The following is a 144,179-nucleotide window of genomic DNA, read 5'->3' on the forward strand; positions in this document are numbered from 1 at the left end:
TGTGAATGATTTTTTTAAATTACTTTAACATCGAACAAACCCTAAACATAAAACCTAATAAAACACATTTTTTGGCTTCCCATTATCTCTTTAAATTAAATATTTTACGCTTTCATTACATTTTACATTGAACAAGCCCTAAGCATAAGACCTAATAAAACATATATATATATATATATATATATATATATATGTAGGGTTTTTTTGCTTCCCATTATCTCTTTAAATTTTTTCAGTGATGGAAGCTTCCCCCCACCATTTAATTAGAGTTCTAAGATTGCCACTCACTCTTAGATAATAAGCATTCCTGAAGATATTTGAAGGCCCAAAACACTGTCTGGATTCAGAAATTAGAGTGTTGGTTCCTGTATAACAATTGAAACTCTGCATTTAACTTAAGAGTTACATCTTTTCCCCTCTCTCAGCTATTGCTGGATTTAGTTGCCAGCTTGCTAACCTTGGCTTTAGACCTTTCCAGGTTTGGTTGGACCATGAAAGGGAGAAAGAAAAAGATAATAAGAAAATCCTTACTTGAACTTTGTTTGGTGGGCTAGATATGAGGTCCTGGGATCGAGAAATATTTAGGGCTGACTCTCTCATAGGTGCTTTTGTGGGTACTTGGAAGAGTCCCATCACTGGAGCCTCTCACCTCTGGTTTCCTAATGGATAGATCTCTATTTGAGTGGTAGATTTAGACTCTCCTTGCCCTTGCTACCTCTAGAAATCAGGGTCCACATAGATCTTATCCTTGTGGATCAGGCCCCTTGATCCCTTTCTGTAGCCCTGTTGGACTGAATCCAAGGTGAGCTCTTCCTCATATACTACCCACCTCCAGGCCATGGGAAACCCTCATGTAGACTTTACCTGGGCAAATTTGAGAGTGCAGGCCAATCCCCAAAGAAAAGAAACTCTCCGCCATTACCATCAAAGCAGTTGGTGAGCCAATCTCTAGGCTGCTTAACTTCTCTGTAGTCTTGAGTCAAGACTACAGTCATTTTGCCTCACCACTGCAGAGGTAAGGCAGTAAGTTCTCTCGGTAGGCTTCTCGGAGGCACATCCAAATGAGTATGAGGAAAGGGAACAGGCACACTCAAATCCCTGCCCATCAGGGATGGAGGACATGAGAGGTCCAGGAATTTTGTGAACGTTTCCTTTAAAAATCTGAATTTGGGTCTGGCACCTTACTTTGGTAAGAAGTATCTCCATTCCCTTGATGTGTCAGCTGTAACTTGTCATTCAATATCCTAAGATATTCCCTCTTTGAAAAATAAGAAATTGGGGGCTGGAATTGAGTTTGACTAAAACATTAACACATTATTTTCTATTCTTTCTTGCCTCTCTGAGTGATCCAAAAGTTGTCATTTCTCTTCTTAGTTAATTAATAATTTAGTTATGGGGAGCTGGAGAAGGAATTAATATGAATTTTTCTCTTTACAACTTTTGTATTATAATAACTGATATATATTTGGGGGATGATATTTCCCACCTCTTTTATTATTTTTCCCCTTCTGATATGTAAAAGAAATAATAATAATCCTTCAAGTAAACCTCTGAGGGCTGATCTTGGACTGTGAAAACTGCTCTCTTGTGTGCCATTCATTTCAAATTTGGACTTCTCTTTAGCTACTGTGTAAATTGTCTTTCCAACAGATAGGAATGATTGCATAACTTCATTAAGGAAATCATCTCACATGAAATGTCATCTTAGAAAATAATGTTAATATTATCAATCTTGCCATATAATATTTTTGACAGAAAATTCTCTCACAGATGAAAGGTAGTTTTTCTTAATCAAAGGAAAATGGTGTCTTATTAGCTGATAAATACTCTTTTTGTTAAAAGAAGATGAGATCTATGATGTATAGAAATTACAGTTCACAGAGTAGAAAAACCAATAACTACATCAATTTCGTATTACTTCCTCCTAAGATATTAAAGTGTTGGGACAAGAAAGCAAACAAAGATTACTTATAAAACATTACTGTGAGGCTAGATGTAATAGGCTGTAGCAGAATTAGGTAGGATATAAAATTGAGTAATCTTGACCCATTTTATTTATATAGGCACATAGGAATTACCACTGTGGTCCATCCAGCCCCGCATTTTACTAACAACTGTAGCCCAAGTTTATAAAAACTGCTATGTTAGTGCTAGTCATAATGTCTGAGAACTTCAGATGGAACTGTTGGGTTGTTGGAACCAGAAAGTTGAGTTCATTGAGTTATTTTGTCCCTTCACACTCCATATACTTAAATACATCCAACCTCATTTCATGTCTTTTTTTTTCTGCGGTACTCGGGCCTGTCACTGTTGTGGCCTTTCCTGTTGCGGAGCACAGGCTCTGGACGCGCAGGCTCAGCGGCCATGGCTCACGGGCCCAGCTGCTCCGCGGCATGTGGGATCTTCCCAGACCGGGGCACGAACCCATGTCCCCTGCATCGGCAGGCGGACTCTCAACCACTGCACCACCAGGGAAGCCCACTTCATGTCTTTTTAAGTAGGGCCATAATTGGGGTCAAAGTGAATCACTGCCTTCTTTCTCATGGTATGTTTGGTGAAGAACATGACTGTGGTAATTTAGTACTGTGTCAATTCATGAGGAACTATGGCTCCCAGAATTCCCTTCCCTTTAGTAGTTTCAGTTTAGAGTTGGCCATTAGAGAAATTTGCACGAGATTTGGAAGGGAGAAGCAGCAGTCGTTATGCAGGAGGTTACTGCAGGGTCCCAGGCATTGCTCAACACATGCTTGCATATGTGCACACACCTGAGTGTGTGTGTGTATGTGTGGTTCCTGATGTTCTGGCTCACCTTGTTCACATGGAGCAGCACCCAGGCCCATAGCTTCTCTTATTCCTATAAGATCTCCTCCTTCAGCTTTTCCAGTTCCTGGGCAAGTAGCATGTGTAGCAAGGCCGTCAAAAGCACCAACTTTTTCTGCAGGTGGTCTGCATCCTTGGAGTTTGACATAATGAGTGACCAGTGTAGTTTCCAGTTTGTCCTTGTGGAAGAAAAATGTGCCCATGCTCTACCCAACTGTCTGTCCAACTTTTCTTCCTGACTCTCTGACTTACTAACTTATGGTGACTTCAGGCCCACTGCCAGATGCAGGGGCAACAGCCTTCCACAGCTCTCTTTATGGTCCCTTATTGGCTTTTCTCTAATCCTCCAGGTGTTCGCATTCACACCTGTATTTCCTCAGCTTCTCACACAATCGTGTAAGTTCTAATACCCATATTAGTCCCTTACTCCATTCTATTCATAGTGTTGTTTCCTTGGCTGAACCTCATCTGATAAAATGCCTATTTATAGAAAGGAGTGCAAGAGTTACCCTTAGCTGTACCTCAGTGGGAGAGCTCAAAACACCCAAGGTATAAGATGTCCCTTGGACATGGCAAAGAAGGAGAAGATATGTGTTTGGCCTAGTAGGAGAGCCCAGGAATGCTACAGACTAGCCTACACCTAGGACTGCTAACGGATCTTAAATGTAGCAAGGAAATTAAAATGGAATCCAGAAATCTTTTCAAGTCTACCCTGTATATGTACTTATATTCTCAATGAAGTAAAATTAAAAAGAGAGCTAACTTTCAAAATGTGTCCTTTTCTTTACATATATTTTTCTTTACTAACAATTCAGTCTCTACTCTCTTTTCTGCTTTTACATAATTGTAAGCAGAAAAGAAAGGAAGAAGAAAAAGAAAATCCAGAGGGTAATATGTTAGGAATGCCTAACTTTGCTTTCTGGAGATAACTTTTCAAATTCTCTTAAGAATTTGATGAAACTTGTGTATGCTCCCAACCTGAAGTCCCTGTGAATATATACCAAAAATTTTCATTCCACTTAAGGGCATTCAAGGCTCCTGCAAAACTCATCCATGTAAGCATAGGTAGTTTATGGACCCCAACTCCCACCACTTCCATAACATCATCTTTCCCCAGTTATCCCCATCTTAGTTATTAGAATCATCATAACTAACTGATGAAGCCCAAACCCTCAGAATCAACCTCAGTTCCACTCTTCCTGATTTCTCATATCCAATCCTGATTTCTCATATCCAATCCATCAAGAATCTAGTTGGCCAAACCTCCTAAATATTGCCCAGTTCCAATACCCTCTTACCATCTTCACTCTTACCTTTATATATCCTCTGCCTGGACTGTAGTAAAAACCTCCCAATTGATTCCTGCTTACACCCTTGACCTCTTTGGTTCATACTCCACAGAGTAGCCTGTGGGATCCTTTGAAAACATAAATCAGATTATTTTCTTTTGTAGCTTAAAATTCACCAATATCTACTCATTGCTATTAGAGTAAAATCCAGAGCTATAAAGCCTCACATGACTTGGTCCCTGAAAATTTTTTCATGATGTTCTCTTGACACACTAAACATGTACCAAATTTAAGGCCTTTCTGCTAGCTGTTCCCTCTGCCTGACATCTTCTTATCTTCTTGGCCAACTCTTTCATATCGTTTTAATCCCTGCTGAAATGTCATCTCTTCAGAGGTGTCTTCCGGACCACCATGTCTAAGATAGTAGCCACCTCTTGGTCATCTTCTATTTTATTATTTTCATAACACTTGACACTATCTGAAACAATCCCTTTTCTTTATATATCTGTTTACTTATTTACTGTCTGTCTCCCACCTCTAGGGCCTTGTCTACTTGTTTTCCACTGCAACTCCAAACCTAGCTCAGCACCTGGCAAGCAGTGAGTGCTCATCAGATACTTGTTGAATGAAGCATGTGATGGCTTTATTTTGTAAAAAAAATTATGAAATTAGTTGATGCCACAATTATACTCCTAGTTTTTATAACATATGCTTATAGAAACATTTACTGTGAAGACATATATTGCATGCCTGAACTGTACATAATTCTGGATTGCTTGGATCACAGTGATTAGAAATAACAATAATCCATAATGCCCTTTTCCAACTGCTCTCTCAATGCCTGCCGTACCAGCATACCATTCTTTCTGTAACTGTTCCCTTCAGGAAGCTGGTCCCTCATTATGGTAAATATCTAACCCCCTGAGCCCTAAACCTTTCCTTTGGCTTTTCTACCCTTAAATTCTCCATGGTGTTGCCTGGCCCACAGTAATCCCCAATTAGTCATATGTTATTTTTATTGGCTGTGTTTTTGATGATATCCAGTTTACCTCAGGTCTTCTAAATGGTGTAAATAACACCCCCCAAGCTAGATGTAGGGGACCAAATGTGCTGTGATTCTAGCTAAAAATTAACAATAAGATGCAGATTTAAAAACATATTTCCTCTAATCTCAAAAGGACTAAGCATCAAATTGTCCTATATCTCTGTAGAATTTAGAGGAATAATAGTCTACAAAGCAGTTCCAGAAAGCTTCTCTATATCTATTATTTCAGAATTCACAGGTGGATCTACACCCCAGTTACCCCTAAGAAAATCCTCCACATCTAATAGGGAAACTCTAATATAAAGCACACTATTCTTATTAGTGTAACAGAGATAAAATTATTAACCAATTGTGTAAGGAAGTCATAATTACTAATTTACGGACATTCATAGGCTCCCTCTTTTCTTGACAGTCCACCTACACTTAAGAGAAAGGATTCTCTCTTTTTGGCCGCTTGGGGCTATTGTTTGCTATCCAAAATTCAATTGTAAGTCTAAACAAACAAAACAAATGAAACCAGAAAGGCTACATGGAGCTACATAATAATAAGCTACAGAAGAAGGAAAGAAAGAAGATAGAGAGGAAAGGCATATGGGGAAGCTGTCACAGAAGTTTTGGAGGGCAGGGAACTCTGAAAAGTTAGAGTTTCTGGGAATAGCTGTGGTGCTAGAGAATATTAAGAGGAATGATGATGGTCTGAGAAGATTTTAAAGATGTGCTGTTTATTAAGAATGCACCAAGACCCCGAATAGCCAAAGCAATCTTGAGAAAGAAAAATGGAGCTGGAGGAATCAGGCTCCCTGACTTCAAACTATACTACAAAGCTACAGTAATCAACACAGTATGGTACTGGCACAAAAACAGAAATCTAGCTAAATGGTACAGGATAGAAAGTGCAGAGATAAACCCACCCACATATGGTCACATAATTTATGACAAAGGAGGCAAGAACATACAATGGAGAAAAGGCAGCCTCTTCAATAAGTGGTGCTGGGAAAACTGGACAGCTACATGTAAAAGAATGAAATTTGAACACTACCTAACACCATATACAAAAATAAACTCAAAATGGATTAAAGACCTAAATATAAGACCAGACACTATAAAACTCTTAGAGGAAAACATAGGAAAAACACTCTTTGACATAAACCACAGCAAGATCTTTTTTGACCCACCTCCTAGAGTAATGGAAACAAAAACAAAAATAAACAAATGGGACCTAATGAAACTTCAATGCTTTTGCACAGCAAAGGAAACCATAAACAAGACAAAAAGACAACCCTCAGAATGGGAGAAAATGTTTGCAAATGGAACAACGGACAAAGGATTAATCTCCAAAATATACAAACAGCTCATGGAGCTCAATATCAAAAAAACAAACAATTCAATTAAAAAATGGGTGGAAGACCTAAATAGACATTTCAACAAAGAAGACATCCAGATGGCCAAGAAGCACATGAAAAGATGCTCAACATGACTAATTATTAGAGAAATGCAAATCAAAACTACAATGCGGTATCACCTCACGCTGGTTAGAATGGCCATTATCAAAAAAATCTAGAAACAATAAATGCTGGAAAGGGTGTGGTGAAAAAGGAACCCTCCTGCACTGTTGGTGGGAATGTAAATTGATACAACAACTATGGAGAACAGTATGGAGGTTCATTAAAAACTAAAAATAGAACTACCATATTACCCAGCAATCCCACTACTGGGCATATACCCTGAGAAAACCATAATTCAAAAAGAGACATGTACCACAGTGTTCATTGCAGCACTATTTACAATAGCCAGGACATGGAAGCAACCTAAGTGTCCATCGACAGATGAATGGATAAAGAAGATGTGGAAAATACATGCAATGGAATATTACTCAGCCATAAAAAGAAGTGAAATCGAGTTATTTGTACTGAGGTGGATGGACCTAGAGTCTGTCATACAGAGTGAAGGAAGTCAGAAAGAGGAAAACAAATACCATATGCGAACACATACATGTGGAATCTAAAAAGAAAAAATGGTACTGATGAACCTAGGGGCAGGGCAGGAATAAAGACGTAGACATAGAGAAAAGACTTGAGGACATAGCGGGGCAGGGAAGCTGGGGTGAAATGAGAGTAGCATCAACATATATACACTACCAAATGTAAAATAGTTGGCTGGTGGGAAGCAGCAGCATAGCACAGGGAGATAGGCTTGGTGCTTTGCCATGACCTAGAGGGGTGGGATAGGGAGGGTGAGTGGGAGAGAGGCTCAAGAGGGAGGGGATATGGAGATACATGTATGCATATGGCTGATTCACTTAGTTGTACAACACAAACTAACACAGTATTGTGAAGCAATTATACTCCAATAAAGATTTATTAAAAACAAAAAGAATGCACCCTCCCCTCTCCCTTTGACATTCCTGTCAGAAGACCTATAATACTTCTAATTATTTTTTGGTTACTAAATGTGTATCTGTTCTGAGTCATGTGGAGTACCAGATGACCCAATCCAACCAAAATAAAGGTGGTCTTCATGTTGTTAGTTTGCCTTTTGATTTTGCAGAATACGTCTTTGTGCCTGGCATATTCTTCTGTTGCTGGACCTTGTTCTTTAGTATTTTGCACTGTTTTTCATTCTCTCTATGGTTCCTGCTATACAGCATTCTCTTGCTCCTGCACCATGGGCTTACGCAGAGGGTGTATGAAGGGAGCAGCATCCCTCAGGGTATAGAGGCTTCCCTTTCCAGAGTACTGGTTGGTACATTCTATTTTCAATCCTTATAGTTCTACACAGATTTAGCAGCAAAGAAAGGTTCTAGGAGATTATTTTATTCTTATACAACGTTTGCAGTTTTTTAGACATTTCCCCAGAAAATACCATCTACTTCTCATTGGTTCTCTCCTGTTTAATTAAAATAATTATGTTTTAACTACCTTTTATAAATGGGTCATTTACTGCCCTGAATTCTCTACCTCATCATGCTGGTAAATAATCCAGATCTCCAATGTTTATTAAATATGGGCATAAAGATTTACTTGTTTCAATAAAATGAGAAAAGAGGCAAAAATAAAGACCCCTGGAACCAATATTCATCTTTGTATCTCTCCGGTTCAGTGTGTGGCTGAACTCAGAGCAGGTGCTGGATACCAGTTTGAAGAAAGGAGAGAGAATTGGAAGGAAAGCTAGATGGAAGGAAATGTAGAAAGAAAGACAAAAGGGAAGGAGAAAATCCAGGAGGCTGTGAGGGGCACCTGGTGGGTGTACTTTTAAAAATGTGAAGAGTGTCTGAAAATGGAGTGAAAAGGCTGTCACACCTGGGAAATGTGGCCTGACTGACATTCACCTGAGTACTGGCTTCTGCAGGCCCACAATTGAGTGTTATTTGTAAATTTCACCTGGCCCACCTTGCCACAACATGGGATTCTCTTGGTCACACCCATTTATAGGACATAGTTATTAATTATTGTGCAGGACAAAGTGAGGTGTAATGTTATGTCTTTATATTTGTATTTAATAATGATTAAAATGAAATCAATAAAATATGTATATATTTGTATAAAAAAAAGATTTGTTTCCTACTGAACATTGCATTGAGTTGGATTTTCCAGTAGAAAGGAAAGTTCGATTGTGGTAAATATGGAGATGTAACACCAAGATCCCCCTTCAAGGAAAGACTTAGCTCACCTGCTGGAATTGATGTTAACAAGCAGCTTTTAGCAGTAGGCTCCTTCAAGAATTGTCTCAGCTGCAAGAAGCCGCACCCTTCTGGGGGTGGCCCTCCATTGACTAACAGAGGGAATACAGGGCCGACCAGCTTGACACAATGTGAACAAATCTGACAGACCTTTCCAGCTTCAGCACTCCCTGTGGGGTTCTCTGAGGACTTCACGGGAAATTCATCACAGCTCAGCTTCTCTCTCTGCTTAATCCTGCTTCCTTCCCCTCCCTTCTGCAGATATGGATACCAGATTCTTATTTCTCTAAGAAATATCGTGCCCCCTAAATGCTATCATAGAACCTGCTTCCTGGAGAAGCCAGCCTATGATAATGATCCTTAAAACTTAAAAAATATTCTACTAGTTGGAAAGAAATGTAAAGCCTGAAGTTTTCTTCAAAATCTAGAAGTTATTGTTAACTTTTGAGTACAACTAGAAGGTTAAAAGGTTACTAATAGAGATCTTTGCTTTCAGAACATCTGCTTATTTACTTTTACATTATTCTCCATATTTTTCTTATATATAACATTTTTCCTATAAAAATTAAGCATCTTAATCCTTTCACTGTTTAAAGATTTTATGGTATAAGGACATAACTAACTGCAAATAGCTCAGATGTTTGGTTTTATTTTAGTAGTATTTTCAAAACCCATAGTAATTTAGAATTTCTAGTGATTTGGATGGAGCATTAAATGTACAACCTATGAGAAAAGCAGGATAAAATTTTTAAATGCTTTAACGGGAATAAAATTTTTCATGATTTATTTTATTTTTAAATCACTCTTTTCCTTATTGCAGAGCAATACAGGCTCAAAGTTGCAAACAAAAGAAGAAAAACAACCTAAATTCTATCATCCAAAGAAGTAATTATTGTTTGTTTTTGTGTGTATTATTTTAGCGTTTTTTTTAACATCTTTATCGGAGTATAATTGCTTTACAATGGTGTGTTAGTTTATGCTTTATAAAAAAGTTAATCAGCTATACATATACATATATCACCATATCTCCTCCCTCTTGCGTCCCCCTCCCACCCTCCCTATCCCACCCCTCTAGGTGGTCACAAAGCACCAAGCTGATCTCCCTGTGCTATGCAGCTGCTTCCCATTAGCTATCTATTTTACATTTGGTAGTGTATATATGTCCATGCCACTCTCTCACTCCATCCCAGCTTACCCTTCCCCCTCCCCATGTCCTCAAGTCCATTATCCATGTCTGTGTCTTTATTCCTGTCCTGCCCTTAGGTTCTTCAGAACCATTTTTTTAGATTCCATATATATGTGTTGGCATACGGTATTTGTTTTTCTCTTTCTGACTTACTTCACTCTGTATGACAGACTCTAGGTCCATCCACCTCACTACAAATAACTCAATTTCATTTCTTTTTATGGCTGAGTAATATTCCCTTGCATATATGTGCCACATCTTCTTTATCCATTCATATGTCGATGGAAACTTAGGTTGCTTCCATGTCCTGGCTATTGTAAATAGAGCTGCAATGAACATTGTGGTACATGACTCTTTTTGAATTATGGCTTTCTCAGCGTATATGCCCAGTTGTGGGATTGCTGGGTCATATACTAGTGCTCTTTTTAGTTTTTTAAGGGACTTCCATACTGTTCTCCATAGTGGCTGTATCAATTTACATTCCCACCAACAGTGCAAGAGGGTTCCCTCTTCTCAACACCCTCTCCAGCATTTACTGTTTGTAGATTTTTTGATGATGTCCATTCTGACTGGTGTGAGGTGATACCTCATTGTAGTTTTGATTTGCACTTCTCTAATGATTAGTGATGTGGAGCGTTCTTTCATGTGTTTGCTGGCAATCTGTATATCTTCTTTGGAGAAATGTCTATTTAGGTCTTCTGCCAATTTTTGGATTGGGTTGGGGTTTTTTTGATATTTAGTTGCATGAGCTGCTTATAAATTTTGAAGCTTAATCCTTTGTCAGTTGCTTCACTTGCAAATGTTTTCTCCCATACTGAGGGTTGTCTTTTCGTCTTGTTTATGGTTTCCTTTGCTGTGCAAAAGCTTTGAAGTTTCATTAGGTCCCATTTGTTTATTTTTGTTTTTATTTCCATTTCTATAGGAGGTGGGTCAAAAAGGATCTTGCTGTGATTTGTGTCATAGAGTGTTGGGCATATGTTTTCCTCTAAGAGTTTTAGAGCGTCTGGCCTTACATTTAGGTCTTTAATCCATTTTGAGTTTGTTTTTTTTTCTTTTGCATGCCATTGGTAGTTTGATAGGGATTGCATTGAATCTGTATATTGCTTTGGGTAGTAGAGTCATTTTCACAAAGTTGATTCTTCCAATCTAAGAACATGGTATATCTCTCCATCTGTTTGTATCCTATTTAATTTCTTTCATCAGTGTCTTATAGTTTTCCGCATACAGGTCTTTTGTCTCCTTAGGTAGGTTTATTCCTAGGTGTTTTATTCTTTTTGTTGCAATGGTAAATGGGAGGGTTTCCTGAATTACTCTTTTAGATTTCTCATCATTAGTGTATAGGAATGCAAGAGATTTCTGTGCATTAATTTTGTACCCTGCTACTTTACCAAATTCGTTGATTAGCTCTAGTAGTTTTCTGGTAACATCTTTAGGATTCTCTGTGTATAGTACCTTGTCATCTGCAAACAGTGACGGTTTTACTTGTTCTTTTCCAATTTGGATTTCTTTTATTTCTTTTTCTTCTCTGATTGCTGTGGCTAAAACTTCCAAAACTATCTTGAATAATAGTGGTGAGAGTGGACAACCTTGTCGTGTTCCTGATCTTAGTGGAAACAGTTTCAGTTTTTCAGCATTGAGAACGATGTTGGCTGTGGTTTTGTCATATATGACCTTTATTATGTTGAGGTAAGTTCCCTCTATGCCTACTTTCTGGAGGGTTTTTATCATAAATGGGTGTTGAATTTTGTCAAAAGCTTTTTCTGCATCTATTGAGATGATCGTATGGTTTTTCTCCTTCAATTTTTTAATATGGTATATCACATTGATTGATTTGAGTATATTGAAGAATCCTTGCATTCCTGGGATAAACCCCACTTGATCATGGTGTATGATCCTTTTAATGTGCTGTTGGATTCTGTTTGCTAGTATTCTGTTGAGGATATTTGCATCTATATTCATCAGTGATATTGGCCTGTAGTTTTCTTTCTTTGTGACATCTGTGTCTGGTTTTGGTATCAGGGTGATGGTGGCCTCATAGAATGAGTTTGGGAGTGTTCCTCCCTCTGCTGTATTTTGGAAGAGTCTGAGAAGGATAGGTGTTAGCTCTTCTCTAAATTTTTGATACAATTTGCCTGTGAAGACATCTGGTCCTGGGCTTTTGTTGGAAGATTTTTAATCACAGTCTCAAATTCAGTGCTTGTGATTGGTCTGTTTATATTTTTTATTTCTTCTTGGTTCAGTCTTAGAAGGTTGTGCTTTTCTAAGAATTTGTCCATTTCTTCCAGGTTGTCCTTTTTATTGGCATAGAGTTGCTTGTAGTAATCTCTCATGATCCTTTGTATTTCTGCAGAGTCAGTTGTTACTCCTTTTTCTGTTCTAATTCTATTGATTTGAGTCTTCTCTCTTTTTTTCTTGATATGTGTGGCTAATGGTTTATCAATTTTGTTTACCTTCTCAAAGAACCAGCTTTTAGTTTTATTGATCTGTGCTATTGTTTCCTTCATTTCTTTTTCATTTATTTCTGATCTGATCTTTATGATTTCTTTCCTTCTGCTAACTTTGTGGGGTTTTTTGTTCTTCTTTCTCTAATTGCTTTAGGTGTGAGGTTACGTTGTTTATTTGAGATGTTTCTTGTTTCTTGAGGTGGGAATATATTGCTATAAACTCCCCTCTTAGAACTCTGCTTTTGCTACATCCCGTAGGTGTGGGGTTGTCGTGTTTTCATTTTCATTTTTTTCTAGGTATTTTATTATTTCCTCTTTGATTTCTTCAGTGATCTCTTGTTTATTAAGTAGCATATTGTTTAGCCTCCATGTGTTTGTATTTTTTACAGATTTTTTTCCTGTAATTGATATGTAGTGTCATAGTGTTGTGGTTGGAAAGATACTTGATACGATTTCAATTTTCTTAAATTTACCAGCGCTTGATTCGTGACCCAAGATATTTACCAGCGCTTGATTCGTGACCCAAGATTCTCTGTCCTGGAGAATGTTCCATGAACACTTGAGAAGAAAGTGTATTCTGTTGTTTTTGGATTGAATGTTCTATAAATATCAATTAAGTCTATCTTATTTAATGTATCATTTAAAGCTTGTGTTTCCTTCTTTACTTTCATTTTGGATGATCTGTCCATTGGTGAAAGTGGGGTGTTAAAGTGCCCTACTGTGATTTTGTTACTGTCAATTTCCCCTTTTATGGCTGTTAGCATTTGTCTTATGTATTGAGGTGCTCCTATGTTGGGTGCATATATATTTACAATTGTTATATCTTCTTGGATTGATCCCTTGATCATTATGTAGTGTCCTTCTTTGTCTCTTGTAGTAGTCTTTATTTTAAAGTCATTTTGTCTGATATGCGAATTGCTACTCCAGCTTTCTTTTGATTTCCATTTGTATGGAATATCTTTTTCTATCCCCTCACTTTCAGTCTGTATGTGTCCCTAGGTCTGAAGTGGGTCTCTTGTAGACAGCATATATATGGGTCTTGTTTTTGTATCCATTCAGCCAGTCTGTGTCTTTTGGTGGGACATTTAATCCATTTACATTTAAGGTAATTATCAATATGTATGTTCCTATTACCATTTTCTTAATCGTTTTGTTTTTGTTATTGTAGGTCTTTTCTTTCTCTTGTGTTTCCTGCCTAGAGAAGTTCCTTTAGCATTTGTTGTAAAGCTGGTTTGATGGTGCTGAATTCTCTTAGCTTTTGCTTGTCTGTAAAGGATTTAATTTCTCCATCAAATCTGAATGAGATCCTTGCTGGGTAGAGTAATCTTGGTTGTAGGTTTTTCCCTTTCAGCACCTTAAGTATGTCCTGCCAGTCCCTTCTGGCTTGCAGAGTTTCTGCTGAAAGATCAGCTGTTAACCTTATGGGGATTCCCTTGTGTGTTATTTGTTGTTTTTCCCTTGCTGGTTTTAATATTTTTTCTTTGTATTTGATTTTTAATAGTTTGATTAATATGTGTCTTGGCGTGTTTCTCCTTGGATTTATCTTGTATGGGACTCTCTGCTCTTCCTTGACTTGATTGACTATTTCCTTTCACATATTTTCTCAGTCCCTTTCTTTTTCTCCTCTTCTTCTGGGACCCCTATAATTCGAATGTTGGTGTGTTTAATGTTGTCCCAGAGGTCTCTGAGACTGTCCTCGATTCTTTTCGTTCTTTATTCTGCTCTGCGGTAGTTATTTCCACTATTTTATCTTCCTGGTCACTTATCCATTCTACTGCCTCAGTTATTCTGCTATTGATTCCTTTAGAGAAGTTTTAATATCATTTATTGTGTTGTACATCATTGTTTGCTCTTTAGTTCTTCTAGGTCCTTGCTAAACATTTCTTGTATTTTCTCCATTCTATTTCCCAGATTTTGGATCATCTTTACTATCATTACTCTGAATTCTTTTTCAGGTAGACTGCCTATTTCCTCTTCATTTGTTTGGTCTGGTGGGTTTTCACCTTGCTCCATCATCTGCTGGGTGTTTCTCTGTCTTCTCATTTTGCTTCACTTACTGTGTTTGGTGTCTCCTTTTCACAGGCTGCAGGTTCATAGTTCCCATTGTTTTTGGTGTCTTCCCCCAGTGGCTAAGGTTTGTTCAGTGGGTTGTGTAGGCTTCCTGGTGGAGGCCACTAGTGCCTGTGTTCTGGTGGATGAGGCTGGATCTTGTCTTTCTGGTGGGCAGGACCACATCCGGTGGTGTGTTTTGTGGTGTCTGTGACCTTATTATGATTTTAGGTAGCCTCTCTGCTAATGGGTAGCATTGTGTTCCTGCCTTGCTAGTTGTTTGGCATATGGTGTCCAGCACTGTAGCTTGCTGGTCATTGAGTGGAACTGGGTCTTTGTGTTGAGATGGAGATCTCTGGGAGGGTTTTTGCTGTTTCATATTACATGGAGCCAGGAGATCTCTGGTAGACCAATGTCCTGGACTCAGCTCTCCCACCTCAGAGGCACAGGCCTGACACCTGGCTGGAGCACCAAGACCCTGTCAGCCACACGGCTTAGAAAAAAAGGGAGAAAAAAAGAAAGAAAGAAAGAAGAGAGCATCCAAACCAAAAAATAAATCAATCAGTGATAACAAGCGCTAAAAACTATACTGAAAAAAACAAGAAAAAAAAAAAAGAAAAAAAAACGGACAGAACCCTAGGACAAATGGTAAAAGCAAAGCTATACAGACAAAATCACACAAAGAAGCATACACATACACACTAACAAAAAGAGAAAAAGGAAAAAATATATATATATATATTTTTAAAAAAAAGGAGGAAGAGAGCAACCAAATCAATAAACAAATGTACCAATGATAATAAACTCTAAATACTAAACTAAGATAAACATAAAGCCAGGAATAAATTAGATGCAGAAAGCAAACCCCAAGTCTACAGTTGCTCCTGAAGTCCACCACCTTAGTTTTGGGATGATTTGTTATCTATTCAGGTATTCCACAGATGCAGGGTACATCAAGTTGATTGTGGAGGTTTAATCCGCTCCTCCTGAGGCTGCTGGGATAGATTTCCCTTTCTCTTTGTTCGCACAGCTCCTGGGATTCAGCTTTGGATTTGGCCCCGCCTCTGCGTGTAGGTCACCTGAGGGCATCTGTTCTTCGCTCAGACAGGACGGGGTTAAAATGACAGCTGATTCGGGGGCTCTGGCTCACTCAGGCCGGGGGTGGGGGTGGTGGTGGAGGGGAAGGGCAGGGTACGGAATGCGGGCCGAGCCTGTGATGTTGCAGCAGCCTGAGGCACACCATGTGTTCTCCCGGGGGAGTTGTCCCTGGATCACGGGACCCTGGCAGTGGCGGGCTGCACAGACTCCCGGGAGAGGAGGTGTGGATCGTGACCTGTGCTTGCACACAGGTTTCTTGGTGGCAGCAGCAGCAGCGTTAGCGTTTCATGCCTGACTCTGGGGTCCACACTGATAGCCACGGCTCGCGCCCGTCTCTGGACCTCGTTTAGGCGTTGCTCTGAATCCCCTCTCCTCGCGCACCGCACAATGGTCTCTCGCCTCTTCGCCAGCTCCAGACCTTTTCCTGGACTCCCTCTCTGCTAGCCGTGGCGCACTAGCCCCCTTCCGGGTGTGTTCACGCAGCCAACCCCAGTCCTCTCCCTGGGATCTGACCTCCGAAGCCTGAGCCGCAGCTCTCAGCCCCCACCCGTCCCGGCGGGTGAGCAGACAAGCCTCTCGGGCTGGTGATTGCTGGTCAACACCGATCCTCTGTGCGGGAATCTCTCCGCTTTGCCCTCCGCACCCCTGTTGCTGCGCTCTCCTCCGCAGGTCCGAAGTTCCCCCCCTCCGCCAGCCACAGTCTCCGCCTGCGAAGGGGCTTCTAGTGTGTGGAAACCTTTCCTCCTTCACGGCTCCCTCCCACTGGTGCAGGTCCCGTCCCTATTCTTTTGTCTCTGTTTATTCTTTTTTCTTTTGCCCTACCCAGGTACGTGGGGAGTTTCTTGCCTTTGGGGAGGTCTGAGGTCTTCTGCCAGCGTTCAGTAGGTGTTCTGTAGGAGTTGTTCCACACGTAGATGTATTTCTGATGTATCTGTGGGGAGGAAGGTGATCTCCGCGTCTTACTCCTCCTCCACCTTGAAGGTCTCCTTTTATTTTAGCTTTTGAAATAAACATTTATGTTAGATTTTTTGTTTGCATAGGTGTATATACTAGTTTCAAACAGTTTTTAGATCCTCAATAAAACATATCTTTTAGGAACTTTTACTTTTAGCACTTTGCTAGCCAAGTCCTTTAAAAATAATAAAAAGTTATAACATTTCTTTTACAGTATTTTAAAATATAGAATTTTGATTAACATTGACTGGGTGTAATGCCAATGAATTCAAACTAGTGATGTTTATTAAATTTAAGGAAATTGCCTGATAACATCTATCTTACTACAACAACTCAGCTCTCATGGTGGCAAGCCCCAATTCCAATAAATTCCTTATGAACAGGGAAACACCTCCTTAGGACTTAGTTTTCTTAACCTACAAAATGAGGGTGATGGAGGAATTCTGACATGAGTTGCTCTTGTCAGATGATCCTTCTACATATAACAATGATAAACTGTAAGTTTATCCTTAGAATGACCAGAAGTAAGCAGATTCTGGAGGGCAGTTGACCGTTTGTAAGAAGGGAGATACTCAGATCCCTGTTTTCACAGTTTCTAGCCTAAGAACTGGCCTCAGTCAGTTCTTTTAGGTTGGCTAAAATTCTGCTGCAAAACGCCGGGTATTTTGGCTTGAAGAATGAGAGGTAAGAGTTTGGGATAAGTATAGTTGCTGGAAAGTAATGGAAGATCCAAGGTAGGAGGAATCCAGAGAAGGGAATCCTAAAATCTTTTTAATAAATCTTCTGCTGATGCCTGAACCATGCCTGCACAGGACAAACTTTAAGCAACCAAGCCCAAAAGATATAGCCCAATTAAGTCAATTGCATGCTAAACCAAACCAAACAAACATACAAAAAAAACTAACATTCTTTGGGAAAGTATTACAGACTCCAAGATGTTTGGAAAATAACATTTACAATGTTAAGGATACAACCTAAAATTACTTAATAAATCAAGAAATATGGGAATGTGACTCATTTTTGAGACAAAAGACAATCAACAAAGATCAACCTGGGGATGCCCCAGATGTTGAAGCTAGCAGACAAAGATTTAAAGCAGTTACTATGAAACAGCAGTCTCCAACCTTTTTGGCACCAGGGACCGGTTTCATGGAAGACAGTTTTTCCTCAGGGGGGTGGGGGTGGATGGTTCCGGGATGATTCAAGCACATTACATTTATTGTGCACTTTATTTCTGTTATTATTACACTGTAATATATAATGAAATAATTATACAACTCACCATAATGCAGAATCAATGGGAGCCCTCAGCTTGTTTTTCTGCAACTAGATGGTCCTATCTGGGGGTGATGGGAGACAGTGACACCCGAAGTATGTTGCTTATATCCAGTCTACTCTGTAATCTTGTTTTGGTGGCTGTTACTGCAGAAAACCCTGCTTCACAAAGATAGGATATTGGAAATGGAAGCAGGCTTTTCAGTGCTTTTGTGGCAGTCTCAGGATATTCCGTCTTGACTTTAATCCAGAACATATGGAGATTTGAAGTTGTCTCAAACATACTTTTAAGGCCACCATCATTTGCAGTCTCAAGCAGTTGATCCTTTTCTAGCACGGACAAAGTCGATTCACCTTGCTTATTTACAAATGAGTTGCGGATCCATTCCTTCCCAGTTCGGGGGTCTTTGTAGTTGGGAGGTAATGCTCAAACTCTTTTGAAAGCTGAGATAGGTGATCATGCACCAGCTGGGAGAAAGAAGGCCCCGGTTGAGTCCCTTTCAAAATCTCTGCTTATGTTTGAAACATGTCAAAAATCCCAGTGTTCACTTGTCACCCACATAATTTCAGTTTGGCTTTGAATGGAGCCACTTTATCTGCAGACTTGAACACAGTTATTGTTCTCCCTTGAAGTGACAGATTGAGCTCGTTCAGCAGGTTGAATATGTCACACAAGTAAGCACGTTTTGCAACCCATTCAGTATCACTGAAATGTGTTACCAGTGGTGACTGTTTTTCTAAAAGAAATCTCTGGAGTGGCTCTTATAACTCAGATACTCTGGCCAGTGATCTACCTTTAGAAAGCCACCTCACTTCTGTGTATAAGAGAAGACGTGTGTGCTCTGCATCCATCTCCTCACAGAGCTGTTCCTCCTGAACAGATGTGAGTTAAGGGCATGTAGTTTAATGTGGTTGATAATTTTAATCACCTCCTGCAAAACGTTGTTAAGTTCAGGTGACATTTTTCAGCTGGCCAGCATTTCTCTATGGATGACACAGTGCATAGACTCACGTTCAGAAGCAACCTCTTTGGTCCAAGTAGTGAAACCAGAAAACCATCCAGTCATGGCAGCCGCTCCATCCGTGCATATACCAACACAAAATGACCAATTCAGTTTTCCTGATATGTAATCATTCAAAGACTTGAATAGTTCTGCAGCTGTGGTGTTGCTTGGCAACAAAAGTGCACATAAAATATCCTCCTGCACATCCTCCTGAAAAATATATCACACAAATACAAGCATTGTTGCCTTGTTGTCAACATTGGTAGACTCGTCAACCTGGACTGCATACCACGGTGACTCATTAATCCTCTCTAACAATTGTGCCTCAATATCCTCTGCTATTTCATCAATTCGTCTAGTTATGGTGCTAGCTGAAAGAGGAACATGTGCCACCTTTTGAACTGCACCCTCTCCTAAAAGTTGGCCTTAGCAGCAGGCAGGATCAACTCTTCACCAGTAGTGAAGGGCTTCTTAGCTTTAGCAATGCAGTTAGCCACTAAGAACGATGCTCTCAGGGCAGACACATTTGATGAAGTGGTGGCCTTCAACAATTGCTTCAGCTCTTTGTGTGCATGTTTTTTTCTTTTGAAAAACTCCAAAGGCTTGTCTTTTAATGCAGGGTGCTTGGTCTCCATGTGGCAAAGCAGTTTTGAAGGTTTCATGTCTTCGTTAGATAGCTGGTTGCCACATATTATACAAAGCAGGCTTGGAGAATGTGAATCACCTGTTGCAATGAACCCATAATTTAAGTAGGACTCTTGGTATTTTCTTTTAAATGCAGCTTTCTTTTTGTTGGCAGTCTTAGAGTCTTCTGTCTCATCACTGGGTCTTTCCCCCTTTTCAAAGAAGCTCTCCAGAGACGTTTGTTTTTTACTCATTTTGGCTAGGGTTAACTTATGGGGGGCTTACCAAAACTGACTGAGACAAGTGCGCAGTGAAGGAAAGAGGCACGGACGGAAGTGATAAATAAAATAATGGGCGGGCCCTGCATGGACTAAAATAAGTGTCAGATTCTGACTTAAAGACTGCCGCCAGATATAGCTTAATTGTCATTTGCCACTCATTGATAGGGTTTTGATATGAGTCTGCAAGCAATTGATTTATTATGGTCTCCCTGCAGTCAAACCTCTCTGCTAATGATAATGTGTATTTGCAGCCGCTCCCCAGCACTAGCTAGCCTCACCACCTCAGTTCCACCTCAGATCATCAGGCATTAGATTCTCATATGGATTGCGCAACCTAGATCTCTCACATGCACAGTTCACAGTAGGATCGCACTCCTATGAGAATCTAATGCAGCTGCTGATCTGACAGGAGGTGGAGCTCAAGTGGTAATGCGAGTGATGGGGAGCGGCTATAAATACAGATGAAGCTTCGCTCACTCACCCACCGCTCACCTCCTGCTGTGCAACCCGGTTCCTAACAGGCCATGGACCAGTAGCGGTCTATGGCCCGGGGGTTGGGGACCCCTGCTATAAAACATATTCAAGGATGTAAAAGAAAATATGTGCATTATGAATGAAATATAGGATATTTAACAGAGAAAGAGAAACTATAAAAAAGAAATAAATGGAAATTCCAGAACTAAAAAATGTACTATCTGAAATAAAAACTTACCAGATGTCTTTAACACCAGAATGCAAACGAAGAAAGAGTCAGCAAAGCTGAAGATATATTAATAGAAATTATTGGGACTTCCCTGGCAGTCCAGTGGTTAGGACTCCACGCTTCCACTGCAGGGGGCAAGAGTTCGATCCCTGGTCGGGGAACTAAGATCCCGTATGCTGCATGGTGAGGCCAAAAAAAGAAAAAATTAATTAATTAATAGAAATTATCTAACCTGAGGAACACAGAGAAAAAATATTGAAGTAAAAATGAACAAGCCTCAGGGACCATATTGAAAGCTCTAAGAATGTGTAATTAGAGTCCCAGAAGGAGATGAGAAAAAGGAATAATGGGCAGAAATAATATCTAAGGAAAACATGGCTGAATATTTTCCAAATTTGGTGAAAGATGTAACTGTACATTTTCAAGAAGCTTAACAAACCTGAAATGAGATAAAAACAAAGAAAACCACACTGTTGTATAATAAAGAATTTGGCTGGTCTTTGTCCCTAGTTCCTGGGAAATAACCTCTAAATCTCTGGAATTTCTTGGAGTGATAGAAATGTCTTTGTTACTCGTGGTGAGCCTCTAGACCCACACCTGAGTTTATGCTGATGAGATGACTCAAAATGGGGGCTAGCCACACCAGAAAGACCAACCAGGTAATTACAGGGTTGGGGCTTTTTAGTCATGTGATATGAGCCCAGCCTCTGAAGAGGGCAGAATTGGCTGGAGATTGAGTTCAAGCACATGGCCAATGATTCAATCAACAAAGTCTATGTAATGAAACTCCAGTAAAAACTCTGGGCACTGAGGTGAGAGAGCCTGATTGGTATTTATACCTTCATGTGCCTGGAAGTTGAGGCATTCTGAGGACACAAAAGCTTTGTGTGTGGGACCCCCAGACCTAACTCTATGGGTCTTTTCACTTGGCTGCTCCTGATTTACATTCTTTATAATAAAACTATAATTATAAATGTAGTACTTTCCTGAGTTCTGTGAGTCATGCTAGTGAATTATAATACTTCAGGGAGTACTTGGAACCCCTGAATTTGTAGCCAGTTGATCAGAAGAATGGTGACCTGAGAACTCTGGGATTTACATCTGGCTTCTGAAGTGAGGGTAGAATTATGCTCCTAACTTCTGAAATTTGACCTAATTCTAGCTGGTTAACATCAGAATTGCATTGCACACACCTAGGCACATAATCATCAAATTTGAGAAAACTAAAGATGTTTTGAAAGCTGTCAGAGAAAAATGACACATTGCATACGAGGGAACTATGATTTGAATTATTGACGACCAGAACACAGTGGAACAACATCTTTAAAGTGCTGGAGGGGAAGGGAGAACAAGCCCACATCAAATCAGAATTCTACATCCAGTGAAAATGATCTTCCAAGAATGAAATGCATTTTCAGAAAAAGAAAGCTAAAAGGAGATATTGACAGTGGGCATGTACTATAAGAAATACTAAGGGGCTTCCCTGGTGGCGCAGTGGTTGAGAGTCCGCCTGCTGATGCAGGGAACATGGGTTCGTGCCCCAGTCCGGGAAGATCCCACATGCCGCGGAGTGGATGGGCCCGTGAGCCATGGCTACTGAGCCTGCGCATCCGGAGCCTGTGCTCTGCAATGGGAGAGGCCACAACAGTGAGAGGCCTGCGTACCGCAAAAAAAAAAAAAAAAAAAAAAAAAAAAAGAAACACTAAGGAAGTTCTACACACTAAAGAGAAATAAAAACAGATGAAAATTCAGATCTTGACTGTTGGGGGGATGAGAGCACTGGAAATTATAACATTGTATCATAGAGTTTTAATGTATGTAGATGTTATACATTTGACAACTTTAGCAAAAACAGGCAAGGGTGAGTAAATGAACTCCTACCTTGCAAGATTTCTGTATTTGACATGAATTGATTCAATATTAACCCTAAGTAGGCTGTTAAAAGTATATATATTGTGGGCTTTCCTGGTGGCGCAGCGGTTGGGGGTCCGCCTGCCGATGCAGGGGACGCGGGTTCGTGCCCCGGTCCGGGGGGATCCCGCGTGCCGCGGAGCGGCTGGGCCCGTGAGCCCTGGCCGCTGGGCCTGCGCGTCCGGAGCCTGTGCTCCGCGACGGGAGAGGCCACAACAGTGAGAGGCCCATGTACCGCAAAAAAAAAAAAAAAAAAAAAAGTATATATATTGTGATCCGTAAAGCAACCACTAAAAAATGATGCAAAGAGGTAAAGTAAGGATCCTGGAATACATAATGTTTATACATATGCTATGTTTCAGCTAAACTAAAGGTAAACAAACCTAAGCTAAACTTTTTATTTCTTGTTCTTCTTAAATCATGACAACAAACTATTTCTATGAATGGTCTTTTTTGTCAGGGGTAAGGATTATATGATATTTTTTTGACTTCTCTCTTGAACACTTTTTCTCCTGTCTCAGAGTCAGTATTTTGTTCTTCTTTGTCTCCTGTGTTCCTGAAATATATAATGTCTACTTTCCCTTCAATTACTCAGCAGTCAACTAGTGCTTGTTTTCTCTGCAGGGTACTTATTTGTTTCAACTTCATTTCCTGCCCTCTTTCTCCCCAAGGTCATTGAATCACACTTTGATAAATACGTTGTTATTAAGGATTACTAGAGGCAATTGCAATCATAGATTTTTTAAATTAATGTCTTTCATTATAATGAGTCAGAAAGTCAGTGAATTGAAAAATTATTCTTTTTGTGGGTATTCAGCATTAGTCAACATGTCCTTGCTGTCTGTGGAGTGCTCTTCTGAATTCTCTGGGGGTGTGATTATGGCAGTATTTCCTGGAGAAACAAGCTGTATAAAGAAGAAATGGGATAAATAGATAGCTAGTGGGAAGCAGCCGCATAGCACAGGGAAATCAGCTCTGTGCTTTGTGACCACCTAGAGCGGTGGGTTAGGGAGGGTGGGAGGGAGATGCAAGAGGGAGGAGATAAGGGGATATATGTATAGGTATAGCTGATTCACTTTGTTATACAGCAGAAACTAACACACCATTGTAAAGCAATTATACTCCAATAAAGATGTTAAAAAAGAAAAAAAAAAAGAAAAGAAACGGGATAAACAAAAGTGTGACAGAACTTCAGCTAAGTGATTGGAAGGTAGGAAGAATGGGGGCAAATGAATAGGCCACTGGCCTGACTAACCCAGGAAGTCTTCACAGGGAGCACTAGAGTTCTGAAAGACTTGGGTTTGCCTTGTGTAAAGCTGACAAAACTCCCTAAGTGGAGGGAATATCATGGATATGAAGTAGAAATCAGCTAAAGATATTTATTGAGTGCCGATTGTGTCATATGCCAGTCACTAGAAGAATAGGAAGTAAAGATAGTATTATTATAAACTAGTAGGGAAGATTACATGTTCTCATAGAAAGAAAAAAAAAGACAACCAATGTAGTAATAGATGCCAAATATTGTAGTGAAAACGAATACCTAATTGCAGAAGAAAGGCTGAATTAAATGGAAGGGACTTAGAAGTGGGATCAGTGCCTAAATTGACAGAGAGAAAAGGAGCGATATGATATAACTCAGAGATGAAATCTGGGGACAATGGGAATATGCTGGGAACAGAAGGATCATGATAGGGTGGTGATGAATATGTTGCTGCTGGTGAAGATGATTTTATTTATTTATTTTAAAAAATACTTATTGGTCATCCATTTTATTCACATCAGTGTATACATGTCAATCCCAATCTCCCAAATCATCACACCACCACCCACAGCCCCACCACTTTCCCCCCTTGGTGTCCAGACGTTTGTTCTCTACATCTGTGTCTCAATTTCTGCCCTGCAAACCAGTTCATCTGTACCATTTTTCTAGGTTCCACATATATACATTAAGATACGATACTTGTTTTTCTCTTTCTGACTTACTTCACTCTGTATGACAGTCTCTAGATCCATCCACATTTCTACAAATGACCCAATTTTGTTCCTTTTTATGGCTGTGTAATATTCCATTGTCTATATGTACCACATTTCTTTATGCATTCGTCTGTTGATGGGCATTTATGTTGCTTCCATAACCTGACTATTGGAAATAATGCTGCAATGAACATTAGGGTGCATGTGTCTTTTTGAATAATGATTTTCTCTGGGTATGTGCCCAGTAGTGGGATTGCTGGGTCATATGGTAATTCTATTTTTAATTTTTTAAGGAACCTCCATACTGTTCTCCATAGTAGTGAAAACGAATATAGTGGCTGTATCAATTTACATTCCCACCGACAGTGCAGGAGGGTTACCTTTTCACCACACCCTCTCCAGCATTCGTTGTTTATAGATTTTCTGATGATGTCCATTCTAACTGGTGTGAGGTGATACCTCATTGTAGTTTTGATTTGCATTTCTCTAATAATTAGTGATGTTGAGCAACTTTTCATGTGCCTCTTGGCCATCTGTATGTCTTCTTTGGAGAAATGTCTATTTAGGTTTTCTGCCCATTTTTGGATTGGGTTTTTTTTTTTAATATTGAGCTGCATGAGCTGTTTATATATTTTGGAGATTAATCCTTTCTTCATTGATTCATTTACAAATATTTTCTCCCATTCTGAGAAGTGTCTTTTCGTCTTGTTTATGGTTTCCTTTGCTGTGCAAAAGCTTTGAAGTTTCATTAGGTCGCATTCGTTTATTTTTGTTTTTATTTCCATTACTCTAGGAGGTGGATCAAAAAATATCTTGCTGTGACTTATGTCAAAGAGTGTTCTTCCTATGTTTTCCCCTAAGGGTTTCATCGTGTCCGGTCTTACATTTAGGTCTCGAATCCATTTTGAGTTTATTTTTGTGTATGGTGTTAGGGAGTGTTCTAATTTCATTCTTTTACATGTAGCTGTCCAGTTTTCCCAGCACCACTTATTGAAGAGACTGTCTTTTCTGCATTTTATATCCTTGCCTCCTTTGTCATAGATTAGTTGACCATAGGTGCATGGGTTTATCTCTGAGCTTTCTATCTTTTTCTATTGATCTATGTGTCTGTTTTTGTGCCAGTACCATATCGTCTTGATTACTGTAGCTTTGTAGTACAGTCTGAAGTCACGGACTCTGATTCCTCCAGCTCCGTTGTTTTCCCTCAAGACTGCTTTGGCTATTCGGGGTCTTTTGTGTCTCCATATAAATTTTAAGAGTTTTTATTCTGGTTCTGTAAAAAATGCCATTGGTAATTTGATAGGGATTGCATTGAATCTGTAGATTGCTTTGGGGAGTGTAGTCATTTTCACAATATTGATTCTTCCAATCCAAGAACATGGTATATCTCTCCATCTGTTTGTATCCTCTTTAATTTCTTTCATCAGTGTCTTATAGTTTTCTGTATACAGGTCTTTTGTCTCCCTAGGTAGGTTTATTTCTAGGTATTTTATTCTTTTTGTTGCAATGGTAAATGGGAGTGTTTCCTTAATTTCTCTTTCACATTTTTCATCATTAGTATATAGGAATGCAAGAAATTTCTGTGCATTCATTTTGTATCCTGCAACTTTACCAAATACATTGATTAGCTCTAGTAGTTTTCTGGTGGCATCTTTAGTATTCTCTATGTATAGTACCATGTCATCTGCAAACAGTGACAGTTTTACTTGTTCTTTTCCAATTTGCATTCCTTTTCTTTCTTTTTCTTCTCTGATTGCCATAGCTAGGACTTCCAAAACTATGTTGAATAATAGTGGTGAGAGTAGACATCCTTGTCTTGTTCCTGATCTTAGAGGAAAAGCTTTCAGTTTTTCACCACTGAGAATGATGTTTGCTATGGGTTTGTCGTATATGGCCTTTATTGTGTTGAGGTAGTTTCCCTCTATGCCCACTTTCTGGAGAGTTTTTATCATAAATGGTTGTTGAATATTGTCAAAAGCTTTTTCTGCATCTATTGAGATGATCATATGGTTTCTATTCTTCAATTTGTTAATATGGTGTATCACATTGATTGATTTGCGTATATTGAAGAATCCTTGCATCCCTGGGATAAATCCCACTTGATCATGGTGTATGATCCTTTTAATGCGTTGTTCGATTCTGTTTGCTAGTATTTTGTTGAGGAGTTTTGCATCTATATTCATCAGTGATATTGGTCTGTAATTTTCTTTTTTTGTAGTATCTTTGTCTGGTTTTGGTACCAGTGTGATGGTGGCCTCATAGAATGAGTTTGGGAGTGTTCCTTCCTCCGCAATTTTTTGTAAGAGTTTGAGAAGGATGGGTGTTAGCTATTCTCTAAATGTTTGATAGACTTCACCTGTGAAGCCATCTGGTCCTGGACTTCTAATCTAATCCTGGATTTCTAATCTCATAGCATTGTGGTCAGAGAAGATGCTTGATATGATTTCAATTTTCTTAAATTTACTGAGGCTTGATTGGTGACCCAAGATGTGGTTTATCCTCTAGAATGTTCCATGCACACTTGAGAAGAAAGTGTAATCTGCTATTTTAGGATGGGATGTCCTATAAATATCAATTAAATCTATCTGGTCTATTGTGTCATTTAAAGCTTCTGTTTCCTTATGAATTTTCTGTGTGGATGATCTGTCCATTGGTGTATGTTAGGTGTTAATGTCCCCTACTATTATTGTGTTACTGCCGATTTCCCCTTTTATAGCTGTTAGCAGTTGCCTTATGTATTGAGGTGCTCCTATGTTGGGTGAATATATATTTATAATTGTTTTATCTTCTTCTTGGATTGATCCCTTGATCATTATGTAGTATTCTTCCTTGTGTCTTGTAACATTCTTTATTTTAAAGTCTATTTTATCTTATATGAGTATCGCTACTCCAGCTTTCTTTTGATTTCCATTTACATGGAATATCTTTTTCCATCCTCTCACTTTCAGTCTGTATGTGTCCCTAGGTCTGAAGTGGGTCTCTTGTAGACAGCATATATATGGGTCTTGTTTTTGTATCCATTCAGCAAGCCTTTCCATTTTGGTTGAAACATTTAATCCATTCATGTTTTAGGTAACTATCGAGATGTATGTTCCTATTACCATTTTCTTAATTGTTTTGGGTTTGTTTTTGTAGATCCTTTTCTTCTCTTATGTTTCCCACTTAGAAAAGTTCCTTTAGCATTTGTTGTAGAGCTGGTTTGGTGGTGCTGAATTCTCTTATCTTTTGCTTGTCTGTAAGGCTTTTGACTTCTCCATCGAATCTAAATGAGATCCTTGCTCCATAGAGTAATCTTGATTGTAGGTTCTTTCCTTTCATCACTTTAAGTATATCATTGCCACTCCCTTGTGGCTTGTACAGTTTCTGCTGAGAAATCAGCTGTTAACCTTATGGGAGTTTCCTTGTCTGTTATTTGTCGTTTTTCCCTTGTTGCTTTCAATAATTTTTCTGTGTCTTTAATTTTTGCCAATTTGATTACTATGTGTCTCCGCATGTTTCTCCTTTGGTTTATCCTGTATGGGACTGTCTGTACTCCCTGGACTTGGGTGTCTGTTTCCTTTCCCATGTTAGGGAAGTTTTTGACTATAATCTCTTCAAATATTTTCTCAGGTCCTTTCTCTCTCTCTTCTCCTTCTGGGACCCCTATAATGCGAATGTTGTTGTGTTTAATGTTGTCCCAGAGGTCTCTTAGGCTGTCTTCATTTCTTTTCATTCTTTTCTCTTTATTCTGTTCTGCAGCAGTGAATTCCACCATTCTGTCTTCCAGGTCACTTATCTCTTCTTCTACCTCAGTTATTTTGCTATTGATTCCTTCTAGTATAGTTTTCATTTCAGTTATTTTATTGTTCATCTCTGTTTGTTTGTTCTTTAATTCTTCTAGGTCTTTGTTAAACATTTCTTGCATCTTTTCGATCTTTGCCGACATTCTTTTTCCAAGGTCCTGGATCATCTTCACTATCATTATTCTGAATTCTTTTTCTGGAAGGTTGCCTATCTCCACTTCATTTAGTTGTTTTTCTGGGGTTTTATCTTGTACCTTCATCTGGTACATAGCCCTCTGCCTTTTCATCTTGTCTATCTATCTGTGAATGTGGTTTTTGTTCCACAGGCTGCAGGATTGTAGTTCTTGCTTCTGCTGTCTTTCCTCTGGTGGATGAGGCTATCTAAGAGGCTTGTGCAAGTTTCCTGATGGGAGGGACTGCTGGTGGGTAGAGCTGGGTGTTGCTCTGGTGGGCAGGGCTCAGTAAAACTTTAATCTGCTTGACTGCTGATGGGTGGGCTGGGTTCCCTCCCTGTTGGTTGTTTGTCCTAAGGCGACACAACACTGGAGCCTATGCAGGCTCTTTGTGGGACTAATGGCAGACTCTGGGAGAGGTCACGCCAAGAAGTACTTCCCAGAACTTCTGCTGCCAGTGTCCTTGTCCTCACGGTGAGAAAGAGCCACCCCCCACCTTTGTAGGAGACCCTCCAACACTAGCAGGTCAGTCTGGTTCAGTCTCTGTGGGGTCACTGCTCCTTCCCCTGGGTCCCGATGCACACACTACTTTGTGTGTGCCCTCCAAAGAGTGGAGTCTCTGTTTCCCCCAGTCCTGTCGGAGTCCTGCAATCAAATCCCAGTAACCTTCAAAGTCTGTTTCTCTCAGAATTCCTCCTCCCGTTTCCGGACCCCCAGGTTTTAAAGCTTGACGTGGGGCTCAGAACCTTCACTCCAGTGGGTGGATTTCTGTGGTGTAAGTGTTCTCCAGTTTGTGAGTCACCCACACAGCAGTTATGGGATTTGATTTTATTGTGATTGCACCCCTCGTACTGTCTCATTGTGGCCTCTCCTTTGTCTTTGGATGTGGGGTGTCTTTTCTGGTGAATTCCAGTGTCTTCCTGTCAATGATTGTTCAACAGTTAGTTGTGATTCTGGTGTTCTTGCCAGAGGGAGTAAGAGCATGTCCTTCTACTCCACCATCTTCGAAGATGATTTTAATAAAAATGGTCCATAGTGTGGAAAACATAGTTGCTTATTACTTAGGGATTGTTTTACATATAATGATAATTAGATGGATTAGTTAACTTGACCTTAACCACCTGTTAAATCTAAGCTTCCACATGAATTTATCATGGCTATTTTTAAAGGTACTATGTACTTTTGAGTTTCACCACTACACCTTCTTTTTGCCAAATGAAAAATATTATTTCAAGACCAATTCTCCAAGTGTTTGACCTATAGCAGTCTTCTGATTCTTCAGCTGTATCTTCTGTCTTAGTCTATTCAGGATAACATAACAAAATACCAGAGACTTGGTAGCTTATAAACAAGAGAAATTTATTTTTCACTGTTCTAAAGTCTAGAAGTCCAAGATCAGCTTGCCTGCATGGCTGGGTTTTAGTGAAGGCCCTTTTCTGGATTGCAGACTACCTACTTCTTGCTGTGTCCTCACCTGGTAAAAGAGGCTGGGGATCCCTCTGGAACCTCTTTTATAAAGCACTGATCGCATTCAGGAGGGTTCCACCTGCATGACTTAAACACTTCCCACAGGCTCTACCTCCTAATACCATCACCTTTGGGGATTAGAATTTCAACATATAAATTTTTTGGAGGACACAAACATTCAGACCATAGCATCCTCCCTTTAGTTCTGTGACATCATACTACCCTGGAGCTTGTATAGGCTGATTGTTCTATCTCTTCTTCCTTCACTGATTCTATCTGCAGTTCATGGACCCCTAAATTTGGACATAGTCTTCCATCTTCATCTCAACTTTCTTTTATCAATGTATACTCTCATAGCAAAAGTAATTTTCTATTAAAACAGAGGCCTTTCAACTTAAATTTCTAGCTAAATTTTAGATACTTCAGAAGATCCAGAATCAAATCTAATGCAACACATCCTGAATCAAATGTATCCTCCCCACTAATCTTCCTTTCCATTTTTCATATTGTCACTGTCACCCCCATAACGATGCATGCCAAAAATGTTAGTTCTCTTTTCTTTCCATCTCATATCAATATGACCAGTCACCAAGCTTTGTCTTTATGTATTTGAAATATGTCTTGTCACTATCCTAGAAGTTTTGACATGCATTATTTGACAGTAGAAAAGAATATACCTAACACATATTTGTTGGCAACTGTAATCATAAAGACTAGTAAATTTACCATCCATAGAAGCTCTCTGTGCGTTCTTCTACATCTCATTCCCTCAAACGTAACCACTCTCCTGAATTTTGTGTTAATCATTTCCTTACCATTAAAATTACATTATCATATATGTGTATTTATAGAGAACATGTGGTTTCATTTTGCTTGTCTTTGAAATTTATAAAAATGGTATCTTCTGCAATTTGCTTTTTTCGCCTATAATGCATATAGCTGCAGTCTATTCATTTTCACTGCCGAATTACATCCCATTTTGTGAATGTACCATGGTTAATTTATCTATTCTCCTGTTAACCATTAGGTCATTATGATTGTTTCCATGTTTCTGGCTTTTATGAAGAGTGCTACTATGAACATTCCATTATAGTGTATGTCTCTTGGTGCCCATGTACAAGAGTTTCTTCAAGATCTTTCCTGGGAGTAAAAAGATTTATTGCAGATTGTGTGCTTGTTCAGACTCACAAGATAGTGCCAATTTGTGCTCTAGACTAATTGAACTAATTTACACTCCTCCTAGCACTGTGTAAGAAGAGTCCCTGTTGTTTCATGTGATGGTTAAGTATATATGTCACCTTGACTGGGCCATGGAGTGCCCAGATATTTGGTTAAATAGTATTTCTGGGTATGTTTGTGATGGTACTTTTGGATGAGATTAGCATTTGAATTAGCAGACTGAACGAAGATGGCCCTCCCTTGCTCTCTCTGCCTGACTGTTGATCTGGGACGTTGGTCTTCTCTTTAACTTGGACTATGATTTACATCATTGGCTCTCCTGGTTCTCAGGCCTTTGGACTTAGACTGGAACTACACCACCAGATTTCCTGGGTCACGAGCTTGCAGACAGCTGATCATGGGACTCCCCAGCCTCCATAATCATGTGAGCTAATTCCTTATACTAAATCAGTCTCTCTCTCTCTCTCTCTCTCTGTCATCTCTCTGTTTATTTAGCCCATGTTTCTCTAGATAACCCTGACTAATACCCTTCATATGCTCACCAACACTTGATTTTGCTAGACTTCTTAATTTTTGACGACCTGATGGGTGTGAGTTCATATCTTATTTTGGTCTTTCACTATTTGAACTTCCTTGCTTGCGATGAGGTTATGAATATACTTATTCAATCATTCATTAGTTATGTTTCCTTATCTATGAAATGGCCCTCTAAGCCTTTTGCCTAGTTTTCTGTTGTGGTGTTTGTCTTTTTCTTGTTGATTCCTTGGAAGATTCTTATATCTTGGATCCTAATTCTAATCCATTTGTGGTTATATGTGCTGTAGATGTCTTCTCCCAGATTGTACTTATCTTTTATCTTTATTTATGGTGTCTTGTGATTAACAGATTTAATTTTAATGTAGTCAAATGTATTAATTTTTCTTTTATGCTTAGCACTACTTGTATTTTGTGTAATGCTTGCCAACCTCAAGATCAGAAAGATATTCTGAATTTCCTCTTAAAGTTGTAATGCTTTGCTTTTCACATTGAAATTCTTAATCTACTTGGGATTGATTTTTGTGATTGTATGAGGTAGGAATCTACTTTTTTTTGGCCACACTGCAGGACTTGCAGGATCATCGTTCCCCAACCAGGGATCGAATCTGAGCCCTTGGCAGTGAAAGCAGAGTCCTAACCACTGGACCTCCAGGGGATTCCCAGGAATCCACTTTTTTTTTTTTTTTTTCTCTGTATGGATAACCAATCGTCTTAGCCTCAATTAGTGAAAAAGACACTGTTGCCTTACAGATCTGCAATGCTGGTTCTGTCACATATAAGTCTATAAATGTATACGTCTGTTTTTAGGCTCTCTAATCTACTCAGTTGGTTAATTTCTCTTTTCCTGAGCCAATGACATCCTGTTTAATCACCAGTGAGTCCCCTTTCCTTATTGTTGTTCTTTAGGAAAAGCTTAGCTATTTTGGATCTTTTCTCTACCATATACATTTTAGAATAACTTTTCATTAACCCTGGTATGATTTTGGTTGAAAATTTGTGTATTATTTTGGGAAGATAGATATCTTTAGACCACATATTAGCATTCTTTTTGTTGAAATTTTTTTAATGCCTTTCAAGAAAAAAATTCTCCATAAAGGATTTAATGTCCTCGTTGCATTTATTTCTAGATATCTTATATTTTTTTCTTATTATAAATAACATCTCTTTTCTAATTTATATTGTTTGTTTCTCAGGTATAGAGATGCAGTGGATATTTTAGATTGAACTTATATTCATACACCTTACAAAACCTTACAAAACTCTTGTAAAATAGTTTGTGGATATAATTTATTATTTAAAAAAACAAACACATACATAGCATTCTTACTATGTGTAGCCACTATTCCAAACACTTCACAAATGTTTATTTAATTATCTCAACATCCCTATGAAACAGGTTTATTTATTTATTTATTATTTATTTATTTATTTTGCGGTAAGCGGGCCTCTCACTGTTGTGGCCTCTCCCATTGCGGAGCACAGGCTCCGGACGCGCAGGCTCAGTGGCTATGGCTCACAGACCTAGCCGCTCCGTGGCATGTGGGATCTTCCCAGACTAGGGCACGAACCCGTGACCCCTGCATCAGCAGGCGGACTCTCAACCACTGTGCCATGAGGGAAGCCCCAGGTTTATTTTTTAATCCCCATTTTACAGATAAGGAAACTAAGTCACAAAGAGATTAAGTAACTGCCCAAAGTCACAAATTTTCATTTGAACCTAGAAGGTGGGATTTAAATCCAGGCAGTTGATCTCTAAGCTCCATGCTAAACCAATAGCTTTGCTGCCTCCCCACTAGACTGAAAAGTTCTGTTTCTTCCTTTCTAATCCTTATCTTCCCTCCTTTTTTTTTTTTTTAACCTTTCTTTGAGGGTATTGTTTTGAATGTTAACAAAGATAATCCTTGTCTTGTTATTAATTTAAAAGAGAATACTTTTATTTATTTATTTATTTTTAACATCTTTATTGGAGTATAATTGCTTTTACAATGGTGTGTAAGTTTCTGCTTTACAACAAAGTGAATCAGTTATACATATACATATGTCCCCATATCTCTTCCCTCTTGCGGCTGCCTCCCTCCCACCCTCCCTATCCCACCTTTCCAGGTGGTCACAAAGCACAGAGCTGATCTCCCTGTGTTATGTGGCTGCTTCCCACTAGCTCTCTATTTTACGTTTGGTAGTGTATATATGTCCATGCCACTCTCTCACTTTGTCACAGCTTACCCTTCCCCCTCCCCATATCCTCAAGTCCATTCTTTGGTAGGTCTGTGTCTTTATTCCCATCTTGCCCCTAGGTTCTTCAGCACCTTTTTTTTTTTTTTTTTTTAGATTCCATATATATGTGTTACCATACGGTATTTGTTTTTCTCTTTCTGACTTACTTCACTCTGTATGACAGACTCTAGGTCCATCCACCTCACTACAAATAACTCAGTTTCATTTCTTTTTATGGCTGAGTAATATTCCATTGTATATATGTGCCACATCTTCTTTATCCATTCATCTGTTGATGGACACTTAGGTTGCTTCCATGTCCTGGCTATTCTAAATAGAGCTGCAATGAACATTTTGGTACATGACTCTAAAAGAGAATACTTCTAATGATTTACCATAGAAAGATGCTTGCTGTAGGGTTTTGGTGGATAACATTTGAGAGGTTAAGGAAATTCACTTCTATTCTTAGTTTACTAAGAGGATTTTTATTGTTTTTTATCTTGAATGGGTGTTGCATTTAATCAAGTGGTTTCTCTCTTCAGTTTGTTTTTGTGGTGAATCCACTAATTGATTTTCATATGTTGATCTTTGCATCCCTGGGATAATCCCAGCTTGATACTGATGTGTATTTTCCTAAATCCTGCTGAATTTGGTTTGATAATATTTTGTTTAGGATCTTTCATCTATCATCATTAGTGAGATACTCTTGTGACTTTACTCTTTTTCACACTGTCCTTGTTCCTGGGTCTCGGGACTGGGGAGGTGGGCAAGGTGAGGGCGGGGCCTTGAGAGCGGCCACATACTCTGCCCCCTCACTCAGTCTCTAGAAAGGGAGCGTGGTTCGGGCTGCAGGGCTGACTTCGAGCCCCCAGCGGCTGCAGCAGATTCCTCAGCGGCGGCAGCGAGCCGCTTGGCTCCGGAGCGCGGTGCGGCCGAGACGGTTCCCTAGGTTGAGTTCAGGGCGCCCGGGGTGCGCTGGCGGCAGGTCGCAGAGCACCGCTTCCACCTGTCACCAGCCTGTAGGGGTGGGTTCGGCTGGGCAGGGGGTGGGAGTCTGCTCAGAGATCTCTTGTCCCTTCCAGTCAAGAGCCGCCCTCATCCCTCGAGGGAGCGCAGCGCACGCACGACATCGCACCCGGACGCTCGCCTCCGCCACCTAAGAGAGGTACCATTCCCCGCAGGCTCCTTGTCTGCGTCCAGGTGACCCGACCCGGCAGGAGAGCACTGATCCGGAGGGTAACCTGAAATTCTTGAGGAATAAAATTCTCTGGTCCCACTCAGTCCTTTGTATTATAAACTGGCCACTGTCAGCTCTGTTTGGGAAACCTGCACAATTTTCCACAACGTGAAACGACCCGACTAACCTAAGTTTAAATTTGTTTCGTTGAGTTTGTCTCTTTAACCTAACTTCCTTTTTTTGGGTGGGGTGGTGGTTAGGGGGCAGTGGAGGACGGAGGTTTACGGGGAAGAATGTGAGCACTGTCTTCCGGATCTGTCCTCGCCACTCCACTCCTCCGACCAGGCTGTCAAGGTTGTGTCAGGGACATTTCCAATGCCAGCCTGGAATGGTAGGGCCATTCAAAGCGAATTTAGACCTTGACTTCACCTATAGGCTTCAGGTCGATTTACTGAGCAATCAGTTTTCAGGGAAACTTGTGCAAAGAATCGTGAGAAAATACCTAGATTTTGCTGAATGTTATTGGTGCTGCACCATGTCGTATTGGCTTATATCACTTTTATTGTCTTCGTGCTCCTTTGTGTATGTATGTTAATCTTCTCTAACCAGCTCCTGAACAACCTGAGAAAAGTCAGGGATCCACCAGATATCAGTGCATAACAAATATTTTTTCAATGAATAAATTTCATCAGTAACTTTGAAACCTAAAATGGTGCTTGATTGAGCATCCAACACTTGATAGATTGGAAAGCGTCAATTTAAAGAAAACCACACACACCATTTTTTATGGTTACCTGTAGAAAGGGCTGCATTTTGATCTTCTTGGTTGAAATGTATTGTGGTAGGAGTCTTGGATAGAGAGACAGGAGACCTGAGAACTTGCTGAATCATATCACTGAGAATTTTTCTAATCTGTAAAAGTAGAAGGTTGGAACACATGCTTTTTAGAGTTTCTTTCAGCTCCAAAGGTCTTTGATGAAATGAATGTATCACAACTTCATAAACATGTGTTGGATTTCAGTGGCTCCTGAAGACTGTTTATCAGAATGTTGGTAAAGCTGTTGTTATATCCTTTCGAAGGAAAGTATGAGAGTCAGCAACTTAGAGGAAAACCAATAAATACATAGTAGGCAAATTTGACTTGATCAAAACCAAATACATAAGTATTTATAATTTTTTAGGTTTGATTAAAACCAAATACATAAGTAGTTATAACTTTTTAGGTTTAAACAGATCATCAAGTAATTGAATAATTTTAAGTTAAAAATATATCTTCATTTTTTTTTTCTGTATAGAATGTGAATTTTGCCACAAGAAGATGGTTCTACCTGCCTCTGGGCTGCATGATGCTGATAAATCTGATTAACGCGGATTTTGAATTTCAAAAGGGGGTGCTTGCCAGCAACAGCCCAGGGATCATGGAAGACATTGATCTCCAGTGCTGGAATGCTTGCTCTTTGACACTGATAGATCTCAAGGAAATCAAGATAGAGCACACTGTGGATTCTTTCTGGAGTTTCATGTTGTTCCTGCAAAAATCCCAGCAGCCTAGACATTATAATGTCTTCTTAAGCATAGCTCAGGATTTCTGGGACATGTATGTAGACTGCTTGCTTTCAAGATCCCATGGAATGGGCAGAAGACAGGTGATGCCTCCCAAGTATAATTTTCCACAGAAGATAACGGGAGGTAATTTAAATGTGTACTTAAGAGAATAGCAGTTTAGTTTTCTTAAAAATTCAATATTTAATCTTTCTGATTTTTAAAGTTTATCTAATAAGCTAGCAAATTTGCCATATTTTTTCCTAATATGATCAGCTTTGATTTTCATTTTTACTGATTTTATATTATTTAGAAACCAGAGGAGCTCTGACGTGCAAATACTAGATTCTAAATGATCTTGGAATGATATATTTTTGTAGATCATTAAATTATCATCTTATTTTTTTCCCCATGAGTAGTTCATAAGAAAGCCATTTAGCCATGTAATTATTCATATTACATTTTTTGAAAAAATTTTAAAACATCAACATGTATTTAGGCTTTTGAAATTAATTTTTTCAATAGGGTTGTTTAAAGGGAGGGTATATTAAGAGTTCATATTAGAACAAATGTTAACAATTTTTCCTCTCTAACCTTACAGGACTGGATTTTACAAAACATGAGTTTTACATTTAAGAGCACACAGAAAATACCTCAAGCAAGATGACACCAACCTGAAAATTTAACCCTGTGTCAGTATTTATGAGCTCGAATATTTCCTGTAGCATTTATCAAAATTATTTCTAATTCTTTAATATTGATGAAGATTGTATTTTTGTTGATATGTAATTGTTTTATGGCTATTGAATTATCATTTCCATATTTTGGGGTATTTTGTCAATAATTTTTTATTTAGAAGGCATCTTTGTAAAGCCTCTTTTTTTTTTAAAGAAAAAACCACTTAAAATGCAAATACAACATATTTTTTAATACTACAATCAGTGCAGTAAAATTGTAACCAGTTTTATCAGGTATCTTCTACATAATTTTGACTTTAAAACTGTGCCAAAACTAATGCCAGTATTATCCTAAAAAGTAATATTTAATCTTGATGTAGTGTACTGTGTGGCTTCTGATATATGTATCTCATCACCAAGCTATATATTATTTTTTTATGCATTAAGGCCTAAAAATTTGTTTTATGTTCTCATTTTTATAGTCCTCATTTTAAAAAAAAGGAATAACAAGCAGAAAGGCAGTTAATTTTATTTTTTATTTTATTTATTTATTCATTTTTGCCTGTGTTGGGTCTTCGTTGCCGCATGCGTGCTTTCTCTAGTTGCAGCGATCGGGGGCTACTCTTTGTTGCAGTGCGAGGGCTTCTCATTGCGGTGGCTTCTCTTGTTGCGGAGCACAGGCTCTAGGCGCGCGGGCTTCAGTAGTGGTGGCACAAGGGCTGTAGAGTGCAGGCTCAGTAGTTGGGGCGCACGGGCTCAGTTGCTCCGTGGCATGTGGGATCTTCGCAGACCAGGCTCGAACCCACATCCCCTGCATAGGCTGGTGGATTCTTAACCACTGCACCACCAGGGAAGTCTCCATCTTGAACCTTTTTGATGGTACTTAGATATAATGTTCTGTTAAATCCCCCCAGTTTTGGGCACAAATCATGTCATTTGTATATAGAAAATTTTATTCTTTTTTCATCATTTATTCATTGTCCTTTTTCTGTTCCAGGATCCTATCCAGGACACCACTTACAATGAGTTAGGCTCTAAGAAGATGTTTTTGATGACCTTGACACTTCCCGATGCTGGTCAGTTGTATTGCAGAATGTCCCTCAATTTGGGTTTGCCTAATGCTTTTCTCATGGTTAGACTGGGGTCATAGGTTTTTTGGGGAAAACTACAGGAGTAAAGCACTGTTCTCAGCACTTCCTATCAAGGGTACATGCTGTCAACATGACATAACACAGATGGCGTTTAACCCTGGCTGAGGTAGTATCTGCCAGGTTTCTTGGCTGTAAAGTTACTTTCCCTTCTCTTTCTATGTTGTTTTCTTTGGAAGCGAGGCGCTAAGCATTACCCACACTTTAGGGAATGGGGAGTTATGTTCCACCTCCTTGAAAAGGAAATATCTACATAAATTAAAATAAATACAAGCGATTATGAAACATGGTTGCCAATGAAACTAATGTAAGCCTAGGCTATGTTGGCAGAAGGTGTGTAAAAATGAGAGGGACTAGTTTCATTATACCCTCCATGTGTCCTGTTATACCTGTAAATTGTTGCTCGGTTCTGTTGGTCTCAGTATAGAGGAATAATCACAAACTGTAGCACTTCAGAAAGGGCTGGCCAGGTTCATAGTCTGGAATGACTAAATAAACTGGATATTTGACCCAGAAAGACTGAGGGTGAACATTATAGTTTTTTCCTGTGATATGAAAGGTACCCTGTGTTTCAGAAGGCAGACTGAGGACCAGATGAACAAAAGTTGTTCACCTAATTATTCACTGGTTTTCATCCAATATGAGCAAGCACTGGCTAACAGGGTCTAATCATGGAATGAACTCCTCCCTCATGTGTTAAAAATCTCATTACCGAAGAGTGTTGAAGCCACTTTCATCTGTGCTCACTCAACTCCGTTTTTATTTTCTTGACTTCCTTTTCATTTAGTTTATTAGCAGAAGTCTGGGAGCTGAAATTTTGTATCAGTTGACTCATGGAAGGAAATATACTGTCCACCTTTCAGCCAGGCTGGATGGGAGAGGCACAAATCCCCTAGGGCTTATAAGTGGTATGGTGGGAGCACAGGATGTGAGGAGAGATGGAGACGTGTTAGAATTAGTGACCCTGTCAGACAGAGGGACTGATCTCACTGGCTCGCTGCCGGGTGGCTGGAATTGTAATATGCGAACTTGGGTATTGTCTGTCTACCAAGTGCAAGTGTCTGGATTAAGCAACCTTACTACCCTCCATCTGTGTACATTTCTTCCTCTGTTAAATGGCTGCTAGGTAATAACCTGCCCTATTTTACCTTTCCTCTTCCTGATGGGTAAGATCTACAACAGCAGGGAGAAGTTCTACAGAACTCACAGATTATTTTGACTGCAGTCAGTCCTAATCAATCTGGAGATACCAAGTTGTACTACATCCAAAAAATAATGTTCAGCCAAGAAATATCAATTCTATTTCTACCCACTGGTTATATTAATGTAATAGTATTTATGCCTCATTTTAGAGAAAGTCTATCACTGTTACGAAGCACATACATTTGAACTACTTTAACGTCCATGTTTAGCATTCCTGATATAGTATTTTGTTGGCTGAACCTTCCCTTTGAGCTCAGGACTTTGCTGCCTTTGCAGAAGTTGAGGGTAAGGTTGCCAGGAGCTGAGGCCACCATCACACTTATTCAATAATTTATTTACTGAGGTGTTGGTTACAATAATGAATGAGATGTGGTTTCTATCTTGTCTTTAGGGAGCTTAGAATCTGAGGAAGGAACTTATAGTCTACAAATTGGAGTAAACATTCATTGCTTTTAGCCATGGACACTTCATCTCAATTCTATGTGTATCTCAGATGTACCTGAACGTGTATCTGGTGCTTTTTGTATGGGCATCTCATCTTTACATGTTCCTACCCACATCCATTCTTGTGTCTCAGTAACTCCCCTTTACATGGAACCTTTGTGCTTAGGGCTGCCTGTGAAGAAGAGGAACAAATTATGCCATCTCCTATCTTCTTGGGGGTGGTGGTAATAGAGAAAGGGATTCAAGAAAGCACAAAGCTCACTGATAAGCTGATGCATATTATGTACTCCTGTGAGCCACAAGGAGAATGGGCAGCTGGGCCAGGGTGAGAGGCCGCTGGTAACTCATTCTAATTAGAACAATAACAACAATTGCAATTTCTCCTCTCATGGCAGATGCCACTATCCTCACAGACAGAATAATGAAAAATTCCTGGAGGAATGTGAATTGGGGGAGGAGGGGTGAGGGGAAGAGGGAGGAGAAAGTAAGAGAAGGTGGGCCCAGTGGGGTGTTGGAGCCGTCTTTTATCTGATAATGAAAGTGGATTCTATGCATGTCTTCCCAACTCTGCATTCAGTAGCACCATGTTGGTAGCTTGAAATTGGTCATAGTGGGATTGGCAAACACTACAAATAAGGGTTTTTTCCCCTTGCAGAGCTGGTTGTTATACATTTAACCAGTACACTGCTGTGTGCACACTATGGGCCTAGAGTCTAGACTCAAATTCCAGTATATTTTCCTTTCTGAGAAAACAGATTCTTGTCTCTCCCAGCCCTGGACATGAACTCAATTTTGCAGCTTCCTGAGTGGAGAAGGGGGTTGATGGAAAAGGAGACAGGCTGTGGAAACAGCATAATGCCATACAGGGACACAGACACTTTGCTCTACATCTAGCATTAAGGCATCTACCTCCTATTTGGCAATATACCTCCACCACCAAAAGAGTTTCTCCCTACTCCCCCTTTTCCTTCCCCATTAAGGAAGAGAAGTAGCATTAGAATTTATTTATATATTAAGAGTTAAAACATGTTTATTTTAGTTTTATTGTTTAGCTTATGAATAACATTTGCTTTTTATAGGAGAGAGAACTTATTTTACGTTGACCAACATATTTGTTGCAAATGTTTTTGCTGCCCAGTATTTATATATACTTATAATAACATATATTAATAATATCCTGATTCCCTACTCCATCCATATGCTTTGGATGGGACTGGCTTCCTTCTGTCTCTGAGTGTAGGCAGTTCTCAGATCTGGCCAAAGTCATGATGAATGGTTCAGGAGTGGGCATATGGCCAATCAGGGGTCCCAAGATGCAGAGACTGTTGCAGACTGTTGAGAGATAGGCATGCACTCTTTTCTACTGGATATCAACCTGGGAGAATATAATTCAGGAGCTGCTAGGGAAGGAGAAGAGCCTACTCACAGAGTTTCAGTTCCTAGATCCAACAATGCCTGTAGTTTTAATTAGTCCTAGATTTGATAGCCCCAGAGCCTGTAAAAGTTGGGTTTTTTTGTTTTTGTTTTGGTTTGGTTTTTGGCTTAAACCAGTTGGAGTAGTTCACATCAATTGAAAGAGTCAACTGATACAACATGTTTTACAATTTTCAGTTAAGAGAATTGTAATCTTTAGAAAGAAATTGATGATAACTCTTCTCACAGTATGTGTTGATATTTTCAATAAAAATACATTATATGTGCTTTTATTTTAATAGTATTTTACTAAAATATTTATTCTAAAATATTTGCTTTACATTTATATATACAGATATTTAACTAAAAAATTATAGGCAGAATTTATTTCAAAAAGTCTCCAGAGTATTTTATGCGGGAATGCTCTTCTCTGGCTCATTCACAGTTTTTACTGCTTTTACTCTCTGTAAGGCTCCTCCTCGAATAGGAAGTTTTTTAAGAGCAATATCTGTATCAGCCAGAGGTCCTCCCACTAATCGGGCAGGAGTGCTTTCCACTGTTACTACACCACCAGAGGGCACCTAAAAAAAGCAAAAGTAAATATTTACGAGTCCATTTACAAAATTTTTCACTAAGAGGAAAACTCATTCATCCTTCAGCTAACTTTGGAAGAGACACAAAATGAACGTAGTATCTAGGAGACAGCATGGACTAATGGAAAAATAAGGGTTTTGGAGCCTTTGCAATCAGGGCCAAATTATGTCCAGAATAGGACACCAGGAACACTGGAATATGGCATGGATCTATTTGCCAGGCAAAGGAGGCACTGCACACTTTCTGTCAAAGAGATGTAGAGATATATTTTGACTAGTGTTTACAGCAGTTTCTTGGGAATCCTGGAGGGCTGGGTCTGGTCTAAACCAGAACTAGGCAAGGGTAGAGATAAATATGCCTTAACTATTTGATATTTGAACAGCAAAAAGAAAAAAATATGAGACAAAACCCCATAGAAATAACACTCTTTGGGGATTAAATTTAATATCTACTAAGAAAAGTTATGGAGAAAAAAGAATCTTACTGTTGTGTTAAGGCCTTTAATATCTGTCCGGTGAAATATTGCATTTGATGGATGCTCACTGTATCTAGAGGATTCTATACCTTTCTCTTGAAGTCTTTTTGCTTTCTGAAGATTTTTAAATTAGAAAGAAAATAAATTAATTGCTATTAAAGCATTAACTATGGTACTTACAATGAAGTATACAAAATATATTTAATTGTGTCTGTTTTATGCTTTATTAGTTAGCACTAGCATTTACTCATTTAGGCTAAGAAAATAGTTATTAACAAGTTATATCCTTTGTACGTTGCAGAAAACACCTGAAAATGTTACTGAGATTTCCATAGGTACTGGTAATATATGACCAAGGGATAAAGCAGGTCCTAAGGAAATCAGGTTCAATTTTTTGTACATAATTGAATAAGCTACTAAATTTACAATAGATAATACATGTTTTCAAATTATTTTGCATAAATTAAATACTAATTCAGTACACTTAAATGTTTCAAGCATTCAGAATAATGCAAACTATATAATTTGCTGCAGTTATAGTCAAGCTCAATAGTTGAGGCACTAGAACAGGCGAAATTCGAGGTAACAAATTATTTGCATGGAGGGGGCTGATTTTAAAGTTGGGAAGAACTTTTAGTGACAAAGGGGAGACATGGTACCTTGAATAAGCTTGTTCTTAATTTTGGTTTTGCTATTTTAATGATTCCACTATTTTCGTGGGCTAATATAACATTTAACAATTTCATATCTAGAGGAAGAATTGTAACATTATATAAAAGTGTATCCCAAGTATTAATGAAAAAGTTGGGAAAAAAGTAATGAGATTTTGGAAATCTATGCTGCTTCTTACATATTTCAAGTGAACAATTAGCATTATAAACTGTTTAGAATAGTTTCCAGTTTATTGCTGAAGCAGGTTATCACATTTTCCCAAAGGGGTGTTTATCCCAAATTCCCACTTAAGCTTTAATATAATGTTTCTTTTGGTGGTCACAGAGGGGAAGCATCCTTGAAGGAGAGAGTAATATGGACAGTTGTTTTTTGTGTCCTTCACTCTGCTTCTTACAGAAAGGATCAGTAAATAAGAAGGCTTAGAATGGAAAGTAGGAGCACATTTCTCCTGCTTATTCCTGGCTAACTCTCATCTCTTTTATGCAAACCAGGAACACCATCCTTGCTTCGCTCCCTCCCACTGCTAAGCCAAATGAAACTCAGAGTGGTATCTTCTGTAACTGTGAAAAATGCAGAGTTTCAGTTAACGCCCTAAACTGCAAATGAGGATCAGTAGTGTTGGCATTCCACAGAAAGAGCAACAGAAAAAGGTGAATGAATAGTTATCCCTGAAAAAGTCTGTCAGAGTTGACTGTTTGTTGTGGATATTGTAATATTTTAAAAATCCTACCTTTAAAGTTTTAATATTTGATGTTCTAGCCAAGAAATTTTCCCATGATTTATTAGCCAATTCTCTTTGCTTGTGTGTGGCTTGTACCTGAAATGAGAAAGATAATTAAGAGTTCCACTTTCTATGAAAGGATACCAAAGGGCTTGAATACTTGTGTTTTGAAGGAAGACCTAGTTTTTGCCAACGTAAATTTTAAGGTCAACTAGCAAAAGGGTTAGAGTTCAACAACTTAAAAAACCAAAGTCTTAAAATGGAAAAAAACTCCTTCCCTCACTATGTGGCCAAGGTTTGAACTGCTTCCCATGAAATGTAATGCAAAACTGTTGCTATAAAAATACAAAATATGAAAATAACAATAATCCTTCTTAGCAAGACTGATTGTTTCACATGATTATCACTTGTGAAGACAGATTATAACCCAGAACAAGCTACATAGATGACCCAAGAGCAAATTCACAGGAGAAAATAAAGAGTTTTCTGCTGCCACTGATAATAGTTTAGGCAAGATTATATTGGTAAAAGTGCTTCTAATTTACACCTTCAGCAAGACAGCAATTTTGTGAGAGTGCTGAGTTTGTTGTCGTGATGCAGTCTAGGGAGGTAACTACTGACAAAGGACAATGGTCTCCAACAGGCTCTCCACTAAATATATATATAATCCGAGGACACATGCCCTTGGTTGGTATATAATAGACTATTAAGTTTAAATTATTAACCTAAGAGTATTTAATTAAACAACTGCTAAAAAATAAACTGGGTCAGAGCCATGATAACAAATCAACGATAACCAACAAATCAGCAATAGCTAGCCCACACAGCAGAATCCTGCCAATTCAATAGAACTAATGAGGAGCAAGAACTTCTAATGGGGTACTCCACTTAAAAGCAAATGAATGGGTTAAACGGCAGCGTCCTTGCAATAAAAAATCTTCACAAACAAAACTTTTAACCAGGGAGTTATCCAAGAATTTATAGGTGGATGCTAAGTTCCACTAGACTGAAGATGTAGACATTTAATAGTAGATGTAAAAAGATCAGGCAATAGAAAACACTTTGGAAATCACCTTAAAGTGTTTTAAATACTTAATTTTAGTCATAAAAGATCACCAAGCAGAAGTGGAGAATCTACATCATCTTTGTATCTCTGAACAATTTACTTAAATAGTCACTTAACCTATTTGCTCAAAAACTTCTGATGTGTTGTTTCTTACCTGTGTAAAGCTTTGGGAAAATGGCTTATATTTTCCTGACAGGCTTTTTCTGATTAGCTAAAGTCAGAGACCAGATTTGTAGAGTGCTCACAGTATATGTTTTGGCACTGAGGTGAGGAGAGGCTTGTTGGTGTGCCTATGATTGGCATGCTAGTAAGGGCCTATCACAGAGTGAGGGACAAGGGCCAACTTTCTCAGTGAGGTTATACATACAGTCACAGAGAAACACCATTTGTCAGAATTTGCTAAGTGTATACATTTAAATAGACCACAATTTTTGGAACTCTGTTTGACCTTTCAAAAAATGGAAATGTCTCAGGTGTCTACCTTTTAAAATGTAAGCCTGTAGAAATCAAATTATAATGCCATAAAGCAGCACTGAGTATAGTAATTGAATTTCAAGCTATTAACTCCATGTTTTCTTTAAAAACTATACAAAGACACTGAAAGTAACTATAAAAGAAAATTACAAGGTAACTTTAAGTGCTGAAGCATTCACAAGTAAGGCAAATATAACTTATGGATAACTTCAACTAGTTTATACATTGAAATTATTTTCTTGTGCCTCAGTGGCATCTGTGGCTTACTTTTGTATATACTTTTTGTTCATTTTGCACATCTTGGCATGCTTGGCTTTCAATCATCTCGCTTTGCAGAGAAGCAACCATCTTTCCAATATTTTCTGATGCTGTTATAATAGATTCCAAAATTTTTTTGTCTGTAGTGACTGGTCTTAACTTTTCTAATTTTATTTCTTCATATATTTCATTCCATATTTCTCCAATCTGTTATAGCAAAGTTTTAAAGAGTTTTAAAAAGTTAAATTAACCACAAATAAATAATATAATTTTACGTAACCTAAAATTTATTTGGGTGATCATTCCAAAGTTAACACTTAACTGAACCAGCTTCTCCTAACTTACTCCTTGGGAATAAGTTAAGTACATTGAGAATGATTTGGGGCAACAGTTACATTTGAGTATTCAGAAGTAATTTACCTAGTGTTTTTCAATGATAGGTACTCATGGGTAAGGTTCCACTACCTAAGTGTAGTTTATTGCTATCATCACTGCCCTCTCCTTTATAGACACTGTTTTCACAGCTGCACAAGTTGTTGCTTTAGTCTCATCCTCCTGAAGTACAGATGCTTTCCTTCTTAAAGCCCTGTTTGAAGGCTAGGTCAAGCTGAATTTGTAGAACAATGAACATGGGGATTCCCGGGACTCTAGTACCCAGCCACCCTGAGAAATAGGGCCTTGTCCCTCACTTTCCAGCTAAGGTAATACTTGAATCTAAAACTCTTAACATGTTGGTTTCATCATGCTGTAGCTCCATCTCATATTCTGGGTTATCTGGAAAGTACTGTGCTTGAGTATGTTTAAATTTAGAGAAAAAACATACATCCAGAATATGGATAAAATTCAGCCTTGTTTTCCTTTTTTATAGAGGTTTATTCATTTACAGCATTCAAATACATAGTACTAATACTAGTAGAAGAGAATGTTTACTTGGAAAGACTTTCCTAAAATTTTAAAGGCATTTATTTACCAAAAAGTATATAACCAGCAAAGTAATCAACTCTTTAACCGATATTTGATTATCATACAATGTAATGATAAAATAATACTTTAATAAGTATAAATCATTTATTTTAATAATAATTCATTCAATTCTAGCTCTTAATACCCTAGCTCTTAATACCCTCTAAAGAGAAGAAATTATATTTTAAAGATTCTGTTAGGCTTCTATGTCAGTAACTTCCATCTTCTTTTATAAACTAATAGTTGGATGAAATCTTATCCCATGGAAAATACCCAATCAGTTAATTGTATGTTCTTTGAATAGTATCAGATGTAAAATAAGAAATAAAAACTACACAGTTCATGGATGATTGCTCACAAATAAAAATAGATCTTTCCCAACTGATGTCTTGCCATACTAGATTTTAATAACAAGGTTAAGAAAGTACTCACTTTAAAATCAAGGTATCTATGTATGATACAGAGGGTAACAAAATCTTCAGTAGATAAGCCAGGTAAATTTTCAAAATCTAAACGAAGTTTATAAAGGAGATTTACTTTAACAGAGCAAGTGATTCCAAAAGGCATATATTTATCATAAAAACAAATCAAATGATTGCTTTTGATTTCATCCTGATTTATGAAAAAGTTACTTCTGTGAGCTTCTGGCTTCCTCCTATAACAAACAGCTGCCAGGTCATCCTTATCTAGTCATTAGAAGAGGAATACTTTCTGTGCTGTGGTCAGACCATGATATTGTACTTTCACAATCTGAAGAGTGAGGACTTTTTCTTTAATAAGAAGCAAGGTCAAGTCCTCAGGTGATTCAGAATTCTAGTGTTTAAGCCTAACCATCTAAAACTAACTGCCTTTAATCCTGGCTGCACTCTGGAATTACCTGGGGAGCTTAAAAAATACTGATGCCTGGCCCCAAACCCAGAGCTTAAGGGTGTAGCCTGCATATTGGGATAACAATAGAATATGCATTTATCTGTATAAAGGGACTTTTGTTCATCATATATGAAAAATGGACTCCAAAGTGAAATCAATTTACAACACTCAGCAAAAAAGAGAGGCTCTTGTGCATTTGACGAGTAACTTCTTACCTAGTTTGCCCAACACAGCATAAATTTTTGCTCTGATATTCTCAGCAACATCCATAACTGCAATGGTTGGGCAGTTAGCAGGCAGTGGTGTGATTTTTTGCTCTTCTTGAAAACTAGTAAATAGAGGTTTCTTTGTATCTAATCATTGGATATCATGAAAATATAGAAAGGACAGATAAAAACTGTAGTAAATTAATAATTTTAAGATTTTAGTCTAGACATCATAAAATATATAAAAATATTGTAAGAGTACAATACTGCCTGATACATGGTTACTCCTTTAAAAGCATAAATAATCAATAATTTCTTCCCCATTCTGTTGCAAAACTTAAAGCTTTCATTTTAAACTATTTATGTAAAATATAAAAATTTCACAAAATTACTTTTTTAAAAGTGAAACTTTCATATAAATACTTTTCTAATTTTGAGATCCAGAAATTGAACACTGTCAGTTTAACAATGATGTAATCTCCTATTTGCTTTTGGTTTCTATATATTATGCTATAAATATAAAAACTATTTTATGATGTTGTAGATCAAAAGTTAGAAACAATAAAAATGGTTTGAAGATAGAAATCATCAGAAGTTAAAGGGGAAAGTATTTTCACTTAAAAATAAACAATACTAACAGATGAAACTATAATAAGAATTGTAAGAGGTTTAGAAAATATAATGTAGCATTATAAAATAGATAAATGAAATATAAATTCTGGTACTATTAACTTCATTAATTTAGAGTCTAGTAATTAAAATTTATGACCATTGGATTTACTTTTATTTAAAAGTTTCTTCTTTCATATAAAAAGTAAACTGTATAAATATGAATCAACAGAAATGTACAAAATACAATAAAAATTGTTCTCAAGCACTCAACTTATGTCCCAAATTTTATTGGTAAATGAAATATTACTGAATATACTTACAAAAGCAGGTAACTCAAAGAAAGTTCTTTAAGAAGTATTGTTAAGTTTTTTATTTTCAACTTAAAGAATATAATCAAATACCATTTCCTGAAAATATTCTATAAAAATATGAACCTGCTACTAATTTACTTAGTATGGTGTAAGGCCCCATACTTTCCTAAGATTGCTTTTTAAAAATACGGATCTAATTGCTTCTACAAACAATTATAAATACACTTACCAACAATCTTCCCATGTTTATCACGTTTTACTCCTAGTTCTTTTTCTTCCGTTCTCCACAATTTAATTAAAAGACTAGCAGCTGTCTGATCCCTCTTCCCTCGCCAAGCATTGACATGAGCCGCAGTTTTGGGATTATCACAAAATTCAACCATTATTCCAAGTATTAGATTACAGAATTTTTTTTGGTTCAACTTTTGCAAGGAAACAGAAAAAGAAAAATGTTGCAATTAATATTTAGAATTATTGTCTTAAAAAAGAAAGGAGAAACTTTTGTATTAATCAGTAGGTTTCTTCTAAATGACTGCCTTATAAAATTAAGACTCTAAGTATGATTTGTGACCATCTCCTATTAAAATAAATACCATTGTAATGAGTCCATTTTCAAACATTAGGGATTCTTAAAAAATAGAAAGAAAAAGATTCAATATAATTCTGATGTAGTCATAAACATATGTCATGAACAAAAATGTAATTGATTTAGCTGAGTAGGAAAAAGAGAGATTGTCAAAATAAGTGAAAATGTTCATTTTAAGTGGAGCAAGGTAAATGGTGCTATGCATAGGACTCTGTAATTACAGGATCTTTCCAGTTTACCTGCTTAATTAAAGTTTGTAAAGTTCTCTCATCCTAGCTATAACCTCATTGTTACTAAGAGACCAACTGATGGTAACTCCAAGTGGCAGTCACATGTGAAAATAAACCAAAATGAGGTATAATTTTGTATTTTGAAACTCAGCATCCATAAAAGAGTATTTAAGCACTTAAGAAAAATTATCGTATTAAGCATATTTCCTCTGTTTTCCTGCAAACAGTTTTCAGCAAACCAAAATTTAGGTATAGAGAAGTCCAACCAGAGCAATGGCCTCCACACAGTAATGGTTTCTGTGTGAAATATTTTTGGTTGATTAACTCCTACAGTATACTGCTAATAGAATATAGCAAAGGAAACATGTAACCTGTTGTCTGAATTGCAAACATTATCAGTTTCCTCTTTCATTAAATTAAGGGTAATAATATTACCTGCTTTAGAGAGTTATTATGATGAGTTATATGAGACTGCCTGTCACATAGTAAACGCTCAATGATATTTAACCTTTACTAGCAATTACCATTTCACACTGAATAAATATTTTAGCAGATTGTATTAAGCAGAATCCTCAATCAAATGAGTTTTTTACTCCAATACTTCACATTCAGGAGAAAGAGGCAAATGTCAAGGGTCGACGTTTATATAGGAACTTCAGTAAAGAAGATTTGTAATTTGTAGTTAATTTGGCTGGTTTAATCCATGTTAAGTGCAATCTAATAATTACATTCATAACTATAGAAAACACAACAAAAATATCTGTCAGGAACTCTTCTAATGCATGTATATGTGTACACACACACACATAATCACTCACATAATCCTTCCACCAATGCATAAGGTAGATAAATGTTATCTCTGTTTTATAGATGAAGAAATTGGTAGCAGAGATGTTAAATAATTTTTCAAAGTTACACAGCTAACAACTGTTAGAGGCTTCAGTCAGACTGATTCCAACCTGTGCTCACAACCACTGTGTTATATGGCCTCTCCTACCAGCCTTCATGCCTTTCCATCCAAGAAACCCTGATGGTGAAGGAGAGTGGACACAAGTAAGAAATGTCTTTTATGTCTTCTATATAATATTAAAATAAAATATAATTGTTTAATATGTACATGCATAATATCATTCCTTGCTTCCAAATCTTAAGTAGAAGCTAGATTCCAGGAAGATATGCCAAATTAATGTTGTAGCTTTGAGAATCCCTGACACTGACCATGTGCCTCTGGGCATACTTGTACACTAGTCAGAGAAACACGGTGAGCTGTATGTCATTTAGGACTACATACGTCCTTCTGTATTATGTTCAATTTTCTGAACTTTCAAAGGGTTTCTGGTTATGACTCATTCAAGGAGGGTTATTTTTATTATTATCATTATTATTTACTTGTTTTTTGTTTGTAGTGTTTTATATCTAATGAGTTCACTCTCATCTCTAGTGTAAACTAATTTTCTTTCAGAGTTAAAAGGACACAGATAACTTTAGTATCGTTGCTAAGTCAAAGTAGGTTTGTTATTCTGTTAATAAAATCAAGAATGGTGGCAATCATAGGCAGTGACATAGCTAGAACTCTGCATGAGAATATCTCCCAAAGTTTTACTGAAACAAAAGTATACTTTCTCTTTCATATCATCTTAACTATGGACCCACTTAGAATTGAGGCTAGTAGGGGATTACTGTAAGGATCTTTGCCATTCTTCTCAGCTGCCTTCCTGGAAGGCTTAATATGCTCACTTCTGCTCATTCTGTAAAACAGTGTATGACACACTAGATTCTTCACATTACCTACAAACTATACACAGTTTTTTAAACATGCTGGTCTTTACTCCTTTGTCTAAGGTGACCCTTTTAATACTAAGAGAAGAAGCTAGAAGTTATTAATAAATGATTATTGATTTTTAAATAATCTAGCTGTTTCTTTAAAGTTTCATGGGGAAAAACAAAACAAGACAGAACAAATTCTCGGCTGTCATGTGTTTGCGAACACTGACCTAAGTAAACTGGTTTCTTCACTGGAGGAATTTTCAGACTCTACTATGCCAATGCATACTATGAAACTCCAGGAGGGATTTTTGTTTAAAACAAATATTTGAACACTATTTGAGGGCACATTTAATCACAGAGTACTGTTCTGTGATACTCAGTTTGGAAAGTTAATAAAGACATTTATTTTTTGTTCACAATTGTTATAATCATACTTACTGCCATTAAATCCAAAAGGAGAAAAATGCCTTCCTTTTCAAGAAAGTAATCCTCTGAGGGGTAACATCCAAAAATGCAGCACCTTAAGTAAAAAGAAAGTTATTCATTTAACAAGGCTTTATTGTTCAATTCAATTTGTGAGTCTATTTCTATTAAAAAATCTTTTCAAAGAATATTTTTTCTTCATTTCCTTAAATCAAGTAGTTAATTTCTTTGCTTAAAAAATTGAACTTTGGGGCTTCCCTGGTGGCGCAGTGGTTGAGAGTCCGCCTGCCGATGCAGAGGACACGGGTTCGTGCCCCGGTCCGGGAAGATCCCACACGCCGCAGAGTGGCTGGGCCCGTGAGCCATGGTCGCTGAGCCTGCGCGTCCGGAGCCTGTGCTCCGCAACGGGAGGGGCCATGGCAGTGAGAGGCCCACGTACCACAAAAAAAAAAAAAAATTGAACTTCAAAGAGACTTCGTCAGTGTAGTTTAATTTCAACTATTTAAACACTAATATTGTTTAATTATTTTTCATAACTGCCTATTTCTTTTCTGTAGATGCAATGTTCTCCTCTGCTTTCCTGATATTAATTATTCTTAAAGGTCTCCTCTGTTGCTCTATTAACTTTTTCTTCAAGCTTTATTCACTTACTGTCTATCTTTTACAGTGCTGGCATGCCTGAAACATTTGTTGTTTTTAATTACATCCCTTCTTTGCATATGATATTATTTGCTGAAGTGCCTGCTGCTTAGGCCTGTGCAGCTCATATGGAGTGAGGGACTGAAGTTGCTGTCAGGGCTACTTTCACTGTTTTCCTGGGTGGGGGGTGGATATGGGCTGAATAGGCTGGTGCTGGTGGTGGTGTTGGTAAACAGAGCCTAATCTCCCTCTAGCCCTCCCAGGCCTTGCAAGCCTGCTGGGGTCAAACTGTATTGTATACCCTTCCTATTTAACGTGGTATCTATCTATCTATCATTCAATAATAATGTGATAATTATTTAACATGGATCCCTCTTAAAAAAAAAAAAGAGACCCGGGCTTCCCTGGTGGCGCAGTGGTTGAGAGTCCCCCTGCCAATGCAGGGGACACGAGTTCGTGCCCCGGTCCGGGAAGATCCCACATGCCACGGAGCGGCTGGTCCCGTGAGCCATGGCCGCTGAGCCTGCGTGTCCGGAGCCTGTGCTCTGCAACAGGAGAGGCCACAACAATGAGAGGCCCGCGTACTGCAAAAAAAAAAAAAAAAAAAAAAGACGCTGTTTCTGCTGGCTGTTTTGTGACGGTGGTTGTGTGAGGGTCAGTGCATAAAGGCCATCAGCTTGGCCCCTCTCACTCAGGTGCTTCCAGGTCTTACAACCTATGGGTATGAATCACACTTTTTTTTTCCCCACTTTTGAAGTAGTACTCTCTGATGCCTATCATGGGCTGCCTTTAGACTCTTTAATTCATAACAATTACAAAAAGAGAAAAAAATAGAACATGCTTCTCTGTTCAGAAATTAAATAATATACTTCTAAAATTCACATAGATTGAAAAGAAAATCACACTGAAAATAGTTTGAACATAATGATAATACAAATAGAACATATGGAAACTCGGCTTACAGGAGATTTTATAGCCTTAGATGGATATATTAGAACAGAAGAAAGGTTGAAAACCAATGATCCTGGCATCTATCTCAAGAAATAGAAAAGGTTGAGATTGGTTCAAGATGGTGGAGAGGAAGGACATGCTCTCACTCCCTCTTGTAAGAACACTGGAATAACAACTAACTGCTGAACAGTCATCGACAGGAAGACACTGGAACTCACCAAAAAAGATACCCCACATCCAAAGACAAAGGAGAAGCCACAATGAGATGGTAGGAGGGGCGCAATCACAATAAAATCAAATCTCACAACTGCTGGGTGGGTGACCCACAAAGTGGAGAACACATTCCACAGAAGTCCACCCACTGGAGTGAAGGTTTTGGGCCCCATGTCAGCCCTCTGAAACTGGGGGTTGGGCAACAGGAGGAAGAATTCCTAGAGAATCAGACTTTGAAGGCTAGCAGGATTTGACTGCAGGACTTTGACAGGACTGGGGGAAACAGAGACTCCACTCTTGAAGGCACACACAAAGCAGTGTGCACATGGGACCCAGAGGTAGGAGCAGTGAACCCAGGGGAGACTGAACCAGACCTACCTGCTAGTGTTGGAGGGTCTTCTGCAGAGATGGGGGCGGGTCTGTCTCACTGTGAGGACAAGGACACTGGCAGCAGAAATTCTGGGAAGTACTCCTTGGCGTGAGCCCTCCCAGAGTCCGCCATTAGCCCCACAAAAGAGCCTGGGTAGGCTCCAGTGTTTGGTTGCTTCAGGGCAAACAACCAACAGGGAGGGGACCCAGCCCCACTCATCAGCAGGCAAGCGGATTAAAGTTTTACTGAGCTCTGCCCACCAGAGCAAAAGCCAGCTCTACCCACCACCAGTCCCTCCCATCGGAAAACTTGCACAACCCTCTTAGATAGCCTCATCCACCAGAGGGCAGATAGCAGAAGAACTACAATCCTGCAGCCTGTGAAACAAAAACCACATTCATAGAAAGACAGACAAGATGAAAAGGCAGAAGGCTATGTACCAGATGAAGGAACAAGATAAAACCCCAGAAAAACAACTAAATGAAGTGGAGATAGGCAACCTTCCAGAAAAAGAATTCAGAATAATGATAGTGAAGATGATCCAGGACCTTGGAAAAAGAATGCCAGCAAAGATCGAAAAGATGCAAGAAATGTATAACAAAGACCAAGAAAAATTAAAGAACAAACAGAGATGAACAATACAATAAATGAAATGAAGACTACATGAGAAGGAATCAATAGCAGAATAACTGAGGCAGAAGAACGGATAAGTGACCTGGAAGACAGAATGGTGGAATTCACTGCTGCAGAACAGAATAAAGAGAAAAGAATGAAAAGAAATGAAGACAGCCTAAGAGACCACTGGGACAACAATAAATGCAACTACATTTGCATTATAGGGGTCCCAGAAGGAGAAGAGACAGAGAAATGACCTGAGAAAATATGTGAAGAGATTATAGTCCAGAACTTCCCTAACATGGGAAAGGAAATAGCCACCCAAGTCCAGGAAGCGCAGAGAGTCCCATACAGGATAAACCCAAAGAGAAACACGCTGAGACACATAGTAATCAAATTGGCAAAAATTAAGGACAAAGTAAAAATATTAAAAGCAGCAAGGGAAAAATGACAAATAACATACAAGGGAACTCCCATAAGGTTAACAGCTGATTTCTCAGCAGAAACTCTACAAGCCACAAGGGAGTGGCATGACATACTTAAAGTGATGAAAGGGAAAACCTACAACCAAGATTACTCTACCGAGCAAGGATCTCATTCAGATTGAATGGAGAAATCAAAAGCTTTACAGACAAGCAAAAGCCAAGAGAATTCAGCACCACCAAACCAGCTCTACAACAAATGCTAAAGGAACTTCTCTAAGTGGGAAACACAAGAGAAGAAAAGGACCTACAAAAAAAACCCCAAAATGATTAAGAAAATGGTAATAGGAACATACATATCGATAATAACCTTAAACGTGAATGGATTAAATGCTCCAACCAAAATACACAGGCTTGCTGAATGGATACAAAAACAAGACCCATATATATGCTGTCTACAAGAGACCCACTTCAGACCTAGGGACACGTACAGACTGAAAGTAAGAGGATGGAAAAAGATATTCCATGCAAACAGAAATCAAAAGACAGCTGGAGTGGCAATACTCATATCAGATAAAATACACTTTAAAATAAAGAATGTTACAAGAGACAAGTAAGGACACTACATTATGGGGAAGGGATCAATGCAAAAAGAAAATATAACAATTATAAATATATATGCACACAACATAGGAGCACCTCAATACATAAGGCAACTGCTAACAGCTATAAAAGGGGAAATCGACAGTAACACAATAACAGTGGGAGATTTTAACACCTCACTTACAACAATGGACAGATATCCAAAATGAAAATAAATAAGGAAACACAAGCTTTAAATGACACAATAGACCAGATAGATTTAATTGATATTTATAGGACATTCCATTACACTTTCTTCTCAAGTGCACAAGGAACATTCACCAGGATAGATCACAACCTGGGTCACAAATCAAGCCTCAGTAAATTTAAGGAAATAGAAATCATATCAAGCATCTTTTCTGACCACAACACTATGTGATTAGATATCAGTTACAGGGAAAAAAAACGTAAAAAACACAAACACATGCAGGCTAAACAATATGTTACTAAATAACCAAGAGACCACTGAAGAAATCAATGAGGACATCAAAAAATACCTAGAGACAAATGAAAATGAAAACACGATGATCCAAAACCTATGGGATGCAGCAAGAGCAGTTCAAAGAGGGAAGTTTTTAGCTATACAAGCCTACCTCAAGAAACAAGAAAAATCTCAGATAAACAATCTAAACTTACATGTAAAGGAACTAGAGAAAGAAGAACAAACAAAACCCAAAGTTAGCAGAAGGAAATAAATCATAAAGATGAGAGCAGAAATAAATGATATAGAAACAAAGAAAACAATAGCAAAGATCAATAAAACTAAAAGCTGGTTCTTTGAGAAGATAAACAAAATTGATAAACCATTAGCCAGACTCATCAAGAAAAACAGGTAGAGGACTCAAATCAATAAAATTAGAAATGAAAAAGGAGAAACTACAACAGACACCGCAGAAATACAAAGCATCCTAAGAGCCTACTACAAGCAACTCTATGCCAATAAAATGGAAAACCTGGAAAAAATGGACAAATTCTTAGAAAGGTATAACCTTCCAAGACTGAACCAGGAAGAAGTAGAAAATATGAACAGACTAATCACAAATAATGAAATTGAAACTGTGATTAAAAATCTTCCAACAAACAAAAGTCCAGGACCAGATGGCTTCACAGGTGAATTCTACCAAACATTTGGAGAAGAGCTAACACCCATCCTTCTCAAACTCTTCCAAAAAATTGCAGGGGAAGGAACACTCCCAAACTCATTTTATGAGGCCACAATCACCTGATACCAAAACCAGACAGATACTACAAAAAAAGAAAATTACAGACCAATAACACTGATGAATATAGATGCAAATATCCTCAACAAAATACTAGCAAACAGAATCCAACAACACATTAAAAGGATCATACACCATGATCAAGTGGGACTTATCCCAGGGATGCAAGAATTCTTCAATATATGAAAATCAATCAATATGATACACCATATTAACAAACTGAAGAATAAAAACCATATGATCATCTCAATAGATGCAGAAAAAGCTTTTGACAATATTCAACAACCATTTATGATAAAAACTCTCCAGAAAGTGGGCATAGAGGGAACCTACCTCAAAATAATAAAGGCCATATACAACAAACCCATAGCAAACATCATTCTCAATGGTGAAAAATTGAAAGCATTTCCTCTAAGATCAGGAACGACACAAGGATGTCCACTCTCACCACTATTATTCAACATAGTTTTGGAAGTCCTAGCCACAGCAATCAGAGAAGAAAAAGAAAGAAAAGGAATCCAAATTGGAAAAGAAGAAGTAAAACTGTCACTGTTTGCCGATGACATGATACTATACATAGAGAATACTAAAGATGCCACCAGAAAACTACTAGAGCTAATCAATGTATTTGGTAAAGTTGCAGGATACAAAATTAATTCACAGAAATCTCTTGCATTCCTATATACTAATGATGAAAAATGTGAAAGAGAAATTAAGGAAACACTCCCATTTACCATTGCAACAAAAAGAATAAAATACCTAGGAATAAACCTACCTAGGGAGACAAAAGACCTGTATGCAGAAAACGATAAGACACTGATGAAAGAAATTAAAGAGGGTACAAACAGATGGAGAGATATACCATGTTCTTGGATTGGAAGAATCAATACTGTGAAAATGACTATACTCCCCAAAGCAATCTACAGATTCAATGCAATCCCTATCAAATTACCAATGGCATTTTTTACAGAACTAGAATAAAAAATCTTAAAATTTATATGGAGACACAAAAGACCCCGAATAGCCAAAGCAGTCTTGAGGGAAAAAAATGGAGCTGGAAGAATCAGACTCCCTAACTTCAGACTACTACAAAGCTACAGTAATTAACACAGTATGGTACTGGCACAAAAACAGATACATAGATCAATGGAACAAGATAGAAAGCCCAGAGATAAACCCACGCACCTATGGTCAACTAATCTATGACAAAAGAGGCAAGGATATACAATGCAGAAAAGACAGTCTCTTCAATAAGTGGTGCTGGGAGAACTGGACAGCTACATGTAAAAGAATGAAATTACAACACTCCCTAACACCATACACAAAAATAAACTCAAAATGGATTAGAGACCTAAATGTAAGGCCAGACACTATAAAACTCTTAGAGGAAAACATAGGAAGAACACTCTTTGACATAAACCACAGCAAGATCTTTTTTGATCCACCTCCTAGAGTAATGGAAATAAAACGAAAAATAAACAAATGGGACCTAATGAAACTTCAAACCTTTTGCACAGCAAAGGAAACCATAAACAAGACGAAACAACAGCCCTCTGAATGGGAGAAAATATTTCCAAATGAATCAACGGACAAAGGATGAATCTCCAATGTATATAAACAGCTCACGCAGCTCAATATTAAAGAAACAAACAACCCAATCCAAAAATGGGAAGAAGACCTAAATAGACATTTCTCCAAAGAAGACATACAGATGGCCAAGAAGCACATGAAAAGCTGCTCAACATCAGTAATTATTAGAGAAATGCAAATCAAACCTACAATGAGGTATCACCTCACACCAGTTAGAATGGGCATCATCAGAAAATCTGCAATCAACAAATGCTGGAGAGGGTCTGGAGAAAAGTGGACCCTCTTGCACTGTTAGTGGGAATGTAAATTGATACAGCCACTATGGAGAACAGTATGGAGGTTCCTTAAAAACCTAAAAGTAGAATTAACATATGATCTAGCAATCCCACTACTGGGCATATACCCAGAGAAAACCATAATTCAAAAAGACACATTCACCCCAATATTCATTGCAGCACTATTTACAATAGCCAGGTCATGGAAGGAACCTAAATGCCCATCGACAGACGAATGGATAAAGAAGCTGTGGTAAACATAGACAATGGAATATTACTCAGCCATAAAAAGGAACGAAGTTGAGTCATTTGTAGAGACATGGATGGATCTAGAGACTGTCATACAGAGTGAAGTAAGTCAGAAAGAGAAAAACAAATATCATTTATTGACACATATATGTTGAACCTAGAAAAATGGTACAGATGAACCAGTTTGCAGGACAGAAATGGAGACACAGATGTAGAGAACAAACGTATGGATACTAAGGGGGGACAGCGGCAGGGGCATGGGGGTGGTGGTGTGATGAATTGGGAGATTGGGATTGACATGTATACACTGATGTGTATAAAACGGATGACTAATAAGAACTGCTGTATAAAAAAATAAATAAAATTAAATTCCAGAAAAACAAAAGAAATAGAAAAGGTGAAATTGAATGAAAGAAAAAAACCCACAGAAATAAATTAAATATAAAACAAAATAAAATAGAAATAATAACGCACACAAATTGATTCTTTAAAAAGACTAACAGGGCTTCCCTGGTGGCGCAGTGGTTAAGAGTCCACCTGCCGATGCAGGGCACATGGGTTCGTGCCCTGGTCCGGGAAGATCCCACATGCCGCGGAGCAGCTAGGCCCGTGAGCCATGGCCGCTGAGCCTGCGTGTCTGGAGCCTGTGCTCCGCAACGGGAGAGGCCACAGCAGTGAGAGGCCCGTGTACCAAAAAAAAAAAAAAAAAGACTAATAATATTGATCAACTCCTGGTGAAACCCATCAAGAAAAAAACCAGAAGGAGAAGGCAGAAATGATTAATACCAAGAAAGGAAAAGAAAGCATCACTTTGTATCCTACAGACATTAAAAATCCTAAGAGGATATTAAAAATAGCCTTATGAGAGTAAATATGAAAATTCAGACAAAATAAATGAGTGCCTAGGAAAAGACATCAGAGCCTATGCTAGAAAACCTTAATAGACACACACATATTAAAGAAATGAAATCTATACTTCAGAATCTTTCTACAAAGAGAACTCCAGGCACAGATGACTTAATTGGTGAATTCCACAAATTATTTAAGAAAGATATGAAAACAATCTTACACAAACTCTTTCTAGAAAAAATATTTCCTGTTTTCTGAGGTCAAAATAAACTAAATACCAAAACCATCCATAGAACATTAATAAAAAGGAAAATTAAACTCACATTACATGGTACCAAAAACAAAAATCTAAAAACATTAGCTAATTGAATCCAACAACATAGAAAAAGAAATAATACACCACAAACAGGTCAGACTTATTCAAGGCATACAATGTGATGGACCACATTAACAGAATAAAGGAGAAATACTATATGATATCTCAATAGAAGTAAAAGTGTTCGATAAAATGTAAAGTCCTTTCATGATGCAAATGAATAGACAAGAACTCCTCAGTTAAGTTCCTAAGAAAAGGAAAAAGATCTGATGCCCAGTGTTACTAATTAAACATTGGACTTATCACTTATCTCTTAGCCAAAGGGATTTGAGTTGTGCTGTAATAAAAGATACAGATAAATAAAACTATTTATCTTTATCTTAGTATAACTGTGAGGTATTAAATAAAAAAGGGATAAAACATCAAGTCATTTTCTGCAGTAACCACTGAATCCCAATATACTGGTAGATAGTAAGGATGGTACTCATTAATATTCATCTCTAAATTTTTTACTATGCTTAATACAGCACTTTGGTCAATAAGACTTTGCTGTTGAAACCTAAGATCAGGTTATCATTTTATCACTATATCCCTCTCTTCTCTGCAGTAAAAAAGAAACTAGATATTTGATTAGCCCCATTGTTTATGTGTATCTGGAAGAGAGCTGAGTATTCCAGCTCTCTATATAAACAGAGAATTTGCAGGGGATAAATCTAATTACTTCATCTTATGGAAAGTAATATTCATCAGAGTTTCCCCCCACCCCATGTTTACTGAAGTATAACTGGAATTTTTAAATCTGCATATAATTATTATATATAATTTGGTGAGTTTGCACATATGTATATACTTGTGTTACTATCACCACAATCCAGGTAATAAAAATATTCATCACCTCTAAAAGTTTCCTTGTATCCCTCTGTGGTATTTTTTTTTTTTTTTTTTTTAGTAGTAAGACCACTGAACATACTAGATCCATGCGCTTAACAAATGTTTAAGTACACACAATACCTTACCTTAACTATAGCCGCTATATTATAGAGCAGATCTATGGGCAGTGTTGTACTGCAGATCTCTGGAATTTACTAATCTTGTATGACTATAACATTATACCTGGTGAACGATAACACCTCATGCCTCCCTCACTCCATCATTCCACTGTCTACATACTGTTATCTACTTCTACACTTTTGACTATTTTAGATGCTTTTTTTTTTTTTTTTTTTTGCGGTACGCGGGCCTCTCACTGTTGTGGCCTCTCCTGTTGCTGAGCACAGGCTCCGGACGCGCAGGCTCAGCGGCCATGGCTCACGGGCCCAGCCGCTCCGTGGCATGTGGGATCTTCCCGGCCCGGGTCACAATCCCGTGTCCCCTGCATCGGCAGGCGGACTCTCAACCACTGCACCACCAAGGAAGCCCTTAGATGCCTTTTATAAGAGAAATTATGTATAAGAGATATCCTTCTGTGAATGACTTACTTCACTTAGCATAATGTCTTCTAGGTCCATCCATGTTCTTGCAAATGGTAGGATTTCCTTCTCTTTTAAAGCTGAGTAATATTCCATTGTATGCATATACCACATTTTCTTTATTCATTCATCTGTTGATGGACATTTGGGTGGTTTCTGTATCTTTGCTATTGTGAATAATGCTGCAATGAACATAAGATCTCTTCAAGATCCTGATTTCAATTCTTCTGGATATATACCCAGAAATGAGATTACTGGATCATATGGTAGTTCTATCTTTCGTTTTCTGAGGAACCTCCATACTGTTTTCCACAGTGGCTGTACCACTATGTCTTTCACCCCTTGGTTATGTTTATTTTTAAGTATTTTATTCTTAGAAGTTGCAAATGTGATTATTTTCCTAATTTCCTTTTTTTGGAGTAGTTCATTATTGGTGTATAGAAATGCAACTGATTTTTATATGTTAATTTTGTATCCTACAAATTTACTGAATTCATTTATTAGTTCTAACAGTTTTTTGGTGGAGTCTTTAGTGTTTTTTACATATAAGATCATGTCATCTGCAGAGATAATTTTACCTTTTTCTTTCTGATTTGGATGCCTTTTATTTATTTTTTCTTGCCTAACTGCTCTGGGTAGGACTTATAGTACTATATTGAGTAGAAGTGGTGAGAGTGGGGATCCTTGCCTTATACAGATCTTAGAGAAAAAGCTTTCAGCTTTTCACCATTCAGTGTGATATTAGCTGTGGCCTTTTCACATACAGCCTTTATTGTGTTGAGGTAAATTCCTTCTCCACCTAATTTATTGAGAGTTTTTATCATGAAAGGGTGTTGAATTCTGTCAAATGCTTTTTCTGTATACATTGAGATAATTATGTGATTTTTGTCCTTTTGTGATATACCGCATTAATGTGGTTTTACGCATATATATAATACGCATATATAGAACTATTCTTGCTTTCCAGGGATAAATTCCACTTGGTCATGGTGTATAATCCTTTTAATGTGCTGTTGAATTCAGTTTACTAATATTTTCTAGAGGATTTTTGCTTTCATGTTCATCAGGGATATTGGTCTGTAGTTCTCTCTCTTTTTTTTGGCCACACTGCATGGATTGCAGGATCTTAGTTCCCTGACCAGGGATCGAACCCAGGCCCATGGCAGTGAAAGTGCCGAGTCCTAACCCCTGGACTACCAAGGAACTCCCAATTCTTTTTTACGATGTCTTTGTCTGGCTTTGGTATTATGGTGATGCTGGCCTCATAAAATGAGTTCAGAAGTGTTCCCTATTCTCCTACCTTTCAGAATAATTCTTCTTAAAATTTTTGGTAAAAATCACATGTGAAGCTCTCTGGACGTGGGCTTTTTTGGCTGGGAGGTTCTTGATTACTGATTCAATCTCCTTATTGTTTTTGATCTGTTCAGGCTTTTTATTTCCTCTTGAAATAAATGTACAGTGTCAGTACATTGTATATTTCTAGGAATTTATCCATTTCTTCTATGTTCTCCAATTTGTTGGCAGATGGTTTATAACGGTCCCTTATGATCTTTTTTATTTCTGTGTTATCTGTTGTGATGTCTTCTCTTTCATTTATAATTTTATTTCAGTCTTCTCTCTTTTTCTCTTAGTTTAGCTAAAGTTTTGTCAATTTTCAAAAAAGTTTTATCTCTTCAGAGAAGCAACTCTTGGTTTTGTTGAGTTTTTCTGTTCTCTATTTCATTTATTTCTGCTGTAATTGTTATCATTTCCTTTGTTCTGATAACTTTGGGCTTGGTTTGTTCTGTTTTATAGTTCATTAAGGTGTAAAGTTAGGATGTTTGACTCTTTTTAAACACAGGGATTTTTCACTATAAACTTCCCTCTTAGTGCTGCTTTTGCTGTACCACGTAAGTTTAGGTATGCTGTGTTTTCATTTTAGTTTTTCTTGAGAAATTTTCTAATTTCACTTTTATTTTTGTCTTTGACCCAATGGTTGTTCAAGACTGTGTTGTTTGATTTCCATGCATTTGTGAGTTTTTCTGGTTTCCTTTTGTTATTGATTTCTAGTTGTATTCAGTTGTGGTCAGAAAGGAATGATTTCAGTCATCTTAAATTTCTCAAGACTTATTTTATGACCTTACATGTGATTTACCCTAGAGAATGCTCCATTTGTGTTTGTAAAAAAAAGAAAAAAAACTCTGTGTCTCCTCTCAAAACTACTCTAAATACTTCACTTAGGGCCACCAAATGTGTAGGTTTTTCCTACACAAACCAATTCTTCAATTCTCAGTGGACATTAACTGGGTGTCCTAACAATTCAGTTCAATTCAGAAGCTATCTACCTAGGTTAGCATCAGATCTCACATGTTAAGGGTTCAGTCCCACAAGACTGCTGCTTTCCTTCCCCAACCTTAAATTCCGGTCCAGGTTGTCACCTGTGCTTCTGATAAAACAGCTATAGAGTAGCTCACAGATCTCAGGAAAATAGTTTACTTACTAGATTACTAGTTTATTATAAAATGATCCAACTTGGGAACAGCCCGATGGAAGAGATGATCAGGGCAAGGTATATGGGGAAGGGGCGTGGAGCTTCCACGCCCTCTTTCAGCACCTCCAAGTGTTCACCAACCTGGAAGCTCTCTCAATCTCATAGTTTAGGATTTTTATGGAGGCTTCTTTATGTAGGTGTAATTGATGAAATCAGTGGCCATTGATGGTTAAACTCAATTTTCAGCCTCTCTCCCCTCCCTGGAGGTTGAGGGTGGAGCTGAAAGTTACAACCCTTTAATTAACCATATAGTTAGTTCCCCTGGCAACCAGGCTCCCATCCTGTGGTTATCTAGGGGCTTTCCAAAAATCACCTCATTAACATAAACTCAGATGTAGTTGAAAGGGGCTTGTTATGAATAACAAAAGATACTACTTTCATCTTTATTACTCTGAAACTATTATAGGAACTGAGGATAAAAGAGCAAATATTGTAACAAAAGATGTTCCCATTGCTCTTATTAATTAAGAAATTATAAGAATTTTAGGAGCTCTGTACTAGAAATGGACCAAATACATATTTTTAAATTATAAATCACAATATCACAGTGATTAAAAAAAATGTGTTTTCTGCTGTTATTGGTAGAATGTTCTACATACATCTGTTAGGCCCATTTGGTCTACAGTCATGAGGGTTTTTTTTGTTTGTTTTTAAACTAATGTGTTGTAGTGTGGCTCTCATGAATTCTACCCAAATAGAAGAAATGTGTTAAGTGTTAATGATATAGGAAACTCAACTAATTTTCCCAAAGACAAAATTTCATAAATTAATGTTAAGAAAAGTAGTGTATATATAAATATATATATATATATATATATATATATATATATATATATATATTTGCCCTTTGGAATGCTAAAATGTTTGGGAAACAATATTGATTAGGAAATACCTAATCAACTGGTTTTCAACTTTTTAAGATAAGATGAGTGAGGAATTCAGCAGTCTTCAAGAATAAGAATAGTGTATGAGTAATAGTAGATGCTTGTGTTTTCCCAGGCCAGGGAAAAATGGAACGCATTCAAATCACAAAAAACAAGGATTTAAGTTTAGATACAAGAATGGTTTTATATTTGAGTGATAGACAAGACTACTTTCCAAAGGATAGTGTCATTTCTGGACTACTGAAAAGAAAAAGGCTTATCTTTCTGTAGTTTTGAGGGAAGAAAATTGGCATACATAGCTACCAAAAGAGGTAATTTTCTTTTACTGTGATTCTATCTAACATGGGTACAGTAATACTCACCAAATGCTGTCCAGTGTACTAAAAAGAAGTACATTATAGCCTAATCCACTCTGTAACTTCTTGGGGTCTGTTTTCATTACATGAAGAATTATATCCACTCCTTCAGTTCCAAAAATTTCCTAAGAGATTTATTTAAAAATATTTCTTGAAATAAATAAATAATCCTTTCCTTTCCCATTTCATCCTGTCCCCTAAAAGTTTTTCTACCAGAAAAATACAACAACATTTTTAGGAAAATAGTACTGTAATACATTTTTTCTTTTTTAAATTTGTACTCACTTGTTCTCAGGAATTTAAGACAAATTACTGTAAAGCTAGTCATTTTAGAGAGGATATCAATCAACATGCCAGCTTAATGCCCCTTTATATTTTTTCCCTTTCTCTTTCTTTAACCCTTTAACCCTTTCTTTAACCCTTTAACCCTTTCCCATGGTTTTCTTCCACATTGTAATGAATGTAATCTAACATCATGTCAGATGAGTACTAGATAGCAACAACTAATTTAAGGGGTTAAAATTCTATCATTGAAGATTTTCCAATGTTCCCAAGAGAGAAATAAATTTATAAATAGCAGTTAAAACCTTTAATAATTTATGTGATGTTTTTACCAATTAATATTTGTCTGTTACCAAGTACCTTTCCCATTGTCTTGTCGTTCAGTTCTGGTTCCCAGTAAGCAAGACTATGAGTATTTTCCAGAAGAACACAGGCACAGGGTGATAGAATATAAGAAGTTCCACGAAAGCTTGGAGCTAAGTATGTGTTTACTGTTCTTTTTGCCTCTCCCTCAAATCACTCTATTGAAACCTTCATAATTTTTAATTTTTATCTGTCCAAATCTATGTCTTGCTATTTAAGTTATTAATCTCTGAGACTCAGAGTTTGCTATGGCATTAAAAAGATCAAAGGGAATTAAGCTCTTTTTCTAACTTTTAATTTTAGGTATGAACCGAATTCAAACCCAAAACATCATTTATAATGGTACAGCCTCTCTGGAAAACTATTTGCCAGTTTCTTCAAAACATACACCTACCTTATGATCCATTAGTTGCACTCCTAGGTATTTATCCAAGAGAAATGAAAGCATTATGTCCACAAAAAGACTAGTACAAGAATGTTAATTAAAGTTTTAAACATAGTAGTCCCAAATGGAATCAACCTAAGTGTTTATTAATAAGGGAATAGAGAAACAAATTTTGTTGTATTCATACAATACTATTCAGCAATAAAAAGGAATGAATTATTGATACATGCAACAACATGGATATATTTCAGAAATATGGTGCTGGCTGATAGAAACCAGAACTAATAGAGTAAATAATTATGTGATTCCATTCATATAAAGTTAAAAAATAGGCAAAACTAATTTATGGGAAGAGAAATCAGAAAAGTGGTTGCCTGTAGGCAAGTGGGGGCATGGCTGCTAAGCGGCATGAAAGAATTTTACAGGGAGATAAAAATATTCTATATTTGGGGCTTCCCTGGTGGCGCAGTGGTTGAGAGTCTGCCTGCCGATGCAGGGGACACAGGTTCGTGCCCGGGTCCAGGAAGATCCCACATGCCGCAGAGCAGCTAGGCCCATGAGCCATGGCCCCTGAGCCTGTGCGTCCGGAGCCTGTGCTCCACAACGGGAGAGGCCACAACAGTGAGAGGCCCGTGTACCGAAAAAAAAAAAAAAAAAAATTCTATATTTTAATTGTGATATTGGTTAAATGGATGTATATATTTGTCAAAACCTATCAAACTATATACTTAAGATCTATATACTTTACTGTATGTAATTATACTCTTAAAAAAGAATATTAAATCTTCGTAAGATTAAAAAAACACCAACATTTATGGACATTTACTAAGAAAAAGTTCATAGTGTTATGTGATTGAGAGATCTGAACAAAACTTTGATTCACAGGCATACATACCTTCCTAGGAATATGATGTTCACAAAGACCAGATAAAATAAGTAAAATATCAGATTGAATTTCCAAAAGAATGGCCTCTTCCTTATCATTATACTTGCTTATTGTATTTTTAAAGATTCCTGATTGAAAAAAGTTAAAGAATGTAAAGTTATTGAACATTGTATTTTTATTTTGATCAATTACTGTTCTGAAATTCTTTCTTATAAAATTTCAACTAGAAAAATTACTTTTAAAAGGGCTATTTTCATTGTATGGTTTCCTAGAAGCTGTAGACAGAAGATGATAAATGGATTCGTTGGGCTCTCAATACAATCAGTAGCCCCATATATATAGAATTTCTAGTACATAATTAATGGCGTGTCATTAAAAGAAGCCCTTAACAACCTGATACTTCACCAAGCAAACAAAACTGTTTGAAAATATGCAGTTTCATGAGGCAAAGATGTGTGCCTTTGCAAATATATGACCAAAATGCCTGATCATACCTTGCCTCATCTCTTCTTGTCCTTGTGGTTAACAGGGTCAATCTTAAGCAAAGGTGGAAGACATCCCTAAGTACGTTTTCTATTCCTGTTACTTCTTTCTGCATCGTCTCCTTATGTCCACTCGAAGGCATCTTCAACAACTTAGGTAGCAATATTCCCATGTTCTTTAAAAGCTCTTCTTCCAATCAAAATTTTTAAAGACTTGAAAATAGCCACTTACGCTGATGGAATGTCATTCACAATAAAATTTTGCCTCAAAAAAGGACTTTTCCTTTAAGCTTTGTATAAGGAACAAAAGTCATTTTTCCTCAGTTACTAAGGGATCACTGGCATTAGCAGGAAGGTGTGGAGCTATATTTCAAAGTAAAAGGGCCATGGAAATCACAGCCTATTTCCACTGTTGGCTCTGAATTCTTGGTCCTGTTAGGATGAATTACAGCAGGTGAAGGATCAGAGGCTAGGAAGGCTAGGTGAGCATGCTGGAGGCCAGGGCAGAGGCATGCCATGGACAGAGGGCCTATGCTCCCTTATTAGGACACCTTCTAGGAATCCAACCTGGCTGGCCTTGCATCTGCTTCTCCTTTCTAGATTATCTCCTCTTCTTCCTACCTGTGTACAGGGATGTCACTTTCCCTGTTGTCTGTAATAAATGTTATGTTAATACTGAATTATTTTCTTAATATTTCGGTATCCTTTAACTCCCTACATTTACCTTCTCCTTGCTCTATTCTAACCATTGGATATATTTTTCAGATTTCCTCTTTCTAAAATAGCATTGCACATATAACTTCCCTAATCCAAACCACTAATAGCTCCCCATGCTTAAAGAGAATGAAGTTCAAACTCTATTATGGTATGCCATTCAAAACTCTTTCTAGCTTGGCCTCTGACTAGACAATTAACTTTATCTCATATTATTTGTCTTCATAAAACTTTGACTCCACTTAAGCTAGCTCTGAACACATCATCATGTATATTTTGGCTTCATGTCTCTGTTTATGCTGTCCCCTTGCTTGAAAGACCATCTCTCTCTCTCTCTCTCTCTCTTTTTTTCCTCTTGAAATCAGCCTTACCCTCACACCCTAACTCATAAAGATTCTTGTTAAGATTGCCCAGCATTGAAAACTACCCTGTGGCATTTACTCTCTGTATTACTCACTAGGTGCCTTACTAACAGTGCAGGGTAATGCATGCTATCTTCCTATGACATACATCTTTCCTTTTGTTTTCATTAAGGCAAGGTCCTCAGAGTTCTGTTCTATACATGTTTATGACACCAGTGCCTACACAACAGGTGTATAAACATTTACATTTACAATGCAATTACTATTTGTTACTCTGTAAGAGAAGGTTCCTGCCCCTAGGAACTCACATAATAAAGATCAGCTTCTTTCAAGTTAAAGGGAAAGGTCCTGAGAAGAAAAGAACCCTTGCTATTTGCTTTCCCTTCCCCACTTGCTACCCAGGTAAGATTAAGACTTCTTCTTGGATATATGGGAAATTGTATTCATCCAGTTAGGCTGGGGCCTTCACACTGAGTTCTGTATCATGAAATGTACACAGAAGTGATAAAATCTACTTTCAGGTTTGCTCATCCCCCAGTAAACTCATCAAGAAAGTGAATGTTTTTGCCTAGCCCCCTTTTCAATCTCCTCATTTTGCTTACTAGTATTATTATTAGAGGGCACCACCCCAATCCACTAATGATGGAAGAGCAGGCACTGAACAGGTAGGAGAGTTTTTGAGTAAGCATTTGTAATTAATTGACATCCAGCAAATTATATCACCTTCTCATAAGGCAGTCACTGAACATGGATATGACAAATATAGCTCTTACTTCTCAAATTCAGGAAAGATTAGGGCCAGAGAACTATTTATTTTTTAAATAACAAAAGGTAGAAAGCTTCTGCTTAGGGGTTCTGAATTTTACACTGAGCTCGCATGTATGTATGTTGGAGATAAAGTGACTTAGCACAGTCAACTCTCTAGGCTGAAAATTAAGGATATCCTGATATTTCACATCAGAAAACCTATGTACATTTCTGTATACACCAGTGTACCAGTGTTCTGGTAATGTCAAATGCACTGCAAAATGTAATGTTATCCTCTTTTAAAATGACTCCAAAAGGCCTGGCCAAAAAGTGGTGATTTTACTCCTAGAAGAGTGAAATATAACACTAGCCCATTAAAAAAAAAAAAAGATAAAGATAATCCTAAATGAAACGGTATCTGAATTAAGTAAACAAATGTTTAAAGGATAAGTGATCATGATGTTTCAGTAAAGACAAACTAATTTATAGCAACAGTATGAAACAAAAATCAAGAAAATATTCAGGAGTTTGTCAGATATAGGACAAAATAAATGTGTAGAAAAACATTTCAAACAAAAGTTCTAATTTATAAACATTCTACTTTCATCAGGACACAAACATGTTATGTTTTTACCTATCAGTTGCTGAATTGCTCTCTTTTCACAAAGATCCTTGTTTATGGTCTCATGCTCAAGGTAGACCATGGCTCTCAAGAGTCTTAAACTGTAACGCATCTGGGCAAACTTGTTTCCACGGCCACCTGTACCATGAAAACTGTTCCCATGACTAAAGAAGGAATCTGTAGAGAAATATTAATAGTTACTTTACATCAAGAAATTTAGATTAGACATCTTTTATATCTATATAAGTTTAAAGAGATGTTAAAATTTTGTCATACTTTAGGGTTTTCTTTTTTTAGAGAAGTAAATATGATTCCATCCCCCTCCTCTTTCTATTTCCAGTACAGAAATATGTTTTTAAATTTTACTCAAATGTATCATTATTGTATGTATCTTCTGTAACTTGTTTCTGTTACTCAACGTTGTTTTTTTGTTTTTTTGTTTTTTTTTTTGCTGTACGCGGGCCTCTCACCGTTGTGGCCTCTCCCGCTACGGAGCACAGGCTCCGGACGCGCAGGCTCAACGGCCATGGCTCACGGGCCTAGCTGCTCTGCGGCATGTGGGATCTTCCTGGACCGGGGCACGAACCCGTGTCCCCTGTATCAGCAGGTGGACTCTCAACCACTGCACCACCAGGGAAGCCCTCAACGTTGTATTTTTAAAATTATTCACATTGTTACAAGTAGATCTAGGTCACTCAGTTTTAACTGCTTTCTACATCCAGTTTATAAATAACAGTTTATCCATTCACTAGTACAAATTGATACAATGAACATTCTAGTTCATGTCCTCTTGTTCCCACTGAGAAGTGTTTCGCCTGTGACACCAGAATCATATACCCACATGGAATTTTATTAAAGTTGCCAAATTGTTCCCCAAAGTGGTTATATGGATACAATGTATAAGAAATAGATTTTTTCCCAATCTATTAAATGTGAAATGGTAGTTCATTGTTATCTTAATTTGCAGAGCGATTACATTTCTCTGATTACCAGTGGGGTTGAGTGTCTTTTAATTTTTTTTGGAAATTTGAAATTTTCTCCAAAAATTTTGAAGAATTTTCTTGGCAATCTCTATTGTTTGCCTACTTCTCTACTGAGTTATTTTCTTTTTGATATGTAGGAGTTCTTTATGAACCTGAATTCTAATCGTTTATCAGTCAGAGTGGTGAGTAAATGTCTTCCCTCAATTTATAGATTATCTTATTCAGATTTTGTAATACAGATATTTCTGTTTTACAGTACTTAATACATTTAATAATCTTTAATAATCTTTTTTATAGTTAAGCTCTTCTGTATTTAAAAAGTCTGTTTCTACCCTGTTATCATAAAGATAATTTCCCATGTTTTTTCTTCTAAGATTTTTACAGTTTAACTTTTTGCATTTAGGCTTTAATTCATTTTGCAATTGACTTTTTTAAACAAGTTGAAAGGATCTAATTTTTATTTTTTCACACGGAGGGCCAACTGCCCGAGAACCAACCTTCTCTCATTGATTGGCAATATCATCCCTGATGATGCCAACCTCCCATATATTCCATTCCACTGGTCTATGCCTGGTCAAGTACCATACAATTTTAATTACTATAGCTTTATGGTCAGTCTTGATAAATAACAAGGCAAGTTCTCTTTCTTCGTTATAATATGCTTTCTTTGACAGGTTCTTTTAGAAGTAGCTTTTTGTTTAATGCTAAAAAAAAAAGTTCAAAATACTGTTCTCAGTAGTGTGTATAGGTTTAGAAATGTGGATTCTGGAGCTAGACTGCCTGCATTAAATCACTTACTATGTGGCAAGGAACAAGTTATTTAACTTCTCTGACTGAGTTCTACCCACTGACCAACAGGGCTAATAATAGAACCTATAACTCCTAGATTTGTTGTGAGGCCTAAATGGTTTAGTACTGCTGAGGGGGTTAAGGCCTATCACATAGTAGGTACTCAATAACTGTTAGCTATCAGGCTTCTTCTTGTTAGGCAGCATTTCCTTTTTTTTGCCTTATAGACTTCTGTAAACATAAATAATATAAAGGAGAGACAGGAGAATTGTTTTATTTAATGCACAGTAATTTAACATGACTAAATTTAGTAACTCAGCATATTAAAAACTAGAGAATAAAAATAAGCTATAATTTTTTCTTCCTCATGGATGAGTGCTATTCTTGATCTAATGAAAATGTACCATACAAAATTATTTCCAGAGCAAAGTTACTACCAGAGAAGAATACAGTATCTTACTTATAATTTTTTTTAAAAAGAATGTATTTCTTATTTCCCTTCTAAGAATTATGAGAATTGAAATGAAATATTCATACAAATTAGGGCTCTGCTAATTTGGCAGACTACATGTGGCTAGAGATCTAGATCTGAAGCTCCATGAAGGTATGGACTTCATTTATTTTGAACATAAATGTTTCGTTAGTAGCTAAAACAATATATGGTTACTAGTAGGCATTCAATAAATATTTGTTGAATGATTAATTAAAATATTACAGGACAGTATAATTATTGGATGGGCCTAATAATATAAAAATTTAAATCAGTTTATATGAATGATTTATTTTACTGAAAGGTATGCATCAACTATGCTAACATTTACTAATGTCTGACTATAAATGAAATCTCAGGCTTTTTTCCTTAAAACACCATTTAAACACAGTAAGATCACAGAAGGCCAGATCTACTAGTTCTCCTTTTAATTGTATTTCTTTTTCTACACCGCCATCCAGTTGAAATATGTAGATTAGAATTTTGACAGGAATCTGAAAGGCCACTTACCTTCACTGTCACACCATTCTAAAAATGCAAGGACATGAGCATTTCCCTGATACAACATGTACTCGTCTATTAAAAAAGGAGCCACTGATGACAAAGTGGCAATTGCGTGCAGTTGTAATTCTTCATACTGTGCTGCAGACCATTCAACTATTTTGTGTTTCTCAGGCTTTTTAACATAGGTAAACAAAGCCAAAATAACTTTGCCATCAATTAATAGCTATGAGAAAGGGCAAAAAGTACTATGTTAGAAACATAATTAAAACAATTTTATTTAATATAAGAAAATTTAATAAAAGATTTCCAATTTGATGTGTTATTGATGATCATTTCAAAATACTTTCTTCCTAAAGATTCCAAGCTATGTTAAGTACCAGAAATTAAAACAACCCAAAACCAAACTCACTAATAACAACAGTTCACTATGATCCCCCTTTCTGGGATATACACTCTATGGCTGACAATAATATAAAGTAAGTATTAGTTTTTTTAATCTATGCTGCTTATATATGCAGTTTACCTCCCGCTTACGATAAAACCACAGGAGTAGAAAATTTAGAGCAAATAAACTGCTGGTTATTTCTGTCTTCCTTACTTTTGTTTCTTAAAGGAAACATTTCAGAGACTCAGTTGTATATATACTTTAAGAAGTCAATTTTGTCTGAAGTTATGATAATAGACTATGGCTATTTTTAAGCATAGGCAACAGAACTTATACAAATACTCTATCCAGTGAATACCAGTCAGGTCACAAGCCATAGTTAATTACACGCCAAGAATTTTAAAACTGTACTGAATCCATGATGTCAATAAAAATAAAACAAAAATGCAAAGCTATTATAATATGACAATCAAGTTAATATTATAGCTGATTCTGATTGATATATATTTATGGTTCACAAGATAGTAACACACCATGTGCTATATTCTATTCAATTTTCTTTTCATCTGGCATTATTCTACAAAGATTTTTTCACAATAAATCTATGAATTTTTCTAAATTTTCTACTATTCCACATGGAAAGAGCACAAGATTTAGAACTGAGAAAACAAGAATAACAATTAGTTCTAGCACTGCTGTAAGTAGTAAGTGGATAATTTTTTTGAAATACTCTGTGAACTGCACATAACAGTACACATATTCATTATCACTACCATTACTGAGCCACAAACACAAACATATGACAGAAAAAAAATTAGTTGATTCCATTGCTCACATAGTGCTTTAAGAAGCTTATCAGTCTTTGTGCCATTTGACTTTGTTGTCAAATAAAATTGTTTTATAAACTATAGTGTAAATTTTATCTTTGTATCTGTCATTTTAATAGTTATATAATACTCCACTATAATAATAAACCATATTCTATTGAATGATTTTCTATATTGCATTTCAGAAAATACATTTAGCTTCTATGGAGTGTACGTTTTTGATATGAATAATAAAGTTATAACTGTAAAGACAGTTTTTTTCTGAGCATTTTTTAGTATATTCTTCAAAGTGGCATTACCAAAAAAAATTGTTTTTAGCTCTTTTAATCCTCATAATAATTCCATGAGATAGGTGTTTTCCCCACTTTGAAGTTGAGATAACTGGAATTTAGAGACGCTAAACTATGTATTCAATATCACATTGCTAGAAAGCGACAGCACTGCATTCCACCTGACTAAAGCCTTAACCACCATATTATACCACATTTATATTATCACTAATGAAATTGACAGAATGAATCCTCCCTTGGAACTTGAAAGAGTTTTAAGACTAAAATGAAATTTCAATTAATGCAGTAATAACTAAACTAATGGAATTGTTAGTAAGTAGTATATTTTTTTCTGTTGCTTTATAGTTTACAAAGCCTTTATCTCAGTCTCACAACAGAAGGAGGAACTGAGCCTCAGAAAGTTTAGGTGACTTTGCCAAGACCATACAGCTAGTAGGCGATAAGACAGAAGTGAAATTCATTTCCAGTGCTCTTCAAATTACACCATGCTTTATGTAGGATATAAAGTATTAAGATAATTCATGGGTAATAAAAATATGTACATAAGGAGGTTAGATCTGTGTGGAGAAAAAGCAGGTTCATACAGTTTGAGATGGGCAGCATAGAGATGAGCAATTTCCTCCAGCATTAAATCATCCCTCATTACTATGGTCAAAGATAGACTATTAGGCTGGGTGGTCCTATATGGATTTTCTTTCAGTTTATGTTCTCTTATTCAGGAGCTCTAAATATATAAATCTCCACGGTTCTCCTGCTTTTCCTTGGTTTATGTGGTTTAAATTTAGGTAAATTCACTGTTCATTAATAGATAAGAGAAATTTTGAAAAAGTGAAATTCCAGTGAATACGAGTTTGTTACCTTCTATGGTAAATATATGGGCTGATGAAAGATTTGCAGCTGTGGCTTTTAAAAAGTTATACTACAAAGTGAGACAATTTTAATTTTTATTTTGATTACTTTTTACCTGTATAGTAGATAAATCTTTACAAAAGGTCACAATTATATTGAATAGCAATTTCTTCAACTCAAAATCTTCATAGGAATTAGAAAACTTAAGACCTTTTACCAAAGGATTTTGGTTTTTAACTGTGAGAGGAAAAAAAGGCAGAGTGAAATAAAAGCTGAAATGATGTATGACTCATTAAGGTAATTACAAGTTGAAAGTTGTATGGTTTTTACCTTCATTAAAGGTTGCAAATAATATCAAATCCCTGGTAAAGCCACACTCCTAATACACAAAATAAACAGAAGGATGAATTAATTATATGGAAATTAAGTTACAGATGCCCAAATTTACTTAATATGTAGGTATTTTTTTATCAGACTCTCCTTGTCATTCATCTGAGTTCATAAAGCACTAATAATAAGGGATGAAAGAAAGAAAATAAAAGCATATAGCCAGATAAACTTTTAATTTATTTAATATTAAACGGACTTCTGTAGGTTCTAAAAAATATATTACATTATTCTATGAATATTTTACAAGATACTGTTTAAAATTTGGTAAGAACCCAAAACGTACGGCTAGAAGTAACTTATGTAATTCATTATCTATACCTTCAAGGTATGAAAGAAGGGAAGAAAACAGTTATTTTCAACAGCTCTTCTTCTTAAACACCCCCTGGCTCCCCACCCTGACCCCAACCACTCTCAAATATGTCAAAGGTTTGGTCAAGAGACAACAAACAATTCCTACTTAACATGAAAAGCCCTGAAGAATGACCAGAAAACATTTCAGCGTGAGGGAACTCATTTCTGACAGAGATATCCTAGTTGGACTTCGGACATTAGGGAGAATTTATAGGGACAAACCTTGGGCTTTTGAGTTTGCGACTATATATTCCTACTACTTTAAGATCCATATGGTTTCTTTAAAATGAGAAGATGTTATTCCTATTGACTCACATTCATGGAATTCACCTGAATGTTTGCAAGGATGCTAATGAGAATTTATTGACTGACCAGGGGCTTCCACAGAAACATAGGCCCACCTACACATTGCAACCTTGACTAGGAAGCTATGTAGGATGTTTTCCCCATTTGCACAGTATAAATTCCATGACTGTTTGGTTTTTTAAAAAATTTTATTGAAGTCTAGTTGATTTACAATGTTGTGTTAATTTCTGCTGTACAGCAAAGTGATTCAGTTATACATATATTCTTTTTCATATTATTTTCCATTATGGTTTATCATAAGATACTGAATATAGTTCCCTGTGCTATACAGTAGGACCTTGCTGTTTATCCATCCTAGATATAATAGTTTGCATCTGCTCATCCCAAACTCCCAATCCTTCCCTCCCCCACCCCCTCCCCCTTGGCAACCACAAGTCTGTTCTCTATATCTGTGAGTCTGTTTCTGTTTCATAGATATGTTCATTTGTGTTGTTTTTAGATTCCACATATAAGTGATATCATATGGTATTTGTCTTTCTCTGTGTGACTTAGTATGATAATCTCTAGGTCCATCCATGTTGCTGCAAATGGCATTATTTCACTTTTTTATGGCTGAGTAGTATTCCATTGTATATATATACCACATCTTCTTTATCCATTCATCTGTTGATGTCTTGGCTATTGTAAATAGTGCTGCTATGAACACAGGGGTGCATGTATCTTTTCAAATTATAGCTTCGTCTGATATGTGCCCAGAAGTGGGATTGCTGGAGCATATGGCAACTCTATTTTTGGTTTTTTGAGGAACCTCCATACTGTTTTCCATAGTGGCTGCACCAATTTACATTCCCACCAACAGTGTAGGAGGTTTCCCTTTTATCCACACCCCCTCCAGCATTTGTTTTTTGTAGACTTTTTTCCTTAATATTTATTTATTTTGGCTGCTCCGGGTCTTAATTGCAGCACGTGGGATCTTCACCGGGGCATGCTGGATCTTTAGTTGCGGCATGTGGGATCTTTTTAGTTGTGACATGCAGACCTCTTAGTTGTGGCATGTGAACTCTTCATCATGGCATGCATGCAGGATCTAGTTCCCCTACCCCCGACCAGGAATTGAACCTGGGCCCCCTGTATTGGAAGCACAGAGCCTTACCCACTGGACCACCAGGGAAGTCCCTGTTTTTCTGTAGACTTTTAAATGATGGCCATTCTGACCAGTGTGAGGTGGTACCTCATTGTAGTTTTGATTTGCATTTCTCTAATAATTAGCAATGAGGAGGATGTTTTCATGTGCCTGTTGGTCATTTGTTTGTCTTCTTTGGAGAAATGTCTATTTAGGTCTTATGCCCAGCTGAGTAAATTATATTTGTGAGTAAATTATAATACATGAGGAGGATCTCAACCTTCCAAAGGGATGCAAAGAATAACTGGCAGAGTGCAAGTATACTGGTGACCATAATGACATTACAATATAACTTGGCATTACAACAAAGTACATAAACGTTACAACATAGTTCAGGACTCCCTCCTCCCCCCACACCCACCACTTCCACAATTAGAATTAAAATGCAATTTGATTCATACTTACAATCATTGGTGCTCCAGGATTTTGAGATATAATTGTTGTGATCACTAATATGTCATTTCTAAGCTGACGATCATAATGACTAAGACCTCTTGTAAACAGATTTTTAAATACTTTCTTCAAAGCCCTAAAAAGTGAAGTCATATCTTTAAAGCCATATTTCTATGGAAATACCACCTAAGTGTCTACCAACAAAATCTCCCTTTTTACATTTTACTACTCATTTCAAAATATTTCTAATCTTTTCTATACAAATCTGCCTCTAGTTCTCTGAGGGACTAGATAAGAATCCCTCAGTCCAATCTATACCTGGTGGTCAAAGTGACTGCTCTAAAATAAAGATTCAATCACGTCATTTTCCTTTTTAAAATTACTGATACTTAAAGGCTTTTCTTTGTTCTTAGGATAAAGTCCTACCTCCCTACTAAGGCTTATCATGCCTTTCATGTTACAGTCCCTGCTAACATTGTTAGCTTCATCTCTTACTATTCTACCCTGTACTTTTTGCTCTCACTATATTGAATTTCTTTCAATTTTTTTGATTTTGCTAAATTCTTCTTTCACTTCTGTTCCCCTGTCTAGGATGCTCTCTGCATGCAGAACTCTTGTGTTGCTAAGTCACATTTATCATTCAGATACCAGATTAGGGTTTATTAGGAAGTGCTGATTAACTCTCCAAGTCTGGGTCAGGTTCCCTGTACAATGGGCATTTGTTGCTTTATCTTCTAGGAGCCACTTGCCCTTCTTGTGATAATAGTACCCTTATGTTTATTTAGGCATTCACTCTTTACCCACTTTTGGTCTTGTAAAGCTGCCTTCAACTAAAAGGAAGCGAGTTAGAGCATTCCTTCTTTCTGTCACTGTAACTCACTCTGAAATGGGCATATGGCCAACACCAGACCTAAGGGTCAACAGGGACTCAATTAGAAGGATTTTATTTGAGCTTTTGGAATAGCAAGTCTTATCTTCTGCTTGGTTTGGCGTTGTGATTATGTGAAGCTAGACCTCGTAGGTCTTACCATATGGATCTTGAGACTAAAGCCAACACAGTGGAAAATAGTGCAGAGGGATGAAGAGGGCCCAAGTCCTGATATTTGCTGAGCCTTGAATACAGCTGCACATGAAACCAGTTTTATCCTTGACTTTGTAGTTACATGAGCCCATAAAATTTCCTATTCGGTTTAAATCAGTTGGGTTGGGGGGTTCAGTTGCTTGCAAATAAAACTGTGCTGATCCACCATCTTCAGGAGAACATGAAGGACCTTGCAGTAATCTCTTTCGTAACATTTAGTATGCTCTCTTTTAGTTGCCTATTTACTTGTCTCTCTCCCTTAACATAATGCAAGTGCTGTGAAAGCAGAGACCATTTCTGTATTGTTCTCAGTTGTATTTCCACAGCCTAGTACTGAACTTGGCACAGAGCAGACAATAATTATTTGATGAATATATGAATAAGTAACTCAAAGGCTCACTCATATTTTATTGCTAATGCTTACTGTAGTATCTGGAAGACAGTAAGTACTCAAAAATAGGTTTACTGAATGAACAAATGAAATAGTTCTTTTAAATATCTAATTTTACTTTATACATACTCAAGGACATAATTTAGTTTTGTTAACAAGCTACTTTAAAAGCCTTCCACATAGAAAAAAAAAAAAAGACTTGTTATTGTGCAGATGCATTTATACCATGGTACAAAAAAATGTCCTGAAACATAGCCATTACATGAATCAAAAGCCTAATTGAACATAAATTAAAAAAAAAAATTTAGTTATGCCACTGGCTATCGTTTTAAGGTTAAAAATTCCTATCTAACCACATATACTTACAGCAAACATTCCAAGTTACTAAGCTGTTGTATGATTTCTTCTTTTGAAGATTTTTCCAATAAGTTCCAAAGTATTTCGGATGAACGAAATAGAAGCTGTCCAGAGGGATCTGGGTCATTGAGGTGAGCACAGATTCCACTGGCTGCTTGTGCTTTCACCATTAAAGTACAATTAACTTCTGAAAATAAATTTTAAAATTATTTATGCTGTACAGCCTTGACATTACTAGATAAAAACAAAATAGTTGAGAATGAAGTGTTCAAATATGTACAATAATATACAAACCAGAAGCTGAGAGATGTTGTAGAGTTTTAAGTACCCAAAGTTTCTCAACAAGTTGATTTTCAAACAACACCAATGACTGGACCATTGTTTTTGCCAATCCTCCAACTTGAGCCATTTTAATCTTATATGATGAACTAGCCTGCTGGTAACCTAACAACAATTAGTGAATAAATATGTACAGTTATTTCACATAGTAATCATCTACATTAAACAAAAGAATGAGTAAACATTAAACAACAGCAACAACAAAAACTTTAAAAAAGTGTATGGCATGTTAAAATGGTATAGCACAGGGATTGGCAAACTTCTATAAAAGGCCAGGTATCAGTATTTTAGGCTTTGCAGGTTATAAGATTTCTCTCTCAAATACTCAACTCTGCTACCATAGCATGAAAGCAGGCATAAACCATACAAAAATAAGTGGACATGGCTGTGTTCCAATAAAAATTTATTTACAGAGGGCCAATTTTGGCCTGGGGTCCATAGTTTGCTGATCCCTGGTGTAGCATTTGAAATAGGACTGCAGAGTTGGAGGCGTATCTTAAATTCTAAAAAAGAACAATATTTCTTTTCTCTAGATATACCTTTCCATAAAGGAAAATGGCATGATTAAAAATACTAAATGTTTTCACTATTCAAGTCAATACATTACTTTAGTGCTTTCAAGGGACCATAATTACATAATTTGGTGATGAAATAAGAGGTGAAAATATAATGCTGTTCTGATAAATGCTAGTGAAAATGGTATCTTAGGGAAGTTTGATTCTTGGCAACATGTCTTATAATAATTTCCTTCTGCTGTAGCGCCTGTGAGAAACACCACCTCTCCTTTGATACAGCTGCACAGGTACCTGACCAACTACACTCAACTAGAGAGATTAAATACACAGCAGAGGGTACCTGCTCACGTGAGACGCAGCTATTTTCTCTCTTAGTGATATACTTATCTACCTCCCTGACTTCTTGACTTTTGAGACCAACTAGATTCTTTAACTTTGCCATAGTTCTGAGATGTCTGTCAGTTTGTCTTGTCTTTCTGAATTTGATCTTTAGCCCTGGACAAGGCCCTGTCCACTCCTGTGATGGGTTCTCTATGGTAAGGCCCTAGCTACTCACTTTAGGCATTTAAAAAATATAAAGAGAAAACCACAAGTTGCAGAATTTCACCATCCAGAGAGAACAACCTTAACATTCTGGTATATTTCTTTTGTGTTTTTTTTGATCAATAGATATCTATTAAGCAGCTACTATGTTACAGATTATTGTAAATCTGGTATATTTCTTACTGATATTTTTAATGTATGCATATAACTTTAACAATATACTATATGCAGAATTTTACATTCAACTGCAGCCACTAAAGATTTTATTGTAAGCCTTTTCTCATTCTATATTTTCCCAAATCATGATTTTATTTGCATAATAGCCTGTCATATGCATGGACCAACCTAAATGTACTTTATACTTACTGTATCTTTATATATTGAGTTTACATTTCTACAGAAGGATATAGTAATATTAAGGCTCATGGACCTGATTCCTGTCTCCAGGGCTACGTCTCTTACTATTGCTCTACTGAGGACTTTTCAGCTGTGGTCCCAGCTATCCAGCCATGCCCATCACCTGAAACCAACTGTGTGACAGCTAGTGAGAGCATTGCCTAAGATTCCCAATTTTCAGAGCCTGGTCAAATTAAGATCAACCTCACTTCTCTGCACCTTAACTCCTCTGTCATATCTTATACATCATTTGTCTCCCTTTCTTTCTATTTTAAAAAGACTGTGTATATATTGCCTAGGTTAACCCTAAACTTGTGCTCTTAATTCCATCCTCTCATGCCTTCTTTGGGAATTTCACCCTCCAATTTTCCATGTACTAGCTTCTTATTCCTCTGCCTATAGGGGAAAACTTCATTTTTCCCTATCCTAAAAATTATAAATAATAACAAAACCAAATATCTTCTTTGATTTTGCTACCAGTTGAATTGTTCTCCATCTTCCTTCTTTTTATTCTCCATCTGATTTTAATATATAAGTCTGCATTCACTGCCTCTGTTCTCACAATCCTCTCATTCTTTAGTCCTGTATCTGCCCTGACCACTTTATGGCAATAGATCTGCCAAAAATGAACTACAACTTTTCAGATATCACATCAGTTGGCGTTTTCATTCCTCAATTACAGAAGCCTCTACAGTATTTGACACTGAGACCACTACTTCCTTCATCAAACATTTCATTCACTGGCACACAAGACATGGCAGTCTTTAGCTTTTCCTCCTCCTCTCTGAACCTTCCTTCATTGCCAGTTTCTTTGGATTGCTTTTTGTTTTGTTTTGTTTTTCCCCAGATCTCAATATGGGCACTCTCCGTGTTGCTGTTCTTGGTCCCTTGCTGCTTACATGCTTTATCTCCTGGAAAACTCAAGCATCCTGATGGTTTCAATTTTCATCTCTATTTGGGTGAATTTCAAACCTGTATTTCTGGTCTCTGCTTTTAGTATCCAATGTCTACTATCTACCAAACACTTCCTCCTGTTTATCTCATCAATAGCTCAAATCTGACAGTTAATAATTTCTTTACTCATTTCTCTACTTCAGATGTCCTCCCATTTTTCCCTATTCATAAGTTAGCTTTCTTTTCTACCAGTCTTATTGCCACCCATTTAAAGGAACATATAACTTAAAAATGTATTTTATATCTTCTCTCCTTTCCTAGATTGATTATGAATTACAGAAACTATGAAGGTAGGAAGTATGTCCTAAGTAACATTATATCCTCTACATTGCAAGTGCCCTCTATCTTGATACCACCCATTTCAGTGTGACTCATTTTATCATTATATATTATGATCCCTTAGCTGTAACATGCAGAACTCTTTTTCCAAACATGGTAGAGAATGTTATTAGCATTAGGAATTTAACATCTAGTTGGGTGGGACAGATATTATGAATAATTATAAATGTTAGAAAATAATAATATTATCAACAGTATTAAATAATATGAATAGTAATAATTATAATTAAACTAACTTGGGTATGACCTTAAAAATTCTGTTATATTTAGCATCAGAATAAAAATCTAAAGTTGAAAAAAATACATAAATTTTTTTGTTTAAAATGACTGAAGAGTTTGAGACTACCAAAAGAACTGTTTTGATGTGTTGCATTTATTTATTTTTTTAAAAATTAATTAATTAAATTTTATTTTTGGCTGCGTTGGGTCTTCACTGCTGCACGCGGGCTTTCTCTAGTTGTGGTGAGTGGGGGCTACTCTTCGTTGCAGTGCGTGGGCTTCTCATTGTCCTGGCTTCTCTTGTTGCAGAGCATGAGCTCTAGAGCACAGGCTCAGTAGTTGTGGCCTAGATCTGGGATCTTTCCAGATCAGGGCTCAAACCCATATCCCCTGTATTGGCAGGTGGATTCTTAACCACTGCATCACCAGGGAAGCCCGATGTATTGCATTTATGATCCCACTCTGTCTTTCCAAGTTCAAAGAGAAATGAGAAAGACTGTTCTATTTTATAAAGACATAAGTTATTACTGAAAGACTACTGAAAACTTTACCTGTAATATGCTGCTTTGGTGGTTCTGCATGATAAAAGTCAATAATACACTTACAAATTTGTATCCTCAATTCAGAACTTGGTATTATCATTAAGTCACCTGCCAGAAAGATAAACAAATGCTATTCAATAACAGTGCCATAAGTTTATTTGCAGTTTTAAGCATACAGTGTTAGTAACATGATTAAAAATATCATCAGAGATTCAAACTGGATCATGTAATTTTATATACACACACACACACACACACACACATGCGTGCGCATGCATGCACAAAACACCCTGAATATCTATCCTTGTAACAGTTGGCCCCTCAATCAACTCAGTCTCTCCTTCCCAGGAAGAAAAGAATGGTAATTACCAGCATAAATGCTAGAACTAGATTGTCTAAGATTAAATCCTGGCTCTGCCACTTACTACCTGTATAAACTTGTCTTTTAGTTTTCTCATCTATAAAATGGTATAACAATAGTTACCACTTTAAAGATTGCTGTGAGAATTAAATGCATTAGTATGAGAAAAGGGCTGAGACTTTTCCTCCCTAACTAGAGAGTCAGTAATCTGTTGCCTCTAATAATGCATCCTTTGCTTAGAGAAGTTCCAAGTGAGCTTTGCTCCCTCAGTTTATTGACAGACTGGAAGACAGTGAGTTTCTAGGCAGTCTTTGCCCTGCAGGTAATAGTTTTATGTCCAGGTTATTGTGGTGGGGATGGAGGATAGGGAATATTCCTTTTCAGTCATATTTAAACTACTTCTGAATTGGCTTCAGCCTATATTTCAAACTGGATTGTATCTGCTCTGGTGAAGTCCTACAAGTATGATCCCTAAGGGAATCTGAAAATGATCAGTAGGATTCTGGAAATGATCCAGAATGTCCTCTGGGAGCCTGAGGACAACTGGAGTCAGGAATATCAGCTTCAGGACTGAAGCAGATCTGCTTGGATTCTCTGAGGGAAAGAGATAATTAGGTGTGCCTTGAAGACTTGTGTTTTGCATTAGGCTTTGCATAATGTTTATCTCTGGGGGTAGCCAGTGGGTGGGGCAACAAGCAGACAGATGGAGGGAGCACATAGGAAAGGCTCACCCTAGCTTGAGAAGAATCTATCAGCAAAAGATAGCACTTAAAAAAAAAGATAGGTTCAAGATTATTCTCTTAATTTTTTTGGACCCATCCTTTGAAGTTGAAAACTCACTATGTTTTGAAAAAAATTAGGCAACAGGAACAACAAAACTTTTCTAATAAAACTATCCAAACGTTCAAGTTTATGGGAAATTCTAAGGTTTCTCATCTGCTTCACCACCCTTTTAGTTCCTGTAGGTTTAGGTCATCTCTCATAGTTTCCTGTTTATAATCTCAGGGCAGAGTACCAACTTTTTCCTTCATATGTTTCCAGAATCCTGCTCTTAATTCAGAAATATCTATCATTTAGAAGAAAAAGTAATATAATTTACTAGTATGTAGTAGAAACTGGAAGTTACTAAAAATGAATAGCCTTTGTTCAAAACTTTGTACTACAAACAATTATTTTAGTTTAAACTCATGGTTCCAGCAATTAAAAAAATGAGGGACAGAGCAGCAGTACTTACGGTAAGTAATCAGTGAAAGGAGTTCATTTTAAGCTAAGAGTTCATACTGCCCTCAAATGAGACAGTAATATGTTCTGTAGGCAGGCATTCAGCAAAGAGTAGACTGACACAGTACAAAAGCTCCATGTATTTATTATACAAATGCATATTTACAAATAATAAGGGCAACAGAGATTTTTTAAATGTTATCAACCAAACCTACACTTTTTATCTGTTAATACTATCATATCCTCTTCTAGGTTGGCTTCTCACTGTAAATTTCCACTGATGAGAGATTCACAGAATTAAAGTTTCCCATTAGTTTCTAGTCTTCCTGCTCCTTAAGGTCATCTTACTTAACTCCCCATGTTTATTCTAATTTCCTTGATACCTTCACCCACCTTAGGCCATAATAATTCCTCCCAAAGTATCTACAGTTGAAGATTATGAAATTTATTTAGACATAAAAGTGTTAGTGTCTATGTTAAAAATTTAAATGCCTTTTACTTATATTAGTTTCTATCATCTTTCAGTATGGAGTATAATGCTGGGAACATAACTATTCAGTAAATATTTATTTTTAATTTGTTAGGCCATTTGTGTATCTTTTATTTCTCCTGTACAAAGACCTAAATTAATAAGCATAAATTTAATGTGGGATTTGTTTTGGGAACATGCTGTTATGTCTCAGGGGCTGATTCAAGGAGCTATAGTGTTTGATCTCATTTCTAAAAAATTATTATTTTCTTTCTCTAGAAAACTGAGCAATAACCCAAATATGAAACCTGCTTATAATATTTTTCATATTTTTGTATACAAAAACACAGGCATCGTTATGTATATTATACTAAAGCTCCCAATATCCCACCATTTTATGATTTTATTTAAGACTTTAAATTATTTAATGAACAATTTGGCCCTTGCTAAATTGTTAGAATTGCTAACAATTCCAGCAATCAGTTAGGTTCAAGCAATGATTAGAGTTCAAAGATGAAAATATTTTTGTGATTACTGAAAGAGAGGAACACATACTTCTGATTTACAAAAAAAAATGTCCCCAAACATTTCATCAAACTAAATATATAACATCAAGACAAATAAGTGCAAATAAGTATCTGCCAGTCCTTAAAATTAAGGAACAAAAAATCCTGTTGGTATCATGAAACACCTGAGTAGAAGATAATACAAAAAACGTCACCAAGCACACTGTGATTAATTCCCAACAAGAAAAGAGCCTAGATTTGGAGAAGTATCCTTAGTGAAACTTTGTGCAAGAGCTATTTCCTTCTTGTCAGTAGGGCCTATCATCTCAACTCACCCAGAAGTGCAATTGAATTAGCAGTATCTTCAGCATATGTTATTTCATCCGATACTTTCTTTTTCAAAAATGGCAAGCTTCAATAAGAATGAAGAATATGTGAGTTATGTTTAATGAAGTCCTTAATTGAAGCATCATTTGCAAAGTAGAGGAAAATTTCTTTTCTAAAGATTAAAATGAGGATAAATATCCTGTTTCTTTAGCCCTGGAGAATTAACAACTACCAAAAATATTTCTGTGTTTCTAACCAGTTGACCAAAATAAAATAAAACAAAATAAAATAGGTTTATAAAAATGAAGAGACATGGACATACAAGGCAAGGGTTAAGAAAGCCATCTTGCAACACTACATAAATAAAAAACTTAAGAATCTTCTTTCTCTCTGAGGGCAAAATAATACTAGATTATACCTGTACTATTAAAATTAGGAAGACATTGGAAAATCTGATACAAATCACAGATCTAGTCTCACCTATAACTTAAAGGCTGTTCAAGGGCTTTTTCTGAAGTTTCTGAAACTCCAGTTAATAGATCAATGGTCTATTTGTTCTTAAAGGTCAGTGACTTTTTCCTTATTAATTGGATCAGTTACCATCCATGAAATAACAAATATACTTTTTGAGACACTAAAGAATTTAACAAGTATTAATTATATTAGAATTACATTTCACAGCTAATATAACCAAAGTTATCTGAAAATAATTATTCACAAATCATAAAAGATAGGGCACTCGAACCTAGGTCATTAGTCTAAGTGTCAGAGGAGACAGAAAATTCACTTCCTAAACAAAAAATATAAACTATTTCAGCATTTCAGGAGTTCAAAATTTGAACTTTGTATCCTATTTAAAGATATTTAATATATCTTATATATAGGACTTTAAATTCATGTTTTTCAAGAAAAATTAACCAAATAGTTGAAAAAGAGCACTTGGAACTATCACATGTGGATGTATATAGGTCAACTGGAATTAAAAGATATTTCAAGGGCAAGTTATGAAAAGGAATATTTTATAAATACCATAGAGGTTCATTTCTGGTGTTTGTTAGAATTTTTCATTTGAAATAAATAACTTAATTACTTGATATCCAGCTCATTGTTGAATCTCTAAAGTGAAGAACTATAAAACGAATTGTTCTTGTCCTCAAATTTTTTCCTTTTTTACCAAAGGAAACAACCTAAAAGATAAAGCATCAGAAGAGTTTTCCACCAAAAAGGTTATGAAAAAAATAAGCATTATACTTCTGATGCACTGAGAGAAACATACTACTTAGAGGCCAAAACAGAAGGGTTTGATTTTATTTTTTAATTTTCTATGTTTTTATCTCCCAAAAATGTCCTGAAAAGAGAATCAAGTGAGGGTGTGGTGTGGAAAAATGCACGATGAAAGTAGAAATTAGGAAAGCAAAAAAAAAAATGATGTGAGTAATTATGAAATATGAAGGAAAGTGAAGAGTGCATTTCAAAAGATTTCTCATATTATGCAATGAAACATTCAGTCACAGCTTTCATAGAGAACCAATTCTTGGTGGAGCTCTGTAGGAGTACTGATGTTGAAAGTAATGCTTGCAAATCTGGTGTTCTAAGACTTGCATAGCCTCAAAATCTGAAAGTGTTTTACATAATATTATCTCACATCAATATAACAATAATTTCCAGTTAGTACATTACAGTTCCTTGAGAGCATCAGAGCAATAATTTATTTCTTTATTTTTCATGGTCTCTATTAAAAAGTAAGGTGTGGTAAGGGCATTCAATAAATTTTTTTTGAACATCTATTCAGATAACAAAATCTTAAATGTAATTAGTTACAAAATTGCAAATATTATTGCTACTAAATCTAAAAGTGAGAGATAAACCTACCACATATACATAGTCCTACTAATACTATTATTTATATATTAAAAGAAACTCACTATTTAAAAAGTAAATTGGTAGAAAGGTTTAGAAGGTTAAATTGTCAGAAAAGTTTATTCCTTGTTTAAGAAATTTCCTCTACCATATTATATTGAAAACCAAAAACATATATTTTAATATACATCTTGATTAGCCACTATGTGGCTAGTTCCCCCAAATGGTTGAAGAAAAAATAGTACAGAGGATGGAATATATAAATTTTATAATTCTGATCTCTAATTTACATTTTGAAAAAAATATGCCAAAAATAATTTGGTGATAAATCATTCTTTATTCAAATTTGGAAGATCAAATAAAACATTTTGACTCTCATGTCTTTGACAGTCAAATTTCTTAGAGAGACAGAAAAAAAACTAGGCAGAAACTATTAAGTATTGTCCATAAATTTTCTCAAGGATTCTCTAAAAATATTATTTCTTTGTTTTATCTCACATTTATCATTCACTTGAGAGCAATTTATTATGAGAAAACATTCAAATATACTTACAGTTTAATCTCTTGTGGTCAGTAATCTGAGACTACAATAAAATAAAATGTACTACCTTTGAGATACCAGCTGCTGGAATCAAGTGATCAAGTGAAGTGTCCTGAGTTCTGTATCACTTTGCTATACCATAATGCATAATATTTTTGTAAGACAAAATAAAACAGAAAATACTGCATGCTAATATAAAACAAAGTTAAAAAAAAACTTACCCACATAATTTTAGGATATTACATGCAGGTTCTATAAAATGGGGTTGTTTTTTAATTTTTCCTGCACACAGATTCAGAATTTTAAATATCTGTGCTAAATCCCTTAGGGGCTTTAATATTTTTAGTTAAGAAATAAAATTAAGATTTTTATTAAAATATCCTTTACAGCACTTCTGTCAAGAAAAGTCTATAGAATTCCATCTATTTTGTTAAATGTGGTTTAATTATACCAATTTTGAAATCTAAAGAGGAAAACAGAACCATGTTTTTTTAAGGAATATTATTTAATTTTTGTCTCAGTAACCTCTTATTCAAAATATATTTTTCTCTTCTCACCACATCTTTAGAATTTGACTACCAACTACTACACCACATATTCAGTTGAACGATAACTTATTATTGGTAATGAGTAATAACACTTTGAAAACAAAACTAACTTAATGGCTCAATTATATTCTTAATCTCCACCCACATACAAAACATATATTGCTCGGGAATAAGCAACCCAAACCTACCTTACTTTTATGCGTTATTTTATTAACATTACTCAGGTGTGTGCTCTTGTTTTTAAGGTTTAAATTGGTTAAAAATTTTATTTAAGACTAGTTTATGAAAGCAAAATGTACCCTCTCTAGATCTTCAGGTAAAAGCACCTTTTATTTTACCTATTTAAAAAACCCAGTTGGTACATAAACAAATTTCACATTTTTTGTTTTGTTTTGTTTTTTAATACAGTTAAGGGGACGTGGTAGCTGTGACTTGCACTTCTTGATTGAATCTGATCACTTCTAGTCTCTAGGAGCTTCTTAGAAAAAGATAGGAGAGCTGGATGTATTAGAAACACAAACCTCTGTTAACTTCCTAGAGAAATGATCAAGATACCTCTCTAACTTATGTTTGCTTTATGTGGTTATAACCTCTAAACCCAGCCTACTAAAGGCATTCAGAAACAGTCATTTGCCACCAACTCTCTAGCCTGAAGAAGAAAAAATAAGGGAGGTGTTGAGTTATTGGGTTAAGATAAGAAATCACTTGCTAGTAGACTTTCTTGGCTACCAGTAAACAATGCTTGATATCGACAAGCCCTCAGGTAACTGACTGAACAAATCCATATAAAACAAGGCTAAAATAAGGTGAGAAAAGAGATAAAATTATAAGGCACCATTTCCCTGAATCGGAGGCTTAAGACGTTTTGAAATCTTGGAACAAGATAATATTAGAGACTGCTGTCTTCTTGGGACCAGACTGGACAACTGTTAGAGATTAGTTAGATCAATACTACTGTTAAGTGTGGTCTGTGGACCATGCCAGTTCTGGAATTGTATGTTACCAGTCTGTGGAAAAATAACTGCAGAAAGTGAGTTTCCTGTGACAATTTCATTGCATTTTTACAATAGCATATATATGCAAAGGATAAAAAAAAAGAAACAACCCCCAACAGCAAACTGGTTCTTAATCACAGAGTTTTGAGACACACTGGTTTCTACATATTCTGATCAGGGTGGTATCTTCATTGAGGATAACATATTTATAGAATGTTTTACAGATTATCAAGAACTTGCTCATACATTATCTCATCTAGTCTTCCTAGCAACCTTATGAGGGGCTGTTATCCCTATTTTATAAGGGTGGAAAAGTTAAGAAGCTTATCAACAGTGCAAATACTCAAGTAAATTGGTAGAAACAAGACTTTGACTTGGCCCTGCTAACTACCTAAACTGTCTCTCTGAGTCTATAGAAACTGACATTATCTGCACAGTTAATACTGTGTTATACTGTTTCTTCAAATTTATATTCTCTGATAAAAATATAGTTTTGTAAAAAGCACAAAATGTTAGGTATATTCTGTGGTAAACAGAATAATGGCCTGTCCTAATCCCTAGAACTTGTAACTGTTACCTTCCTTACATGGCAAAGGGACTTTTCAGATGTGATTAAAAGCGTTGACATGGGAAAGTTATCCGAGGTTATACAAGTAGGTCCAATGTAATCACAGAGTCCTTATAAGGAAAGGAGAGGCAGGAGAGGGTCAGAGAAGGAGATAAGATGACAGAAGTAGAGGTGAGAGTGATGCTACTTCAAGGAAGGGCCCAGGAAGCCTAGGAATGCAGGCTGCCTCTAGAAGCTGGCAAAGGCAAGGAAATGGATTCTCCCCTAGAGCCTTCAGAAAGAACCAGCCCTGCCAACAACACCTTGCCTTTAGCCCAGTGAGACCTCCAGAACTGTAAAACAAAAAATTTATGTGGTTTTAAGGCACTAAGTTTTTGGTAATTTGTTACAGCAACAATAGGAAGCTAATGCATTTTCTAATAAAAATTCTCCCATTTCAGGATAAACAAAACAAACATACACATATAAGTAAAGGATACAAGTCCATTCTGATAACACTGCACCATTTTCTTGACAGATTTAAGTTGTTTTTCTTCTAAATCATCCTAAAACAAATTATCTATTTTAGTTCTTTTGTGTTATTAATTCTGTTGAGATTTTAAAAATTTTCCTTAGTGTAAAAAGAGAGTAGACATGTTATCAAGTAATTCTTAAATTACTATATTATAATGTAAGCATTAAAAATGTTTCATAAAACAGTGAAGGTAAAAATAAACTACCATTTATATTTGAATAAGAAATTGCAAATCAAAACTAGGTTAATATAAAAGCATTAATTGTTTCCAGAAATAAAATTAATAATACTGAAGTACGTTGAGCATTTTTCTATGCCATGTACCATTTAGGCAAGGTATATACATATCACTTCATTAATCTTCAAAATAACCCTATTAGGAGGTACTTTTATTATCCTTCTTTTTCGGAATACGAAACTCAAGCTGAAACACTACGTAATTACCCAAATCACACAGCTAATAAATGGTGATGTAAGAAGTCAAATTTAACAATCTGACTCCAGAAATTGTATTTTTAACCTCTAAAATATACCCAATGTAATGGCTCAAACTAAACATCTTCAGCCAATTAAAACAAAACAAAACAAAACAAAGCAAAGCAAAACTCTGTATACTGATGCATTTTCATGACTGAATCACTTTTTTTTTTTTTTTTTTGTGGTACGCGGGCCTCGACTCTCACTGTTGTGGCCTCTCCCGTTGCGGAGAGCAGGCTCTGGACGCGCAGGCTCAGCGGCCATGGCTCACGGGCCCAGCCGCTCCACGGCATGTGGGATCTTCCCGGACCAGGGCACGAACCCACGTCCCCTGCATCAGCAGTCGGACTCTCAACCACTGTGCCACCAGGGAAGCCCCCATTTCTGTTCTTTTAACCTTCTTGTTTGTGAGAAACTGTGGCGTATATATATGTGTGTATGTGTGTGTGTGTGTGTGTGTGTGTATATCTGTGTATATAGACCTATGTATGAACATATACATACACACACACACATACATATTTTGTCTACCCTTATTTAACAGCTAGTAGGAGCTCTACATAGTTGGGTTTCCTTTTTTAAAAACTGCAGATATATTCACAATTAAAAATAACTTTCACAATAATCATAGCCAACAAAAGATAAATTATTCTTATAAAGTCATTATTCTTAATGTGTTTTTTTCTTCTTTCTATGTAAAAATGTAAAGACTAAAAAATGTTAAAACAATGACTAAATTTTTGCACCTGCTAATCACAGGACATTGTTTTGATCTGCTATACCATGGTCAGCCCATTTCCCACTTATGAAAGTATGCAGTCTTCATCCTGTAGTAATTTTATAGTGGCTTTTTAGGAATTCAGTCAATTCTTGGGTAACATCAGGAGCGTGTCATATAAACATGTATGCATATGCATTTATTATCCTTTCTCCTAATGCCTAAACTTCAATTTTGAGTCTTGTATCTTTATTTCCATTACATTCTGTATAAGAGTTCTCTCAAAATAAATTACTTATGACTGGATATGAGTATGTACATATCCTAATTTCTTATCAGGAAATTTTTAAGTACTACATCATGATACACTTTTTCTACTCTTGTGCCCATATCCTACTTGGTAATAAGCTATGAACAGAGGCTAGATCAGTCTTTCTTTACTCTTATGATTTCTTCTGTTTATATCCACCATGGATTTGTCCATCCCATGTAATCAAATCTATTCTTGTCCAGCCTCCCTACCAGGTTAAATATATTCATACTAAATTTAAATAGTTCTTCAAGATGAGACATATACTATTTGAAATGTTTTCAACAAAAGGAGAGAAATGAGACATATTTAGGGGAATACATGTTACCTTTCAGGGAAATCACAGTTTCTAAGTGAAATAGAGAAAATTTCTCTCAAAGCTTACTTTACCAGTCTCTTCGAGGAGTTTGATGACACGATTTAGGTCCATAGGCTTGAAAACACCCTAAAAAACATAAAACTCATAGTATTCTATGTCATGAGAAACAAGAAATCACATCAAACACACTATTTTTATATGGCATATCTCAGCAACTTAAAAATATCTTATGACAAAAAGATAGTAAGGGATAATGAAAAGCAGATGAGACTTATAGGAGTAAATAAATTTTGGAGTGAACCCCCCCCAAACCTCTTGAATTCTAGTATTACCTTACAATCTTTTTTTTTCATTTTTCTTTATTATTATTATTTTCACATCTTTATTGGAGTATAATTGCTTTACAATGGTGTGTTAGTTGCTGCTTTATAACAAAGTGAATCAGCTATACATTACATATACATATATCCCCATATCTCCTCCCTCTTGCATCTACCTCCCACCTTCATATCTTACAATCTTAACGTCTTTAAATTTCTTAGTCCCGAAAGGCCCAAGAGAGCATCTGGAATAATAGCACTTCCATGCTTTGGAAAATAAAACGATCTCATTCATACATATTACATATCTCATGCATACACATTACACTGAGTTTGCCTATGCAGATATACATAAGACTAGCTTCTAAACTACAGGTAGGCGATCGCCTTCTTGAACCAGGTATCCCCTCTCCCAGCAGTCTTACATCACCTGTAGTAGAAAACAGGAACTGCCAAGTTCTACAGAGCTTACATCTTAAATATTTCTTGAGCCCACTCCATCTTTTTTTTTTAAATTATTATTGGAGTACAGTTGCTTTACAATGTTGTGTTAGTTTCTGCTGTACAACAAAGTGAATCAGTTATACATATATATATATATCCACTCTTTTTTAGATTTCCTTCCCATTTAGGTCACCACAGAGCACTGAGTAGAGTTCCCTGTGCTATACAGTAGGTTCTCATTAGTTATTTATTTTATATATAGTCATGTATATATGTCAATCCCAATCTCCCAATTCATCCCACCCTCCCCCTTCCCCCCTTGGTAACCTTAAGTTTGTTTTTTACATCTGCGACTCTATTTTTGCTTTGCAAATAAGTTCATCTGCACCATTTTTCTAGATTCCACATACAGTATAAGTGATATTATATGATATTCATCTTTCTCTTTCTGACTTACTTCACCCTGTATGACAATCTCTAGGTCCATCCATGTCTCTACAAATGGCATTATTTCATTCCTTTCATGGCTGAGTAATATTCCATTGTATATATATGTACCACAACTTCTTTATCCATTCCTCTGTCAATGGAAATTTAGGTTGCTTCCATGTCCTGGCTATTGTAAATAGTGCTGCAATGAACATTGGGGTGCATGCATCCTTTCAAATTATGATTTTCTCCAGATATATGCCCAGGAGTGGGATTGCTGGGTCATATGGTAGCTCTCCTTTCAGTTTTTTAAGGAACCTCCATAGTGGCTGTACCAATTTACATTCCTACCAACAGTGTGGGAGGGTTCCCTTTTCTCCACACCCTGTCCAGCATTTATTATTTGTAGATTTTTTTTGATGATGGCCATTCTGACTCGTGTGAGGCGATACCTCATTGTAGTTTTGATTTGCATTTCTCTAATAATTAGTGATGTTGAACATCTTTTCATATGTTTTCTGGCCATTTGTATGTATTCTTTGGAGAAATGTCTATTTAGGTCTTCTGCCCACTTTATGATGGGGTTGTTTGTTTTTTTGATATTGAGCTGCATGTGTTGTTTATATATTTTGGAGATTAATCCCTTGTCAGTTGCTTTGTTTGAAAATATTTTCTCCCATTCTAAGGGTTGTTTTTTCATTTTGTTTATCATTTCCTTTGCTGTGCAAAAGCTTATAAGTTTAATTAGGTCCTATTTGTTTATTGTTCTTTTTATTTTCATTACTCTAGGCAGTGGACTGAGAAAGATCTTGCTGTGATTTATGTCAAAGAGTGCTCTGCCTATGTTTTCCTCTAAGAGTTTTATAGTATCCGGCCCACTCCATCTTAATGATTTATTCAGTTCTCATTTCTCACTCAGTTTTGAAGGTTTCCTGCTGTCTGTTCTCCCCGCCTCTAGTCTTGCACCCTTACGGTTCTACCCTCTGATCAGAACAATAAAACTCAAATCTGAACACAACACATCTAAATCATTCAATGACTCTCCACTAATGCCTTTCACCCCCTCCTGTTTTCATTATGTTGTTACAATCCTATCTGTCTCCTTAGTTAACCTCCCCAGGTCCTTCAAGACACAGTTCAGGTGTCACCTCCCCAAGGGAGGAAAAAGGATACAACAAATGTCCCTCCTGAGTACTCCCATAGCACTTTGAATGTATATCCATCACAGTTCCCATCACCTTATTCTAAAATGGTTTACATCCTTATCCCCTATCCCAAAGTTTACTTTGAGGGAAGACTTTTGTTTTCTGGCATCCCCAGCACCAAACACTGGGTGTAACATATATAAGTTATTTGTAGGTAAATGGGGAAGGAAATAGAAGGTGTTATCCAAAGTTTAAGTACTTATGATAGTACAGAAATGTCAAAATTCTAAATGCAGTTTTGGCTATATTTATCTTGGGGATTAATGCTTTGCTGCATGGCGTTTTCTTTCATTCAAATGTTATATCAATACTGCTCACTCCTATTAGAAGGGTTAAGCTATCCCAGTCTCTTTTGTTTCCTTCTTCCCATCTCTCCTGCTTTCATACTTATTTCTACTTTAAAATAACTGTTTGAAAAGATGATGTAATAAAAAATATTCAAAAAGAAAAAAATCTTATTATCAAAATACATTTTTATTATTTTCTGCTTTATATATGTATTTTAATATTTTATTTTCTGTTTTTGTTTACATGTATAAATACATTACATAATTTCACTTAGTGTTAACACTATTGTATATTCTGATTTTTAAATCTATAATACATACCGTTCCATATTTCTACATAGTCACCTTTCTACACAGTCATTATTCCATTGCCTCTTGAGGGCTAGAATTTCCTTTCCTTTCACAATTACAAACTCACATGTTCTGATCTCAAGAAATGTCTTTTAAAACCAATTTTCAGTTCAGCATTCTAACGTTAAGTCTGCAGAATAAGTATCTGAGTGAGTTTATTTACTCAATATGATTTTTACTTCAAAAATTAACAATCAAAAAGGATTTACTCCCATAATTGCTGGGTGGGTGACTTGCAGACTGGAGAACATTTATACCACAGAAGTCCACCCACTGGAGTGAAGGTTCTGAGCCCCCACGTCAGGCTTCCCAAGCTGGGGGTCTGGCAATGGGAGGAGGAATTCCTAGAGAATCAGACTTTGAAGCCTAGTGGGAATTGACTGCAGGACTTCAACAGAACTGGAGGAAAAAGAGACTCCACTCTTGGAGGGCACAGACAAAGTATTGTGCACATCGGGACCCAGGGGAAGGAGCAGTGACCCCAGGGGAGACTGAACCAGACCTACCTGCTAGTGTCAGAGGGTCTCCTGCAGAGGCAGGGGGTGGCTGTGGCTCACCGTGGGGACAAGGACACTTGCAGCAGAAGTTCTGGGAAGTACTCCTTGGCCTGAGCCCTCCCAGAGTCTGTCATTAGCCCCACAAAAGAGCCCAGGTAGGCTCCAGTGTTGGGTTGCCTCAGGCCAAACAATGAACAGGGAGGGAACCCAGCCCCACCCATCAACAGTCAAGTGGATTAAAGTTTTACTGAGCTCTGCCCACCAGAGCAACAGTCAACTCTACCCACCACCAGTCCCTCCCATCAGGAAACTTACACAAGCCTCTTAGATAGCCTCATCCACCAGAGGGCAGAGAGCAGAAGCAAGAAGAACTACAATCCTGCAGCCTGCGGAACAAAAACCACATTCACAGAAAGGTAGACAATATGAAAAGGCTGAGAGCTATGTACCAGATGAAGGAACAAGATAAACCCCAGAAAAACAACTAAATGAAGTAGAGACAGGCAACATTCCAGAAAAAGAATTCAGAATAATGATAGTGAAGATGATCCAGGACCTCGGAAAAAGAATGGAGGCAAAGATCGAGAAGATGCAAGAAATGTTTAAAAAAGACTTAGAAGAATTAAATAACAAACAAACAGAGATAATACAATAACTGAAATGAAAACTACACTAGAAGGAACCAATAGCAGAATAACTGAGGCAGAAGAACAGATAAGTGACCTGGAAGACAGAATGGTGGAATTCACTGCTGCGGAACAGAATAAAGAAAAAAGAATGAAAAGAAATGAAGACAGCCTAAGAGAACTCTGGGACAACATTAAACACAACAACATCCGCATTATAGGGGTCCCAGAAGGAGAAGAGAGAGAGAAAGGACCCGAGAAAATATTTGAAGAGATTATAGTCGAAAACTTCCCTAACACGGGAAAGGAAATAGCCACCCAAGTCTAGGAAGCGCAGCGAGTCCCATACAGGATAAACCCAAGGAGAAACATGCCGAGACACATAGTAATCAAACTGGCAAAAATTAAAGACAGAGAAAAATTATTGAAAGCAGCAAGGGAAAAATGACAAATAACATACAAGGGAACTCCCATAAGGTGAACAGCTGATTTCTCAGCAGAAACTGTACAAGCCAGAACGGAGTGGCATGATATACTTAATGTGATGAAAGGGAAGAACCTACAACCAAGATTACTCTACCCGGCAAGGATCTCATTCAGATTCGTTGGAGAAATCAAAAGCTTTACAGAAAAGCAAAAGCTAAGAGAATTCAGCATCACCAAACCAGCTCTACAACAAATGCTAAAGGAACTTCTCTAAGTGGGAAACACAAGAAAAGGAAATGACCTACAAAAACAAACCCAAAACAATTAAGAAAATGGTCATAGGAACATTCATATTGATAATTACCTTAAACGTGAATGGATTAAATGCCCCAAACAAAAGACACAGGCTTGCTGAATGGATACAAAAACAAGACCCATTGCAGGGCAGAAGTTGAGACACAGATGTACAGAACAGACGTATGGACACCAAGGGGGGAAAATTGCAGTGGAGTGGGGATGGTGGTGAGCTGAATTGGGTGATTGGGATTGACGTGTATACACTGATGTGTATAAAACTGATGACTAATAAGAACCTGCAGTATAAACAAACAAACAAACAAAACAACTAATACTAAACTTTCATTGGGTTATTTGCATGGAAATATGTTAATATAAATGTTTCAGACATTACATGAAATTTTTAAAAATCTTATATGTTCTGGTATAATGTTATAAGTCATAATTCTAATTATTACTTTAAAATGTATATCTCAGAAATAAATAAATTTCCTTGTCAATTGCATTATTATGAACTTTCATCAAATCTTTAACTGTGGTCATTTTTAAGTCTTTTGGCATTTACAGACAGTTCTGGGTGTACTCTGATGCTTTCACAAAAATGTTCCTATAAAAGGGTTTCATCTTCAAGGAATTCATGGAAAAGACTGACAAGTACAGGTTTCTGGTAACTGACTGTACTGCTGAACTGAATGAATAAGCATTTTCAGAACTCTAATGGAAAACTGATGAACTCATAAAAGTGCTAACAAAAGATAAAGATGAAAAAAAATAATTACATGGTACTGAGTAAACTGATGAGGATGATTATAATTTTTGTGACTTTCTGTTTGAATAAAAAAAAAAAATCCCACAAGGACTCAGAGGCAAAAAATATACAAATCAATTTTCACTGCAAAGTAAAGGAGCTGTTACAGTGGAGTATTACTGGACTGAATGTCAATATTATGACATAGTATGAGTGTGTTTTGTGTTTGGTAATTGCAATCACTGTTGCTTTTGTTGTGGTCATCCATTTACAATGCTTGGTGTCAGTCTAGTTATCTCTTGTAAAAAATAAAATACAGTGTGTGTGTGAAAAAATAATTAATTAATTAACCCTACCAAAAAAAAACCAAGACCCATATATTTGCTGTCTACAAGAGAGCCACTTCAGACCTAGGGACACATAGAGACTGAAAGTGAGGGGATGGAAAAAGATATTCCATGCAAATGGAAATCAAAAAAAAGCTGGAGTAGCTATACTCATATCAGATAAAATAGACTTTAAAATAAAGATTGTTACAAGAGACAAGGAAGAACACTACATAATGATCAAGGGATCAATCCAAGAAGATATAACAATTATAAATATATATGCACCCAACATAGGAGCATCTCAATACATAAGGCAACTGTTAACAGCTGTAAAAGAGGAAATCGACAGTAACACAATAATAGTGGGGGATTTTAACACCTCACTTACAACAATGGACAGATCACCAAAATGAAAATAAATAAGGAAACACAAGCTTTAAATGACACAATAGACCAGATAGATTTAATTGATATTTATAGGACACTCCATCCAAAAACAGCAGATTACACTTTCTTCTCAAGTGCGCACGGAACATACTAGAGGATAGATCACATCTTGGGTCACAAATCAAGCCTCAGTAAATTTAAGAAAATTGAAATCATATCAAGCATCTTTTCTGACCACAACGCTATGAAATTAGAAATGAATTACAGGGAAAAAAACACAAACACATGGAGGCTAAACAATATGTTACTAAATAACCAAGAGATCACTGAAGAAATCAAAGAGGAAATCAAAAAATACCTAGAGACAAATGACAATGAAAACATGATGATCCAAAACCTGTGGGATGCAGCAAAAGCAGTTCTAACAGGGAAGTTTATAGCTATACAAGCCTACGTCAAGAAATAAGAAAAATCTCAAATAAACGATCTAACCTTACACCTAAACGAACTAGAGAAAGAAGAACAAACAAAACCCAAAGTTAGCAGAAGGAAAGAAATCATAAAGATCAGAGCAGAAATAAATGAAATAGAGACAAAGAAAATAATAGCAAAGATCAATAAAACTAAAAGCTGGTTCTTTGAGAAGATAAACAAAATTGATAAACCATTAGCCAGACTCATCAGGAAAAACAGGTAGAGGACTCAAATCAATAAAATTAGAAATGAAAAAGGAGAAGTTACAACAGACACTGCAGAAATACAAAGCATCCTAAGAGACTACTACAAGCAACTCTATGCCAATAAAATGGAAAACCTGGAAGAAATGAACAAATCTTAGAAAGGTATAACCTTCCAAGACTGAACCAGAAAGAAATAGAAAATATGAACAGAGCAATCACAAGTAATGAAATTGAAACTGTGATTAAAAATCTTCCAACAAACAAAAGTCCAGGACCAGATGGCTTCACAGGTGAATTCTACCAAACATTTGGAGAAGAGCTAACACCCATCCTTCTCAAACTCTTCCAGAAAATTGCAGAGGAAGGAACACTCTCAAACTCATTCTATGAGGCCACCATCACCCTGATACCAAAACCAGACAAAGATACTACAAAAAAAGAAAATTGCAGACCAATATCACCAATGAATATAGATGAAAAAATCCTCAACAAAATACTAGCAAACAGAATCCAACAACACATTAAAAGGATCATACACCACGATAAAGTAGGATTTATCCCAGGGATGCAAGGATTCTTCAATATATGCAAATCAATCAATATGATACACCATATTAACAAATTGAAGAATAAAAACCATAAGATCATCTCAATAGATGCAGAAAAAGCTTTTGACAAAATTAAACACCAATTTATGATAAAAACTCTCCAGAAAGTGGGCATAGAGGGAATCTACGTCAACATAATAAAGGCCATATACGACAAATCCACAGCAAACATCATTCTCAATGGTGAAAAACTGAAAGCATTTCCTCTAAGATCAGGAGTGAGACAAGGATGTCCACTCTCACCACTATTATTCAACAAAGTTTTGGAAGTCCTAGCCACAGCAATCAGAGAAGAAAAAGAAAGAAAAGGAATCCAAATTGGAAAAGAAGAAGTAAAACTGTCACTGTTTGCAGATGACATGATACTATACATAGAGAATACTAAAGATGCCACCAGAAAACTACTAGAGCAAATCAATGTATTTGGTAAAGTTGCAGGATACAAAATTAATGCACAGGAATCTCTTACATATACACTAATGATGAAAAATGTGAAAGAGAAATTAAGGAAACACTCCCATTTACCATTACAACAAAAAGAATAAAATACCTAGGAATAAACCTACCTAGGGAGACAAAAGACCTGTATGCAGAAAGCTATAAGACACTGATGAAAGAAGTTAAAGAGGATACCAACAGATGGAGAGATATACCATGTTCTTGGATTGGAAGAATCAATATTGTGAAAATGACTATACTCCCCAAAGCACTCTACAGATTTAATGCAATCCCTATCAAATTACCAATGGCATTTTTTACGGAACTAGAACAAATAACCTTAAAATTTGTATAGAGACACAAAAGACCCCGAATAGCCAAAGCAATCTTGAGGGGAAAAAACGGAGCTGGAGGAATCAGACTCCGTGACTTCAGACTATGCTAGATAGCTACAGTAATCAAGACAAAATGGTAGTGGCACAAAAATAGAAACACAGATCAACAGAACAAGATAGAAAGCCCAGAGAGAAACCCACACACCTATGGTCAACTAATCTATGACAAAGGAGGCAAAGATATACAATGGAGAAAAGACAGTCTCTTCAATAAGTGGTGCTGGATAAACTGGAGAGCTACATGTAAAAGAATGAAATTAGAACACTCCCTAACACCATACACAAAAATAAACTCAAAATGGATTCAAGACCTAAATGTAAGACTGGACACTATAAAAGTCTTAGAGGAAAATGTAGGAAGAACACTCTTTTACATAAACCACAGCAAGATCTTTTTTGATCCACCTCCTAGAGTAATGGAAATAAAAACAAAAATAAACAAATGGGACCTAATGAAACTTCAAAGCTTTTGCACAGCAAAGGAAACCATAAACAAGACGAAACAACAACCCTCAGAATGGGAGAAAATATTTGCAAATGAATCAACGGACAAAGGATTAATCTCCAAAATATATAAACAGCTCCTGCAGCTCAATATTAAAAAAACAACAACCCAGGGCTTCCCTGGTGGCGCAGTGGTTGAGTGTCCGCCTGCTGATGCAGGGGATACTGGTTCATGTCCCGGTCCGGGAAGATCCCACATGCCGCAGAGCGGCTAGGCCCATGAGCCATGGCCGCTGAGACTGCACGACTGGAGCCTGTGCTCCGCAACGGGAGAGGCCACAACAGTGAGAGGCCCACGTACTGAAAAAAAAGAAAAAAAAAAACAACAGCCCAATCCAAAAATGGGCAGAAAACCTAAATAGACATTTCTCCAAAGAAGACATACAGATGGCCAAGAAGCACATGAAAAGCTGCTCAACATCACTAATTATTAGAGAAATGCAAATCAAAACTACAATGAGGTATCACCTCACACCAGTTAGAATGGGCATCATCAGAAAGTCTAAAAACAATAAATGCTGGAGAGGGTGTGGAGAAAAGGTAACCCTCCTGCACTGTTGGTGGGAATGTAAATTGATACAGCCACTATGGAGAACAGTATGGAGGTTCCTTAAAAAACTAAAAATAGAATTACCATATGACCCAGCAATCCCACTACTGGGCATATATCCAGAGAAAACCATAATTCAAAAAGACACATGCACCCCAATGTTCATTGTAGCACTATTTACAATAGCCAGGTCATGGAAGCAACCTAAATGCCCATCGACAGACGAATGAATAAAGAAGTTGTGGTACATATATACAATGGAATATTACTCAGCCATAAAAAGGAACGAAGTTGAGTCATTTGTTGAGATGTGGATGGATCTAGAGACTGTCATACAGAGTGAAGTAAGTCAGAAAGAGAAAAACAAATATTGTACATTAACACATGTATGTGGAACCTAGAAAAATGGTACAGATAAACTGGTTTGCAGGGCAGAAGTTGAGACACAGATGTAGAGAACAAATGTATGGACACCAAGTGGGGAAAACCGTGGGGGGGGTGGGGATGGTGGTGTGCTGAACTGGGTGATTGGGATTGACATGTATACACTGATGTGTATAAAATTGATGACTAATAAGAACCTGCTGTATAAAAAAAGAAAAAAAAGGATTTACTATATACTTATTTATCCTTGGTATTATGATTACCATTAAAATTGTTACATCTTACTATTAAATTGTTTAAATTATTAAATTTACTGTTACAAAGTTTTTTGATAAATAGAATTTTGCCTTTTAAGGTTTTGGGATTTAACAGTGCCATCTGCCACTACCTCAGTTGTCCTTTTTCTTCCTGTGTTCTCAGAGAAATAAATATATATAGTGAACTTTTATTTTCTGATTTTCTGCAATATTGGCTTTGAGGGTTGTAAAAGATATTGAAATGTCAGAGCAAAAATTTTTTTTTAATACCTGTATGTATTTTCAGAATTTTTTCCCCCAAATGAGCAGGTATAACTTTTCCAAGAAAGAGTGTATAAAGATTAAAGCATAGATTTATCTTGTTTTATCTCTAAATTTATCTTATATTACTACTTCATGTTACCCTGTGTTTTACTTGCATGGCACATATTATATTTTTAAGGTTTCTCCCTCTCTCCCTCCCTCCCTTAGCCTTTTCCTCCTTCTATAAATAGTTATAAGCAGCTTCGACATTTCAGAAACTGTGCTAGGTGTGGGGAACGCATTGCCCTGACTTCAGGTACCTATCAATCTGGCTGAGAGGTGTGCTCTGGAACTATATAGATGGGGACAGAATGGTATGGGGAGGAGGGATGGGAATGGGAATGGGATGGGAATCTGGGACAGCTCCTGGAAGAAGTAATCTTCAAGCAGAGGTGAGACTGAGTAGGATTTGCGAGATGAACTGAAGGTTTGAGAAATGGAGCAAAGGAAGTAGCACGTGTGAAGGCCTGGAGACAAGAGAAAACATGGCATTTACAGGACTGGTGAGACATTCAGTAGGTTGGAGAAGATAGTTCAGAGGATAGTAGCTACAGATGATGCTGATAAGGTAAGTAGAGGTCAAATCATGAATAATAAAGATGACTATAACAATAATAGTGATAGGTAAAACTTATTAGACAAAGTCTATTTCTAGGTACAGCTGTAAGCACTAAATGAATTTACTAACTGAATTCTATGAGGTAGATACTATTATTAACCCCATTTTACAGAGGGCCTTGTATACTATGCTAATGATCACCAGAAGCTATTGAATGGTTTGAGAGACTGGATATAAAAACAGACAAAGGCCAGACTATATCTAGCAACAGAACTCTGTCCTACAACCTCTGTAGCAACCAACCTGGGGAGTCAAACCACAACTTCTGCAGCAACTGGCTCAGAAAAGTCAGTATCTGGTCAATGATTGTCAGATTCCCTATTTTTTTTACCCCAATTTGTCTCTCAGGGGCAACCAGAAAAAGACAAGTATACTTCCCAAATCAATCACACAGGTTGCCTTGCTTCTAGCTAGCTCACTTCCAGCTTCCCCAAGGCAACAGCCTCCAACCAGAGCAATATAGAAGCCTCCCTTTTATTCACTGTAAAGCTCCCTTGCCTGCCTTGGGAGTCTCTGCTAAATGTAAGCAATGCTGGCAGATTCTCTTTCTATAGCAAGCTCTGAACAGCAAGCCCCTGTTCGTTCTCACTAGGGTGGTCTTCATTGATTTCCACAGGTTTTAACCAGAGGAAGGTAACAATAAAAAAGATAATTCTGTCTGCTGAGACTGAACTGGAAAGATCCAGACTGGAGGTGGGAGACCAGTCTATGACTTCAGGCCTTGACTAAGGCAGTGGCAATCGGGATACACAATGAATGGAATGAAAAGCATCAAGGAGGCAGAATCAGCAGGACCTTATGAGTGATTTGATTTGGTGGGAAAGAGAAGGAAAAGGTAAGGAGGACGGACAGGCTTGAGGAATTACTTAAGTGGTTGGCACCATTTGCTGAGACAGGGATGCTGGAGGGAGAAGCTTGTGTTGAGGCTGGAGATGAGTTAAATTTGGGGCAGAGATTTCTAAGTCACAGGCTTAAAGTAATAATTGGAACAGTCTGGGTAAATGAGATCACACAGGCAGGGTGTAGAAGAGAGAACATACGGATGTAAAAATAAAAATAATTGCTGTTATTATCATCATAAGATGTTTATGGAGAAATTGTAAAAACATTTAACAAAACCTTTTAAGATCAAAAGCTTAATAAACTGCTTTGAAGAAAACTAGACCTCCACTTACGTCAAGTTATAGAATGAACTTATTTTCCCACTTTACCAAGGAACATTTCAAAGGGGGAAAAGTCCTGCTCCTTTGATACTTAGTTATAGGGAAAGGATCTAACATTTATTGTGGTCCATTAATGTGTCTGGTACTTTATATCTTAATTAATCCTCAAATATACCATATGAAGATAGATTATCCCTGTTGTTGAAACTGAGGCCCTGATATCTAACTTGTTAAGGTCACATAGCTAGTAGATGGGCTAGCAGGGCTGTCTGATGCAGAAACACTGGTTCTTTGCACCTTCATTCTCTGCCTGACTTCTCAGCTGACCACAGAGGCTACTTCTAGCAATTACTCCAAAGCAGGGGTAGGCAATTTAAGGACACAGTCCATGGCAGTATTACAGATAGTGGCAGGATATGACATCAACTAGCAGATTGTGCAGGTTCTCAGAGGGAAAGTAAATTTGGGCAAGGAAGCTCAGCCATGATACTATGCAAGTGAAAACAAAAAACTAATCGCAATCATATTTATTCTACAAATATTACTGTGTGCCTCCATTGTGTCATTGTTCTAAGTGCTGAAGATATGGTATTGAATAAACACAAAAAATCTTCTGCTTTTATAAAGAATTGATATGCTTTGGGGGAGACAATAAGTTATACAGTGTATTGCAAGATAATGCTCTGGAGAAACGGGAGTAGAAAGTGCTAGGATGCTTAAGCGGTGGTCGGCAAAAGACTCACAGAGTGGGTAAAATTTCAGCAGTCTTGAAGGAGGTAAGGGAACAAGCCATGGATAAGAAGGGGAAAACTTCCAGGCAGTGGGCATAGCAAGTGCAGAGGCCCTTAGGCAGGGTATACCTGGCATGGTTGAGGAGATGCTAGGAGGCCAGTGTGGCTGGAACACAGAAGGCTTTATCAGCTACTAATGAGGACTTAAATTTCTACTCTGAACTCAGAGTTGAGAGGGGAGGGACACGCAAGTATTAAGATATATGTTCTACACTTAAGGAGAGGGAGAGACAAAACAAGACAAATGAAATAGTAACAAACATAAAACAACTGATAATTAGGTGAGAAACTCAGACCAAGGACTACACCCATTTATGAGAAGAAGGTCTGTGAGAGTGAAAATGAATGGGAAGTATGTCCTATTGGAGGTTACTTTATGGTGGAGAGGTAGGATCTGAAGGTAGGGTAAGATTTAAATTCAGGAAAGAGGGGAGGGCATTCATTCAATACATATTTAATATCCCCTCCTGTGTACCAGGTGTTGTGCTGGGTGCTACTGGGGGATAATAGGGGACACTACAGAAAAAAACAACAGAGAAGGTTTCTGCCCTCATGGAGGTGGCACTAAGCAGAGTACATGGTACAGATAAAGTACCGACTATACACTGGGAAACCTCGCAAACAGGACAAGAAGTGGACCTGAGGCACTTTGAGGATGGCAAACCCCTTAGATACCATCTAGTTCAGTGGTTCTGAGGCTAAAAATCACCTAAAGGATTATGATTAAGTAAATCTAGGGAAGGACCCAGCTATGTACAGGTTTTTTTTTAAAAGCTCCTCAGATGACTGTAATGGTCACCCAAGTTTGGGGAACACTCATCTAGTACAGGCTTGTTTTACAGAAAAGGGAACAGGTTTAGAGAGTTGAGTGATCTGGTCAATGTAATGATATTAAGTGAGGGAAGCAAAAGGAGCTACTGCAGAAGCCTGAAAGAAAGAACAGGCGGGACTCAGAGGTAGCAAGGAGGATGGTAATGTGGTGTTTATGGAGAATGGAGTGAAAAGAGAGGAAGAGGTGAGACCCAAAGGATGTGACATTAATCCAGGATTGACTGAGGCATTGTGGTGACAGGAAAGGAGAACAAGTAGTTCTCTTAAAGCCCCATTTGGTACCATATCATCTGACCTGGCAGGGGGAGGGTTGGAATTTTTATTGTTGTTGTTATTGTTTACTTTGTTTTATAATCTGAGTCCATGTAAAACCATCTCCTATGGCTTTCCAGGAGTTAGCTGCTGTGAAACTGTCACACTGTACATACCATACTACAGCTATGATACACTAAGTGTTGCTACTCTGAGTGGAAAATGGAGTCCTTCAACCACTAGCAATGGCATCACCTGAAAACCTGTTAGAAAAGCAGAATCCAGGGCTCCACCCAGACCTACAGAATTAGAATCTATATCGTTTAATAGGTTCCCCAGGTGCTCCAAATGCACATTAAATTTTGAATAATCACTGCTCCAAAGGGCTTCTGATTCTTTATAATAAGAGGAACAACATTAAAATAAATAGGAGATATATAAAGGGTGAACAATTTGTGATTTCTCAAGCATATGATGAAGCTGGCTTAATGGATTGAGGTAGACTCCACAGTCTCACCTTTAGCTACTAGGATATACTGTACTGTCACTGTAGGAAGAGGAGGAGGCTGCAAATATGGACAGGTTTGAAAAGATTGGAAACATTTAGAGTTCCAAGGCAGAGGTCTATAAAGGTTATCATTTTAAGTGGCAAAGAGCACTAGATTCCACTCCCAGTAAAGAAACTGAGTAACTCTCGGTTAACTTCTCATGGCCTTAGGGTCCTCATTTGTAAAAACAACCACAAACAAAACCCAGGAAGGCTTAGAGACCATTTCTCCCAGCTCTAAGATGTCTTTATTCGATTTCCTTTCTTTTGGTAGAAACTGCCTTTTTCTTCAGTACTATAAAAAATGTTAATATCCCTAGAAGCAGTTATTAACAGGGTAGGGACTTTAATGAATGCAAACTGATTTCTTCCTGGGGGAGAAACCTAGGCCCTGTAAGAAGAGGCAGTAATGAAAGAGGAAAAGAAAGGGAAAGGGAAGGGAGAAAATAAACACACATATTCTTGTTTTGCATTATTTGATACATTGTGGACTGTTTTGGCAACAGCCTGTTAAAAGTATTTCCCCTTTTTTCTTCTTCTTTTTAGCCCACTCTTGCCTGCCTCCTATAACCTTGAGACCCCATCCCTTCTTTTTTTTTAATACCAAGTAAAGGAAGAATGACAGCCATCAGATACCAAATTCACCTACTTCAGTTTTGCCCCATGCCTGGGAGAACAGCAGTAGTGTTGAGCCCCCTTGCAGCCTTGGGAGTGAAGGGACAGCTGTTTTCCTCAAAATCATCTGCACCTGGACTGGAATACTTCCACAAACCCGATTAGGTAAATTCCCCTAACACCTGCTCCTCCTCATGCAGAAGTGTTGTTTCTCTGTGGGTTGAATGTCTGGCCATCTTCAGAGAGTGCAACCCTACTCCCACCATAGAAGAGGTCCCCAGTCAACTAGCCTCTCCTAAGGAACTCTCCAAGCCTCCAGGATGTGGACGCAGGAGACAAGGTTACTGACGCAGCCTGAGACTTGTGAAGCCTCAGCAGGAATTCCCATAGTAGCCCCACACCATCAGCGTGAGGAGGTAGGGCAAATTTCCTCCATAGAATTCACGTTAATTTAAGGCTTGATCATGGATCTCTGGGGAAGAGCAATGGAACCCTAGTAGGAAACAAACGCCTTGGAATTTCTAAACACCCTCGCTATGAGTGGAGATCCAAGTCAGGGTTCTGAAGTGAAATTTCTCAACAGAAATAAGAAAGAACTAGTTTTGTAAGACAAAGAGTAAACTAAAAACCAAATACAAGCACAATAAATCAATTCTATTCGATCCCAATTCTCTCCGACGCACTTCTAACCAGCTTCCAATTTCATATAAAAATGTTGCTAAATTTCTAATTTTAATAGTATTTCCCTCCCCTCCAGGTGCAGGTTTTGGTAGCAGCAAATTTAAACACGGGAGGATTTACCCCTATATCAAGAACATCACACGATAACAGCGATCTACATATAAAAGCCCAGTGCAAACAAAGGGGTCATCAAATCCAAGTTTTCGCTAAGAATGTTTCCCTCCCTCTCAGGTGCTTCGTGGGGTCACACTTTTCGAAGAAAAGCCGCCAAACCTTGCCTACTCAGTTTACTGGGACGCTCCGGGAGGACCTCGAGACACGAGTCCCCAAACAGGTTGGTCGACGACAGCCAACTCCCCTCGCAGGCGGCGCAGTTCTCAAAGGGATCAGCTTTGAGCTTGGAACCACAGTCCCCCGGGCTCCCCTGGTTTCCCCTCAGGCCCCCGTTTCCTCCCTTGCTGCCCCCAGGCATCATCTCCGCCCCCAGATCTCAACCCCCGCCCCCGCCTTCACACCCTCCAAAGCACAGACACCTGGCCATACTTGCGCTTCCTCGTCCTCCGTCACCACCCCGACTACCGGGATTTGGCGAGGGCTGCTGAACTTGATCGTGCTGCCGGGTGCCCGGGCCTGGGCCGTCGCCGCAGCCTCCGCTGTAGACATGGCTGTGCGGCGGAGTGAGGGGTGGGGGGTGTCCTCCTGTCCTACATTGTGCCCGCAGCCGCGAGACTGCAAGAGGCCCCGCCACCGGGAAGTGAAAGCCTCCTGAGAGCCACTAGAGTCGCGAAAGGTCCTGGGGGTCCGGCCGTGGACTCGGCCACCGCGACGCCACCCGCATCCCGTGGAGGCAGCCCACCGGCGTACCTAGCAGCCTACTTGCTGGCAGGTTGTTAACAAGCCAATGCGTTGCTAGGGGCGGGGCCAGAGGCTGCTGAAGCGCCAGCACCTACGGAAGCCCGAGGATCCAAACTACCCCAAACCCTTATCTGAACCTCTAAACTTGGAGGGGCTGGGTTTGCTTGCGTACCAGAGGAAAGCGGGGGAAGACCTCGGTATGTAACAGTGGAGTGTTACCTCGGCGACATGTGCGTCTCAGTCTTTGTAGTTTGCGCTGGGCCTCCTTGAAACAAGCATGGGCGGGTGGAGGGATGAGGGATGGATGTGGGATGCAGGAATGATGGATGATGAACTGATAATGTTGGAAGCTGAAGCAGTTTATCTCACCCCGGAGAAGTGACTAGTGTCACCTACATTCCCCAGCCTTTTACCTCTTCTGTACTTTAGTGGTTCTCCCAGACAATTAAATAACCACCAAGGCATTGTACACAATGTTAGAAGGCTTTCGAGTCAAATTATTGAATCTAGAGCAAGTAAACCCCTGGAAGCCCCATTTTTCTCATAATTTTTTCACTTTTCTCATCAATAGGATTGCCATGAGAGGACAGAATGAAATGATAGTTTTGTAAAGTGGTACTTGGCACATAATAAGCAAGATGATCTGAATGACATTTCTGGCCCTACAAATAAAAAGAAATGGAAAACCTAGATTGGGCTTGGCAGCACTTGATGTGAATCACAGCCAAAGAAACCAAGTTTCTTTGAAAGAGTACTGAGCACTTCCAATCCCTATTTACTCAATTCTATTCATTCTTCGGCTTTCCTCAACTGCCCTAACTGAGGTCACAACACTTGTGGTAAAATTTCGTGGACACTTTCTTGTCCTCATTTTGGTGTACTTGTCTGTAGTATTTTACACTGTTGACCACTCACGCTTTCTTGAAACTCCCTAGCTCGGACTTCAGCATTCTTTTTGTTTTTGTTTTTTTATCTTTACAACTACTCATTGGTGCTTTTAGAGCTCCTCTCAGGCCTTACACCTAGAAGTGGTTCAGTAGGTCTAAGGTTGCTATTAACCCGAGAAAGTGCAACGGGTGTGTCAAGTGTATTATTAACATAACCTTAATTGTTGTTGTACATTCCAAGTATACTACATCAAGAGGAGACTGAAACCACTTGGATAAACACAGTGGAATCCTGTGACAACAGCACCCAAGCCTAAGATGGTGGTGGGAAAGCTGATAATCTGATGATTTGCTATCCTTTGTGTGCTCATCTGGCATCTCAAGATGAGGAAGGACAAAGAGGAGGGATTGCCAAGGAAAATTTCCCACTTAAAGTGGAGCTTGCCTAGGAGATATCAACTGACTTTTGTAATTCAGCATAGTAGACTGAAGCTGATAAGGGTCCATAAATCTCAATGGCCCTGAGAAGTCAGACTCTCCTCACTGGACTTGACTGAAGACATTTCCCTAACGAATGAACAATAGAATTTTTGTTTTATTTTAACCAACTGTGTACCGACCTATAGATTCATTCTGTCCCATATCCAGAGCATGAGTTTCCCATCCTTAATTAGCACTACTCCCATGAACTCCCCCTTTCTAGCACTTAAAAACTTTTGACTTTTCCCCATCAGTGAAATTCTTCATAGAATGGGTTCCCTTACCAGGAAGTTAATAGATCTAACTTTGTAATTTTTATCAGCTCTAATGGTTTTTGTTTTATCTTTTGACAGGTGAAAAGCAGCCAGAATGGAAGTCCTCAAACACCCCACACTCAAGCCATCTGGACTGAATTACTTGCAGTTTTTCACAGGTGCCAAACTTCCTCCTGCATTACCTTTGCATATGTTGTACATGTGACTGTCTTCTGATGTCTAACTCCTTATAAGACTCAGCTCCTGTGACCTTTTCTAGGAAACCTTCTTTACATGCTCTGCTATGTTAGGTGCCACTTTGTCTGTCATTCTGGCTTTGTACTGACTGCATATTTGACTGGTATTTACTGGCTCAGCAGACTTCCTACTAGACTGAGATTTTTTTAAAGCAAGAAGAGTCACATACCCAGGTTTACATCCCAAGCCCTCAGCATAGTGTCTAGAGTAGTGTTTCTCAAAACTTAGTATGCACCAGAATCATCTGGAAAGCTAATTAAAAGACTCCTGAGCCCTACCTTCAGAGTCTGCTTCAGTAAGTCCGGGTGGGGTTCATGGGTTTGCATTTACAGTTGACCCTGGAAGAGTACAGGTTTGAACTGCAGGGGTCCACTTATACGCAGATTTTTTTTCAATAAATACAGACTACAGTCCCACACAATCTGGTGGGTTTAATCCGTGGATATGGAACCTTGGATACAGAGGGCCAACTGTAATGTTACACCTGGACTTTTGACCGAGCCAGGGTCGACACCCCAACCCCACGTTGTTCATGGGTCGGCGTATAACGAGTTCCTGAGTGATGTTGGTGCTTCTGGTCTGGCAACCTGGGACCTCCTGGTCTAGACCCTTCTAGGTACTCAATAAACATTCATTAAAGATTTCAAGGATTACTTTTTTATTTGGTTTGAAACCAAATTAAAGCATTTCATAAGTTTACCCAGAGTAAGGTACACACTAAGTCCTTGCTACTCAGAGTGAGGTCCTTGAACTACCTACACAGCTATTACATAGGGACTTGTTAGGAACACGGAAGTTCTGGCCCTGTGCTGGACCTACTAAATCAGAATCTCCATTTTAACAAGATTCCCAGGTAATTAGTATACATGTTAAAAGTTGAGAAGCACTGCTGTGCTGTGTGTTGTATATTTTCATTAGTATTGTTTTGGCAGTCGCTGTAAAATTGGCTTTTTTTTTTTTAACATCTTTATTGGAGTATAATTGCTTTATAATGGTGTGTTAGTTTCCGCTTTACAACAAAATGAATCAGCTATATATAAACATATGTTCCCATATCTCTTCCCTCTTGCGTCTCCCTCCCTCCCACCCTCCCTATCCCACCCCTCCAGGCGGTCACAAAGCACGGAGCTGATCTCCCTGGCTATGCGGCTGCTTCCCACCAGCTATCTACCTTACTTTTCCATTTGTGAATTTTCCATGTCCTTTGTTTTCTTACTGATGATAATGTTGAGTGTATTTGTTTTTCTTCTTGTTAAATGCACCAAGCTTAAGCTTTTAAAAAGCTTTACCTGTTTAAATTAGCTAATGGATTTAGGTTTAATCATTATTCATTGATCCTTCTTTGCTATCGATTTTTGAAGGCTATAAGTTAAGAACACAAGAGACATTATGACACCAGAACACAGAAGGAGGTAGGGGTAAAATGGCTAACTATTGAATTGGTAAATTATTTCAGCAAAAATATAAATTAATAGTAGAGAAATGTATGAGAGATGAATTATACACAGAGAATAGAAATGCTTCAATCTGGTAACAGTTCAGCAGAATTTAACATTTCTGTTAAATTACAAATTACAGTTTCTTAAAAGCTGTTGTAGACTTAAAGATTAACTACAAGTTTTAGTAATTTATTAACCTGTGCACCACTTTGTTACTTCTAAAAGTAACAAAGAAAACTAAATATATTTTTAACATAAATATGTTAAGAAATAATATTCTTCTTCTGATTTTTTTTCCTGATACTTGTTTGCACCCTGCCTAATTAGCAATATTTAGTAAAATTATAATTATTCATTAGCATGAATTAAGAATGTTTCTAATTACTATTTTAGATTATATATGAATTTGGTAGTTGCTAACCTAATGCCAGGTGTCCTAAATGTTCAAGCAAATGTTATTCCTTTCTGAGTCAGAGTAATTTGTTTTAAACAGAAAAAGTTTATAGCACATGTGAAATGTAATTATAGTCTTACTAGGTTGGATGTAGGGGAATTATGTAACAGAAGAAATACATAAAAGCTGGAATTTAATCTACTTTAGTGTTTTAAAATATCTTTGAGGTTGATTGTTGCAGAAACAATGCATAAAAAAGAAACAAAAGTAATTACCTCTTACTAACAGAATCATTAATGTAAATCTGATAATAAGTACCTGGAACAGAAAACAAAAGAACAGCCACCCCTGAAGTCAACCATTCTACTAAAAAAGTGTACTAATAATCCAAGTTGCAAGTTATTTTTTTTTAACATCTTTATTGGGGTATAATTTCTTTACAATGGTGTGTTAGTTTCTGCTTTATAACAAAGTGAATCAGTTATACATATACATATGTCCCCATATCTCTTCCCTCTTGCATCTCCCTCCCTCCCACCCTCCCTATCCCACCCCTCTAGGTGGTCACAAAGCACTGAGCTGATCTCCCTGTGCTATGTGGCTGCTTCCCACTAGCTATCTATTTTACGTTTGGTAGTGTATATATGTCCATGCCACTCTCTCACTTTCTGCAAGTGATTTTGAAATAGGAAGCTGCAGGAGCTATTCATGTTTAGTGGAGCAACTACATAAATGGTAATAAATAAGATTAATTTAAAAAGAGCGACTTTTATCTGATCAAAGCTTCAGTTTCATAACATAGTTCCAGTTCATAGTTCCATGAACTGAAAATGTTCTTGAGCTTTTAGAACTAAAAACTATTTATTGTGTTTCCATGGTGGGTTGTTATAGTGAAGTACCCCCAGGAGAGAACTGTCTTTATTGTGGAGCAGGACTAATCAGACAAGCTTATTCCAGTGACATTAATTATTCAAGTTCTGTAATTAACTTGACTTGTTTTGATTCCATGAACCGTGTTTTAGTTTTTGAAGGCTGTGGGAACAAATACCACAAACTGGGTGGCTTATGTAACAGAAATTTTATTTCCTCACAGTCTGGAAGCTAGAAGTCCAAGATCAAGGTGTCCAAGATTGGTTTCATTCTGAGACCTCTCTCCTTGGCTTCTCCCTTTGTCATCACATGGTCTTCCCTCTGTGTCTTAATCTCCTCTTCTTATAAGGATACCAGTCATGTTGGATTAGGGCCCACCTCTATGACCCCATTTTACCTTAATTACCTTTTTAAAGGCCCTTTCTCAAAGCCCTCAGCCAGTCTGGATTTTGAGTCTGCAGGGCCCTGTGCCTGACTTTGTGAAAACCATCATTTATTTCATGTTTTATTTTCCAGTTGAAGAATCCACTACCAAAATTACTATGCTAGCCTAGGTTTCCTAGAGCCTGCCACAAACAACAAGAAACATTCACCTGCTGCCAGTTCATTGGGGGGCACTATTTCTGGGAAGCAGAAGGGAGGAAAAGATGGAAGTGAGGCAGGCAGTGGAGGAGGGTGTACAAATATAGGTGTTACTGAGCTGCCATAGCTTTTCAACAAGAGTGGTTAATTGCTCAGTCTTTTAGGATATTTTCATGGATTATTGCACTTGGGAACAGCCTATCTTGGGGAGATGAAGGGAGAATAATTTATCTACCAGCTCCCTCTTGTGCTGCATCTCTTCAGTCAAAATTCACCCTCCAGGGCTTCCCTGGTGGCGCAGTGGTTGAGAGTCCGCCTGCCGATGCAGAGGACACGGGTTCGTGCCCCGGTCCGGGAAGATCCCACATGCCGCAGAGCGGCTGGGCCTGTGAGCCATGGCCGCTGAGCCTGCGCGTCTGGAGCCTGTGCTCCGCAACGGGAGAAGCCACAACAGTGAGAGGCCCGTGTACCGCAAAAAAAAAAAAAAAAAAAATTCACCCTCCAAGTAGGGTTGCCAGATTTAGAAGGGGAAAAAAAAGTCCCATGCAATATTTGTAACAGAATTATACTAAAAATGTTATTTGCTGTTTCTCTGCAATTCGAATTTGATTGAGTATCCTGTATTTTACCTGAACCCTACTCTCAGGACATTAACACCCACGCACTTCCAGGCAGCTGCAGGGGGAGCCATAGCCTCCACAGATCCCGTGCTCAGGCACAAAGGTCAGTTTCTTTTCCTCAGTACAGCAATGTGGCAGGGGTGATGGTGGCGGCAGTGGCAGCAACAGCAGCGGCTCCACTCTGGGACCACAGGGCAGCTCCAGGCCACTGGCCAGGAGGAAAAGCAAGACGTTGAGACAGTGATGGGGAGGGGCATGTGCAGGAGGATGCAGGTATGGCTGCATGGATGTGGGGTGATAAATAACATAATTTTCTGTAAAAATGAGGCAACATTCATTAAAGTATCTCGTTAGTGTCGGTAGGACCATGTTGCACAAGACACTAGGAATATAGTCGTAAGACAGAGTTCCTGCTATCAGGAACTTACAGAATATAGCTTGAATATTGTGTTCAGTCCTGGTTTAAAGATCTTAATAGGGCTTCCCTGGTGGCGCAGTGGTTAAGAATCCACCTGCCAGAATGGCAATCATCAAAAAATCTAGAAACAATAAATGCTGGAGAGAGTGTGGAGAAAAGGGAACACTCTTGCACTGCTGGTGGGAATGTGAATTGGTACAGCCACTATGGAGAAGAGTATGGAGGTTCCTTAAAAAACTAAAAATAGAACTACCATATGACCCAGCAATCCCACTACTGGGCATATACCCTGAGAAAACCATAATTCAAAAAGACACATGCACACCAATGTTCATTGTAGCACTATTTACAATAGCCAGGTCACGGAAGCAACCTAAATGTCCATCATCGGATGAATGGATAAAGAAGATGTGGCACATATATACAATGGAATATTACTCAGCCATAAAAAGAAACGAAATTGAGCTATTTGTAATGAGGTGGATGGACCTAGAGTCTGTCATACAGAGTGAAGTAAGTCAGAAAGAGAAAGACAAATACCATATGCTAACACATATATATGGAATTAAAAAAAAATGTCATGAAGAACCTAGGGGTAAGACAGGAATAAAGACACAGACCTACTAGAGAATGGACTTGAGGATATGGGGAGGGGGAAGGGTAAGCTGTGACAAAGCAAGAGAGTGGCATGGACATATATACACTACCAAACGTAAAATAGATAGCTAGTGGGAAGCAACTGCATAGCACAGGGAGATCAGCTCGGTGCTCTGTGACCACCTAGAGGGGTGGGATAGGGAGGGTGGGATAGGGAGGGTGGGAGGGAGGGAGACGCAAGAGGGAAGAGATATGGGAACATATGTATATGTATAATTGATTCACTTTGTTATAAAGCAGAAACTAACACACCATTGTAAAGCAATTATACTCCAATAAAGATGTAAAAAAATAAAATAAAATAAAATGTATTAAATCTGTAAAAAAAAAAAAAAGAATCCACCTGCCAATGCAGGGGACACGGGTTCCAGCCCTGGTCTGGGAAGATCCCACATGCTGCAGAGCAACGAAGCCTGGCGCCACAACTACTGAGCCTGCACTTTAGAGCCTGCGAGCCACAACTACTGAGCCCATGTGCCACAACTACTGAAGCCTGCGCGCCTAGAGCCCATGCTCCACAACAAAAGAAGCCACCACAATGAGAAGCCTGCACACCACAACAAAGAGTAGCCCCCGCTCGCCGCAATCAGAGAAAGCCCGCACACAGCGATGAAGACCCAACACAGCCAAAATTAAAATAAAATTAATTAATTAAAACAAAAGATACTTAATAAATGCTAGTGAAATGAAATACTTTTAAGAATACCATCTCATTAGATGGATGTTTTTCTAAATGTCTACTTTGGCAAAAACAAACAAAATTCCCCCCAAACCGAAAACGGTTACATGCAATTGCTTTCTGGATGCTTCTGAAAAGAAACAGAAAAGTATTAGATGGCTTCCACCAAATACTGGAATTATTATTCAGTAAAAAAGAAAAATCCATTTATATATAACATTTCAAAAAAGAAGTTAAATCACATTAAACAGTACTTTTTTATTTAGATGTTTATAAGGCAGATCTATGAGAATGATATAAAAACATGGCATAAAATTTGATAACGATATTTTACAGATTACAGAGTTTTAGCAAATATCTATTACACAGTTATAAAGAAGACAGTATTTTCCAAGCAGATATAAAATACCTAATGAAAGGTCAAGGCAGGAAAATGAGTATAATTAATTAACAATGGAAAATCAATTCTAATGTGAATTGCACATTATCCTTTAAAAACTTTTAAAGGTAAGAATTATTGCAATCTAGTTGATTCAAACAGTGTTAAACGGCATCGTGATAAAGAACTGAAGGCCGGAATGGATTAGTTTTGATTTCATAAAAAGAAACCCAAATTTACAATGGCTTAAATACAGGAAAAGGCAGTTGAAGTAGTGAAGTAGTCAAGATCTTTTTAGTTTCTAACATGTCGTCCTTAGGCCTTGGTCTACTTGGATATTTGCAAGGGCTCCTGTTATATCACAGTTCGGCAGGAAGATGGAGGAATAAGATAAAGGAACACATGCTGCTTTTCTTTGAAGAGACTTCCAAGAAGTCACTCATTTGTACCCCTACATCTCGCTGGCCAACACTCAGTCACACAGGAACACCTAATGGCAAGTGCAGTTGAGGAATGTAATGCGCAACAGCTTTTTTTTTTTTTTGGCAACAGCTTTTAAAGTAGGGTAACTAGACATTGAGAGACAACTTCCAGTCCCCATTCAGGCTGGATATCTGTAAAGCTATGAAAGACCTTTAAAGAAAATCCTAAGAGAATCTTCCTTGGAGGTGGTAATTTGGAAATCATAAAGAAAGAACCTGCATTGGTAATTTAATTTAGCCCATCTAGCCATTAGGAGAATCCAAATAGTCTGCCCTAATTTTGGATGACTGTATGTTGTTAATCCAATGATTTGGAAAGTTAAAAAAAAACTGAGTACAGTAGTCTGCAACCCCCTTATCCACAGGGGGTATGTTTCAAGACCCCCCAGTGGATGCCTGAAACCAGAGATAGTACCAAACCCTATATATACATACATATGTTTTTTTCCTATACATACGTATCTGTGACAAAGCTTAATTTATAAATTAGGCACAGTAAGAGACTAACAACAATAACTAATAATAAAATAGAAAAATTATAACAATATACTGTAGTAAAAGTTATGTGAATGTGGTCTCGCTCTCAAAATATCTTATTGTACAGATTTAATGCCTTTTCCATCTTAATTAAGCACTTGTCACACACTGTGGCTGTAACTTTTGCAGCATGAGGTCCAACGCAAAACTAGCTTGAATTTCTTTTTCCTTCTTCATAATTTCATGGATAGAAGAATCTTTCTTACCATAAATCTTAGCAACCTCAGCATACAATTTTTTTTTCTTATTAAGTCAAAAACTTTCACCTTTTCATTTAGAGGAAGCACTTTACAGCTTCTCTTTGGCATATCTGAATTGCTAGCATCACTACTCTTGTACTTTGCGACCATTATTAGGTAAAATAAGGGTTACAAGCACTGTGATACCACAACAGTCGATCTGATAACCAAGACTGCTACTAAGTGACTAAGGGAAAGGATACACTGAACAGAGGGATAATTCACCTCCCGGGTGGGTGGGATGGAGCAGGAATGCCCGAGATTTTACCAAGCTACTCAGAATGGCACACAATTTAAAAGTCATTCATTGTTTATTTTTGGAATTTTCCATTTAATATTTTCAGACCATGGCTGATTCTGAGTAACTGAAATCACAGAAAATGAAACTATGGTAAGGGGGGGACTACTGTGTGTACATGTGTTAAGCTGAACTAAATGTTTTTTGGTATCATATAGACAGAATCTCTGAATATTAGCACTTTATAGTTTTCTTGCACTTAAAAAAAACTGAAGAACCTATTCATCCCTATAAAATTCACTGTTCAAAGGTATGAACAAATTGTGTTTCCACTAAAATTATTACAGTGTCATTTGGAGCAATTACATATACTCATTTAGAGCAATTACATATACTGAAGATGTATCAGAATTTGCTTTACTGACTTATGAACAGCTGAGGGTGGAGCAGCTCATTTTCATGACAACACATCGCAAATATAAATCTTAACACTAGACTCAGGTTATTATGCTATGTGTGCTTTAAGTCATGAATTTACAAAATAATTTCAACACGACATTTTAGGCTGTTTAAATACTTATTTCAAAACAGAGATTTTATAGACTGACACAGTTTCAGTGTTCATAATACTCCTAAAGAAATATTTATAAGTTACATTGATGGTACTTTATTTAAAACATCACATAAGAATCTTTAACTTTCACAAATAAAACTTTTTTGGAGGGGAAACCTCTCTGTACAGAATTTATTATGAAATAATTTAATGGCAAAAGGCAATTAAAAAGAATTAAGATTTTTACATATTACATAAGAGATAAACAATAAAAAAATTGGATATGATATATTCTTAAAAGCCCTTTTACACAAATAATTTTCATAATTTGACTGTAAGGATTAATATACATTGAGTTACTATTATCAAATTAATTTTAAAAGTAAAATTCCTTAATCAACCCAAGATTATGCTAATTTTAAGAAATTAATCAGGTAGTTTAACACTGGAGCTCATTAACCAATCCCATATGTAGCACAAAATATTCCTCTCTGATAAATACCTATAAATATAATTTATTCATACTTTAAAATATTTTAAAATTTAAATAAAAATCTCTACATGTAGACAGTCTAGGCTAATTTCCATATATGCTTTGAAAAATATATGCTAGCATGAATATATTCTCATTTAAACATGATTTAAAATATTCTTAATAGAGGAGACATGGAATCTGCACACAAAAGCTAGGTAGCATGATTCAGTCAATGATTAATTTCCTCTTAGGAAAAAAATTACTTAATTATTTTGCATAGGATTAAAACTAGGTATATTTTCTACATTCTTATAATAATTTTCTCAGGGGCGCTTCTCAAAATACAGTTAAGGAAACAAAAAAATCCCACTACTTTAAAGTTCCCACTACTTTCTTACATCTAGCAAGAGCAGAATTCAGTCCTACTTCTGAGGCCAGAGTAATGATTTTTAAAGAATGATTATGAGAAATAATGATTAAGAAAAATAATCAGGTAGGAAATAGTTAAATAAAGCAATTAAAAGTCATTTAAGTAAAGCAGTTAAAAGTCAATATTTTTTTGCATTTTTAGAAAAGCTTTTAAACACTTAGAATTATAATGAATATATTATATTTATTCTAAAACTTCAAAAGTATTTCCTCTTTATAGTACTGAAAAGGAGATATCACCATTTCAAACAACTGTTACATCTTATATACATTTTCATAAACTTTGTTTTTTCATATTTTCAAAGGCCCCACTTATCTGTAATAGTGATAATTTTATTTATCTTATTGGCTAATTAATATATACATGCAACAATATACTTCAGTAGTCATCTAACTTTTAAAAATATTTCATTGTATTTTCACGTTAACTGGTGCAAGTATGGGCTTAAGGGAGTGGAACTATAGGAACAAGAAAATATTAAAAATATGCTCTTAATTTCACTAGTCCACCATATAGTTTATAGGTGTTTAAGTTATCACCCAACTGAATCCCTACTGAGAACTAACAAGTAAATGATTATCAAGAGGGAAAGAATATAATTAAAACAAAGAAAAAAGAAAAGCTCAAGTAAAAAGTACAAGCTACTAAAATTCAGCAAGAGGACATCAGAGAATCATGAGTAGTTTACCAAACTGACATGATGCGGTACTAGGGAAAGAGCCATTGGTGGGAAAGGTAGCCTCCACTAAGTAAAAGTCCATTTATCTTTGGCAGCTGGATTCAGTAGAACCTTACTGGGTAAGTTTAAAAATGTTATAATTTCAGGAAGAGGAATACATATAATTGTATCTGTCTGCAACTTTCTATTTTAATAAGGAAAGAGCAAACGGAAAAAAAACATAGGGCTTTCTAACCAAAGTATGAACAAAATGCAATTTTAATGTGGAATGTCAGCACTGAAAACTTTCATGAATAATCTGTATGATTCTATGTCTCTAGAGTACATTTATAATTAACTGCTCATCTAAATATCCTTCATGCTTGCAAACTGCTCCCTAATTAGTGGCTGAGCAGGCAGGAGGACTTCTCAAGAAGAGAAAAAGAGATGACCAACTCTACAGGGACTTTTTAAGATTCTGTAGGACCTCAGCCATTCATTAAAACTGCTGTGGTCCTATCTGCTGTAGTCCCTCACTGCACAGGGAGGCCTATGGACTGCCATGGATCTCCCGGGTCCTGTCCCAGGCAAGATCCTCTCCTAGGGTAAGTGTGGATTATCCCACAGGCAATGATAAATTTATGATTTTACTATTTTCATATATCTTTTGACACCCACAACGCACTGTAAAGAATGTCAGTGCCTTTATATCAAAGAGGAAGCATCTAGATTGGTATGCATGGGGATGGGACAGGGGCCATACAGCCTAGCGGCTAAAACTGTAGCCTCTGAAATATGACTGCCTGGACTTGAATGCTGGCTCTGCCACTCACTAACTGCATGACCTTGGGCAAATTACTTAACTTTTCTATGCTCCAGTATCCTTATATGTAAAATGAGGAAAATAACTCCCTTTGTCATGGGGTTGTTGTAAGTACTAAATGGGAAAATACAAGTAAAGTGCTTAGAACAGTGCCTGGCAGGTTATAATCCATCCATGAATGTCAGTAAGATCCTGTACCATTTGGAGTATGACTGGCTAAGGTGCAACAGCATAGATCAGCTGACAACTCCTTGTGTGTAAACATAACACTTTCCCTCTAACTAGAAACAATTATAAGATTCCCAAGATTGGTACTAGGTGAGAAAGATCAGTTTTGGAGGCCAGATGTTACTGTCTTCTCCCTGATCAGTATATTAATATGCAAATAAAACTGCTCTGTAACAAGATAAAGAATAAAATCTTTCATGAGGTACACATTATCAGTATATAGTTCATGTCTCCAATGCATTTTAAACATAATTTCAAGTTCAGTTTGTCTCTTTAATTTGTGTTTGTTTATAAATCACATTGGTTCATACAATTGATTACATTCTTCAAACCCGATCTTATGAAAGAAATATAGGGGTTTTAACCATGCACCCTTTCCTAGATGCTAATGTAATGTGTCCTTTCTTAAAAATAATGCATGGTTATGCATTTCTATTTCTTAAGCTAGATAATAATTAAAACCTTACTGAAGCTTCAGAAAAGAAATATATCTATTGATTTATATTAAAACTTAAAGTTCTGGGCTTCTCTGGTGGCGCAGTGGTTGAGAGTCTGCCTGCCGACGTAGGGGACACGGGTTCGTGCCCCGGTCTGGGAAGATCCCACATGCCGCGGAGCGGCTGGGCCCGTGAGCCATGGCCGCTGAGCCTGCGCGTCCGGAGCCTGTGCTCCGCAACAGGAGAGGCCACAACAGTGAGAGGCCCGCGTACCACAAAAAAAAAAAAAAAAAAAAAAACCTTAAAGTCCTGCTGGTGTGCAAAGTTTTTTTAACATTTACGTTGTATCTATATCATTAACTACAAATATTTCTGCCTGATTATGGAATAAAGTTTGTTAAAATAACAACAGCCTTACGATTGTACAAAACAAAACAAAACATACCTACATTTCAACAATAAGTTGACAATAAAACCTCATATTGGCAAAATGTGACATTAGTGAAAATAAATTTGAAGAAAATTCTACCACTAATTCAGCTGAGATTTCACTGAAGAGGTATCAGCCCATAGCAGTTTGACAGTGCACTTGCAACTGAAGATAAAGGAAGTCATAAAAATAATGGCATGAGGAGAACTTTATATGGCATCAGGGAGCACCATTTATCATCACATTACTGTAACCCTCTCTGGTGAGAGATGAGGAACTGCTCCTCCAATACCTTCTTCTAGAAATTGGCTCTTTTCCCAGCCTTTTTTAATTCTCTTTAGCTTTCGGCTTATACATGGAAGGAGTAAAATGATCTTACCCAGAATTACAATTGAGGGCAAAACAAGAGCAAGAACAAAGTTTGGTGGTGTATAAAATCTGTAGTACTCTTCTTCAAAAGCTCGTTTCCATCCATAAATTAAAACATGGAAAGTACTTATGAGCAGAGCAACATAGCCAAGTGTAGACTTGAGATAGGGGAGGAAGAAAAAGAAACAGAATAAGAAGCAAATTATTCAAACTCATAAGTTAACCCATCCAGATATACCAAGTTTATATTTTGATAACACTATTTTATCTTAAATTACTGAGTTATTCTTTGTTCTCTACTGCATTAAACAATTTTAGTATTTTCATATATTTCTTATATATTTATATGCACTTTTTTTTACACAAATAAGGCTGTATTGCATATAGCCTAATATTCTGATTAGTTATCACATCCAGAACCTTTGCCTCATGTCATTAAATATGAAAACATGACTTTAATGCTGCATGATATTCTATTGAATGGATGTGCTATAATTTACCTAACCATTCCTTTTTGTTGATCATTTACTCTGTTTCCTACTTTCCTCAACTATAATGTCACTTTAAGCCCTTTTCTATATTTTGGTTTATTTCCTTAGAATTGATTTCTAATAGTGGGATTACTGGTCAAAACATCTGGGTTTTCCTTAAGGATACTGACAAAAACTGGAAAACTCCTTTATAAAAGTTATCCACATTTCTACCAGTTGTGTATTTTTTTAAATGTGTGTATGTGTGTATATAATACATATATACATACATATATACACACGTATATAATAAAATTAAATGCTGAAGAGCATTCTCATAAGTATACACACACATACATACTAGTTGAAGATAAATATGAAAAATCTTACAGTATTAATATGTAACATAAAAAGCATTTCAAATGGCTTTATCAACCATATTATATAAGATTATTAAGAGCACTTTGTTAAACAGTTCACAGGTTAAAATCAAAAAGTTCAGCATTTTGGGTTCCCTACGTTATATTTAATTGCTTATTTAAGAAATGGTCTATGTTACATAAAATGTAGTACTACATCGGCATAATAATGTAACTTCTAACTTCACTGGGGAAGGATCAACTCTCTCGCAGAAAACTGTTCTGTTTGCAATTACTCATCTAAATTTATAATGATACTTTGCACCCGTCTAGCACCTTTTATCAGTGGGCCTTCTATTTCTTTTCAGGTGTGATTAAACTAGCAGTTGGGAAAATATTCACATTTTATTTCCCTCAAAAAGGAAAAATGAATTTAGACGAGGGATATGCCCTTAATTTGAATGAGATTTTTAGATCACTTAAAAAAAAACTCAAGCGAAGAGGCAAAAAACAAAACTAAAAAAAAACAAAATTTAGTGTACTACCAAATGACACCCATCCGCATATTGTGCTATAAACCATTTGGATACAACCAATACTGATTTTATGGTAATTTAGGTAGGGTCTCAGTTTGAGTTATATATTTTTAAAGTATGCAAATGTATTAAATAGCTATTACTGGAGAAAGTGAATGTTTAACTTGTCAAAGAACACAATGTTATCTTGAAACCCCTTTGTAGACACTCATATACATATGTATACAACTGATGTACCAAATACATATACTAACAAGAATGATAAGGCTGGTTGCTTGCCATAATCCATTAACTACCACTTGTGTTTGTATGTGCATACACATTTCCTTTAAAATATTCAAACTGAGCTTCTCTCCACTTGAATTACAATGAATGAGACTTTTCTAGACAGATTAAGATGACTCAAAATATAAAGTAAGTCTTCATTCATTTACCCAATAATAAATTGACTTTGGTATTAAACTTGATCTAAGCTCATTCATCCCCCACTTTTTTTTTTTTTTTTTTCTGTTTCAAATAACCTTTATCTGTAACATAGTAGGCAGTACTATCAAAGCTTTCTAGTAAAGTCCTGTACTGGTCTTTCACTTACTAAACCAGAATGGTCCTAAGCTGGCCTCTAGCAACACACATTCCACGAGCTAGATGCATGAACAGCAGTCCCAGGGGCACTCTTTTATTAGCAGCATATTTAAAATCCAACTGTACTTAACTGGAATTAAAAATCTATGCCACCCAGTCCCTCACCAAACAAACCCCACATACCTGAATGAAACTGAATTCCCTCCAGTTTAAAGCATTGCTCACCGAAGGGATGGAGGTGACTGCCAGGAGGGAAAGTAAGCCAAGGCTCATTATACCAAAGGAAATATACATTTCAACTCTCCAAACTTCTTCCTCATTCCAAGAGTTTTCAATATTTGCATGAACCTAACAAGAAAGCAAACGTGAATTTCCTTTGTTTGGTAGAATATTAACTGATTCAGCACAGAGTTCACTCTTGGCCTAACAATATGTCATATATTGACATAGAACATTTGAGTTGCACTAATTCAATTTAACAAACTGTTATGGAGAACCTATTACTGGATGGTATTGTTCCAGGTGTGAGGGAAAGAGAAGGGAGAGTTAAACAAAAAGAGGGCTAAGATTCTCTCCTTCCTCACCCACATGTGAGAAGCGTGGGTAAATCTGTCACCACATTTGTAATACATCATGGTGACAGGGACTCTGGAGTCCCAAGACCGTGAAATACTGAGTGGTTGGTTCCAGAGGGACACAAAAGAAGTACTGGCAGTTAGACTTAGTTTTCTGGTGCTTTTATAAGTTAGTTTAAACTTGGTTGAATATTTTGGGTACACTCTGGCCTTAGTTCAATTTGGAATCCAGGCAGGGAATTTCTAAACTATGTCTGTGCCTTCCTTTCTTACTTGAAGATTATTTATATGTTGATTTACCTCTTCTTACCTTCTTTTCCCCAGGAAACTGAGATTTCCCTTAGGATAAAGCCCTAAGGAGTGCAAATACTTACCCACTTGAATGGCCTCATTAATATACTTTCCAACTGTCCAGTTGCCTCATTCAGTACTTTCCCTTACATTGATAATGCACATATAATCAAGCCAGAGTTTAACTCTGAATATGTTGTATTCTGCATAGGGGCTACTTTTAGAATTGTCTATTTACATGCAAACAATATAATTAGAGTATAAATCAAGGCTTGGATTCCTTGGGTTAAAGCTTCGGTTTAAGTAATCTATTCATGGAAAACATTCTAACTTAACACCAGCTTAACTTTTTGTCCAATTCCAGGTAACCAAACATACTTGAAATGAAAAAAAAAAGAGAGAGAGAGAAAAGCTATTTCTTAGCCATTAGTTCCCTGAAGCAATCATACCAACATCCTGAAAAGAGCCACAGAGCTTCTCTGTGGATAAAGGCTCTTATTATCTCATTTGGTGTCTATACAACAATACAGAATAACAGCATACTCCAGTATACCTGGAGATTACAACCTGAATCTATCTACAAGCCCTCCCAATTCATCCCTTTGTTCCATGAGTATGTTTTTTGAGCGTCTACAATGTGTCAGGCACAGTTCCAGGCATTAGGCATATATCAGTGAACGAAACAAAGATCCCTCCTCTTGTGAACTTACATTATGATGAGAGAAGGCAGAGAACAGTCAATAAACAAAGAACACAAAGTGTCTTAGAAGGTGGTAAATACTATTGAACAAAGAGAAAGAAGAGCAGGTAAAGTAAGAGGGGCTGAGAGTACCAGGGTTGAGTCAGAAGCAGGTGGTAGAATGTAAATTGGTGTCCAAACGAAGGCCTCGCTGAGGAGGTAAGAACTTGATGGAAGAAATTTTCACATATTGAGGTATAGGGAAGTCATTCTGGCTTGTACACGATTTGGCTTGAACTTTATGCTAATTAGAACAGCCTGTCTTACGGCCTGTCAAACATACATTGTATATCAGCTTTACCATTAAAGAGAAGAATGTTGCCCATCATCAAGTTATACAAAGGGTTCAGTCACAATCCACTGTCAGTTGACAGCGGGCCCTGAGGGGAATTCAGGAGGAAAAAAAACAGGATGAGGCTTTCTGTGCTGTGAAATATTGGCCCCTAGGTCATTAAGATGCATATCTTAGGAAGAATTTCAATGACCCCAGATTCTTGCATCTTCCCATATATAGAAAAGCACTAAAATCATTAACTTGAGATATCTGTTCTTTGTGATTAGCAGTAATTCTTTATCAAAGATGTATGTTCGACTACACTTATTTCCTAACCAAAAAATTCATATACACACTGGCTCCTTCCCTGCCTCCTCAGAATAGTCCCCTCAGAGCTACTGAGAGGTTGTCTTCAGTTTGGCACAAATAAAACTCTCTTCTATTCTTATTATTGATTGTTTATTGATTATTTGTGTCAACAAACTGAAGACTTGAAAGAGGTGAGGAAGCGGGTGGAGTAGATATCAAAGCCTTAGTATTCATTTAAGTGGTTATTTTTAGAGAGAATGGCTTAAAGAACATCAATCTAGTAATTTTTTCAAATTATTTTAGGTTTTATGGTTGAAACAAGTGTAAGTACTGGATGCTACATACTTGGACCATGATGCCTTGGTTTCTTATAAAATGCAAAAGCTCTTACACATTTGTTTAGTATACACACGGTCCTCTGCTTTCACTGAGAAGTGCTACATCAAAGAGCTTCAGTGAAACCCCTTACATTTGCTGAATGGAAATTATTGAGGAAAATCATAGTCTATTCCATCATCAAGCCCCTTCTATGAAGCTCTCCCAGAGATTTTCTGGAAGAGCTAAGTGCTAGAAAAGGTTCACCTGAGGAAGCAGTATCTTTCCTGCTTTATGATAACAAAAACCTTGTGTGTCTCCTGATCTTGACTTCCTATTCTGTTTTATATTTTCACTAGTTCTAATTTTATTGTGTATGTTTACTGAGAACTGCCTTATTATTTCATGGAACATAGACAATTATAAAATAATTAACTGATGCTGAAAGTAATCACTGCAATTGTAACATTAAAAAAAGAAAACAAAACCCAGCTCTTTCTGCAAAGAAAGGGATAGTAGCAGCTTTTATTCTAAATGATTCTGAATTAGCCGCATAATTCTTGTGCAGAAACATTGTTTAAAGAACAATTCTTTCTCTTCCCTAAATATACCAAAATTTCTATTACAAGATATGTAAAGTTTTATTTTACACTGTTTTAAATCTCACGTTTTACAAATTCTAATAATCACGTATTTTACTAGCATCAGATAAATATCAAGCACGTCCCATACCTGCTGATAAGCCATGTTGAGAAACAAGTATCTTTCTGACCTTCTCATTGGTAAGCAGAGGCTGTAGGCAACATGGACTGAAGCGAAGAAAAAGCTTAGTAATCCTAGCTGTTTTCTACACTGTAACCAGGTCTCCAACCAAGGTGGAAATCTCCTATACTTGGTGCCATAATAAAGCTGATAAGCAGCTGCCAGGAGACCTGCCAGGTACACCAGGGACAGCAAAGTAATGGCAACTATGGGCAAGGTTTTATTCACAACTTCAATAGGAATCTTGTAAAAGTCACTCTGCTGGTTTCTAATATATGGATAAATCACATCTCTGACAAAAGAATACAGAAAGAAAAACGTGGCCAGGCTTATGGCTACCACCACTGGCCCTCTCCAGAGAGTAAATAGTCGCAGGGGTAAATTTTCAATCTCCCTGGCTGATGATAATGATCCCAAGTCAACGGGAATGAAATTCAACTGACGGGCAAGTTCAATAACCTGTTGTCGAGCTTGAATATTGTTGCTGCATATATAAACCTATGGAAAAAACAGAAGACTCATCATTACTATTATTGCTTATAAAAATGGTAACAATCACACGTTCCATTTAATCCACAGAGCATCACTTATGATGACCCTGCGTGATGCAAAAAAATTAAGGAGATAAAGCATTTATTAATCTATTTATAGGTTAAAATAGTATCATAAAAACAACAAAGTCCTTGCTACCATCAATGACATGAAAAGAAAATGCAGAAAAATCTAGCTTGAACCTGGGAATAGAAGTCCTCAGGGGAAGGGAGGCGGGAAGAGAGAAAGGTTTCTGGATCACCAGGTTCTGAGCAGACAAGGTAAGGTCTTCCCTCCAACAGTCTAGGTGGAGTTTGAGCTGCAGGCCATGCCCCTCCCCCATCCAGCTCTCTCACTCCTGCAGGGAACCCGGTGGGGCTGGCTCTCCAGGCTTTGGTGGACAGTACTTAGTTCTAGGACTGTAGTGATTCTGCCGAGTAGAGTGATTTCAAGCATTGCCCTTTATGGCTATTCGGCAAGGGAAAAGATAAGCATGGATTCTGAATGGTTGAATTTGTAATTAAAACCTCTAAATGATATCATGATGCTATACTATTTATAAAATTTAACTTTTGGCTTAGAAACCAATTCACCAAAACCATGGATAATCTCAGGTATATTATTTCATTGGTCAGAATTATGAAATTCTTTCATCTTTAAATGAGGATAATTTAAAGTGGGGAAAAAATAGCATTAATAGGCTTAGTTAACTTAAACAGTAAAGTAACTGCCATTTTCTAAGAGCTGTTACCTCTATAGGAACTCTAAGATGGGACTGTGATCAGTGCGGGTGAGGGTGGGCTTTCAAACTACCAAAACCTCTTAGATATTGTAATGTAGTTGAGAATTCACAAATATTTGTTGAACACCAAGTTCACAAGTTCCTGGCTGGAGTGAGCCAGGATTAGAGTTAGAAAAATTTTGCTATGAAATCTCTGAGCTATGTTCAGGGAAAACAAATTCCTAAATGTATCCCTGAGGATGTTTATATAAAGGCTCTGAAACTGACCACACTGAAATGCTTGCCTACTAAACCTAGTTACATAATGGTGAGAATGTAGAGCTCTTAGGATTTTTAATTTTATCTAACGTTAACCATATAAATGAAAAAGTCTATACTATTATACAAATGTTCATGAACTTCTAAAATGGAGCAGGGAAGGTGGAGAAATATATACCAAAGAAGTACGGAAAAGCATTCTCAAATTTATTACAAGTGTGACAATGGTGGATTAAACTGTTTTTACTTCACTGGGGAAAAAAAACTACAAATTATAAAATTTTATAATAAACCTAAAAGAATAAATCAAACATTCATAAAGCCACAAGGACTACAAAATACAAATGAAACTCTTTCTGTAGCTCACATTGAACTTAATCTCTTGTTCTACAATTTCTTTTGTTGAATAATTCAAATTATCACAAATATGGGCAAAGGATTAAATTCAGGTTTATCTCTAATTTGCTAGATTTGTATCCATTGCCAAACCTTGGTTGATATGCAAAAGAAAAAAAGGATTCAGAAATACTCTCTAGGAAAGTAAGAAAGTATACATTCTTCCAAATTAAACACTTGAAAATGAATGGTTATCACGACTCTGATATGCAGCATATGGTGATGTAATACTTGAATTTATTTTCTAAGACATCTAATCAACTGTCTTTATGGACAAAAATAAAAGTATTTTATCATCATGCTTCATTATAATGCATAACCACACTTTTGAAAGATTTTTAAGGTGCACTATTTTACGTGTTTACTTATAAAAGCTCCCGTTCCACAAAAGCATTGATGGAGCTCCCCATCTGCTTTATTCTCAAACTGAACTAAACAGAACTCATAGATTAAAGGAGAACCTGAGAAATCCAATCTGCTTCTACCTTCCCCACACAGATTGAAATCTACCCTTAAAATAAAACAAACTGGACTATTTAAAATTCTATGAATAATCTACATAAAATAAAAGGTACTTCTAAAGCATTCTTCTTCAGGATCATACTACATAGCATTTCGCTCAGAGATGGGATACTGTTTACCAAATAGCTTCAAGGAAGGAAGAAGGGAGGATGGAAGGATGGGTGGGAGGGAGAGAGGGAAAAAAAAAAAGACATGATTGAGATTGTTTTAATATTTGAGGAAGCAAGGAGATGGCCCATTATTCAACTGCCAACCTTGCCTTTTTCTTGAATTAGCTGATTATGATAGGAATGTTCCAGTTATTTTCTCAGCTTTTCACATCATTTTGGGAATAGAAATGTGCCCTTACAAGGTCAGGACACAAATCTTCAGGAGCTCATACACAGTTTTCAAAATGATAATCATTGGAGAGTGTCAAAATTCAGTTTTGAAATATATGATATTTGTTTTAACTATTTCAGTACAAAATACCATCTAACTAAGAATAAAAGTTAAAAATACATACTTGTCGGCTGGCATCCTTTGGTCCTAACTGAAGTGCCCAAGCTGAGATAACATTAAATCCTTTCACAATCAAGGAGTCCGGGAATAATGAAGCCAAATATTCTGCATTGGATTCTGGGTATTGGTTTATCCTCATGTTATTGCTCACGTCAATCAGGATTTTACCCACAAGCAGATGTCTCAGGTCCCACAGGGAGGTGTAATGTTCTCTATGTATAGCAACAAATATTATATTTGTTTTTATTAGAGCATCTTCATGGTGAGTAACATCTACTACATGAGGAAAAAATTCAGAAGCAAACTTAGGATTTCTGCTTCCTATGACCACATGATAGCCACATCTAATAAGTCGAATGGTCAGGGATTTAGCAAAATCCCCACTTCCAATTACACCTACAGTGACCTTCCTTGCATCTTTGATACCATTTATGCCATTAGGCAAAAACGTTTCGCTAAGGCTCTTGGGGCTTCCCATCATGGAGATCGATTCCATGATACGGACTCTTCTAAGATCACCAGGGATATCCTAGGGGAGAGAAAATAAAATGCTCATCAATTACCCATTAGCAAACATGAATACACTTCTAGATGTTATAACAACATCCCTTGTTTCTAGAGGTAAAATAGTTTGGCAAGCTATATAACCTCGAACATTGCAAGACACAATTTGTAAGCCAAAAATGGATCTCGAAATAGAAAAATGACCTGTCACAAAGTTGATGCGCTAAAGTGGAGCTTCTCAAATTTTAATGCGTACTTAAATTACCTGAGAATCGTGTTATAATGCAGATTCTGATTCAGTAGGTCTGGAGTGAGGCCCAAGATTCTGCATTTCTAATAAGGTGATGCCAATGTTGCTGGTCTACGGGCCCCTCTTTGAACAGCAAGGCTCTAGAGTGCAAAAGGAAAGAGACTGAAGTTTTCAGCAAGGGAGAACTTTTTAAAAAACACAGTTCTAACAAGTGTGATTATCCAGTTGCTCAGCAGACCAGAGGCAGCAAGTCAGAAATGCCACTAAAGGTAGAGAAGGACTATGACAGTTCATCATAGCTCACAAGACAACAGAAAACAGAAAAACAATAATAAAAACCAAGAACTTATTTATAACCCCAAACTGTCTACAGTCATTTGTGATGGGGTCTACCTCAGTAGCTAGTGAGGGACTTTATTACTAAATGAGAGTAAGCTAAATCAGCTACTAAAGAATGAAACCTTGCACTTAAATAATATTTTCAGAAAAGTAGGCATCAAAATACAACAAAGAATTAATTAAATACAATAGACTTCTATCATTCACCCTATGTCCTATTAACTTATCATAGAGAAAGATAGCTTCCCTGTGTAAAGGGGGTTAATAATGTGTTGATGGTCTTAAAGTACACAGTACTTTTTAAATCTTTTTCTTCCCATTTTTTTCCGCCATTGGTTACATACAACATGATGCAGTTATTTTTGCTGGAAAAATCTGTCAAATTGTTTTCTGAGTGACTAACACCTTATAGGCTCATATTTGTTGTAACTTGCTTGAGCACACCAATCAGATCACCATGAATCAGTGTCACTGCTGGGTCTGGATAAAAAATACTCTTCCATTTTATCCGCAATGCACCATTTCCTTTATGCTAACAGCAGATGTGGATCACTTCAGAGAACTTAATGGATTTTACAGGAATAGGTGGAATGTTTTAAAAAACATTTTTTTGGGTTTTTACTAAATGAAATTTGAAATTACTGGAGCAAGGAAAATCCACATTTTTACCCTAGAACCGGAGCATGTTCAATGACTCCAAATACATCAGTAAATTAATCTTTAAAAAGATAATAATAATATTACCTAATACTCATATAGCATACACTATGTGCCAGCTCTGTGCTTTACAAATTAACTGAGTGAATCCCCACAACTACCCGATGAGATAGGTACTAATACTGTCATGCCCATTTTGCAGATGAGGAAACTGACACATGCAGAAGATAATTTGTACAAGGTCACAAGAGAGAAACTAGAGGAACCAGGATTAGAACCCAGGCAGTCTAGCTAAGGTATGTGATGTGTCATCTGGGTGCATGTAAGGAATTTAAGGAAGATATGGGGGCGGGGGCAAGGTGGAAGAGTGATGGTTGTGTTCATATTAGTGTATTCTCCTTCTCTGGTGATGTCGTTGCTCCTTAGCATTACCTACTCATCTTAATGTGTAACTTGGATCTTGGGAAAGGAGAAAACTCACTATTTTTTAATCTATTACATGTTTCATTTCATACTTTTCAAGATATAAGGGGTGATAATTATTTCTTGTCCCTTGGAGTGACCCCATACACCCTGAAAGGCAGGCGGGGGTCAGAGGCACCAGGTTAGTACAAAACTGTCAACATCTTGGAGATATTGTTGGCCACTTGGAGAATCAGGAGCAGTTAAAGGAATCAGAAGTAATTAAATCAATGCTCATTTCATTAAACAATTCAAGGTGAACTGACCAACCTACCCCTAGTCGTATACATTATCTAAGGGTAAAAAGAGTTAACTAGACTCACACACCAGAAACCAAGTTTCCTATATCCCAGTCCCAAGTTCTTCTGAGTAGAGACTGTAGCATCTCCCCATATGTAAGAATTTCAAAATCTTTAAATATAAGAATCATGATGATCAAGACCTTTTCAAATGAAAAACAAAAACAAAACAGTATCACTTATCTGCTTATTTTACAAAGCAAGTTCAAACCCCTTCTGCACATCAGAATGTGAATAGGTTAAAATACATTAGGGCCTAATAATGTCATCTCTGGGTACCTCATTATACCCTGTATTTTATACATATTAATAAGTGGCTCTGTCCTAACATGTCTGGGCCTTATTCACATTGTATTTCTAATGGCAAGTTCTAACTGAACCCTTTAATAGTATGACTGTGCCTACAAATAGAAGTTGGCCTAAAAAATGAGACTCTTTTCATCAGTGTTAAGGAATGTAAAAGCATTCATGAGAGGAAAAAACAAAAACCAACCTTTAACGATCGGAGAGGTGGATTATTTGTGTATTGCTGAAAGCATATAATAATACCATGTGCTTGTGTGCTATTTCATAGTTCACAATATTTTCACATATATTACCTTATTTAATTCTCAGATGGCTGTGAAGTACATATTATGCCCATCTTAAAGATGAGGAAACAGAGGCTCAGAGAACCTTAGCAATTTATCAAAGACAGTACAGTTGGTAGTTAACACAAGGCTTCAAATACGAGTCTTTTGACCTCTGCTCATTCTAATATTGCAGTGCAAACATTGTATGGGGAATCTTAAAACTGTCTAGATCACCAAATGTAACCCATTAACTTTATTCTCCAAAAGACATACTAACTCTAAATAGTTCAAGCTTAGGATAGTTTTAGGTAAATCCAAAGCTATAAGGTTAGGAATTCTAGCTACCAATCAATCAATCAAATCAATCAATCAACAATAAATCCAATTTTTAGATCAAAACCAACCAAAGACCTAAATTTATTAATACTACAAAACAAAACATGATTGGTTGATGGGTATCTCTTGGAGAACCCCCAGATAGCAACTTATTTTCTTTTGGGGGCTCTGCAAACACTGTGAAGGTGTGTACTGCTTCAAGAGGGAAAGGAAAAAGAGCCGAGAAGTATGTCCGTATCCTGTGGAACCCATCTGTACACAGACTTAAAAGCAATGCATCTCCACAAACTATGGGGGCTGAGACACTGGAGCAAAACCTCATCAATCACTTTACAATTTGCTAAGCCATCATTTTGGATCACTTGATTAACAGCTGAGTTGAAGTTTACAATCATGATATCCATAAAAAATGGGGTTATAAGAAGTGAATTATGTCAATAGCTGAAAAAGGTTTACCTATTTACAAAATAAGAGTAATAAGCACCTTACATTGTACATTTCCACTGACAAGGAGTGATGCAACTATAATCTAAAGGCAGATCTACTCTGCTGTGATCCAGCGTGAATTTATCCAGGCCACTGTGTGCTTTGCACATAAGAGATAAAGAAGAGACGCATGGTGCGTACACTTAAGGAGTTTACATTCCAGTTAGGAAGAGACAGTATGTACTTGGAATAAAAAGCAGAAAAAAAATCCTCATATCAGCATATAATTAAGAACTAGACTGTATGATCAGAGCATAGTTATTCTAGAAAATCAGGGAGAGAAAAATATCACATGGTGTTCCCTTACCTCAAGTCATTCTATATATTTATGAATTGTACTTGGGAAATAATCTCTAAATTACACAGAATGTCTTCAAACCAGGTTCATGACAGTACACTACAGGGTCATTCTAGCTTAAAACCATAAGGATCCAAAATTAAATTTGGCTTTCTGTGACCTTACTTTAAAAGTGCTAGGGCACTGGTTCCCAAATATGAAGCTATCACTGGTCGACAGCAATTAAAAAGTATATGGATACAATAGGGAGTTTTTCATAAAATTATTCAATTTAACAAATTGTCCTTTACTCTGAGAGTATCTCTTAACTACTGGTCAAAACATCCTTTTTTCATAAAAGGATAGTGATAACAGCTGTTTGAGTTGGCAGTCCTATATAGATCCTCTCCCTCTCCTTTTTATTTTACTGGTCTGACATTAGGAAACTCTTTATATAAAGTACACCTTAAGCCTGTTGGAGAGAAAACATTTCTGGGGAGGGGAGAAAAGCACCTTGGAACAAACTCCCTGATGCTAGAGATGTCTGCTTAATCCTCACATGAAATATCAAATATCCCAATCTAATTTTCTGTGACTAAATTGTGATTCTTACCATCATGATCTTTGGGTTGCAAAAAGATATTCCCTACATTCTCAGCATTTAAATAAACATATAAAACCCATCTGTTTATAACAATAAAGTATTTCTTTGAGGGAAGAGGTGGGGTTTTTTTTTAGGTTTTTATTTTTTGGAAGAAATTCTTAAGTCCTTTAGACAATGCCAGAAGCAAAGCTGCAATTCTGCTTGAAAAATTAGAATTTCTTAACGCATGGTCCCTGAACCAGCGGCATCAGAATCACCTGGGAACTTGTTAGAAATGTAAATTCTTAGGACCTACCGGAGACCTCCTAAATCAGAAACCCTGGGAGTGGAGCCCAGCAATCTGCATCATAAAAAGCCCTCAGGTGATTCTGATGCACATTAAAGTTTGAGAATAACTGTCCTAATATAATGCAGTCCAATCACTATTCGCTATTTGAATATTAAAATCCACTTAAGTCAGACTATTAAATTCTTTCCCTCAGCTGAAACTTTTGCGTAATCTGTATGCATCCTCATTTAAAAATCATTTTCCAAAAATTACAAAATAGTAATTTTATTAAAACTATGCAGATCTATTCTTTGAAATTCTGTTTATAAACTATGGTAATTACAAATGATTCATTAATATTTCATACTTGGATCTGAGTGTCTTTTTGTGTTAATGTTTTATAGAACCAAAAGATTTTCAGAAAATAGCATTAAAGCAAAAGTTTGACTAACTCCAAGCCTTCCAGACTTTTCAAATAACCAGAATTTTAATGAGATATTCAAAATTACAAGTAACTTCCAAGATATTTCCTAGGCTTAGTATGTACTCAATATATACGTTTATATGGGTATGATTTTATGATGTTTCTAGGTCCTAAGTCATCAAAACAAAACTTTATATGTTTATCATGTTGCAATTGCTAGGGTAAGAAAGCAGTCTAGTTCATGGTAGGAAGATTTTCAACAAAAAAGCGTTCTGGTTAAATTTAGGTTAGTCTAGAAATTCAATTTTTAAAATGTATTACTCAAGGACTTCAGTTAATAAAAAATTTTAGTATCTTCTTCAATAAATTAAAGCAACAACATCCCAAGACCTCCCCACCAACCCACTTTTCTTCTGTGTTTAGGCCAGAGAAGAAGCTATACACGTCCTTCCATCCACTTCATAGTATATATAGCCTGCTACATCAAGCACAGCCATGTCTCCTGTGCATGCCTGGGCTTTCATAGCACTGCAATTTAACATGACCAGGGGGTATGTCTGAAATGAAGCTGGGAGTAGCAGGTCTCATAATGGCTGAAATAATTTCCCCATCTTATAACCTTGTTGCAGATGGTACTCTGAGATAAGGACACCTATATTTATTGGCTAGCAAATACAAGTTTTTCTACATTGCAGTAACTTATTCATAAACAAATAATCTTCTATGATGGGCCTGCTATTCTAGCCTCTACACAAACCCCTTTCCCTAATTTCAATACCATACCATAAACAGTTTACCAATGGCACCAATGCCCACTGGGTGCTATGAACTTTAGGGGTCTCTGAAGATTGACATCAATTTAGAAATCAGTCCACAACCAAAGGTCATAATGACACTCACCCATCCATCCCCAACCATGCCCCCATCCAATGTCTTACTGAGCCCTATCCACCAGGCATGCAGCTAGATGTTAACACTCCAATGATACAAAACAGGCAGTGGCTTCCTGGCCATCCAAGCAACATGATTAAATTATGAATATTGAAGCATATATAACAACTAAAAAATAAGTTTTATTGAGGTGAAATATACATATCATGAAATTTACCCATTTTAAATGTATAAATTAATGATTTTCAGTATTTACAGTTATGTAACCATCTCCACAATCCAATTTTAGAATATTCCCACTAGCAGTAACTGTTATTACTCAAATTTTAATAAAACCTGCCGAGAGTATACGCCTCTTTAAAAAAAAAATCCTACTTCCCACAATGTCCTGAAAGCCCCACTGGCTTTTATACACACAGCAGATTGTGACTTCAATTTTGCTGACTGTGCTGGATGCTATGGGAGTACCAGAAGGTCCCACTCACTGCTTGGGTTAAGTGGAGAGGCAGAGCCTCAGTCTCAGAGCTGCCTCTTCCCACAACAGAGAATGACCTTCTAAAGCAGCGGTTCTCAGCTCCAGCTGCACCCTGGAGTGACCTGAGGAGCTTTACCACATAGTGATACCTAGTCACCACCGCCCCTCCACCCAGATTTTTATTTAATTGGTCTGGAGTTCAGCCTGGGTATCAGGCTTTTTTAAGAGATCCTCAGGTGTTTTAATATGCAGCCAAGATCAAAAACAACTCTACTAAAAGAGTTAGGATTCAACCTCATACTTATTTTGGTATTTGGAGATAACAGATGTGGCTTTTTGATCCTCAGTTACACTCCTTTTCACACTGTTGTTTGTAATAATGAAAAATAACCCTAGCAACAGACTAACAGCTGCCCTTGAATGCTGGAAGCTATAGAATATGCATGCAGCCCTTTCCCCTTTCTCACGCAGGCTCCGAGCTATCTCAGAAGGTCCACTCACTATTTTGCAATTTCCTCTCTTCATTTTTGGAAAGGGCAGTGCCATTCCTTAAAATGTGTCATCCCACCACACAGCATACTTTGTTCCTGTTAGCTCATAACATTCAAAATTCAGAATGTTCCAGTGAGGGTGTCTCTTCTTTCCACTTGACGAGGGGCTCCTCTCCTCAGTTCTCCAGGCATCAGAGGTTCTGCTGACCTGAGCAGAGGAGAATTTCCAGGTGGACCGACTATCAAGCTTTAATGTGGGTATGATCATCTAGGGATCCTGCTACAATGCACATTCTAATTCTCTAGGTCTGGGGGGGGGTCTTGAGAGTGTGCAGTTTTCCCGAGCCCCCAGGTGATACCCATGGTCCTAGTTCATGGGCCACATTTGGATTAGCAAGGCGCTAGAGTTTCTGTACCTTTTGTTTTGATCTTATTCACAGGTAATACAGACTAGATAATTGAAAAGACTATGACATTTATAGAGTTTTGTTTATGTGGTGTCGAGGAGAAAGAATAGGCCCAGGCTTCTGAAATCACCTTGTTTTCTGAGTCTTAGTTTCCTTTGTTAGATGGAAAACAAAAAAGTTGTACTTGACTCTGCATTCCTTCCCAACACCAAAATTCTTTTGTTTCCAAGAATTATAGCTAGATAATAATGGTAATTGCTAGCTTTTAGTTAACACTGTGACACTTCAACTTTATGAGCTCCATCTAACAGTGTGATTTAAGTAGCATATGGGTTCCTTGAAATTTCAAGGTCAGTTTTCTTGAGTGGACATTTGACTTGATGTATGCATTTAAATCTTAAAGTATATTATCAAGCTAAGAGAATTCCATTACACTCAGATACATGAAATCCTAAGATTTTCAGTTTAGAGGAGTTTCCTTGACATTCCTCTGGCTGAATGGCAGCTGTTGTGCTATATTAATTTTATAAAACAGAACAGAATTTGTTTCACATATAAACATCTAGTATGTTTATATGTATAAACATACATAACAGTAACTCTGAAAGGGCTGTCCTCAGAGATCTTGATGACATTCACAACCTGCTGATTTGGATGTGTTATCAAGAAAATGTAATCCTCCAGGGCCATGAGATGAAATTAGTGTATTTTTGACTTTGAAAGCCACATCTGAACCTTTCTTCTTCTGTCCTGCAAACCCCAAGCTCCTTTGAAGCCCATGGCACCTCGTAATATCCTCTCCCTATACTCACTGCTGTCATCTACTGACTTCTAGCTTATTCATTATCACTAGTGACTTTGGCCCCCAATACAAACAAACTCTTCCTCTCTACCCCAGCAGTTGTCATCCTTGTCTACTACTTCATCATTCGAATGGATGAAGCATTCAACCTCATGGCTTCATTTCCTTCACTTATTCATCTAAGGCAATGAATCTTTGCCTCCACCACACCTCAGATATCTCCAAGCACTATCTCTTAGCCTTCCAATAACCTTAGTCAAATGTTCACACTGATAATTGCAGATGGTAGAAGAAATCTGATCCACTGACTATATTCTCACTCTCCCGGTTTCTTTATCCATCCTAGATTCCACAGTGTATATTTATCATTACTCACTTAAAAAGATCGACTCTTGTTACAGACTAAATGTTTATCATCCCCTATCCCCCAACAGTTCATATGTTGCAATCCTAACCCCCAATGTAATGGTATTAGGATGTGCAACCTTTGGGAGGGGATTAGGTCACAAGGGTGAAACCTTTATCAATGGGATAAAAAGAGAGCCCAGAGAGCTCTGGGCTCTCTTCTGCCATATGAGGACACAGTGAGAAGCTGGCTCTCTATGAACCAGGAAGTAGGCCCCTACCAGACTGAATCTGCCGTTGCTCTGATCTTGGACTTCCCAGCCTCCAGAACTGTGAAAAATAAATGCTTATGGTTTAAGCCACCCGGCCAATGATATTCTGTTATAGCAGCCTGAACAGATTAGGACAACTCCCTTGTTCTCCATCACATCCACTTGGCAAAACTCAAGCCCTGGAAGAACCCAGCTATCCATTTTCACTGTATCTGTATCCAAGTTGGTGAAGGCTGCTAAAGAAAAATCAGACAACGCAGCTCACCTTCAATTCACAATCATTAACCTCACCTATCAAAGGACAGTCTGTCCACTTCTGTCCTGGAGACCATCCCTTTTCTCCTCCCAAGCAGCTGTGGTTATGATCTCCTCATAGACATCTCAAACTTAACAGGTTCAAAACAAAACACTTTTTCTACCCAGAACTGTTTGCATTCATCCAAATTTCCTCCTCTCAGGAAATGATATCATTACTCATCAGTTGCTCAAGCCAGAAATCTGGGAGTGATCCTCCAGTCCTTGTTTTCCCTCACCCTTGACATAAAATCCAACACCAGGGCTTCCCTGGTGGCGCAGTGGTTGAGAGTCCGCCTGCCGATGCAGGGGATGAACGTTCGTGCCCCGGTCCGGGAAGATCCCACATGCCGCAGAGCGGCTGGGCCCTTGAGCCATGGCCGCTGAGCCTGCGCATCCGGAGCCTGTGCTCCGCAACGGGAGGGGCCACAACGGTGAGAAGCCCGCGTACCGCAAAAAAAAAAAAAAAAAAAGAAAATCCAACACCAACTTCTGTTTTCCAAAATATTTCTTAAATCCCTCTCCAATGACACCAACTTAATCCAGGTCTCTCTCATCTCTCACCTGAACTCTGCAAACATTTTCTAATGGTCTCTCTACTTACTCCTTTGCCTCTTTCCAAACCATTCTCTAGGAAGCAGCTAAGATCACCCTAAATTGTAAATCAGATGATGTCTTTCACCTCCTTAAAAATCAGTGGCTCCCTGTTGCATTTTGAACTGCAGTCACCTTCTTGACCTAAATGAACCTGACCTGAAGACTCTGAATGAACTAGCTAGTCTTAGCACAACTCCTTTTAAAAAATATTTTATTTATTATTTATTTATTTAGGCTGCACCAGGTCTTAGTTGGGGCACAGGAGATCTTCGTTGCAGCAAATGGGATCTTTTTAGTTGCGGCTTGCGGACTCTTTAGTTGTGGCGTGCATGCGGGATCTAGTTCCCTGACCAGGGATCGAAGCCGGGCCCCGTGCATTGGGAGCACGGAGTCTTAACCACTGGACCACCAGGAAAGTCCCCCAGCACAACTCTTCAATGTCATCCTGTATGACTGTTATTCCCTATGGTCCAGCCACAGCATCCTTTTCTTGAAGTAGAAAAGACCAATCACTTTCCCATCCTGTGAACACTGCACATCCTATCATGTCTCTTCAATACAATGATTCACTCCAGTTTTGTTCTGTTTTGAGCCCCTGTTAGGTTTCCTTTCTTATGTAACTGTTCTTTACTCATTACTATTTCCCCCACCAGAAAATAAGCTCCTTGAGGGCAGAACCATGTTTGTCTTGTCCATCGTTGCCTCCACAGTGCCTGGCACATAGTATATACATAAGAATGCAATAAATATTCTTTGTTGTCAAATGCATCCAAAAATGTCAGGACCAGAAGAGCTGTAATAGGTCTCTAGATAAGATCCCTCATTTTGCTGATGAAGGCTTGTGGGCCGAAAGCGGGTGATATGTCAATGTCATGGTTAAGTCAATGTCATGGTTACTGGCTGAGCACAGACAGAATAAATGCATCTCCTGATGCCCTGAATGCCCTTTATTGAAACTGCAGTATTAAAATATAATTACGCTCATTCACTTCAAGTCTATTTTCCATGTCACTAGTACAATAAAAAGTGACCTGGATACAGTTTTTCATTTCCTTTCTGCACAATTAGCTCAATTCATCATTATTAATACTGTCTCATTCCCTTACCCCTCCACCCCCCAATGACTGACAAGCTAAGAGAAAGAAACTGCAGCCATTCCAGTTATGTTTCTAAATATGCTGCAAAATCTCTAGGACGGGTGTTTTTCTTCTGTAGACAGCTTTTAAGCTTTGAAACAAGAGAGAGCTGTAGAGTAAAAAAAAAACAAAAAAAACACAGCCTTAAAATAAAGAAAGAAAAAAATAAATGGAGATCAACACGACGAGGAAATAATAAAGGTGAAAAAAGTGTATGGGGTGTGATGGGGTACTGGTTTGGAGAGAACTAAAAAGGTTCCCAGCATCAGGGCTGTTAACAGGACTAGGATCCAATCAAAGTCAAGAGGGTGGCGGTGGGGCAGGAGTTCGAATTCTACTTGCACTTTCACCCACAGCAATGAGTGATAATTAACCATGGCCTGGAATAAGTTTTTCCATCTAAAAAATGTACGGCCTGAGAAGTAAAAACTGACATCAATCCTTCTCCAAGGGGTGGGAAAGATAATAAATGGAAATCTCTCGACAAAAATTCTCTTTATCTCCCTGCTCTATTTTAAGAGCAAGATTTTGGGGGCATAATTTTGAACAAGTTTTGGCTGTGGCTGAATACGGGGTTCTGATAATTTAGGACACTCAAAGAAGAGGCCAATTACTTTCTAACACATAATGGCCTAAACACACCACGGTCACATCACTGGGTAATAAACAAAATGACTACTAGAAATACTTAGATTTCGAAAAGCAGCGCTGCCCGATCTTCAATGAAATGCCCCGCATGAACCCAAAGTGGTAAGGAGACTATCAGGGAGGCTAAGGTAACCTGCCCGTCCTCTCCCTTTGGGGCACATCCTACCTGGGACAATGTCTCTCCTGGCCTCCTTTCTCCTGGGCCCAACCAACCTCAGGAGTTTCTGGGAGCTCGGGGAAGTAGGGGGCGGGATGCGTGGAACAGACACCCTTCCCACTCCCCGCCTCTAGGTACCAGGCGATCCAGGACCCCAGCAGCTCAGGCGGACGCCGCAGAGGGCGCGGAATCCAGGGGAGGAGGGATGCAGTGCTTGGCGCCGACCGCATCTGGCCCCCCAACTCCGCCCCTGCCACCGCGTCTAGAGCTCTCCCCAGCCCGCTCA

At 37.4% G+C, this 144,179-nt stretch overlaps 2 protein-coding genes and 1 long non-coding RNA gene across 4 annotated transcripts in view; 1 reads left to right on the plus strand and 2 right to left on the minus strand.

The window, feature by feature from the left end:
• The first annotated feature begins 36,221 nt into the window (after positions 1–36,221).
• Positions 36,222–50,300, plus strand: LOC114901628. The gene is made up of 5 exons (XR_003795237.1): positions 36,222–36,554; positions 37,009–37,099; positions 38,082–38,160; positions 43,525–43,683; positions 50,201–50,300. It is a non-coding gene; the product is annotated as an uncharacterized LOC114901628 (long non-coding RNA).
• On the minus strand, positions 40,882–109,913 carry CFAP69 (cilia and flagella associated protein 69). Its single transcript, XM_029233601.1, has 23 exons — positions 109,611–109,913; positions 93,170–93,229; positions 91,245–91,310; positions 88,876–88,985; positions 86,262–86,338; positions 83,379–83,477; positions 79,817–79,966; positions 79,532–79,709; positions 77,706–77,829; positions 75,401–75,449; positions 75,186–75,307; positions 72,726–72,942; positions 69,966–70,130; positions 67,036–67,154; positions 65,117–65,235; positions 51,536–51,617; positions 48,744–48,936; positions 47,601–47,738; positions 46,948–47,024; positions 45,562–45,759; positions 43,764–43,850; positions 42,371–42,475; positions 40,882–41,873 (listed from the first exon to the last, which is right to left on the minus strand). Exons 1-23 carry the CDS (start codon positions 109,728–109,730, stop codon positions 41,703–41,705), a joined length of 2,826 nt encoding a protein of 941 aa, XP_029089434.1. The 5' UTR covers positions 109,731–109,913; the 3' UTR covers positions 40,882–41,702.
• Positions 109,914–123,280: 13,367 nt separating this feature from the next.
• STEAP2 (STEAP2 metalloreductase) overlaps positions 123,281–144,179 on the minus strand; it is a 21,116-nt gene continuing 217 nt past the window's right edge. The window contains exons 1-6 of one of the 2 annotated variants that reach the window (XM_029233603.1): positions 139,246–139,260; positions 132,670–132,794; positions 131,905–132,429; positions 128,921–129,448; positions 125,869–126,033; positions 123,309–123,896 (exon numbers count right to left, since the gene is read on the minus strand). In XM_029233603.1, coding sequence (XP_029089436.1) covers positions 123,609–123,896; positions 125,869–126,033; positions 128,921–129,448; positions 131,905–132,396 — 1,473 coding nt within the window. In that variant the 5' untranslated portion in view covers positions 132,397–132,429; positions 132,670–132,794; positions 139,246–139,260 and the 3' untranslated portion in view covers positions 123,309–123,608. Of the gene's footprint in view, positions 123,897–125,868; positions 126,034–128,920; positions 129,449–131,904; positions 132,430–132,669; positions 132,795–139,245; positions 139,261–144,179 lie in introns of those variants that run through there. The other variant, XM_029233602.1, reaches the window with a different exon arrangement.

The sequence above is a fragment of the Monodon monoceros genome, unplaced genomic scaffold (assembly GCF_005190385.1).
Source record: "Monodon monoceros isolate NGI ecotype Baffin Bay Population unplaced genomic scaffold, NGI_Narwhal_1 Super_Scaffold_2, whole genome shotgun sequence".
Taxonomy (NCBI): domain Eukaryota; kingdom Metazoa; phylum Chordata; class Mammalia; order Artiodactyla; family Monodontidae; genus Monodon; species Monodon monoceros.

Bases quoted from the DNA above. Each gene is read 5' to 3' on its own strand.
- CFAP69 (XM_029233601.1), bottom strand. From the start codon at position 109,730: ATGTCTACAGCGGAGGCTGCGGCGACGGCCCAGGCCCGGGCACCCGGC. The intron at 88,986-91,244 runs GTATCCTTTACT...AAAATATTAAAG, and splicing joins AGTGTTATCAGAATGGACTT to CCCCTAAGGGATTTAGCACA. The intron at 47,739-48,743 runs GTAAGTGTATTT...TCCAATGATTAG, and splicing joins TAAACATGGGAAGATTGTTG to ATACAAAGAAACCTCTATTT.